General features: G+C 40.1%; 1 protein-coding gene across 6 annotated transcripts; it reads right to left on the reverse strand.

Moving 5' to 3' along the window:
- Window positions 1-2,993: 2,993 nt before the first annotated feature.
- Window positions 2,994-102,339, reverse strand: LOC133282507 (colorectal mutant cancer protein-like). Of its 6 annotated transcripts, none has more exons than XM_061478508.1 (4): window positions 101,319-102,334; window positions 21,749-21,940; window positions 10,451-10,564; window positions 2,994-4,384 (listed from the first exon to the last, which is right to left on the reverse strand). In XM_061478508.1, exons 2-4 carry the CDS (start codon window positions 21,761-21,763, stop codon window positions 4,157-4,159), a joined length of 357 nt encoding a protein of 118 aa, XP_061334492.1. In that variant the 5' UTR covers window positions 21,764-21,940; window positions 101,319-102,334; the 3' UTR covers window positions 2,994-4,156. The 6 variants fall into 6 exon arrangements, 3 of the variants coding, with proteins under 3 accessions (XP_061334492.1, XP_061334491.1, XP_061334490.1); XM_061478507.1 differs by lacking the exon at window positions 101,319-102,334 and adding an exon at window positions 46,767-46,896; XR_009747651.1 differs by lacking the exons at window positions 21,749-21,940; window positions 101,319-102,334 and adding an exon at window positions 48,063-48,203.
- Between the last annotated feature and the right edge of the window lie 41,840 nt (window positions 102,340-144,179).

The following is a 144,179-nucleotide window of genomic DNA, read 5'->3' on the forward strand; positions in this document are numbered from 1 at the left end:
AAATATGACTTTAAGTGCCATTTGTTATTTACTCTCCTTCTTCCTCATTAACTCCAACACAACCTACTTTCTGAATATATTTCAGATTAAAAGCTCTAAGTCTGAACAAATGGGTTTACAGCAACGGCCTACAAGCTTCTTGACAACTGTTCCAAATAACCCTTAGCACACACCAGTATTCAACGGAATGTATTTCTGTTTGGTATTGTCAAAGTTACAATTTTTAGAGTTGCACAGATGGACCCAAACAGCCAGTGGTTTAGAACTAAAAGCAGTTTGGTCTCTTTCCTTTTCCTGAATCTCACTTTGACATGTATGAAAGACTGTCAATCACAGGCCAAATTCTTTTTGCCAGCCAAAGACATGATTAAAAAGGAAAAAAAAAAAAAAGAAAGAAAAGATTTGAGTTTGAATTACTCTAAGACAATACTAAAACCTTCTGAAGTCAGGAATATTCACCATATTCACCTTTAATGCAGATCTAATTCCCTTTTAGTACTTCAGTACTACTGTGTAATTTGTAAATCCTTTGTCTGCTTCAGAGTTATCTGGTGTATTGGTTATATCCAAGTATTTACAATATTACTGTAACTCGGAAGATCCATTTGATTGGATCTGCTGTCCTCCAAGTTGTACACACTTGGGAGAGAAAACCGGAGCAGGCATACACCTTCTCAAAGGACAGAGAACCTTTGCAATGTAAAAAAAAATTCTCTTCTAAATTGAAACAGCAGAAGTAGGGGTAACACTGCCCCCAGCTTCCATTTGACAAGCTAACACGAACCCAAAGCTAGCACCACTCAGTGAAAGCTGTTCACTCTAAAAGCAGGCAAAATGTGCTCTACACAATCCTCATAGTCCCTTCTGCCCAGCAGTATTGCAGAGTTTGACGAAAGCTTGTGAATTCAGTCTTACAATGGACTTACAATACTAGCTACCTCCTCCCACTTTCTTAGTAATTTAGACGAGAACACTGAGACAGTCACACAACTGTAATTTTCCAAGAAAAAACAGAGCAAAGGTTTATGTCTCTAGACTGCTCAAATGAAAAAAAAAAAGCATCCTCATCCTAGTAGAGCACTTCTTTAGTGTCTTTTTGCTCCCAAACTGCTACCGTATTGAGGTGGTACTGGGTAAATTCTGCACTGTCACATGTGAAGAACTAGGCAAGCAAGAGGTTCATCTACTTGAACAGTGTGAGCATAGGGAGTATCAAGTCAGACACAGCTGTATTTCAGCTTTCTATTTTCGTGAGGTTGTGCTTCCAAACCAGCTGGGCTGTCCAGAGGCAGTAGCAGGGAGATGAGACAACTGGAGATGAATGTTGGCTTGCTTCCACAACCATGGTGACCTCATTTTCCTTAGGGAATGCTGGAACAACACAGTGTGAGAGCAGCAGCTAACTTCATGTGGGCACACACATCAAACTTCTTGTAACCAAGAAATAGCTATCAAAACCTAGAAAAATCCTGGAAACTTCTAAAAAACCTCCTGTAAGATTACTAAGATCAGCATATCACACATAACCTGGGAACAGGCACATGTGACTTAAGCTTTTTTTAGAGCTGGTATTACTGAACCACATGAGCAAAAGTCCAGACAGTGTAAGGACAGAAAAAAAAAAATATACCCAAACAAAACAAACCATCAAAAACATCCTTGGAATGTTTTGGAAGAAAAATCCTTGGAATTAAGAATATTAACGAGCTTACGCAGCTTGCAAGAATCCTCAAACTGTTGCAAAACCTTATTCAGATTTACACACTCTTTTTGCTTACTTTCTGCCCCACTTTCTCAGGGTACCACTCACATTCAAAGAGATACAAATTTAAAGATAATACAGCTTAAAGAGGGTAGTCAAATATCCTCCATGCATCTCTGGTTTCTTCTAATTGTTTCCAGAATATTTTTGGGTTTTGGAAGGAACCATGAAGAATGTCACAAAGCAGCAGCACATCAAGCTACATGTTAGGGTTTTTTTTACAGCCTAAAAGCAGTACACAACAATCTCTCTGTCAGCGCTAGGGAAACATTTATCTGCTACACAATTAATGTAAACTCAAGAAAATTGTTTCCAGAAAGGCAGCCTAAACTTTTTGACAACACAAGTAAAACCTCCATACAGCATTACTTGCATGTAGCCAAAAATTAAATCAGGACTAAAATCCCTCCTGTGTTCTGGTTCAGAGGAAAAGTATAAACTCTGAGGCCATAGCCAGGACTGTTTTGTTCCAGCTCTTGGGCTCACAGTCCGTATGGCTCCACCACAGCCAAGGGTGGAGGCATTGTGAGTCACACCTGTTCCAGGAGGGACAGCAGTTACATCACCCTTGCTCCCTTGGGATGAAGCAGCTTCTCAGAGGTGATGCAAGTAGACTCCAGAGTGGATTTACAGACAGACACAAGCAAAAAATATCAGTTCTTCTTCTTTCAGTTGTCTTTACAAACCCTGTGGAATCCCTCCGATTCTACCTCTGATTGCCATTTTTCAGCAAAAATATTACTTCTCTGTTCCCCAGACACCACATTATTGGCCTGCAAACTATTAAAGGAAATAAGAAAATCCACTAACCTAACAAATATCTTGTTCTTACTAATAAAACCAGAACAAATAAAAACAGAGCTTCTCTGAGCAAAATGAGTTCTCATATGACAGGACCAAAGAGGTGGGGCATGCCAGTGGTGTGGGAACTGCTCCAGCAGTATTGTTCTGATGCCTTCAAAAGCCTGCAGCCCCCAGAGGGGCAGCCAAACTGCACTTCTCACTCCTACCAAGCTCAGTTCTTATGCCTCACATTCCTGTGCATGCCACTGCTGTTATGTTTAAGACATCATTAAACTATTCATAGTATGCACCCAATTCCAATATTTTGTAATTGAACCACTTGGCATTTAGCTTGCCACAGGATCTTGAAACAAACCGGTTTCATAGATTCTATGTAGTATTTTTCTTAAATGTCATGGCGTTATTTTGTCTTTCAGGAAAAAAAAATAAATAAGAAAATCCATGCAGCTTCTGTGATTTTGCCTTTCAACTAGACTTTTCAATTGGCGGAGCTTTACCAGAGAGGAGGGCAGGATGGCCAACCAGTATCATGCAAAAGAAAGGTGATTCAGAACAAGACAAAAGACAAGTTTGTCTGTGGAGGTATTAAGCATGAACATATAAGGGAGTTACAGGGATTTTTTTCAGAGAAGTACTACTGGTTTAGAAAATACCTCCCTGAAAAATCTCACCATGACCATCACTAGTTACGATCATCTCAGAGGTGGCAGTATTTATCTTCTTAATTAACATAATGTGATTCTATTCCTGCTTTTATAGTGGTATATATACGTGACAAACCTTTTTTTTTTTTATATAAATATTTTCACGGAAGGCTAAGCAAGTAGTTATAACAACACTGCCTTGTGCTAGTAGAAATGTTTACAGGGAAGAGCAAATGAAGCAGTTATAAAAATCCTTGCAGCTAATAAGCATGGAAAACTGAAAATTTGCCACTTGGTTAGAGCACCACATCCATATTACCTACACAAGAGTCACATCTGACTTGATTTATCTAGAAAATCCATGGAGTCTAGTAGTTTTACTGCTTAAAGCTCCTTCTTCATTCTAGTCCAACTTTCTCTATGTGAGAGCAACGCGTAAAAGCAAGTGAGGACAAGTGTTTTCCTGCAGTCAAACGTGAAATTTATTTTAACACAGTAACAAGTAATGACATAGTGTAATACCCCAAGTTTTGCTGCTCCAAAGACAAGCAACAGCATGATTTGTACCATTTTGTTTTGTCAGAAATAACAGTACAAGTAGATGCAAAACCTACTGAAAACCATTTGAGCCGTATTTTTCATTACATGTTAAAACCAGGTGATCTATAGCATGCCACAAAATAAAGTTAAAGTAGAGGTGCAAGCCGGGTGGCTACATATTCCTTTATCCACCACTGCTATCATGTATCTGGTACCCTGGCATGTATGCTATGATAAAAAATATTTATACAGCACAGAGCAGTTCTTTGCAGTGATCATTAGGCTTTGACAAGTATGATTTTGCCAGACAGTATGTACTCTCAAAGTGATACTCTGGAGAACACATACCATAATTATGCGCAGATACTCAGTACCAGTCATAACAAGCCTAACTACCTAAAAGTCATCACCAAATTGTATTTGGAGTAGAATTCACACCATGTTTTGCACCATTCTTGCATTGGCCTACAGTTTCCAGGAAGTTGCTGTACCTTATCGTTGCTCCCTGTAGTCGATCAATTTTCTTATTTAATTCAGCAATGATACTGTGCAACTCTGTGATCCTTTCCTCGTAGCGTAGTGTCGTTTGCTCCTGCAAGTCTTCGTGCTCTCTCATTAGATGGGATTGTTCACACTAAAGCAGAAAAGCAGGGAACAGAAAAGGTTTTATGAGTAATTGCATAGAGGTCAATACAAGGTAAAAGTACACACCATTAATGGTTTCCTTACTCATCAAACCAACACTGCCTTTGAAAGAAAAAAGGATGGATATAAAATCAAGAGGTACACATAGGTCATTACAAGATTACAGATGGACTGAAAGAGTATACACTGTACTCTTTTTGTCGCCTCCTCCCCCTCTAAAGGGCAGAAGTTGCCCTTCCTGCTTGAACTAAACCCACCATTTGCAACTGAAAATAGCTACAAATATCTCTCTCACCTTTTGATCTGTGAGATTCATGATGCATCATGAATCTTCAAGGATCTTCCCTATGTGGTCTGAATTAGGACAAGTCCTAAGGCAGAAACCACATTATTATAAAGAAAACAAACCACACTTTGAGGTTATGATTTATTCTGTAGTGTATTTGGTTTTATTAGCCTGTAAAGATATGATAGCATATTTTAAATTAATTTAATCCATTCTAATAAAATGCTTATTACTTGAACAATTAAAGGGCTACATGGCTGCTTGGTTTCTATGTGTAAGACAAAATCCTTGTTTTAATTTCCCATAGAATTTTAAATCCAGTCCCTCTGGTTTGCTCTTCGCATCAGCAAACACTCCAATCACAACACACAATTACAGCCTACTTCAGTTACAATATAACAGTGCATGCTGATTGAAGTTATGCTTGATAGTGGCTGGAAAGAGCAAGACTTCAAGACTTCTAACTTTTTGCTTGTGACCACCTGCAGGAAACAATCAAGCCTCCTTGCAACAGCAGAATGGTATGCATTATGCTTTCAATGAAAAAGAAAATCACGCTCCAACTGACAGTATAAAAACTATACTCATTAATTGAAGACCTGCAATATAAGATCCGAGTGACATTTCTAAAGTAAAGGCTGTAATTTATAATAATGTACAAAGTCATCCAACATTGCTACACCAAAACTTTTGAAAATCAAGTATACACCCTATACAGAGATAACTCCCTCAACCCTTTGTATCATAAATACAAAAATTACACCCAAGCTAGCAGCTATTTTCGATTTGCCCTCCTATTTTTTGGCCACTCACATTTATAGCTTAAGGACATCATCTACATAAAAGGCTGCTTGAAATCTAAAATTTATGTTAAGCTTTATGTTTTATTTAAATTTGAAATAATTTTTTTCAGAATTTTTAAGTTCCAGGAATATGCATATTGAAAAGTAGCCCAGACATAAGAGCTCCATCCCACAGACTGCAGCAAAACTGTTTCTTAATCCAGCTGTAGTCAAAAGCACTTTTACCTACACCAAGACAAACAGACCGTATCTTTACACTTGTCCTGGGTAGGAGAGGACTGATAAATGTTCATCTGGCTTTTAAGACTTCATGTTTGCAACGGTATAGTATAATGACTCTTTATTGTAGAATCATTTGACAGCTTATTTCTCACATTTTCGTATCTTAACATTGTATCTGGTTGAAGTACCACCATGGCTTTCAGAGTACAGAAACAGTGTAGAGAAAATGTTGAAAAAATGCTTTAAAACAGATTTCAAGTGCAAAAAAGAGTTGCTGCTTCTGTCCTTCTAAACCTAAATTTCCTCTGACACACATTGATACCCACAAATGCTACCAAAGCATTATTCAGATCAATCAATAATGTGCATTACTTTTTTTTCCTTTAAACCAAAAGGATATTTCAGATGGAGTGTATAATAACTCTTTCCAGAGAATAAATAAAATCCCTATTACAATATTATTTGTCTTTCTAAGCTGTTCACTGAAAAGCGGGATTTATTTATCTATCTTGACTGACGATATATGGACTCCTGCTAATGGACCTCAGCCGTACTACCAGACTTGCTTTCTGTTTTCTCCAGCCATTTCTCTCTTGGAACAATGATGTGCCCTAGTTCCTATTTCTTTCCAAATTGTATATATTCAACTCTTTCAATTTATTTGCATGACAGTCACACAGACTTTTAAAGATAAATACCTTGTACCTTTTCCCTCATCCCTCTTCCAGCCTCATACTTAAGTTCTTATCAAAACCATGAAGAGCTCTAGTTCTCTGAGAAAGCAAACAGAGGGATAAGCCACTGAGAGGTTGTGAAAGATGAGCAATTGTTGAGGTCAGGAGAAATGTTGCCAGCACAGTTCTAAGTGTAAGTAAGTGACGAGTAAGTGACTCATTTTTTGTACAGACTAAAAAAGGTTAATTCAATTACGGTATAAATTAACAATACTTGGGAACACCTTTGTCTGACATTCCAATACTGGGAAACAACCACAAGAGCAAGAAGAATATGAGGGAGAAGGATGTTAAGAAAAAATATTTTAACCAAAGGATATTATCTCAACACATGATTCTACTGCCTAGTAATGTACACAAACTGCTAGGGAAAAAAACACTACCAGGTGCAAACCTTTATGTTAAATTCACAGTGGTTAGTCAGAAGACAAAAAAGAGCTCACTTAGAGACCCATCCCCCAGTGCCTCAGGCCCTGCAAACACTGGCTATAGTATTGTTCACCAAGAACACAAGTCATCATCTGAATGAGCCACCCTAATAAACCTAACAGGCTCACAGAAGCAGAAAATCTTCAAGCAACTGATACAGTAATTTAAAAAGGAATGTCAGACTTTAAAGTGGAAATCCACTCATCTAATTTTAACTATAAACACAAGTCCATTGTGGCAAATCCTCAATCATGCAAATGTACATGGTCAGAATTAATTGTTTGGTGATACTCTATGTATACTTGATGTGGAAGAAGACTACAACTAGACAGAGCTGATCCATTTGAGATAAGGACATCACACAACAGGACAAGTAATTTCAATGTTCATCTGAACACCATGTATTTCTACTTCAAGTTACTTCAAAATATTTTTTTACAAGAGGATGTAAAGAAATATTACAGCAGTAATGGGACTTGTTTCTTTGTCATAAAGAATCCAGAATGATGTAGCACAGTCTTTGTTACCCTACCCTTTGTTACCCTACCCTTTGTCTAGACCTATTATAAAATTCCAGAATTACAGAGACTAAGCACAAAGGTTGAGAAAGCAGGACTACCTTGTGAAAAGAAATGAAATGGTAGGAACGATATAGGTAAGTGAATTGTCTTTCCTTGCTATATTTCTTGAAACATCAGCATTTTATTAAATCCCACGTTCTATTGTAAAATTGTAGAACTCAGTGTCACAGGATGTTGGAAATTCCAAGAATGTAGATGGATTAGAAAGAATAGGTAACTCCATGGAGGATAGGGCCACAGAGGACTATTAAAAGTGATGTAGCCTCCTGTTCACAGATGTTGGCAGAAAGGTGGGGGAGTATGAAGGAGAACAGCACTCTGTATGTATTTCTCATGATCTCCCTTCAGACATCCACTATTTATCATATCAAAGTGAGGATACCATGCCAGCCAGAGCTAGCAGAAAGCACTGCATTTCTTCTCATAACCACAGAAAGATTTTTGGAAGAAGATATTTGTTGTGGTTGACCAGCACAGCAAATTTAATTCAAGAGATCACTTCATTGCCAAATTGTACACCAATACAAACATGCAAAGAGATCTGCTGTCTTATTGACATAATAGAAGGGTGTGGCCAAATGCTATAGCAGGTCTCCACACAGACTGCAGTTCGGAAATGAACATGCTACAACAACCAGTGATCAATTATGTTATTTTATGAAATTTTAAGCACAGTGTATCCAACCATCTGACTTCACCATTTGTCATCTAAATTACTTCAATTGCATTTCCTCAAATCACCTCCACCTTTCAAATCACTAATGCTTTCTTCCAAAGCATCTCACAAGCCTCATGAAATGATGGGAAAAGTATTACCAAAATGTGTTTTAAGAGCTATTTGTTCCAGAGAGCATTTACCACGCCTGTTAAAATGAAACATGCACTGCCTTTGTTAGTATAGTCCAGATGCAGAATAGAGATTTAATACTGATCCACTAGCATCTGAATATGGTTATGCAGAACCTCTACTACCTTGTATTTAATTTATGCCTTCTGAACCTCTGATTCACATTAGTGAGGAAGAAATGCACTAGACAGAGGTTGTAGAGGAAAAAAATGTTTGATATTATACATGATATGAATTTATGAATTTGGATGAATCTCTGTGGAGTGGGAGGAAAAGTTCAAAAAATTATGCTAAGTGAAGCATTTACTTTGGAAGATAGCCAACATACTCAACATGTGAGCCGTCCTTGTTTCTTGGCTTATTCTTTAGGAAAGACTCAATTTGATTGAATACACCCACCCCCAAAAACTCTATCTACCTGGGGGCTTTAAAAAAAAAAAAAAGAAAAGAAAAATTAAAGATTGAAAATAGCTGAATCTCAGAAACTTTATATAAATCGTTCATAAAAAAAGTAATTTTTTAATCTGACTTATTTTCTGGTTTTGTGTTATTCACAGTTTGGGTAGCAGCTGTCACTACACTTGTGTTCACAAGCACACAGCCCAAGATCACATAAAAATCTTCAGCATTACAAACTGAGAATATGCATAATTTGTAACCCATCAAAGAAAGCACCAAACAATTTTGTGCTAACAGAGCACATGTTAGTTGGTATTAAGGACTGATCCTTAATCCTGGCCACCATCAGTGGGGATTCCTTACTGTATGGGAGAACCTATGAGGCACTCTTCACTGGCTAAGAGACAATATCAGTATTTTTAAATAAAGATCTAGAAGTAAACCTAAAACATGAACAAAAAACCTGTGGTTAGCACAAGACCCTGCAGAGTAATATGTAACAACAAAGTCAGTGTGGTCATGAAGAATGATGTGGAGTGTTTGGATACAATAGATGCATCTGGCTCTTTAATGACTATCAAATGCAAGCTCGTATCAAATTGTGTGTCAAAGAGCTGCAGCAGAAATTAGAAAAGGCTCTCAGGATTACAATAAATAACGTTAACTCCCAGCATGGCTCTGACTCACACATCAAGAAGAATGAAAACATGAAAGCGTTTTGTATTTCTTGATGTTGCATTGTTGGTCTGCAATAAGAGTATCACTTACAAGCCCCAAAACTTTAAAGGTAGCTGGAAAAACATCAAGGAATGCGGACAAGGGCCAAAATATGGTTGGATGACTGAGGTAAGAGACTTAAAATCAAGGCTGCCTAAACATTTCTGTATTTGGCTTGAGCTTAAGTAACACGCAGACACAGGCTCCTATCAAATTGCACTGAAAATTAAGATCCTAAATTCACAAGATCACAGAATGGCTGAGGTTGATAGGTCATCCAGCCAACCCCATACGGAACTCAAGGACCGTCACTTAGAGCAGGTTGACCAAGACCAGGTCCAGGTGGTCTGAGTACTTCAAAAGCTGGGGATTTCACAACCTTTCTGGGCAACAAATAAGATGCTATACTTTCACAGGACAAAACGCTTTGTGCCTATGCAAGTATAAGTAAGTATGCATTTTGAATTAGCTTTGAAATCTGAAGTACTAACAAAAGGTATTTCCCAGAATGACAGTATCAAAACCCAAAGGTTTCACTACCTCTTTACATTTATCTTGATAGGAAAAGATTCATTTTTTTTAATGAGCTGTGAAAGCACTAGAGTTCAGACCTTATTCTGACTTAATCCCTTGGCTTCCCACTGACTGTATTTTCTACAACAGATACATACAAAACTGGGTTACTAGAAGCCAGACTGAGATTTCAAACAATTCCTCACATACCATGAAAGCACTGCCAATTGGCAATAACTTTTTATCAGTATTAATTTGTGCTCTGTTTGTATCTGACCCCGAACTGGAAGGGCCTGCCTTCCCAATCCAGTCAGATCATGCTGCAATTTTTATATTCTAATATAGTTCAAAGCAGTTGCTGTTTATATTGGCTTCAAAACAAGACTGCTTCTTGCAGTCTTCAAATTCTTTTCACTTGTGACATTGCTCAAATATTATATCCTCTCCCCACGTATCACATTCCTCTCTGAAGAGCAAGACAACACAAAACCAAGGACCACCTTCAGAACTGAACTACTGCTCACCTGTGCTTTTGCCAATTTCTTTTCCAATAGGTCACGCTCCCCTTCTGTTTGTTGTAGACGTTTATTAAGCTCCACTATGTCTCCCTTTAATGAAGCCAGGGATGCTAAATGAAGCTAGAAGACAAAAGGAATGAAATAAATTAACTAATTCACAAGTCATTTAAAGATAAGAGGATTATGCACCAGCTAAAATATCTGGAATTCTGTAGTAGTTAAAAGGAACTTATTACAATAAAAGTCTAAAAGAAGTTCTCCTGTGCTACTTTTTGCAAAGAATTCTCCAGACAGCACACACGTCCCTTCATCAGAGAACATATTATAAGGATAAACACAATGAAGTGTAATTCAGCTGGAAATATGCATTAGTTTAATAGGAGGTGGTTTAAGTTTTGTGTTATAAAATCTTACACTAAATTTGTATTATAAAAGGTGCATCACAATTTGATACCTTCAGACATATAGGGGTTATCAGTTTGGTGAAGGGAATAACTCAAGTTCTGTGTAAGAACTTGATTTTATTTTGCAATTAAAGTTTACTCCACTTTGAGCTACTGCTCTGCAGCTGTTTTTCTCCTTGGTTCTATGTCAGTGAGTTTCAGTGATTCTAATCTACTGAAGCCACACATGAAGAACCTGAACTGTTTTTCTTTCTGCAGTAGATCCTTTTGATGAAAGATACATTCCATATTTAACTGATAGCATGTGGGAATATATAGCAGACTAGGATAACTAACATCATCTAAATTACATCAGCTACACTAACCTAGAAATCAAGAATGATTCTTAATCCTATACTTGTAATTTATTCACACTCTCTTCCTGTCCTTAAATATCCCATTCATCATTACACTGAAGGCATCAGCTAGAATTCAGCACACAATATTGACAACTACAGCCAAAGAATCCAGGAGGAAAATTAGCAACTGATAACTTTCTTTGTAGTAGTAAAAAAACAACTGCAAGTTATGCCTCATGAGAAAACAGATGTGACCTTTCACACCGGACCAAGTAACACAGCAAACACCGCTCTGCTGCCAAGATTCAGACTGAAACATACACCCTGTTTCTACTCCTTCAGCCAGTTTCAGTCCTTCACTCTGACATTTTATTGGGCAGGTTACTTTTAAGTTATTTTTCTTGTTCCATTTCCAGCCAATCTGCTACTGAGTCCTATTTTAATATCATTTTACCTTTACAACACTAGAAGCCGGCAAAACCAGAGGTGTTTTCACACAGTGACACGAAAGTAGCTATATGACGGCAGAGAGACAATATCATTTGACAACGCCTCCTTCACATACTGTATTGCTATAGAATAAGCCATCTCTGGCTTCAAGACAGAAAATACAATTTTATGAAGATTTTTAGATGTGAATTTTAGGTGCTAGTAGCTAGTTATGATAAAAGCTCTGGACATCCTAATTTTTGAGCTCAGTCTAAAGTATTTGTATTACGTCAGCTATGAAAATGTCTTACACGGGTGCAGCTATTAATTTCAGTATAAATATACCTGCACACAATTTTATGTCGTGATAGGTTTAAGATTCTCGAGGCAGACTCATTTTTCACGTGAAAAAAACAGCAATTAGCTCCTGCTACAGGCATATGCTACCTAACTTCTTTCAGGCATGCATGCTGGACTATCTTAGTAAACCCAGCAATACCCTGACCATCTTGAAGTTTTCTTGGTCTTCACCAGAAAGCCTTTCTTCCTGCCACAGGAAACTAGGCAGTGGTTTTACAGTGTGGAGAAACAAGAATCAGCCTAATTGTACCAATATGTTTGTAACTGACTTTCAATTTTCAGGAAAGCTAGTGACTTTATAAGCCACTGTTTTACCTTATTTCCTTAACAGAGGGGAAGTGTTACAATGAAGCTCACCAGTTTGTTAATCACATCTTGCATTCCTCACCACAGCTTTCAAATAACACATGAAAAAATTGCTACAATTCTCTAAATTGAGTAAGACCATGCTACACAGTCATATAAGTACACTATAATTAAGTGATTGTACACTATAATTAAACGAAATAAAAAGCTGTGGTTTTAATTAAATACCAGAGCAATAATGTCCATACACATGGTGCTGTAATACAAGAGGACACTGCTAATTTAAAAATTTTGGTGAAAAACAACTTGTTCTCTGAACATTGGAACTAACGAGGCAGACTTCCTATGGATTTCTTTGTCCTGTTCCCACACTGTGGTCAGCTCTTCTTCACATCCCCTAGCACACCCCAAACTGAGTAATAAACAGCACTAATTGTGTCTAGTTTTTTAGTAACACTGCTGCCTGGCCTGGCAGCTCCTGCTGAACAAGGGTATCCAATGAGTGAATTACACCAGCCACCCTGTTCAATACAGGGTCTCTTTTATGCAAGTAACCAAAAGATGTCTTTATTAATTACACAGAAAGTTTGTTGCATCTTTTATGGTCCAGAATTATCCCTTCCTTTCATTACATCGACCGGTCCAGTTTCCAAGTATTAGTAAAACAGTAAAAAACCCCAAACAGCTTACTGAAAGGGAAGACTAGAAAACACGAAGTACAGGAAGCTGTAACACACAGAGGAGGGCTGCCTGGTGTATTCTTTGGTTTCATGTATGCATCCAGTCCGCTCAGCAATATGGCATACACAAGCAATGCTGTGTTAGTGACAACAGATAATGGTCCGTGGTGAAACACAAAAATAGAACAGTACTGTTTGGCACGGGTTGTGGGAACATAACCTTGAAAATAGGGGAGTTAACACAGCTGTTAGCAAAAGGGAGTCTTATACCAGTAAACATCTGTTCATATGCTGGCCACACATGTGCTGATGTTGCAACTTGTAATTTTACACTCCAACCCAAGGGGAGATATAAAGACCTGTGCAGGGACAGAAGGGTGAGAAGGCCAGATGCGCATCTTGATTCAGGAGACACCCTGATGACCCACTGCCTACCACCCCTCCGACCGGGCAACACGTTCCATCTCCTTCTCATGCTTGGCAGTACCCCATGCAATCAGGGGTTGGTATGTATGTAACCTGCTTTGCATTAATATATATATTTGCTTTGCACTATATAAACAGACCAGAGCATTTGATTGTTTACATTGTGTTTGGTGTCCAGTCTTTGCACACAGGAATCCTACAAACCTGGAACGTAACTGGCAATGAGGATGGGATTCTCGTAGAACAAACACTGTAGACTGAAAACAGGGTTTGGTCAGGAGGCAGCATAGCTGCACCAAGAGGCGCTGTTCTGTGCACGCGAAAGCAGGGCTTGGTCTCTGTGTGCACTGTCAGGGTTGTTCTAAGGTTGTTGTGTAATATACTATTGCTCTATTTTGTAGGAAGAGCCTCGGGCCGTGGCTCCTCCCGTGGAGCAACTGGGGTGGACACGGGAACCGTGGAGCACGCTGTGTGATACCACAGACACCTGCACTAATGTAGGACCTGAACCTTGGGGAGCTAAGGACCCCACGGGAGTGTTAAAGTATTGGGGTGAGTTTGTAGAAACCCCCCATACCTGCTCGAAGGAGAGATCGAGTCATGCCAGACATATGACAGGCTGCTTGCTGCTTGCCTACAAAGTCATGGTAGATAAGAACACAGAATGGGAGCAACAAGTAGCAGATTTACATTCCAAGCTAGAAAGGGTTAAAATAGAAGTGCTGTTGCAGAGGCAGGCATTTGTAGCTGCTGCAGAGTAGGGTGAGCGACTTGGGGAAAAATGTGCCGCCCTAGCAGAAAAATATGCTGTTCATGTTGCTAAAAAAAGGAGCAATAAAAAAGATACAAAGGCAGTGAGGCCACGGGTCCATGCCCTTGTGTCTGATCCTGACTGCGAGCCAGAGACATGGAATGGAGATATCTGGGGTACCAGTGAGTCAGAATCAAATACTGAAGACAAGGCAGACGTGAAAAAGGAAGGAGCCTGTGCAGCTCCTATGTTTAAATGTAAGATGATTACCAGGGCAAATGGCCAAGTAAGAACAGATGAATTGACAGACTATAGTCCTGAGGAGATGAGTAATTTATTAGATAAATGCTAGCAGATACCAGAAGAGAAGCCCCAGAACTGGCTGGTTCACCCCATGGAGGAAGGAGCTGATACTGTATTACTAGAAGGAGCAGATGCGAAAATACTCATGGGACTCACCTCTGATCTGTGTGTACAATCCATCTTACGTCACATAGGGGACCAATGTATCACTGCATTGCAGTAGCTGGAATGTCAGATCTATACACTAATGATGATGCCTGGCCACCTGCAGCTAAAGAGTGGACCACTCTGCAGCAAGCCTGAGGGCATGAAACTAGCCGTCTTAGTGGGCTCTCCTGAGCTTTTTATGCAACAGCCCTTAATTACCGGAACACAGACCACACTTTTAGAGAGATGTCTATCAGCATGGAAGGCGTACCTCACACCCATACTACTATAAGAACAAGGAAACCCCACTGAACAGGTGATTGAAAAGCTATGCCAATTCGGGGATTTTACTGGGGCTGGGCTTGGACAAAGCGGTTCAGGGCCAGGGGAGAGTAGAAAAGATATAAAAAACTGCAAGCCATCCCATTCCCGTTACGTGGATAATTTAAAAAGTATTGCTGATAGTGCACCCAAGTCTGAAGCAGACCAGGGAGTGTTTGTGTGCATGGGTGCAAGGTCGGGCTGGGAAACAGCCTGAGGACTGACTGTTTACAGAACGGAATTTATAGTGACTGAAGACAGTCACTGTGGTTGATGTGGTTTCTGTTTGGCTTCATAGCCCAGATCTAAACCCTCTGCTGTTCCAGCGGGCCACCCGTGTGGCTGTTTGGGCCTGGAGGTGAGTGCCTGGATTGGGGGGGAGACTACTTGTTCACGGGTGTTCGACAGGGGTCTCAGGAACCTATGTGTCTTTTATAGACCAATTGGACAGTGTTATGCAGAGGCAGATTGATGGTCACTGGACTACTCATGCACTTTTATTTCAGCTAGCATATGAGGGTCCAGGTGGGGATTGCAGGGCTGTGTTAGCCCCAGCCAGAGGAAAATTTACAGACATTGACAAATTGGTTGGGGCACGTCAGGATGTCAGAGCAGAGGCTCGGAGGGCTTCTGTGTTGGCTGATGCATTAACTATTCTGGTTTTATTGGTCATATTAGATTGCATTCCAACCTGCCTGTCCCTTTAACTGTGGGTAATGACACAGCTGACTCCTTGGCTGTTAACACTGCAGTTCACTTCTGCAGCTGCTTCACATTCTTTTTTTTTTTTCATCAGAATGCCTCTGCTTTAAGGAGGCAGTTTAACCTGTCTTCTCAAGCAAAGCAATTTGTCAGGTCTTGCCCTGATTGCAAGTCAACAACTCAGTCCTCATTTGCCATGTATGTAAATCCTCATGGCTTAAAGGCGAACATGGTATCATGATGCTTTAGGCCCACAGAAATGGGAAGGGCCAGTGGAACTGATAACCTGGGGGAGGGGGTATGTTTGTGTTCTCCTACCCACAGGTCTGTGATGGCGGCCTGCAAAGTTTGTCATGCCATACCATGAGCTGGATAGACAACTTGAAGAACCCAATGCCTCAGCTGCAGGAGCTGACCTTGAAGACCCCAAGTGGAATGAGACAGAGAAAAAAGGAATGATTTGCAAAACATCACTTGGGGGCAATTGAAAACTAACAACTTGAATATGTGTGCTTGCAACGTAGCTATTATTAGAAACTGTGATTTTGTGTATAAACCACCTGCATTTAGTAGCCAGTTGCTAATAAGAAACTACATCTTGTATTGTATGGAGTTGTCACTGGTAAAACAGATGTTAGAGCACGTAAACTTACAGCAGCTGCTAGAAAATGCTAAGGCAGAAGCTAGAAAGATTCTAATACAATGGTAGTGTTATAAAGCAGGTAATGGAACAAATTAAGAGGGTGGGAGAACCCCACTGGTGGAAAATTTTCTTTGGCTGGTCCCCCACTGCCACCAGCATCTTCAACATGCTGCTGTACCCTGTAGTAGTTACACTGCTAAAAATCTGTGTGTGCTTTGCCATAGCAGCAACTTGTTACTGGATGAGGCAGGTGAAACTCTGCATTGACAATGAGGTACAAGGACTGAGGTTGGCCAAATGCCTCCTACCACAGTCAAGGGCAAGACTGGGTTGGCCTCTGTGTTTGCCACCAAGAAGAACCTTTAGCTCTGCTGTTGGCTGCAACACAGCAGGTGTTGAGTGGTGGGGACACATGCCATGCCAGACCTTGATGTGAGGGATGTCCTCCTCTGTTACAAGAGGGCCATCCAGGAGGGAAGGGCAGGCCAAGCAGCCTGTGGTTGGCACGAGAGATGATCTAGTCCAAATCCCCTGCTCAAGCAGGGTCATCTAAAGCAGGTTTCACCATTAAAATAAATAACTATTATAAGTAATAATAATAAAATAAATAACTATCGTATTTGAATCTTCTATTCTCAAAGGCTAACATCAAGAAGCTGCTCTTGTGTGATTTAAGATTCCTTAAGCAGAGATGGGGATAAGGACAGCAAAGGAATGTGTCTTTGAAAGTAACAGCATCTATCTCCAGGTTCTCAATGACTCCCAGTATATCTGGCCAATGCATTGGTGAAACCTTGTTTTTGGAGCCTGGATATCACCGCTTTGCTTTGCTTTTCCTCCATGTCATCTGGAGACTTGGTACCAATTAATATACATATATTTGCTTTGCACAAATAACTCAATAAATAGACCAGAGCATTTGATTGTTTACATTGTGTTTGGTGTTCAGTCTTTGTACATGGGAATCCTATGAACCTGGAACAGGTGCCTCTAGCTACTACTGCAATACATAATAAGGTGGGCACAGCTACTATAGCTTTGTATTCTTTGCAGAGGAGTCAAGCAATTCCAATTCCTTTAAAAAAGGTGTTATAAAATATTGCTTCATCTTCCCTTAAGGTGCGAGTGTTCCCACAGACCATGCTTCCCAGTGTTTCTGTATTGCACACAGTAGGGTGGGAAGTAGAATAGGATCTCTGGATGTCTGTAACACAAGCAAGTCAACATTTGAACAAAGAGCTACAGTCAACAAAAAAGTCATTCCAGGCAAAAAAGCTCACATTTAAAGTGAGCTTCTAAAGTTGGACAGATTCCATTTAAAAATCTCAACTGGAAGGCAGTAGGTCAGTTATGACTGTAACCCGGCAGAACTGAATCACTATGGGATATGACAACTGAAGGAAAGAAGAATGTGTAGCTATATGGCATATTGCTTTTTTCCTCCCTTCAGCAAACAGTGATAGACAAGGCAGACTTAGTATCACTAACACTCAGACATTTATAGCTCAGAATGGGCTGCCTCTTAATGATACAAGATTGTGAAACAGATCATAATTTCTGTACTTCATAAAAATTAGCATAGACACTGCAAAGATTTGTTTGTATAACATATTGGTCAGAACTTTTAAGCAACATCTCCCACAGAGAATTACTTCAGAGAAAACAGTTAATTGACAAAGCCTGTACTGAACTTAAACTTCATACAGATCCAATACAGCTACTATTGAATTCCACCACTAAGTAATGTTGATGAACCCAAATTGTCCAATAGGACAGGTAAGGTCAACACAACTGAGAGCAATGATGGAAAAGGGATCAGACAAAGCAACCAACTTACTTCTCTACCATCCTCCAAGGAAATAAGAATTCTTTCATAAAAGCTATCAGATGCATAGTACTAATAAAACTCCCATCACCTATCTTAACTTAGAAACTACAATTTCTGTGATACTTTCTGCAAGAACAGGAGGCTGTTTACTGAAACATATATACACATTTTATACCAAATACTATCCTGCCAGTTTTTAATATACTAAATATACAATAACGATTATTATTAATAACCCCCCCAAATTGTGCATTGCATGCTATCTTTAAAATGCAAACCACTGTACAGCTAATTTTTGAAAGACACAGTAATATAAAAAAAATTCTAAGCACAACTTAGGAAAAGCAACCTCCTGACCTCTCTTCCAGCCTCCTTTATGAATGCAGTCTCTTCTCCAATATACCTGCTTCTACAAACTTCTCATACAATACTGTATACACGATTAAATAATGTATATTTTGCACAGTGATTCAAACAATCATTTTGGTGCTGACTGAAATATTCTGTGCAGGCACAAATAAAAATGTTTAAAAAATGTTGCAATGTTTGCTAGCAGTCAGGTTTCTCAAGAATTTTGTAGGGAGAAGAATACAAAATTGGATGGGATAGTAATGTGAACTGAATGCCAATGAAGCAGTACATATGTCCGTAGTACATATATCTGGAAGTGTTCTGAGGCCATGAACAAAAGAAAAATGCAGAGGGCAATGAAGGAAGTTCCTGAACACTTGGTAAATTAAGGTTAAAGCACTGCAAAGCTGTAAATTACTCTTGTATTCAGCATTTATTCCCTACCATTGTAAACTGTGACCCTCATCACTGTTTTCCACCTTTTTCTTTCCATCAGCCTGGAACCAGACTAATTAAACCATATTGCTAAAACCAGTTGTACTCACTACATATGTTTACTATTTTCAACACAATAATCATAAAAAGGATGTAAGAGTATACTTCTCTGTGAAATTAAAGAACTAATCTTATCTTTTTCCTTATTTCCTGCCTTCTCAGGTGCGGTACTGCTGCACATCATTTTCAGAATACATAGATGGTCACAAATGTAACCTCTGACTTCAAGGAAGCTATAAATGCATCAAGATCATGATAAAGAGATACCAACCCATACATCAACACAAAGCAGCCAAACACCAAAAGACAAATTTATTTGTTCTGTGCATGTTCTCTGTGACAGACCAGTAAACCCCTACACCATGGAAGACAAGTCAGAGGAGATGGGCCAGGGTGATGTGCCTGTGAAACCCAAGGAATAATGCAGAGATTTATTATCACATCTGTTGCAAAGAAGCTGTCTTGATCTCAACACCAAGGGGACCTGAGGGTGGCCTCTGGTTTAGGTAAGCAGCTATCAACAGCTTGAGTGGATCACCTGGTGGTGTAAAGGCTTCTCCCCCCGTTCCTTAGAAAAGTGTGGATGTCAGGCCAACAAGAGGAAAATGTAGATGTGACTCAGCACAACACAGCATATAAAACCCAGAAAACTAGCAAAATAAATTCAGAAAGCAGTGGGCCTGAACTAGCTTCAACCCACGGATATCCTTTCTACCAAGACTGAGGACACCCATCACTGTGACAGTGACCATGTTATATATAAATTACTGTGGGAATCGCACTGGTATCATGACTGAACTATGCATTGCAATTGCTATATTCTGCTATGGGTAACTTAACATTTGTGTTGTGTTCTTGGTATGTTTTGTACCACTTTGCTAAATGAGAAATCCCATGCAGCATCATCTTCTAGTAAGTAAATCTGATGTTAAATACGACACCCTCCACCACAGTGTTTCCAGTTTCCTAAAGGAAACTGATCAGAGAATATTGGGCTCTGACATCCTCTCTTCTCTTTTGTTTGCCTTTTGCATGGTTTACTGCAAATAGCCCACAACACAGATGTTTTCTGTGTATTGCTGCTACTCCTTTCAATGACAGACAGTATACACAAAAATAGCTGATATTCAGAACACTGCCTTGCCTCTGAAAATCTCCTCACTTTTTTTTTCTTTTTTTTTTTTTGTTTTCAAATGACACAGACACTACGTTGAACTTGAAAAGTCCAAGCTGCTTTGTAAAAACAGATGGGAGAAGTAGAGGACAGGACAGAAAACACAGTCAGAACCTCAGCTGAAACTGCAGAAAGGGCAAAACCAACAAATGCCTATATATTGTATTTTCTGTCTATAATGCTGTCAAGGACATAAAAAGGTTGGTAATGTAAATTCATAATGAAAACCACATTTTAAAACACAGAACAATAAAACCTTCCCTGGATTTTAACTTCAGGAATATGTTTAAAAGAACTTTTTAAGAAAGAAGTTAAAGATACAAAGTTTGTGTTACAGACATGGGCTGCACATAAAAACTCAAATGCATTGTCAAGTTTACATTTTACCAGGAGCACAGATCAGCACTATTTTCACTAATAAATAATACTTAATCAAAGCAATCATTACATAAATGTGTAGCTACTCTCAACCACTCTCCTTCTCAGCCATACACTACTTTCGTATCACCCTTCCCAGCCATGCTCCATGAAAGGTGCATTTTTATGGTCCAAGAGATAAAATTAATGTTACCAAAGTCCACTCCTGTGAACATATTGACATGATGGAGTAGAAAAACTCAAAAGAACAACCATCTCCTAGAAGCAGTGAGAGGACAGCTCAATATCCCATAGACAATTTCAGCTGTACGATTTCTAGAGCACAGACCTGAAATACTACGGTCGACAGCCCTTTAAGTAATTACCTAAGGCAAAGTCAAAATGACTGGAAAAGCAGTATCACTGAATTGCTGGATGTGCCCACCAACATGCCCTGAAACTATATACTTAAAGTAACTGTTATGTGCTAATACAAAGCTTATAAAGTTTTAATAACACCCAAAACAGACATCTTGTGACTACGCTGCTGAAGCACATATTGTAGTATTAGACATTAGAGTTACTTCATATGCTTGTGAAATACTAAACAATGTGCCAGTACAAGCCACGATGGAGCCATCCAAGTTCTAGAAAAACAAAGACCCAAGTGTTTGCAAGACATACTTTGTTTTAAATTGAAAAATCTGCAGAAGATGTGTTCAATCTGCTCGCATTATTTATGAACAATTTCAACTGAGATTTTTTTTTTTTTAACTGGAAATTAACATTTGCAGGCACTGTGAATATTTCAAACCATTTCTTAAAACAAAAGAACAAAAAACTTCCACCTTAATTGTAGTAAAAAAGTGTTTGATAAACAAGTAATCTAATGCTATTGCAGTGAATATGATCGGTTTTAGAATGTAGTAAAAAAAAAAAGTAAGAATGGGAAAGAGAGACCTTTGAAAAATTAATCTGACAATTCACACTTGGCAAATGGAGCACACTGCTAATTTGTATTTCTAAGTGTGCCTGACAGCTCTAGTAGGACAGCCTAATGGCTCTAGCTCTTTTACAACAGATGTTTTACACCTTCATGGAAAAGAAAATTTTAGGTGACATGAGAAGAAAACCCTAAAAAGGAGACTTTACCTATAGGAGACAAACATCTGAATCTGCAGATTGCATAGAACAACTACATTTTGCAAAGCCTGCTCTTTTGGGATTCTTAAGAACCTTAACTGTCACAGTGCAGGCCAGCCCACATGTCCGCACCAATAGTCTCTTACCTGGCTTTGCACCATGCATGAATGCTCAACCTTGGTTTTGGTCTCCACAGAAGGAAACTGTTGCCACTTCCACTCCCAGTGAGAGAGCAAACAGTAATGCAGGAGACAGAAATGGGGTGGTGAGGAGACCACGCTTAGGACAAAATGAAGATCATTTCAACTTAGTCTGAACACATAGTCTGCAACCGCAGCCTTTAAGTAAAAAAAAAAGAAATTAAAAATTAAAAGTTTGGTGTTAATACACCATTATGCGGGAAGGGAGGCTTCCATGTCCATACTGAGCAGGATTTGGTCCCACTTCAGTAAACTGAATTTAGCATTCCTACCCTCCTTAAAATTATTCTCAATATAATTTAAGTAAGGCAAATTGACAGAAAGAGGAAACAGACCAATGTTTTTCTATCTCCCCTTCTGCCCAACACAACTGGAGAAAAAGAAAGGAGAAGAACAGTGATGTTCAGTGCAGATACTTAACCCTTGTAAATCTCAGGATGCCAAAATCCTTCCCTCTGTTCCTTTCCAGTTTGCAAGGACCACTGCCCAGATGACAGGCATACCATTCTTCCCTCAGGAAAGATAGGAGTGGAAAACTCATCCCAAGAATAAACCTCATCAATCACTTGCATTTATCATTAAAGTGACTCATATTCTAGTGCTGGATACAACAGTGTCATAGACACGGTGTAAGCTCACGTACATTTACTTGTTTTCCAACAGACCCACCATTTTTTATATCACTTTAACTTGCTCATTCAACTTCAGCCTCTTGTGCCTTGAGAACAATTCAGATCTTTCAAAACAGAAATCACCACTCAAGAGCCACTCAAAAATTAGATACTACTTATTATGCTAATTTAATAATAATTTACAAAAGCATCCCATGGTTCTTGAGCTCTTTTCAAAACTTCTCAACCAGAAAATTATTTCTGATTTCCAAAGACTGTGGATTAGCAGCAAAGCTGTACTTAAAGTGATACATGGATCTTTTGTCTCCAGCACAAGTCACAAATCTGTTGTCACCATAAATTCACAGAAACAGAATTTGTATTGTCAGGTCAAATCATTGATTCACCATATCCAGCACCCTGTTTCTGACATAAACCAAAATCTGATGATTTAGCAAGGAAAAAAAAAAAAAATCCAACAAAAAACACAGAAACAACCCCTCCAACCCCCCAGGATATATTTGTCCAATTGTTTGATACTTACAAAAAGAAAACATCTTACCAGTCTTTCTCAACTTATACCCTTAAGTGTTTTATTAGAATGTCCAATATGTAGCTTCCAAACCTACAGCTCTAAAATTAGCTTTAAAAGCATCTCAACAACTTTAGAGCTCCCAGTTGTAGCAGCAAAATTCCCTGGATAAGCATGTGCTTGATTAACAAAATACATTCATTTCGTTCCTAATTACTTCCATCATTTCAAAGTTAACTGCATCTTTGAGACCTCTATACTCCCCTTGCTGCTTCTTCAACCTCAGGCCACCAGCCATCCCATCCCCACAGGGCTTCTGATGACCATTCCTCCCAGAGTCCTCTGCACCTGGAATTGCACCCACCACTCACACATTCTTTGGGGTAGGTGAAGAACAAGCAGATAATTAGTTGAGATTTCCAATGACCTCCTCACTTCAAGAAAATAACAGTAATAGTTTTTTTTAAATGTTTTTAGAAAGATAACACGCTATAAACTATACTCAAGTTGTATATGGTTTACCAACAACACTCCTGGCTGTAAATCTCAAGGCTTGTCCATGCTACATACCCAGGTCAGTGTCTCACTACTGCAGGTCAATTCTTAGTGCAAGTGACTGTCCTCTTGGTCAGACTTGACACTTTAGGGAGATCTCAGTTCTTCTGCTTAGCAATCTTTACCATCTAACCAGTTCAAAACTGGATGTGCAGTTTTCCCAACGGAATTAATTTCTTCAATCTTAATACAAATCCCTAGTTAGGAAAATTACTTATGCTACTGTAACTTCAGTTCCTGCAGGAAACTATCTCATTTTCCCTCTAGCTACATGCCATAAACCTTTGTAAATGTTATCTTTGAGTATTTCACTCACAAGGAGCATCCAGTGCACTTTGGCATTTCCAGACTTCTCAAGCTCCACATTTTTCATTGCCTACTCTTTCTTATTACCTGGTCAATACACCAGGGAAAAGCTGACTAATTTTACTGAAAGCTTTGCAAATGGATCACAAACTGCTTGCAACTTTGCATTACTGCCTCTTGAGTTTCCCATTGCACTGGATTTTATTACAGAAACTATATATATATAATTTTCACAAATTGGATAGAAAACACTCGCTGTTGCAGAATACAGCCCTGATACTGCTCTGTGATGAATCAGCTTTACAAAGGAGCATGGTACAAAGAAAAGTTTCATAAAGGTACTACAACACAGTTCAAGTCTGTAACAGAAAAAGCTAATAAAGCATCTGCTTAGCTGGGTTTTAGTACATTAGGAACTAGTCCTTGTTTTTTTATATTTAGATAAACAGTTAACTCCAGCTCTTGATGAAAGCATGTTAAATAAAGAAAAATCTCAAGCACAATTTCTACATTCTATCCTAACAAACCCCCTTCTAAAAAGAATCCATACGTCTGTCCAAGTTCTTGCCTCTATGGTGAAATTCTTGAAATGCATCTTTTATTGAAGAATTCCTCTTAAAACCTCTTCCTCTTTTTGGAAAAAAAAACGAATGAAAAAATTGTACTAGTGAAAACCACGTTTGGGCTTTCTTCTGCAAGACCAAAGCACTGAGTTGGAAGTCTCAGAACTTGAAAATGCCCTCCACCACTTTGTTATCCTCCAACTGATAATAGTTATTTTTATGTTCATATCTGGTGGTAAGCACCAGAAAACTGTATGCAAGATGTCTGCATGATGCCTCAAAATCCTGCCTGCTATCGACTACCTTTAAAAGGAAGCAGACAACACAAAGACACACAATTTGTGAACTGGACTTCTGGAAGGAAATTGGACTGCATGAATGTATTTTTCTTTCCAAGTCTCTGTATGGCTTGTATTTTAAACAATGGAACCTCCATTACACAAACATCTGAAAAGATAAAAATAAACATTGATAAATGTTTGTCATAAATTGCAGCAACACAGACGAGTCTGCACACCTGGCACACTTCAATCTGTTTACTGAATAGGAATTTACTTAGATAGTTTTTTTAGTATTTCAGTAACACCTGGATATGTTATTCCATTCAGCAGAAATATTTTCTTTTGTTGTGCATGAACTAAACCCACCACCATGTCTTTGCAGTATCAGGCACTGCAATTTGTTCAAGTGGCTTCATACTTTTTCAGCCATTTATTTAGTGGCCTTCTCCAAATATAGAAGCAAGTAGCTGTAAAATTTGCACAGAATCAAGTGTCTGTAGCATCACAAAATGATAGCAGAACATGAGTTAACGGCTGACAGTAATTTGTAAAGACAGCATCAAAGTAATTCAAATATACAAGTAGCCAGTATTACAAACCTGAAGCTAATCAAATTAAGTCATTCACAAATGTAATGGCTGGAATTCAACCCAGTTCACAATTCTGTCTCCAAAACTCATGCGTGGGAAAAGATATCTGGCAAATCCTGGTACAAGATTAAATCTGTTTCATATAACTTCTCCTTCCACAAAGAGCTCCTCATAACGTCTACTCCCTCCTCATTTCTGTTCTTTGTATTACAAATTCAGATGCAGGGACTTGGCAGATGAACTTTAGTTCTTCTTCAAGTGAGGATGCCTATTTTCTTTTCCAACTGAAGTAAAAAAAAAAAAACAACAACAAAACCCAAAACCCAAAGAACATATCCCTTGTTCACTAGGAAAAAGTGCTTACCAATTTTTTTAAATGTCAAAAATTTCTTCAAATGGAAAAGCTACTTTCTAACCAGACTTTAGTTCTAACCAGAATTTAGTTAGGACTACTCCTTTTATATGAACTTTCCCCTACAATTTCTCTGTAAAGGAATTAAAGTTAAAATTTAAATGGTTTAGGCCATCTACTGGACAATTAGTCTTCACTGATTATATACACACACTCAAAATTTCATTTCAATTACTGAAAATGCAGATGCTTTTAATTAACAAGGTTGAACAATTCAGTCAAAACTTAAAAATAGTAATTGCGCTAACATTTTGAGATTAATTTACGTAGTATCTCCACTATTATATGCCTGTCTTTACCAAGTCCAAGGCAAGCTTACTTCTTATCTTGTGCTACGAGTGCCAAATTTGCCCCCGTATTTCACCCATGAAATCTGATTAAATAAACAGGAGTTGCCTAGATATTTATGAGTCCACAACACAGTTCCATAAAAAGTGCACATCCCATGAGATTATCACTCTCTCCCTGAGTGCAATTTTCTTTGCTTTAAATCATCAAATAATAACACAAAAAACATTACTAAACTTCTAAGGAAATCAGGACAGCACAGGAAGTTACTTCTAAAGCACTGAAGAAAATAATTTTTTCATGTTTATAACATAAAAATGCATGCCGACATGCGCACATATAAAAGAAAATTAGGGGTCATGACAAGACTATATTTATAATTTACAGGCTTTGTATGTGTCACAATTAACACTTCAAAATGACTTCAGCCTTCTTACGACCACTTTCACTAACACAGAAAAAAAAAAAGACCGCAAACATGGCTCAGAGCTTTCAAGCAGTAACTGGCACAGGTGTAAACCTACATAAGGTTCAGGGAATAAATCTTATTCTCTCTTCTGCCCATATAGGAACATTAATCTTAAAAGGAACACAATATGGTTCCTCCTTACGTGTTTAAAGTAGGGCAAATATTTTACTCCTGCTAACTGACCTGACAGAAAAGGATCAACACTGTATTAAGTCATTTAACACATAGCTTATTTTTCACCCCTGCACATTACAGCAGACCAAATGCTTGTTGATACCAGAGCTAAAACCATCCTGTGTTAATTCTTCATCAAGCATGCTCCTCACTCACTCAGCATTTTTATTTGTACCTTTACTTAGCATGTGGCACATTACTCACATAATTTAGTAGAATGAAAGTAGAAGTGCCTTTTTTCATATTCCATGGCTTCACTATTTTTGTAACACGACACTGCACAATTCAGGTGAAGAGTTACAATGTTGAACTATTTATTTTTATTTTATATTATCAAAAATAGTTCCTGTGAGATCTAAAATCTTGACATATTTGTATTTTCAATGCAATCTTAATAATACAAAAATAACCGAGCTAATTGAAGAAACATCAGTGAAAAATAAATAGGATCATATTTTCTCCACTTTAAAGCAAGTTTCCTGGTTCAAGGTGCATACTTAAGAAGTGCTGTACCAGGCCAGACCGCAGGCTGAGAGTTCAGCATCCTGCCTCCGAGAATGGCGAATCACAAAAGCTGAAAAAAGAACTGGCTACGCATTTGTAATGCTTCTCTCGTATTCCTTGCATATTCAGCGCCTCAAGGATAACTTCCGATCTTCTTCATATCATTCATGAACTCATAATGCTCTCTCAAAACATATGACCCTTTTTCTCCCCTTATCATCTGAGGATGACATGCCCTAATCTAACAGAAGATGTCTTTAATTTTTGATCCCTTCTTTTGCCTTTTGTTGCAGCAGTTTTACAGTTCTGGCACTCAACACATTACAGTGGGACAGTGCTTGGCTGCACAACTGTCATTGCTAACCATTTTTCACTGTCAGCCACCTAAATTACGTCACTGGTCTCTGCTATATTAACATGTGGGTCAATCTACCTTGTAGATAAGCAATCCTTGTAATCTCAAATATATCTCTGGGGTATATTCCATGGTCTTTCGTGCTGAGTTGCTCAAAGTTGGTTTACCCCTCCTCCTTCTCAGCTAACTGTATTAATTGCAGGAAAAAAACATTTCTCTTTAGGAGAAAGCAGTGGGAAAGGCATTAACATCTCTATGAAATGGATAGGCTCCAGCTTAAGCTGAAGTATTTTTGGGGCTTTAACAGGTATTGTCAGACACAGAAGTAAGCATCAGTTCAAAGTGCAGACATGAGCACTTTGAAAGGTTTTATGTATGAATGCTGGTAACACCTATTGGTATGTAAGCAGAAACACAAGACATGTCTCTACACACAACAGGACTAACAGTGACATCATCATGGTATGTACCAGAGATGACAAATGCCAAAATTATGCGTATCCTACAGAGGTGTGGATAACTTGACTCTTGGGTTACTGGTGTCAATGAACCAAACTCCTATTTTCACTCCTATTTCAACAAATGCCACCAGAAGTCTGCAGTTTTGGTGAATCACTGCCACATACACCTAGCATCCATCCTAAACATCATTCCTGCACTTTCTAAAAGAGCCATCTAGCTCAGCTAAGCATGCCATTAACACAGTTCTACTGGTTTAGTATCTAAGCTACACATGCACTATACCATGTTGACTTAACTGTAAGCCTTGAGTCCACACAGAGAGGTCAAGAGCATGCAGGTGGCTGCACGCTCCTGTCCAGTCTGCAGTTTCAGCCTGAACTCTCCCTTTCTTTGCTCCTATTATGACTTTTCTTCCCTCAGGGATCCAGGCCTAGGGTACTTTTCTATGTCCTTTCTACTCTGGATTGTTTATTAACGTTCCTCCATACCATTCTTCTCATCACCAAAGCTGGCATGCTCACCACAGCATCACATTGTGCAGACTAGAGCCTGCAGTACAGCAGCTGTTTCCAATCAGTCCTGTGGCTCCTCTGAAGACAGAATTAACCCTCCTGCTGTTATCCACCCACACAGCTACTTACCTAATTGCAGTGAGCAATTAATAATGTCTCTGTTTGTAGGGACCATTTTTGCCTATTTCAGCTGGAATGCTGAGTATGCATCAGAAATGGCACTCTCAGCTGCCACAGATACCTAAACCTCAGAGAGCATAAAATCCCAAAGTCTCTTTCTAAAAAGTGAAGTCGGTAAACAAGTATTTTAAAAAAAAGCTTTGTGACAAAGATCAGATTTACAACAGCAAGGGCGGAATCTAAAACGTGTTACTGCTGGAAAAAGAGCAGCAATATTAAACAGTAACCTTTTTATTTTTTTCTTTTTTTTTCACAAGCATAATCTGACTCTGCAGTAATGCGCTTGTTCCTCCCAACCCCACCCCACATGTTTCTAAATCCACTTTCAGGTAACAAAGAAGCATTTTGTCTGTTCCAGGGCCTACACAGGAAGGTAGTGCTGGCTACCCTCTGTACACAGATACACCTCAGGTGTCTCATCTGACTTCTGGAAGTTGAATTTGTCATTAGATGGATCGAGACTGAATACCCATGCTGAGTTTTACACAAAACTGTCATTTTAAAACGGCTAAGCTTGAATCAAGTCGCACAGCTCTCACTGAAGTACAAGCAGCACAGCTGAAGTGACTGCCTGGGCAGACACAGCAACCAGTGTCCACAAATCAAACCATGATCAGACAAATGGCAGCATCCTTCCTCCTGCTCTCCCTGCACTCCTGGGAACGCAGGATAGCATTCTCTGCCTGATACAAGGCTCACTGTGCTAGCAACAGACCTTCATCATCACCATTCCTCCTACTCCTCCTCTAATCCCACCAAAGGCCCTACTATTTTCATATTGGAGGAAATCTCACTGCAGGACCTGGGACACAGACCAAAAAAATATCTTGGCATCACAGAACTGACTCTGAAACATACGCGTAACTGTTTACTCATTTTTTCTAAGCAAACCTAAGACTGTACTGCAACTCCTTATAGCCATGCAGGTGTTGAAATTTCTGAGGGAAGTAGGACTGGGTAACAAACTAAAAGCAAGCCAAAAGTTTCCTTCCAAAGGAATCCTTACTTTGTGATCTCAATGCTGCAGACACAGTACAATTTCAGTCACAGCGTATCTCAAAGCACTCTGCAAAGCACTCTTGCAGTCTCATCAAATGGAAGTGTAAAGAGCTACAGGCTGCTAAAGCTATGACTTTGCTCTTATCTGGGGCTTACAATGGCATATACCTGCCTGCCAACTTAGTTGCTCTCACACCTCTATAAGGCAATCTAACCAGTAGGAAGCCAAACATCCACTGTTACAAAGAGGAAAAAATAAAATTGGATTGACCCAGAAAAAGAGGGAAAACAAGTAATCTCTTGTTCCAAGGTTCCAGAACCAGACAGTATATTTGAAAGTCTGTGCCACTCTAAATAAAAGCCTACTGATATACATTGTATATTGCTAGAGTAAAAAGGAGTCAACCTCTTTGAAAGAGGTATGTGTAACACACTTTGAAAGAGCTATTTGTAAAGCCTGGATTGAGAGAGAAAGTTTATAAAAAACATATTCCACCAAACTTCCATAGTGGAGATAAAACAAACTCCAGTCCAACTGTTCCCTTCCCTTCAGCAGTAGCAGTCATTTTTTCTCCTTCTTAGTAGCTGGTGCAGTGCTGTGTTTTTCACTTTCGGTCTGAGAACAGCGCTGATAATACCGATGTTTTTAGTTACTGCTCAAATATTTAGTCTGACCAAGGACTTTCTGAGTCTCATGCTCTGCCAGGGAGGAGGGGAAGCCAGGAGGAAGCAGAGACAGGACATCTGACCCAAACTAGCCAAAGAGGTATTCCACACCACAGCATGTCATGCCCAGGATGTAAACTGGGAGTCACCTGGAAGGGCTGGCTCACTGCTGGGTATCAATGGGTGGTACTGTATTCTCTTCCCTTGTTATTTCCCTTATCATTATTATTATTGGTGGTAACAGCAGTGTTTTGTGTTATACCTTAGTTACTGGACTGTTCTTATCTCAACCCATGGGAGTTACATTCTTTTGACTCTCTTCCCCATCCCTCCGGGAGTGGGGTGGTGGGGAGAAAGGGGGAAAGTGAGCGAGCAGGCTGCGTGTGTTAATGACTGCACTTAAATCACAACAGCTCTTTTTGGCTGGATGTAAAATGAGAGTTACCTGGAAGGGCTAGTTCACTGCTCAGGTGGGGCTGGGTATCGGTTGGTGGGTGGTGAGTGGTTGTATTCTCTTCCCTTGTTATTTTCCTTATCATTATTATTATTGGTCTCTTTCACGGACACCCCGTTGTCATGGGGAAAGAGCCTGCATGCCCTTGTGAGGTTGGGAGCTATGCTGGTGGTGGCATATGACCGGTAGGGTCTCCCTTGCCAGACAGGTCTCAACTGAAGGGTCAGACAAAGTGTGTCCATGGGCAGGATGGGCTCACTAGCCTTTAGGCAACCATCCTAGGAGAAGGACAACTCTAACTTCAAACACGGGCAGTTGGCGCTTGTTTAGCGCTGTAAGGCAATCCATCTAAGAGAAGGATACTCTAATCAAATCTACGACCTGAGGACTTTGCTGTCACCACCCAAGCTTGCTAGGCCCTGGCAGATAAACCTCAGGTGTAAAGGGTGGGGCCAGTTTTGCGTATGCTGTGCCTCACCTAAAAAATCCACTGCACAGGCCCAAAGGGTTTACCCACACTTGCAAAGCCCTCTAGAGACAGGCCAGGGATGAAACAGCAGGTGATAAGGTGCACTGGAAGTCGCGGACCCAATCCTGCATGCAGGTGTTTCAGGACATCGGTTGCTCCATAATGGCATTGTCTCATTTGAGAACTCACGCAGAATTAGTCTTGAAGAGAAAAGACAACATAGAAAGAATTGCACCCCGCCTATACCACCCAAGGAGGCCTTTCACTGTGCTTTTTGCAGCTGCATTTGCCTATCCCACATTGGCCTTTTTAGTCATCAGCGCGCTTGTAGTAAGCGTGGGTAAAGCCCTTCCCAAGTCTTCATTCGCAAAGTCAAGCCATGACGATGATGATGATGATGATGATTATTGGTGGCAGCAGTAGTGGTTTGTGTTACACCTTAGTTACTGGACTGTTCTCATCTCAATCCGTGGGAGTTACATTCTTTCAATTCTCCTACCCATCCCTTCAGGAGCCGGGGCGGGGGGGAGGAAGGGAAGGGGGGGGAATGAGCAAGCAGGCTGTGTGGGTCTAAGTTACTGACTGTGCTCAAACCATGACAGTTCTTTTTGGCACCCAACATGGGGCCTGAAGGGTTGAGACAGCGACAGATCTGACCGAGTGTGTCTAATTGTATTTGTGATAACCATTTATTGTTTCGGATTAATAGTCACTTGTCACAATGCTGATTTATTGGTTCTCACAGTTGTTGTTCCTGATCTCACAGTTGCAGTATGTCGTACCCTACCTACAGCCGGTATTTGCTGTGTTAGTGTTTAACTGGCTGCAAATCTTGGGCTAAGGTTCTTGTTTCATTGTACTCTATGGTAATGACTTGTAATACAATAGAATCATTGATCATGAAACTGCTCTGGCTTGCATTCCCAGCGCAGTCACCACCTCTATACTTTGGGAAGTATATAGCAGCAGTGTTTAGCAATTACACATCTTTTTTCCCCTCCTTGGGTGGTCAATCTGTGAAGGAGACATTCCCTTACCTTCCCAGCCCCCCCCCCCCCCCGACCGTTTACAGCATCATTTGAGGGTTCTGAAGGTTTTGAATGGCCTTTGGATACCCTTGAGACTTGCCTGCTGATTGTGATGGGGATCACCATGTTGGCACACACACAGAGTGTGTTTTACCCACAACCATTTTGCCTGATCTCGAAAGTTAAGCAGAGTCGGCTTGTCTACGGTTAGACAACGATATAGGAGGACCAAGAGATTTTTCCTGAGGCTGGACAGTCATGAGTGTGGGGGACAGTATGAGCAAGTATCTGGTCCTCTGGGCCCCTCCAGTGCTTTGGAAGCATCGGAGATGGAAGGCAGCTGTATGGAGTCCTCGACAACAAGTTGCAGAAACTGCTGAAGGGGAGGGTGAATTATTTTGAGCCTGGTGGGCCCATGACACCTTAGGCCATCAGGGCAGAGATGCAACATAGAGATGGACTCATGATCGAGGGGTGGACTTAGCAATGGACACTATTGTACAGTTTATCTATGAGTGTGAACACTGCAAGCAGCCCCTCCTGCCTGAAAGACTGTTACAAGAGATGGAACCTGACATCATGGACTGAATGGACTCAGCAGCTTTATAGCGATTGGTCCACACATTAAGGAATGATCTCTCTCTCTCTGGATGCATATATATATATATTATATATTGTGTATAAGAGCGATGGCATATTGAAAATGTGGGATCTGAGCACAACGTGAATGGTATGGAATAAGGGGTTGATACGGTCCTGGGTTTAGCAATAGCAGACATTTTTTCTCCTTCTTAGTAGCTGGTGCAGTGCAGTGTTTTTTACTTTCCACCTGGGAACAGTGCTGATAACACCGATGTTTTTAGTTACTGCTCAGATGTTTAGCCTGAGCAAGGACTTTCTGAGTCTCACGCTCTGCCAGGGAGGAGGGGAAGCTGGGAGGAAGCAGAGACAGGACACCTGACCCAAACTAGCCAAAGAGGTATTCCACACCACAGTACATCACGCCCAGGATGTAAACTGAGAGTTACCTGGAAGGGCTAGTTTACTGCTTGGGGCAGGCTGGGTATCGATGGGTGGTGAGCAGTTGTATTCTCTTCCCTTGTTACTTCCCTTATCATTATTATTATTGGTGGTAGCAGCAGTGGTTTGTGTTATACCTTAGTTACTGGACTGTTCCTACCTCAACCCGTGGGAGTTACATTCTTTCAATTCTCCTCCCTGTCAGTTCGGGAGCGGGTGCAGGGAGAAAGGGGGGAGTGAGCGAGCAGGCTGTTTGGGTCTGAGTTACTGACTGCACTTAAACCACAAAAACGCCAAAGAAACTGTGATCATGAAAGTGTAATTGCATATACAGTGTGGTTTAGCTGTCAAGGATATGTAAATTTTAGCGCAATTTTTCACGTTCCTAACATGCCACGTATCTACATCCAAATTCAGGTGCAGCTATTACTTGAAGGAAGAGAGCTGCAAGGTAGGAAGGGAAGAAATGGTTCCTCAGACTGGATCCACCAACTATGTAAGATTTTTAAACTCACCTCCTCAAATAACTACAGCAGAATATTTCTGTAAATTTAATTAATCCTGTTAACTGAGATCTCCCATCCTGTTAATCCTGGTAACAGACTGAGATCTGCTCCAGTCTCAGCAGCAGAGAACCAGTGGTATCAGAAGGTGCATAACACCTCTTTTATGGCCCTCTTTGCAAGTAGAAGTGGCTGGCCATATATTTCAATGGTGCTCACCAGCCATATTGCTGAATCAGATGGGGATCACCATGCTGGCACACATAGAGTGTGTTTTACCCATGACCATCTTGTCTGATCTCAAAAGTTCAGCAGATTCGGCTTTGGGTCTTGTCTATGGATAGACGACGGTATAGGAGGACCAAGAGATTTTCCCCAAGGCTGGATAGTCAGGAATGGCAGGGTGTGTGGGATAGTATGGACAAGTATCTAGGCCAGTGGGCCCCTCCAGTGCTTTGGAACTTCACCACTGAACAAGTGCAAAATCCAGAAAAATTAGTAAAACACTTAAATGAGGTGTGTGGTCATTCTGGTCATACCACAGAGAGACAAATCATGTCAACGTGCTGGGGCTTGGCTTATGCATACAGAGCCCCGTTCAACAACATCCAGCAACTTCAAAAGGAAAAAAAATGTCTCTGGATCGGGTGGCAAAGCAACCGACATCGCAGCTACTCCAACTCCAAATACAGCACTTACACCAACCCCAGTGACAAGTACAGCAGCTACTCAAACTCTGACTACAACAGATAATGCAGTTACTCCAATTCCAAGCACAGCAGCTACACCAACCCTAGCAACAAGTACAGCAGCTACTCAAACTCCAACTGCAACAGATAGTGCAGCTACTCCAGCTCCAAGGACAGCAGCTACACCAACCGCAGTGACAAGTACAGCAGCTACCCAAACCCCGACAACAGATACTGCAGCCACTCCAACCACAGCAATAATCACTGCAGCTAAACCAGAGGACCAATTTGTGCCAATATCGGTTCCCCCTGTATGCAACGGGAAAAGCAAAAAAGAGGCAAAAAAGGTGAAGAAACAATGCACTTACTACCCGAAACAGTGTCTGATCAGGAGTTATTATTACGTGAATCAGGGGAAGAAGAAAAAGAAGAGGTGACTTCTTGACCCGGGACCTCAACCGAGCTACAGAATATGTGAAAAGATTTTACCTGTAAACCAGGGGAGCACATCATCACGTGGTTGCTCCGATGCTGGGACAGTGGGGCCAACAGTCACAAACTAGAAGGCACAGAAGCCAAGCCATTTGCTAGGGAAGGGGGAATTGACAAAGCAATTGCAAAAGAGAAACAGTCCCTCAGCCTTTGGAGGTGACTCTTGGGAGCTGTGAAAGAAAGGTTTCCATGCAAGGATGATGTTATGAGTCGTTCAGCCAAGCGGACTACTTTAGAGAAAGGCATCCAGTCTCTGAGGGTATCAGTCATTGTGGAGATGATCTATCGCAGGCCAGATGCCGGGAATGCACACACACAGGTCCAGATGAAGTCAAATGTACATGATCCATATAGCAGAAATTTACACGGAATGCACCGTCATCATGTGCCCACTCACTGGCATCAATAACCTGGAATGACGTAGCACCACCAACAGTGGATGAAATGATTTGTCAACTCCGAGAGTTCGAAGACAATCTCACCCCTTTCATCATTTCAGCTGTGGAAAAACTGTCTCAGGAGTTCAAACAACTGAGAGATGATCTATCTGATCTATCAAGCTCCTCACATGTACCAACCCACATCTCTGCTATTAACAAAAGGCGTCCTACTGCTCGAGAGAGAAGATATAGAAGGTATACGCCATGGACCACCCTATGGTTTTACCTGCGGGATCACAGAGAAGACATGACAAAGTGGGATGGAAAACCTACTTCAGCTTTGAAGGAACGGGTGAGTGAATTGAAGAGGGGAGCAAGGGCCAAGACTGATTGTCCCATGAGAGCTATGGCTTCAGTCTCTGGTGAGCAGTTCCCCAGATGGGGAGTGGAAGAGCTCATTTTACTCCAGCTCCTGTGATCACGAAGAATAATCCCTTTTACCTACCTCAGCTCCAGAGAAATGGGTACATGAATTGAAGAGGAGAACAAAGGTCAAGGATGATCATCCCATGAAAGCTGCCGCGTCAGTCTCTGGTGAGCAGGTTCCCAGATGGAGTGGAAGAGCTAATTTCACTCCAGCTCCTGTGATAAAGACTAATCCCTTTGCACAAGACCTAAGTGTCCAATGTTGTGATCACTATTAGAGGGGCCCTGCCTCCAGCCAGGTGGAGGGAGGGGACAATCGGATTTACTGGACTGTGTGGATCAGATGGCCTGGCACATCAGTCCCACAGAAATCAAAGGCTCTAGTAAATACCGGTGCACAGTGCACCCTGATGCCATCAAGCCGTCAAGGGGTGGAACCCATCTATATTTCTGGAGTGACAGGAGGATCCCAAGAGGTGACTGTACTGGAGGCTGAAATCAGCCTGACTGGGAGGAAGTGGCAAAAGCACCCCATTGTGACTGGTCCAGAGGCTCCATGCATCCTTGGCATAGACTACCTCAGGAGAGGGTACTACAAAGACCCAAAAGGGTACCGGTGGGCTTTTAGTATTGCTGCTTTGGAGACAGAGGAAATTGAGCAGCTGTCCACCTTGCCTGGTCTCTCAGAGGATCCTTCTGTTGTGGGATTGCTGAAGGTCGAAGAACAAGAAGTGCTAATTACGACTACAACAGTGCACCGGCGGCAATATCGCACCAATCGAGAATCCTTGGTTCCCATCCATAAGCTGATGTATAGACTGGAGAGACAAGTCTACGAGTGTTCAGTAGGACCCGCTCGCCCTTTAATAGCTGCATATGGCCAGTGCGAAAGTCTAACAGAGAGTGAAGACTAACAGTAGACTATCGTGGCCTGAATGAAGTCACACCACCATTGAGTGCTGCCGTACCGGACATGCTAGAACTTCACCATGGACTTGAGTCAAAGGCAGCCAAGTGGTATGCCACAACTCATATTGCTAAAGCTTTTTTCTCAATTCCTTTGGCAGTGAAGTGCAGGCCACAGTTTGCTTTTACTTGGAGGGGTGTCCAGTACACTTGGAAAAGACTGCTCCAAGGGTGGAAACACAGCCCTACCATCTGCCATGGACTGATCCAGACTGCACTGGAACAGGGGCAAGCTCCAGAACACCTGCAATACATTGATGACATTATCGTGTGGGGCAATACAGTGGAAGAAGTCTCTGAGAAAGGGAGGAAAATAATCCAAATCCTGCTGAAAGCCGGTTTTGCCATAAAATGGAGTAAGGTCAAGGGACCTGCACAGGAGATTCAATTTTGGGGAATAAAATGGCAAGATGGACATACACAGATCCTCACAGATGTGATCAACAAGATAACAGCAATGTCTCCACCAACTAATAAGAGAGAAACACAAGCTTTCTTGGGTCCTGTGGGGTTCTGGAGAATGCACATCCCAAATTGCAGTTTGATTGTAAGCCCTCTCTATCGTGTGACCCGGAAGAAGAATGATTTTAAATGGGGCCCTGAGCAACAACAAGCCTTTGAGCAAACTAAACATGAGACGGTTCATGCAGTAGCCCTTGGACAGTCCGGACCGGGCCAGGTGTAAAAAATGCACTGTACACTGCAGCTGGGGAGAACGGTCCTACCTGGAGCCTCTGGCAGAAAGCTCCAGTTGACCCCTCAGCTTTTGGAGTCAGGGATACAAAGGATCTGAGGCCAGCTATACCCCAACTGAGAAAGAGATACTGGCAGCCTATGAAGGGGTTTGAGCTGCTTCAGAAGTGATTGGCACTGAAGCACAGCTCCTCCTGGCACCCCGGCTGCCTGTGCTGGGCTGGATGTTCAAAGGCAGGGGCTCCTCTACACATCATGCAACCGATGCTACATGGAGTAAGTGGGCTGCACTAATTAAACAACCAGCTCGAATAGGAAATCTCAGTCGTCCAGGCATTCTAGAAGTCATCATGGACTGGCCAGAGGGCAAAGATTTCGGAATGTCACCAGAGGAGGAGGTGGTGCGTGCTGAAGAGGCCCCACCATATAATAAACTGTCAGAAAGTGAAAAGCAGTATGCCTTGTTTACTGATGGGTCTTGCCATATTGTGGGAAAGCATCGGAGATGGAAGGCAGCTGTATGGAGTCCTGGACGACAAGTTGCAGAAACTGCTGAAGGAGAGGGTGAATCAAGTCAGTTTGCCGAGGTGAAAGCCATCCAGCTGGCCCTGGGCATTGCTGAACGAGAAAAGTGGCCAGTACTTTACCTCTATGCTGACTCATGGATGGTGGCAAATGCCCTGTGGGGGTGGCTGCAGCAGTGGAAGCAGAGCAGCTGGCAACGCAGAGGTAAACCCATCTGGGCTGCTGCACTGTGGAAAGATATCGGTGCCCGAGTGCAGAACCTGGTGGTGAAGGTATGCCACATAGATGCTCATGTACCCTGAGGAACACCAGAACAACCAACAAGTGGATAAAGCGGCTAAGATTGGAGTGTCTCAGATGGACTTAGATTGGCAACATAAAGGTGAATTATTTTTGGCCCAGTGGGCCCATGACACTTCAGGCCATCAGGACAGAGATGCAATGTACAGATGGGATCATGATCAAGGGGTGGACTTAACAATGGACACTACTGCCCAGGTTATTCATGAGTGTGAAACATGTGCTGCAATTAAACAAGCCAAACGGTTAAAGCCTCTCTGGTATGGAGGACGATGGCTGAAGTCCAAATATGGGGAGACCTGGCAGATTGATTATATCACATTCCCACCAACCCACCCAAGCAAGCACCATGTGCTTCCCATGGTGGAAGCAACCACTGGATGGCTGGAAACATACGCTGTGCCCCACGCCACTGCCCAGAACACTATCCTGGGCCTTGAGAAGCAAATTTTGTGGCAACATGGCACCCCAGAAAGAACTGAGTCAGACAATGGGACTCATTTTCAGAATAACCTTATAGACACTTGGGCCAACGAGCATGGCATTGAGTGGGTATATCACATCCCCTACCATGCACCAGCCTCTGGGAAAATCGAACAGTACAATGGGCTGTTAAAAACTACACTGAGAGCAATGGGTGGGGGACCTTCAAACACTGTGATACACATTTACCAGAGGCCACCTGGTTGGTCAACACCAGAGGATCTGCCAACAGCGCTGGCCTAGCCCAGTCAGAACTTTTACATACTGTAAAAGGTAACAAAGTTCCAGTGGTGCACATAAAGAATTTGCTGGGGAAGAGAGTCTTGGGTTATTCTTGCTTCAGGTAAAGGCAAACCCACTTGTGGGATTGCTTTTGCTCAGAGACCTGGACCTTGGTGGGTAATGCGGGAAGATGGGGAAGTCCGATGTGTACCTCAAGGGGATTCGATTTTAGGGGCAAACAGCCAATAAACTCGACTGCTGTTGCCTGCTATGTAGCAGTTCTATAGCCCACCAACTAGATGTCTTCAGGTCATCAGCAGGTGGCCCTGATTTCCCTGCAACCATCATCCCAACAAAGAATGAACTTTGACAAAACCAGACAAGCTTAGCAATGACCAGATGAGTTCTGCAGTGTCATCAGTAGGCAAGAATCCAACACTGCACACTCTCTCCTGCTCTGAAAGACTGTTACAAGAGATGGAGCCTGGTATAATGGATCGGATGAACTCAGCAGCTTTATAGGGATTGGTCCATGCACTAAGGAATGATACCTCCCTCTTTCTGTGTGTGTGTGTGTGTGCGTGTGTGTGTGTGTGTGTGTGTATGACAAGAGTGATGGTATATTGAAAACTGTGGGATCTGAGCACGACGTGAATGGTATGGAATAAGGGGTGGATACTGTCCTGGGTTCAGCAGGATCAGTCATTTTTCTCCTTCTTGGTAGCTGGTGCAGTGCTGTGGTTTTGACTTTCAGCCTGGGAACAACGCTGATAACACCGATGCTTTTATTTGTTGCTAAGTAACGTTTACTCTGATCAAGGACTTTCTGAGCCTCATGCTCTGCCAGGGAGGAGGGGAACATGGGAGGAAGCAGGGACAGGACACCTGACCCAAACTAGCCAAAGAGGTATTCCATACCACAGCACATCATGCCCAGTATATAAACTGGGGGCAGTTATCTGGAAGGGCTAGATCGCTGCTTGGGTCGGGCTGGGTATCGGTCAACGGGTGGTGAGCGGTTGTATTCTATTCCCTTGTTATTTCCCTTATCATTATTATTATTGGTGGTAGCAGCAGTGGTTTGTGTTATACCTTAGTTACTGGACTGTTCTTATCTCAACCCATGGGACTTACATTCTTCCGATTCTCCTCCTCATCCCTCCAGAAGTGGGGGAAGGAAGATGGGGGAGTAAAAGAGTGGCTGTATGGTTCTGGGTTGCCAGCTGGGCTTAAACCTCGACACACTACAACTTTGTTAAAAAAACCAAAACAAAACCAAAAAAAAACCCACAACAACCAAGCAAACACCCCCCCCCCCCAAAAAAAAAACCAACAGTGAAACACCCAGCCAAAAAAGCCCTAGATGCTGCATTCACTGAATACATTCAAGTAGAAACATCAAGTATCCCATGAACACTTAATTTCAAATTTAATTAACTTACTTGTACTTAGACATAATATCACAATAAAGAAGGTGGTAAGCCGTGCAAAGGCATAAAATGGGGAGTCCCATCTTATCTAACTTCTTCAGTACCTGTAAAAGGGAACTAAATATGTACTACTCACATCTGCAAATCAGAGTACACGGGGTGGTGACAGAAACACTACTGAAGACTGAAAAATGATGCAATGGACCTACAGAGGTGGTTTGGAAATTTAAGTAATTTGAAAGAAGGCCAGGTAATACCAGATGAGGTGATATTATGCTGAGGGAGTTAACACATAGGAGGACCCTGAGGGAGGCATAGAGGGAAAGTGAAGCAGGGAAGGAGAAAGAACTGTGTCTTTATGGAGGATTCTTACGTGTGCAGCTCAGTAAGAAGCCATCTGGAATAATCCATCAGTCCTGAGAAACTGAACACCAAGTGGAGACTGAGGTAGTGAGAGAAATTAAGAGGGAAAAAAAAGCCAATCTAAAACCATATAAAGCCACTAACCTCATTGCTTTGTGTGTCCATTTACCTACTGTCAACTGCCATCTTCATCACAACATTTTCGTACGTCTGTGAGGCACATGAAGTTGAGGTGCATAATCTAGGTAAATGGCAAGGAGCATGAGCAGTTAATTCCAGGGTACAGAGCCAATGAGGAAATGCATTTTTGGCCCACAAAAATTTATATACAGAAGAATAAGAAAGGGATTATGATTTTTTTTCTGACTGTATGATTTCACTCAATTCAAACAATCTCCTAAAAGACATTTCTGAGATTCTATTTAAACATGTTAAAGAGTTGGAAAAGGTTCTAAAATACTACACAGCAGCAGTAGACAAAAGTATACACAAGGTACACTGAACACTAGTGTTAAGAACAGAATAGAGAAAAATCCTGCATTAACTGCAACAGCCAAGCAAATAATCTGTAAGGCCTCTGCCACAACTAGTACTCTATGACACTTTTAAGAACCATCCTTGCACTTCGTTCTCTTAATGTCATATTTAGAACGTAAAAGTGCATGTGAAAACCAAAAACCAGAAACCAAACCCCAACAAAAAGGGGAAAAAAACAAAGTATAGACTCATTCTTACCCAAAAGCCTTAAAAAATACAACTTACATTTAGAAACAAAACAAAACTTAGCAGCACAACTACATTTTTACCAACAGATCTTTCTTACTGTATTGCTACCTCTTCTGCATAAGATAACAGCTTTTCTCAAAATACATCCCTGGTAAGAATAAAGAATCATGCCTGAATACTTTAGAAGAGTCATACTTGTTATAAATGAGCGACATATCAAGAAAGCATGAAAATCCATTAACGGGACAGCCTCTTACAGTTTTGATTGGCATTCTTCTTATCTTGCATTTCATCCCTGCTGCGGGGCAGTGAGTGAGTGAACAGCCCAAAGCCTGGCTGCCAGAGGGGTCAACCCACCAACCACAGTGATCCCACATACCGAGCAACCCAGCATGCTCCCAGGTGAGAGAATACATATCACAGCACCTTGATCCTCTCACTTCTTCCAAATATACTCTAAAGATAATTTCATTTCAGTATGTGATTACAACAATGACAACAGAGAGAACGAAGGAGTAAGTAAGAGTAGTAAGTAACTAAGTCTAGCAATGTTTTTGGTTTTTTCAAAACTACCTAAATTTGAGAACTGTAAAGATGCACTAATATAGCCTGTTAAAATGAACTTTCCAAAACCTAAGTGAGATGCTATATAATTCACTGAAACAGACAATACTCTTATGTCAGAGCAGAAGACTTCAACAAGCACCTAAAAATAACTTTTAAAAAATGAGGAAATTCACTTCCAAAGGAGCGGTTCTGACTTTGCTGCTTTCATGCTGGCTGTAATCCAATTCAGCAAGAAAGAGGTTACTCTCTGCAGGTCTACCTAATGCACAACTGATTTCAGAGAGAAGCAATCATCAAATACCAATCTGTTCTTTATTCTGTAACAGCCAGAACACAAAATGAGTTACAGGAATAGCACATGGCAGTCACGTGCACTGTAGCTTTTCAGAACACATCTGAAATGAGTTTTACTATAGCCAAAAGGTTCCTTCTCTTGGAGTGAGAACTGACAAAAGTCCATGGCCATAAGGCGTCTTCCAGATTCTTTACAATTAAACCTCTGTTTTTTTTAACGGAAGTTTAAGGGAAGAAAAAAAAATGGACAAAAATGATAGCAAACTGTCAAATAGAGGAAGCCAGGCAAACTCTGCTTATGAAGCAAGCCCCAGAGATTCTATGACCACAAACCTTGGTCCTTAGTCAAGAGCATGGAATTAGCCTACAGCAGTGAAAACAAGTACCAGCGTAAAGATCAAGGGAACAAATCCTGTCTCCATTGTCAGAGGATAGCATCTCTTTGTCCTGAAATGCTTCTCCAGAAGAAAACAAGACTCACTGAGCTGAGATACTTCAAGGAAATACCTACTTTCTCAGTCCTCATGACCATTCTTCATGCTTCACTAGCATGAACTCAGTAAGTCATAACTTAAGCTGAGCTGCTTGTTAACACTGTATCTCTTCAATGTGTACATGCACCTTCATACCCTCCTGCAGATCTATGCTGTTACTTCCTACCCGCATTCTGTCTAGAGCCAGTCACACACTGTACTGTTTACTTGCACCTTCTGTTCACATAATGAAGAATGTATCAATGATCTCTCTCTTTGCCCAATCTCCATGTCACTTGAAGTGGGAAAGCTAGTTATCATCCTTTTGGCAATACTCATTCACAAGAGAGAAGGGATAACTGGCTGATTCACAGTGAGATTCTTCCTGAAGTTTGCAATTTCTTCCTCTCCAGTGCCTTCCTCTACCATCAAAGGCCTGCTTTGTGCTTCAGTCAGTTGTTCCTGTCATTCCCCCAAGATACCTAAAATGGCTTTGAGAAAAAGCTGCTGTCTTCACATCCTAGTCTGCACCACCTCTCAAAATATTTCTGCTGTCTCTGGCAACTTTTTTGACCCTGTCCTCACAGGCATTTCATTCTATAGAGTTTTGTGGGGAAAGGCTCACTTTTGCCTGGTTTTGAAGTTATTCTTAAGTTAGTTTTGATCCATCCAGTAAAGGAGAAACAAAAGCTTCCAGGTAAGCAGGACTATGACAGTAATTCTGAAAAGCAAAATGGCAATCCTGGTGAGAAATGAGCAAGTCTGCGGCTGGGCTGTGATCTCTCAGTTTCTAGATGCTTGCTTATGCTTCCCAGAGCATCCTGGAACTAGGGAGGTAGAATTTATCCCCTCTCAGACTGTGAACAACTAACTGGGTAGGGATGTTTATAGAAGATATTCAGAGAGAGCACGTGAGCAAGCAAGAGTGTCAAGACATGCATGCCTGCCTCTCCAGGCCCAGGTCAGTCTCCCAGTGAGATCTGTAAAGCATGCAATGAGCTCAAACAAGGAAGAGGAAGAATGCACAAGAGGAAGGCCTGTGGACACAGCTGAGTGTGTAGACTGCATATACTAGCCCTCATTGTTTACTTTGCTATAGTATTACACAATGACAACAGGATGGGAAGGGAGATCTCCAACAGGAACACCAACATGTATATTTTGTCTGGAAATAGAGGGTTTCCCACACTAGATCAGAAAAGTATCCTATCTGAGGTGCTCTCCTCAGTTTTGATTAATGCCCTGCATTTCAGTGGAAACAAGGACAATAAAATTTATGTTGTTAATGAAATATTCTACATAGAAGATTAAAATTCTTATTCTCTACTGTATTTGGGCTGAGGTAATGTGGACCACATCATCTTTTAATACTAAGCAGGATTACACAATGTACTGGTAAAAATAGAAACACCTGAATCATGTCTATGCAACAGCTGCCTTTGTGACAGCAATGCAGGAAGTGAATAAACGGTCTGAATTTATGTCACTGCTGACATAAGGTAGAGAACTGACTTAATAGTGGTAAACAGTGAATGTGACTTACTCTAAGGCCAGAGTGACAAATGGCACTGTATCCATCATACATTCCATTCTTACATAAAGTCTGGAAAAACCCTCCTTTCCAGGAGGAGGAGGAAAAGGAACATAGCAAAGATAGGTGGTGCATTCTTCTCTAGGTGCTAAGTTTTGGCGTATACCGATTCATACAGGATGGATACAGTGTTAATGTAAACCAGCCCAAGCACCTCCAAAAGGAAATTAAAGAATATAAACCAAGGTCAGACACTTTGAAAGGCCTTCAGCAACAAAACAGTAAGCCATGCATTTAAAAAAAAAAAAAAAAAGTTTATAGTGTTATTTAGATGACACCAAAATAACATACAGCGAAAGCGACAGCTGCTGTACGTTCTTCTCTTATCGTAACTCCTAAAAAGCCTTTGAACTTCAGAACCAAGGTGGGGAAATAAAAAAGTCTCTGGATTTCCTAAGAGTGAGTTTTGGAACAGATCTCACTCCCAACTTCCTCAATAACAGGAAAGTAGCTAAGCCACAGGGAAGTAAATGGAGAAGAGCATCCTGTGTTATAAATCTTTCCTGCCTTGTCTCAGCCTCTCAAGCATAACTATTTAACAAAGCAGAGGTAGTGTTTGTAGTATTCTTCAGAAGCACTGATCAACTCAGAGTGAAAACAGGTTTAGAAGCAATCCTGGATGTAGCACAGACAAATTCATGACTAACAGATTGAAGGAAAGAGTAAAATGGACTGCCCCTTTCTACCTCTTTTACTGTGGACTTGGTAGCAAGAACTTCTACTTTTTGAACAAATCATGTACAATTCGTCCCATTCCTACATCTGCTCCAATTTCTCATGAGCTCTGTGGCTGACACAGCAGCACTAGTCTTCACCACAGCCCTTTGCACACTTTCTCGTAAGATAGGAAAAAAGCAAATGCCTTATAGGTTGCTAGGGTTTACCTCTACGAGCAGGCACAAGAGCTGTCAGCTGAGGTTTGCTTTGTTTTCTGGTAGAATAATCTAATTTATGCAAAAATGTGGAAGAAGGTTAAGGCTGTAAGAACAGCTGTTATATAAGCATTGATGTTAAAGGGGAAATGCTTATTAAAAAACTTTATTACCATTATCTCTATTCAGTCTCATCCAAGGCAGTTTATGCTCGAGGTAAGAATGCACAGAAATTAAGTTTCCCTCAACTACGATACATTCAGATATGTGGTCAAAATGCTAATGATTATTTTAATCAAGTATTATCTTGTGTTTTTTATTTGTGTCTATGTCTTCTGTACTGCCTGGCAGGGTCACATCAAAACACCAGTTACAATCAAACTGTATCTGTCATTACAGTAAATGTACTAATGTGAATTAAGAGGATTGATAGCTGAAAATGGGTCTATTCTTACAGGTGACCTCTGCCATGTTTCCAATTGGCAATGCCAGTAAAATGACAATCAAAATATAATGGTATAATTATTTATACTCAGGTAAAATTTGGCCAAAAAGCCATTTTAAAATGATGTCAACACCATATCCTCTGTCATCAGCACTTTAACACAACTGCAGGCAGAATTTGTTAAATAGTTTAAAAAAAGAAGACATTTTTAGTTAAGAAGTTCAAAACACTGTATTTATTTCCACTACATAACCACTGTAAAAATTTTCTTAACACTTTATATAAAATAAGCTTGCTATTGTTTCTCTTGCATTAGTTGTGGGGATGGAAGTCATCAGAACCTAGGGAGAAGTTTTCACATCGAAGAAAAACAGATTTATTCTGACAAAGGTTTTATCATGGTTCATTTTTAAGAATACATTTCCCTGTAACTCTTTACATATTTCACTGATTTAGCCTTCCTAGTAAGTAAAAATTCCTTCTCATTTTTAAAGTTTCAATGGTCAGCTCAGTCAAGTCATTCATCTCCCCTATGTGTCCAATACATGAACTCTTTCATTCTTCCACTAGAGCTCTCATTCCCATTAGCTCATGTCTGAAAAATTCATATCCAGGCTGCTTAACTACTAGCCAGTGCCACCAGTGCTTCCTCTCCACATAACCTACGTGTACCTCCAAAACACAGGATAACAACGTCAGCATGCAACTGAGGCTGAGAACCTTTAAGACTCAAATCTGAGATACTGAGTAAGCCAATTACTACTTCCAGTTTATACAAAACAAAAGGTATTTACGGTCAGAAGAAAAAGTTACCAGAATCATGTTCAAAGTTGCTGCTTCTCCCAGTTAAAATCACGCAGAGGTTAAACAAGCAGGATGGGAACACTTACAATCCAAAGCCCAACATTCATGTTAAAACTTTGGTTAAAAAACGTCGTGTTCACAGGAGCTGGCACCTGTCTGAGGTTTCCCTAAATACTCGTCCCGTTATAAAGCAGGAGAAAAAGAGCTTTAGTTACAGACAATAGGAAGTTGGAGGAAGCCATAAATAAAGCGCACCCCACTGCCGACCATTCGCTCCCCTGCTGCCTTACCTGGGGGTTTCATCCTCAGCCCTGCAACGAGTGCACACAGCCCGCACGAAGGGCTGTCGAGACCACCACTTTGGGCACAAAAGCAAGCTGTCCGGAGCAGCCCTCCAGGCTTTCCTCTGCTAACTCCTCCTCCCTCCCCGCCCCCATCCCGGCCGAGCGCAGCACGGCCACAAAAGAAAAGCTGTCGGTCAGAAAAGCGCACAACGCGGTTGCCGTCTGTGCACGGCACAGCGATTACAGCCAGATGAAGTTATGCGAATACGACAGGGAGGAAGGCAGGCCGGTGTAAATAAAGATGCCTAGTACTCTATCGTCATGCCCACACAGCTGCAAGAGGACGCAATAATAGTCCTATCCTTCTTTTAGCATACAAATAAACCTAGTAAACTCACCTAGGACACAAGCGGTTTAGTTTTTCACCCCGAGCTGTATTTCCGGCTGCGGGTTTCGTGCTGTCACCGTACGAAGATGATGGAGTTCGCCCCCAAAGCCTCCCAGACAGAGCCCTACATACAGCCACAAGTTGTTTCAGTGATTGTGCATTTCTTCTGGAAAGCCCTTCTTGCGCACATGTGTGTATACATACTGGGAAGAGGAAAGGGGTGAGAGCCAAATGCCCTCTCTCAGAGGAGTGGCCAGTCTGGCAACTAGTCCTTCAAGTACCCTGTAAGTGGCAAGCTTTCTGACCGGCAGTAAACTTACTTTCTTCAGACTGGAGAAAAAACTCCTCCCGCTCTATCCTCTTGCCTCTTTCTTCATCTACAAACCACAGGCTATTCTGTATTCCCTGTAGGTAAAAGCATGAATACCCGTCAACACGTCTCTCACCAAGTACCTTCAACTATCCAACTGGAGAGGCACTTTGCATAATTCTGCTTTTTTGGCCATTGCTTTCTCTCACTACTTTTTGTGCAGCCCTCCATATTTCTGCAGATACTTTTTTCTGCTTTATTTACAATTTGTACAGAACATCACAAAATTTCATAGAATACTCACTACTTGTGAGAATTTCTGTTTTCCTGTTTCTTTATGAAAGTTCCACATGAACAGGAAACCATATGGCAATCGCTCTCCTCCCTTTTGTTAAAAACCACTCCTGCTGACTGCCTGGGAAGCAAAAACAAGTACGTCCTGAGTTCAAAGGCATTTCTGCATTCCAGTTGTTTCTCTGACAATGCTATTTCACAGAGCAGCCATATTTTTTTTTTCCCCGATACAAAGCAGCAGACTGCACTTAAAAAAAAACCACATGCACAAGAAACAAAGGTTCTTATATCAGTTTAACAATGCCATTACCTTAATAAACTGCTTACTTGTCCCATTAGCAGTGAGCAGAGCATCTTACATCTAACAAACTTTGCAGTTTTTTAATCAGTGCAGTTTAATGAAACATTAGCTCCTTTCACACCCTCAGTCTCTGAAGCATAGGGAATACCTCAGCTTCAGTCTTCTCTATGAGCAGATCTCCCTGTCCTCAATTGGTGTATGATGAACATGTGACAGCAGGACTTCTCCATTGAGACTCATCAATAACAGCTTTCAGGATGACCCAAACTACAGATTACATCTCAGTGGTACTTTGCAGACCCTATCTGGAGGCTGGAGAGCATTCCCTTTGCATATCATATTTCCAGATTAACAGAAGATTTATTTTCAGGTGCTTACATTTGTAGTAAATTTGTAGTACATTTCCAAGTAACAAACCTACAATAATAAACATGCACATACAACAGAGAACAATACACTCCACAGTTCAACAAGGTTAGAAATCACAGGTTAGAAACAGAGGAGAAAAGGAAACAACTATTTTAATGTAAAGACATGCATGTTTTTGCAGTGCTAAGTATCGATTTGATAAAGCACTACTACAAATTAAAACACATCACTTTTCCATTTAAGGGGCATCCAGAGCATACTATAAGAAGTGTAAAAGCACACAAAAAATAATTTTCTGTGAAGTAATAGAATTCTTAATCCTAAATCTATAGTATCTTTAATGAAAAAATAAGAAAGCATGAAACATGACATATACAAGATTATTCTAATGCTCAGCAGGAGACCAATAAAATGAACATGTATCATTGCCAATACTCAGCTTACAGATGTCGGCATGCTAAAATCCATTTGAAACAGTTCTGGACTGCAGATCCTAACAGCACAGACAACTTCAGTACATTGCAATGTAGACTGTCATGCTACTATTCACGTTTGATCCTTTATAGTTGAAAATACGTATTATTTGTCACAGCTGCTTGCAAACCTTTGCCTAGAAAGGCAACTAACTAGTGGTCAGACTAATGTCTCTACAAGGAAAAATATACTACAGAGTGGTTTCATGTGGAAGGAAGCCACTTGGTTTGCACAAATCATCACAAAAAAATCTGCATTAATTGGCATTCACAAGTTTAGCTTGAATATTAAAGATAAATTTAAGTTTTGAGATATTTTACTGAAAACTGAATTCCCTAAATACATACACTTGTCCATAGGAGTTAAACACTGGAATGCATGAATACTTTTGTATAGATACATGTTCCTGTTATAAGCAGTAATTTGGAAGTTTGATTAAATACCATAAGGAAAATTGAATTTTGTTCATTATTTCAAGATCAGAAATATATTTAAACAAAAGGAATTATTTGATGATAATTACATTAAAGAATGGCTGCTAGCTGTCTTGAGTGTCATGGAGCTTCCTTGGACAGATTGGTTTTGGAGTTCCTAACCTCATCCAGCAGTATATGAATGGCATATAGTAGTCATTCTAGGTTTGTCTCTCCAAGTCATTGTTTCCCAATACATTCTACAACTGTCCTGCCATGCACGCTTTTACCATTACATGATTTAAAACCAAACCAGTACATGTTATTCGTGTAGTCTCGCTGTCCTGTTACACCAGTATTAGAAGCACAGGTATTCCCAGTTTATTTTTCACAATTTCTCTGTAATTGCTCTGTTGCAAAGCCTTTTCAGACTCTGCCGTGCCTCAAGTGCCATACTACCACTGAGTTATGCATCTGGGATGCTTTCAATTCCCTTCTTCATAGCTGATACCAGCATGCCTCTGCAGCCCTGAGGAGCTCTTCTGGATTCATCATCAAACTGTGGAATTTTAAAAGGTGGTTTAACTGATGTGCAGTTTCTCAAGATTTATCAGTTTCAGACACTTGTGTGTTCAAAAGCTTCCTTCTGTTCTTTTTAATCCCTTTTGTGCGAATAAATAATAAACTAACTGAAATCAGCTGAATGAAGTTGCTTAAACTGCTTCCTAGTAACTAAAGTGAAAAAACTCTCTTCAATATCCTCATTTAAATGTATCCTCGAAGACACAAGATTCTGACTGGCATGTTGACATCATTAAAGCACTTTAATAATAAAGTGTTTTTAAAGAATCAGACACAGAAGAGGTAGGCGCTCCTGACAATGGTTTATGTCACCAGGAGCAACCAATTCTCATCCTTCAGATGGAGCTTCTGAAGGAACATGGAAAAAGCTCACATTTATAGTTCAACGAAATGACCAATGCCAGTGAGCGTGCAAGCACATGGGTTATGGCATACCAGCCTCTGAAGCACTCACATTTGGTAGATACTTGACATGAAACACAGACAGGCATCCTGCCAACGGGCTGTAAGGAGCTACAAGCACCTCCCCATTTATCCAAAATATAGCCATTTACAGCTAACAAATTAGTAAATAATGACACCAGAATAATCCCTGGGTACTTCACAGAAACGGTAAGCTCAAGAATAGCCTCTCTATTGTAAAATAGCAAATATTTTTATTTTAAGCCTTCTTCTTACTCTTCTAAAGGCAAACTGGATTTTAAAGATTTTTATAATCGTTACTTTTTAAATCTGTATTTTTGTTTCAGAGAAACTAAATTCATATCCAGCCAACTACCTCAAATGTTTAGCTAAACCATATAAACAAAACCAGCAGGGGGTGTCAGAAAAAAATAAAAGCAAGAGCTCTATATACAGAGTTCCTTTGGGTAGGCTGTAACATATTTGTCAGACAATAATCAGAAAGATATGCTGCTGTACCAAAAGCAGCAGTGCTCCTGAATTACATTAGAACAGTTAGCAGCTTCATCTGACCCATTTATGTTCCCTCTTTTAATGAGCATAGCTGATTCCAAAGAAGAGCTATGAAGACCATCTGTTGGAAAGATATTTAAAAAATGTTTGGAACATATCAAAGATAACAGTGACTGCAGTATTTATTAATCTTTCCATTAAAAATAAGAATTCACAGTAATTTTTAATGAGCTTTGTTTAAAATTTATATATCTCAAATGCAGTTGTTTGACTGAGGAAAACACTCAACAGACTCATCATCCTATCCCAGACCCTGCAAGATAGGAGGTAAATCTACAGATACCAGCAAACTAATCAGTATTACATGATGATCGCTCCACCCACAGCAACTATATCATTTGAACTGCTTCAAATAAAACTAAGTATTCTAACAGAGAGATAAATTGGGGCAGGGCAGTAAGCGCATAGAGTGGTGCTGCCTGAAACCTTATTAAAATGGGAGCAGAGCTTTGACATGCATCCCATTTTTCAACAATTAGCTGCTTCATTGGTATTTTTATGTATGTGCATTCATGTAACAGCTTTTGCATACTTCATGCATACAAACTCTGCCTGAAAACCTAGCCTTTCTATTCTCTCACTAATTCTTATGCAAACAGTGTAAAACTTTTGCTCCTCTGGCCTTCAGATCTGGCCTGAAATTGCATGCACAGGTAAATTCGTGCCTGCAACCAGCAATTGTAAAAATAAAGGGAGAGATGAAGATTTACCAGAACAGGCGTAGGACTGCTAATACATATTGAGCTGCTTTTGCATTATTTTCAAGTATACCAAATACATCTGACCGAACCAATCTTTTGTCCAAGCCTGACCTGTACTCTGGAATCCCAGTGACAGAAACAGACTAAGTGTTCATTTCAACCCAACCAACATCATAGAGAAGGTTTCTAAGCAACAGCAGTTTACTGCAAACTGACTCATCTACATTGTCCTTAATTCTGCATTAATATAACATATGCAATATATAATAATATACACAATACATAACAATAACATAATTCTGCACTGTGTGTTTTTCTTACTCCTCTTTCTAAACCTGAGTGAAGTGCTGCTCAGTTTAAAACAGGTTCTACCGATTTAGCTTAAGTTAGTCAATAATACCTTAATTTCTAATTCAAAGTTCTGTAATTTTCAATTCCCCTCTCCTCCTGAATTAACTCTGTCACACAAATATGTAATTTTTAAAGTTCCATTTTGCGTACCACGCTGACCTATGGGAAAGCTCTTCAGGTGGAAGGCAGGCAGCTCTATAACAGTGTTAGCCACATACGGATGCAAGCTGATTTGGGTGTGTCAGTGATAAAAAAAGTATAGGCAATGATTGCATGGAACAGCTGGTTGCATTACAGTCACAGAATTTAAACCCAGAAGAAACAAGTGATGATCTAATCTGACCTCCTGCATAACACAGGCTGTATAACCCCACCTAGCAATTAACCTGCCTCTGTGACAAGTTTGGTATGGTAACTCAGCAGCACTGGTTTTGCCAGATCCATTTTGAAACATTCACCTACAATGCTAATTCGAAGCATGCTGCATCAGCCAGATTTTGCACCTCCCAAACATACTTCCCAGAAGACAGAGGGATGTCATCTTCTTGATCCAGAGATTACCGCTCCGCATGACCAGTCCGTGGCTGTGCTGATAGAGCAGTCCCTTGCCAGCACGAACAAAGCAGATTAGCTCACAGAATTGCTCAGCAGTGCAATTGTCTGCCTAGTGCCTGGTGGAGCACATGTACTGGATGCAACACCCAGGCATTAGCAACAACAATTGCAACAGTCCAGACAGCAGGGAAAGCCTTCACTCCTTCACTGTTTTAGCTCAAGGATTTAGGATGAATGCCTGGGGATTACCTAAGGAAGTTCTCTTGCCTGACTTCAGTGGGTTTCCACAAGCCTTGTGAGAACAAGGTATCCCGTAAATGTAACACCTCAACGAAATAACCTGAGCAAAAAATTTATTCAACCTGTAAATTTCAACCCAACAGGTTGCCCAGAGAAGCTGTGGCTGCCCCATCCCTGGCAGTGTTCAAGGCCAGGTTGAACAGGGCTTTGAGCAACCTGGTCTAGTGGAAGGTGTCCCTGACCATGGCAGAGTGCTGTAACTGAATGAGCTTTAAGGTCCCTTTCAACCCAAACCAGTCGATGATTCTATAATTCTAATTAGTTTTGGCATTGTCAAAGAAATTGTTCAGATATACTAACAGACATCTTTCAATACAAACATCTTAGTAAGATTTACATCACAGATATGTTTTGTAAATACAAAGACATTTTTGTATCACACAGAAAAAAAACAATTAGATCGACAAGATGATATTATTTCACTTTACCATATTTATCATTAAATTAGGCTTTATACGTACTTAATCTTATATATGACTATTGCAGCCTTTTTGTTTGATAGCCTGATCTATTATTATAAATATGCATTGAAGGTAGTATTTCGTCATAACACTAGCCCTTAAAAAAAAAAACAAAACAAGAAAAACAAAATCACAGAAAGACCGAATGGTTGAGGACAAAGGGGACCCCTGGAGTTCATCTGGTCCAACCGCCTGCTCAAGCAGAGTCACCTGGACCTGGCTGACAAGGACTGCATACAGACATCTTCTGAATATCATCAAGGATGGGGACTCCTCAACCTCTCTGGGCAATCTGTGTCAGTGCCTGGTCACGCTGGTATCTTGGCTGGATACGAAGCCACACTACCACTCCTCAGCTGGGCAGAGGGAAAAAAATATGACAAAAGGCTCATGGGTCAAGACAAAGACAACTCACCAGTTATTGTCACGGGCAAAACAGATGTGGTTTGGGTGAAATTAATTACTGCCAATCACAAGATAGAATAGGATAATGAAAAATAAATCTAAAAAAACATCTTCCTCCCACTTCCTGGGCTCAGCTTCGCTCCTGGCTTCTCCATCTCCTTCCCCTGCCAAAATGTTTAGGAGGATGGAGAATGAGGATTGTGGTCAGTTCATCACACATTGTCTCTGCTTCTTCTTTCTCCTTTATGCTCTTTCCCTGCTCCAGGATGGGGTCCCTCCCATAGGAGCAGTCCTTCACAACCTTCTCGTACATGAATCCTTCCCTTGGACTATAGTTCTCCACAAACTGCTTCAGGATGGGTCCCTCCCATGGGGTGCAGTCCTTCAGGAACAGGCTGCTCCACCGTGGATCCTTGAGGGGTCACAAGTCCTGCAGCAAACCTGATCCAGGACAAGCTTCCCAAAGCATCACGGCCTCCTTCAGGCATCCCTCTGCTCTGGTGTGGGGGCCTTCACAGGCTGAAGGTGGAATCTGCTCCACCATGGACGTCCATGGGCTGTAGGTAAAATCTGCTCCACCATGGATCTCTCTGGGCTGCAGGGGCACAGCTGCCTCACCATGGGCTGCAGGGAACTTCTGCTCCGGTGTCTGGAGCACCTCCTCCCCTCCTTCTGCACTGACACTGGTGCCTGTGGGGCTGCTCCTCTCACATATTCTCACTCTCCCAGCTGCTGTTGCACAGCAGTTTTTCCTCCCCTTCTAAAATACATCATCCCAGAGGTGCCACCACTGTCACTGATGGGCTCATCCTTGGCCAGTGGAGGGTATGTCTTGTTGCAAGCTGGTCCTGGTTCTGCTGGACATGGGCTGCTTCCAGCAACTTTTCACAGAAGACAGTACTGCAGCACCCACTGCTACCCGAGCCCTGTCACCAAATGCACACCTTCATAGGGAAAAAGTGTTTCCTCATGTTCAGGAGGAACCTCCTGTGTTTCAGTGTGTACCAAAGCTGTTAGGAAGAATACTGAGGTGATGCAGTATGATCTCTAGTGAACTACAGACATAACAATATCACAAAGCTGTACCTGAGTAAAATATCATACCTTACTAAAAATCAAGGAATTAACATTAAAAACTCAAATGTTAATAACTTGTTCTAGTTAGAGGCTTTCATCTATCACCATATATTACAGCAGATGCAGCAAACACTTTTCATCTTTTAAAATCTTTATAGTTAAAACCAATGTTTTTTGTTCTGTTTAAATGAAAGTGACAGTGACACATTTGGAAGTCCATCCCACAACCCCTTTTTTGGCCTTTATCTGTAGAGTCAGAACATATTCAAAAAGATGGTGGAACTAAACACATTTTATTAAACATGAAAATATCTATATAGTTGTTCTTTAACTGCAGTAGGCAGCTAAGCACTGGACAGATGCTCACTCATAGGACAGGGTAAGAAATAAGGAAGAATAAAAGCAAGAAAACTTGTGGGTCAAAATAAAAGGGTTTAATAAGTGAAGGAGAAGAAATAGAAAAGGAAAAAAAAAACAACTAAACAAGTCAATCAATGGCATTTTTGCTCACCACCTCCCACGGAAGACCCATGTCCAGCCAACTACCAAGCAAGAGATGGCTAACCCTCTCAAATCCTCTTCCTTATTATTGCTAATAATAGTATGACACGGAATATCTCTGGTTAATTCAGGTTACTTGCCTCGTTGTGTCCCCTCCCACCCTCTTTCAGACCCCCTCAATGTATTCACTGGGGCAGGCAGAGTAAGAACCAGAAAATCCCTTGCCCTGTGCAAGCAACTGTTCAGCAACAGCTAGAACATTACTGTGTTATCTGCACTGCTTTGGTTAAAAATCTAAAACACCATACAAGCTGCTATGAAGAAAATTAACTCCATACCAGCTAGGCCCTGTACAGCAATGAAAAATTAATGCAGACAAATCACATGCTAAGACAAGAAAAACTACCTGCAACTGTAAAATAAAATAAGAGCAAATGTTAAGAAAATCTGTTTTAAAAATGTTTCTGGGAAAAGGACCGAACAAACACAAAAACCAACGTTCTAATCCGAGGGTGAGGCTATTAAATGATGACTAACTCAGGTATGCGAAGACATTAGTGAGCTAAAAATAAAACACAGATGAATGGCAAAGACAAGCCAAGACTACAACAAGACAAGTAGTTAGACTATAAAAGAGCTGACTGTTAAGGAAATCCTGGCTGTTAAGGAAAAGAAAATCAAGGAATGACTATTGTCTCATAATACAAAAATAAAATTTTGACACTGGAAACAATTAGATGCCAGGTTCAATACAAAAAAAAAAAAAAAGGTGTGTTCATACAATGTGCCGTTAGGCTTTGGGACCACTGCCCTGGCACATGATATTTTTAATTTACATGGATTCAAAGAACTATTATTTCCATTAATGTAAGAAAAATCCTTCAAAACCTATTAAGCAGAATGGCCTGCTCCCAAACCAGCTCTAGCTCAGAAAGTCCCCTGCTGAACACAGTTGGCAGGGCACAGCAGTACCCCACCATCTTATTCTGAACAACCATTTCAGCCACTACCTGAAGCCAGACCATGGGGTAGTTGGACTTCTGGTCTGATACAGTATGGGCTTAGGTCTTACATATAGCTTAAGAAATTGTCTTCTTATTTATCAATTTAAATTTTACAATTCCTAAGAGCTTGTTTTCTTTATTAAAGATTTTTTATTTCACCATGGAGCAGTTTGGTCCTACTCTCCCAAGTCTGTTTCCAGACCCTCACAGTGTGTGGCCAATTGATTCAGCCCAAATAGGACATGCTGCCTTGCAGGTGGGAATATAAGCTTCCAGACGCAGAGCAGCCACCAGTGAAACAAGACATTTTCTTCTCAGGACTCCTCTCTGTGCAGGGAAGTCTGCTCAGAGCATTCCACCTCCTCACCCATGCCAAATCGTTTGGCTTGTATGTCACCTTATTTGGCTGCTGCCTGGACAGGTAAGAACAATTTCTTTTAACTCACTTCCCCTCAAATTCAGTGTTGCTTGTTTTCAACATCAGCTAACATCCACAAACTCCAGGGAGATACCGGCTGAAAAGGAAAAGAATCTTGAAGAGCACAAAGAGTAAGATGAAAACAAGGAAAATAGATGGAGAGAAGTTCTTCAGGAAACTGAAGCTGAGGAAGTGCAGTATAGCAGAAACAGCAGGTGAGCACTGTAGGCATATGCACTGAGGTTTTACCTTTGGGATTCAGATTGCTACACAGCACCTAAGTAAACACTAAGGGAAGAGAGAAAAAGTAATTTTAAAAGGAGAAATTTCCTTTGGGATAATGCAATACAGAGTGATTAACAGAGACTGCAAAACACAGAGAACAAGATTATGATTTCTGAAGAGTTTAAAATCCTTTAAGCTGGAATCATATCATCATTTAGGTTTCATACACTGAATCAGCCAAGAATGCAGTGTGTGGAGAAAGAAAGGACAGTATGGTTTTAAACAACCTGTGTTTGAGAGAGTGCAGAAAATATTGTGTGAGCAGAGAGAGGACACAGCAGAGGTATTTCCACCCAGCTGCAGTCATAGCTACCACTTCAGCAATGGCATCATATGAAACCACCCAGTGAACATGACAGGAGAGGGAAGTTTGTGCCTACACAAGGAACATGTTCACTGGTATGCTAAGAATGGTACTGTTCTTTCCACTGAGAGAGAAACCAGGACTGCAAGAAAGAATCTGAAGAGGTGAAGGACAAATTCTGCATGGGGCTTTCTTCAGAGCAGTTTAGCAGCACAGGCACAGGCACGAAGAACAGTGAGTAAGGGTGGAATGCCCTTCACTCCCAGTTAATGCACCAGGTCCCCAGGAACTTCTACCTTCAGGAACATTTTGGCTGTTCTTCATTTATACCATGCCCTGATAACATTAACACTGTTAGAAGTACTCCTGGAAGAAAGAATTGCAGTTGAAATGTGAGGCTTGATAAGCATGGACAGGCAAGATACGTAGCAGCCCTGTGAAGCCCTACGGTTTACACCCCAGTCAAAATTCATCCCAAAGTGGGTTAACTGAAAGCTGAATCTCTATTAAATAAGACCTAGACAAATTACACCTACCAAAAGGGGAAAAAAAAAAAAAGAAGTCAAATTTTCTTCATGTTTCTAGCAGCACATCATAACTTTAAACAGCACATGAGCACTGTGTCAGTAAAAGTTTCCACTCAATGGCAGCAGTAATGATCTACGAACACTAAACAGCACCGAAGACAGAACAGGAGCAGAAGGATCCTTTAATCAATGTTTTAACATCTTTGTTTCAGTTTATCTACTTACCAATTTCTCTCTTCACATCTCTTCCCAAAATGAAGCAACAATGTCTCAAAATGACCCAAAACCCCAATATGCTACCAACAATTATACAGAAACTTTCAAAGTCTGAAAGAGGATTGAACCAGACATGCTGGCAGAACCCTTTCCTGGCAATGAATGCTTTCAAGCAGAAACAAAATTAAATCTGTATCAGAAGGAAATACTTTTCCGTTAACCACCATTTGTAAAGCTTAAGGAAAAAAAAGCTAACTCAGAGGTTTTTGCTAATGGTCTCATGATAACTCAGAATCACAGACATAATTTTTCATGAGCCTTAATATAACTAACAGTTCAAAAGCATTTTGTGTCTGAAATACTATGTGTTGTCACCCAACACTGAGGGGACAGATGTATTCTCTTAGGGATCCTTGGCAGAATGATGGCACTTAAAGTAATCACAACTGAAGAAGGATGTGGAGTCCTTGAATGTGTCCAGACAAGGCAACAAAGGTAGTGGAGGGGATGGAAGGTATGTCCTGTGAGGAGCTCTGGGTTTGTCTAGTTTGAAGAGAAGGAGGCTGAGGGGCAACCTCACTGCTCTCTACAGCTTTCTGAGGAGAGGAAGTGGAGAGGGAGGTGCTGAGCTCTGACTCCTGGGATCCAGTGACAGGACATGAGGAATGGTCTCAAAGCTGAGACAGAGGAGGTTCACACTGGACAGTAGGAAGCACTTCTGTTACAACAGGATCATGGCACACTTGTGACAGTTGGTACTCCACTGTACCTCAGCCTTTACTGATTCTCTAGTGCAGCAGCTGACAGTTTCACTTGCTCACCAATAAGCAATAAACCACAGTAATGCCTAAACTCCAATTCTAACAGAGTGGGAAGTTCAGAAAAAGACCTGTTATCTTAGAGACTTTGCCCATAAACCTCTGCCCATAAAATACAACTTCAAGACATTATTCCTGCAAAGAAGAATTAACACTCAGAAACCAGTATGGTGAGCTCCAGCATGACATCAGCTCCTTTGCAAAGCTGCTTTCTCTCATCTGAAAATTTAAAAAAAATACTAACTGGTCTTCAGCTGTTATTATCACAGTGAAAACTGCAAAATGTGATGGGAGTGTAACTGATGCAGAGACACATCTGGCATCTGACAAGTTCTGAAATATGTGAACAATTGATCTCTGACAGGAAGGAGCTTAGATGCTAGAGTCGTGATTGTAGAGTGTGAATATCTAACTCCTGCACTGCTCATTTGACTGGGGGATGGATCAGCAGTCTTTCTGCCACACTACAAGTGGCAACTGACCAGGGCAGAAGAAAGCAAGCAGCATCAGATACCAACTTTTATTTTTATTCTCTGTTTGAAAGGGGCAGGAGTCCATTTCTCTTTATGCAACAGAGCACAGTATTATTTTAAGTTTCAGCGTGATGGAGAGAGCCTAAGGGGACCCAGTGGAGCACACACACTTATACTACTTGAGATGTTTCTCTTTTCACAGATGTTAAATTTAGAGAAACTTCTGAGAGTCTCATCTAGAAGTATACCTATATTCTCACCTTGTGATACTGATTAGCAATACTGTTCTAGTGAGTGTACTGAAGATCTTGCCCTCAAGAGTGGCAAGACAGAGCTTGTTTTGATTCTGGTCTGCAGAGTCCTACTCAACTTTAAGTAATTTGGGAATCAGTCTTCTTGCGAGAGCCAAAAAGGGGAAAAAAAAATTGGTAACAGAAACAAGATGTATAAAAGCTACAAAAATATTGTGACAACAGAAAGATTCTCGGAAAAAAACATAAAACCTGTTTTTAATCCAAAGACATATTTTTCCTTCATAAACCATGCTTCCCTTGGAGACAGCTGATGTGTGTTTTAGTACACCTTATATTTTACCCAGTTTTATAGTCAAACAGACTTCAGTTCACAAAAATCCTAGTCTATCCTGCAGTCTCCTGAAATACCCAGTCCAGAAAAAACATCAGCCTAATAGCTGCTAGCACTCGCAAAGCTCAGGACAGCCACTCATCTCTTCCTTCCTGGGAGACAATGGCTCATCTGGGTCTTCCTCCTGTAAAAGACTTTTAACATTCAACCTGGTTGTGCCCTCAGAGACCGTGGGGAACTGACAATTAAGCAGATTGACTTTTTTCTACTTGCCTATGCCATTTGTGTGCAGTGGCACAAATATACAGAACTGTCCTGGGTTCAGCAGTAGCAGTCATTTTTCTCCTTCTTAGTAGCTGGTGCAGTGCTGTGCTTTTGACTTTCAGCCTGGGAACAGAGCTGATAACACAAAGGTTTTAGTCTTTCTGGTCAGACTAAGGGGAGGAGGGAAAGCCAGGAGGAGGCAGAGACAGGACACCTGACCCAAACTAGCCAAAGAGGTATTCCATACCACAGTACGTCATGCCCAGGATGTAACGCAGAGTTACCCGGAAGGACTAGGGCACTGTGGGGTTAGACTACGTATCAGTCAGTGCTCAGTCGGGTGGGGTGGAGCGAGTTATCAGTCAGCAGGTGGTGAGGTGGTGTATTCTCTTCCCTTGTTATTTCCCTTATCATTATTATTATTGGTGGTAGCAGCAGTGGTTTGTGTTATACCTTAGTTACTAAACTGTTCTTATCTCAACCCATGGGTGTTGCGTTCTTTTGATTCTCCACCCCATCCCTCCAGGAACAGGGGGAGGGCAAAAAGGGGGGCAGTGAGAGAGCAACTGCGTGATTTATGGCTGACTTTGTTTAAACCATGGCAAGAACTATATGCCATGGGACTCCATTATATAACTATGTCATGAGAGAAGAAACCTGCCTTTGCTCCAATAGCTAGGAGTAAATAAACAGATGAAGAGCAACAAGGAGTTACAAAATCAAAAGGTTTATTGTCCACTCTGTGAAAATTTGTATTAGATGCATCCATCTGAAGTACTCAGGAAATGAAAATGTCCAACAGTATAGTATTTGCTCTATAAAGTTTGATTACAAATGAACTGTATTCTAAATAATGCTAAATTAACTAATTTAGCTTCTAACCCAGCTTCCAACTGGGTTAGAATTTTTCTATCCATATATGAGGTTTCTGAAATTTCTTTTTTAGGGAGAAAGGAGTGAAGGGAAGATCACTGGAGTTACCTTGTCAAAACAAACAAATATTGTCTTCTGAAACAATACACTCAAGATCTTTTTTTTTTTTTTCTCAAAGTAATACTGATAAAACCAGTATGTTTTGTACGCCCAAAAGAGACAGACAGCAAAACATGACTTCCTCTCACACAAAGCACCAAACACCACCACCACACTCTTACCTCCTGTATCTTTCACTGGGTCCTAAAGTGGATGGTCTGGGGGGTGAGTGGGTGAATTGGTCTTACTTTTTCACCAAGCAGTTCCATTCCTTATGAAGGGATTCTGTTATACAGAAGGCCCAGAGAAAAAAAACACAACAGTTGTTCATAGACTAAATTCACTTGATTTTGTCAACACTGCGGCACTGCTATTGAGAACAAGATTTCCATTACCTCAGAAACACAGAAGATATCCTAGATTGCTCTAGTGCCTTCCATTAGTGTCTTCCAGGTCATGCTAATATTAGCCTGTATCTGGCCTCATTTGCTGGAAGAAGCAAAAAAGTATCTCACCTGCCCATGTTAATGCTCAAAATAAGTGGCATAATTAACACCAGGACTATTTTTCAAATCATAAGAGATGAAAGCATTCATGCCTCCGTATTCTACTCCAAGACTTCTAAATAAGCACTACAGAATTTAATCCACTAAAATCTTCTCTTAAAATTCCACATTCAACCACACTGCGCACTGTATCTGGTTACAATTCATTAACTTCTGGCAAGTGAGAAATTAGAGCTTCATTTACAGGATATGACCTTTTACCTGTTACAGTCCTTCTGTGCATCCAAGTTACAAAACATCATTTAACCACACTTGCTACTTCCTTATTAGTGTGATTTCCAGAAGGAAATCCTGAAATTCATGCAGATTTTCTTGACAGCTGTGAAAATTTAGGCCGTGCACTACAGTCTGTCCTTGCCAACTTGTCAGTAACTCTGAAAGGAATGCTTGACAGGTTGTGATTTATAAGTGGAGTTAAATCAGCAATCAGGCAGATTTTAGTATATGTTTTTAGTACATGTTCTAAATTTGCTTTGAGATTATTTACCCTGGTCAACTTATCTTAAAATGTCATAACTAAATATCAACTTTATTTGTGCTAATATCCAGTCTCTCCTTTGATAAACAATTGATTAATTTGCACTATGTTTTGTAAAGCCTGTTCAAATTTGTAATTTAAAGAGGGCAATCCTTCATTCATTTTAAGTAGCTTAAAAAAAGCTATAGTTGTCTGGATATGTTTATTTCGATAGCATCTGGAAAATCAGTACCTTACCAGGAACAATCCAGAGTGTTCACTGAAGACCAAGAAAGTCATGAGAGAACTTCTAGTAAAAGCAGTTTTCTGTTACACTGGAAATTCCCCAAATCAGAAGATTCCCTTCCTATTTGAATAAGACATTCTTTACTATTTATTAACAATAACCAACTACACATTTACAACTTACATAGTGTTTAACACTGGGTCATCAATTTCTGTTAGCGGGCAAATTAAGAGGTAAGCAAGCCATTTGAAAGCTAATTAACCAAGGCTGTTTACTGTAACAACCAAGTAACGCTACAGTAAGATGTCAAAATGAGAACTTACAATGTATAAAAGAAAGCTGCTTCTTAAATGCTTGGGGTTTTATTTGTTTGTTTAAGTTTTAGGTTCCTACTGGCACATGTAGTTCCTCTTCAGAAGTATTTCAAGAAATATTTCCCATTACCTACAAAAGTTTATCAAATCTCTGACTTTGGGCAAATGTCCTGAAAATACACTTGCAGTACTTGTTAAGTAAGTCATGTATTTCTGACGTATAGTTTATTATTTATTAGTACAAACATGGGACATTTCTCTGGAAGCTTTATGTAGCCCACCAAAGATTGTTTCATTCTTTCTACTTCTCATTACATTTTGTAACTTCCTATTTCAGACAGGCAAGGCAGATGTTAAATAAAGCTTTGATGACACATACACACATAAATACATACCACACTGGGAGTTAAAAATCAGGCTCCTCTTCCAGTCCATTCCATTAATAATAATGTAGGAACACACACTCAATTTCTCCTACATAGCAGTATACTTTACATGTATTAATTGATGGCTGAAAATAAAACCAGTAACTGGCAGAGGCCAAGAGCAAAGTATGTTCAGTGCTGACACAGAAGCTATGTAATAATGAATAAGTATCAATGTATATCAACATAACCACATACTCTTTCTTAGAGAAAACGGGTATATTCACTTCCCTCCAATTTACTATTCATAGCTGCATTATGCATTTTAGCACTATGCCTGAAAATGGCTATATGTTAATGGAGAAGGTATAATACAAGGCTTATGGTATCTTTTGTTCTTTCTTTGATTAAAACTGTGGTCATCATCAGTAATGATCTTTGTCAGCCTCCATTTCAATGATACACTCAAAGGCAGGGCTGCCACTGCAAGGGACATAAATAGCCTGGAGAAGTGAGACAGCAGCAATGTCATTAAATTCAACAAGGACAAATGCAATGTCTGGCAGACAGGATGAACTAAACTCTGCTATAGGGCATGCTGGAAATTGACTCATTGGCAACAGCTCTGCTGAAAAGGGTCTGAGGGTCCTGGTGGACACAACAGCTAAACAGGAGCCAGCAGTATACAGTGGCAGCAGTGAAGACTAACAGCATTCTGGATTGAACCAGCATGAATGCAGACAGGAGATTAAGCCAGGTGAATACTCCTATTTACTCTGCACTCTTTAGACCACATCGGAAATATTTGGTTTGGGCCTCTCAGTACCTGTAAAAATTTAATGAACTTGAACAAGTCTAGCTAGGGGTCAACAGGATGATTGGGGACTGAAGCGCTTGAGGAAATGCTGTGAGAACTTGGCTTGTTCAGACTTCAGCTGCAGCTGCAGTTTTCAGAATGCAGATTTGGGGAACCTCAAGCTGCCTGCCAGTACCTATAAAGAGGTTATCAAGAGGACATAGCCATACTCTCTACAGAGGTGCACAGAGGAAGGACAAAAGAGAATGGAAATAATTTGAAAGAGAGGAGGCTCCTGATAGATGGAATAAACCTTTCCCTGTGAGGACAGCCAAGCAGAAGCAGTTGCCAAGAGATACTCTTAGAAGAAATCTCCTTAGAGATTTCTAGATCTAACTGAACAAAGTCTTAAGCTGCCTGGTTTTAATTCAGTGTTTACTCTGCCATGAGCAGTCAGTTGGTTTGGAGATGTCCTGAGGTCCGACTCCCCCCCCCCCCCAGCTTTATAATTCTGATACACAGCTTCTGCTCCATGAAACAGAACCTGGCAGAATTTAGAAACAAGCCACCAGCTATTGCAGGCTCAGTATTAAAACACTAATGAAAAGATTAGTCTGTATCTATAACCACTCATCTCTTCATTGTTCAAGCAAGTGATCAGAACCCTCAGTGGCGCAGAAGAGTTGAACAGGACAACTATTTACTTCATTTTCTGTCTTGTTTGGAAGTATGGGATAAGCAGAAACTACTTTTAGCCTTGCCTCAGGCTGGATTCACAACACTCTTATGAGCCCTCATGGAAGTCATGATTGAGAACACCGCAGTCACAAATCTGAATGCAGCCTGAATGCCAGGCCAGGAATCTAATATCCCAAATTATCTGTAGTCCAGTTCCCATACAGAGGCACTGTTGAATCCTTGGTTATTTACTACAATTTTATAGGTTGCAGCAGAAAGTTACACAGGTCTCCGGGAAACCACAGCAGTAAATCAAGTCCCCAGAAGCTCCCTTTGTGTGCAGCTTCTCTCCATACTACAGATCTTACCTACTATGAGTGGTGACCAATGCTCAGCCTAATTTTAGAAAAGCATTTGTCACTTACTGTTCAACTGAAACATTATCTTTTGCAAAACAGAAAGTACTTCATCATCATGAACAGCTGAACTGAACGTACGAAACACTTTTAGATAGTTATATTTGCATAAATAGATTTTATTAAACGTCTCCAACATTTATGGACTGCCAGAGTAAGATTTACTGTTCCCACCATGTACTATTTATAAAACAATTACGAATTATTTTTGTAAGATATTATCTTACAGAAAGAGCTGGCTTCTATTCAGGAAAGCGAGAACAAAAGGAAAGGAAAGAGTAGAATCTTTGTCAGAGCAAAGTGGTCCCTGGATCACTGGAAAGGAACATAAACTAATTTTAAGGTCTCTATATATGACTGCATTAGGATTATTTTACTGAAGACTATGGTCTCAAAATAGGAGATCAGAGGCTGAATAAAATGATATAGATTCAGATGTGTCATTGAGACAAAGCAACCACTATAATATACATACAAACAGAGCCACTAAAGAGCAGTATGTAATTTCAGAAAACCATTTCTCTCACTGACCTCTCCCCTTTTCCATGAAATATACTGATTTAGGAAAGTTAAACAAAAGGTGTAGGTGCAACCACAAGAAGAGTGGCACTTGCCACATTTGTCCTAAGGGGGATAAAGAAAATCCTGAAAAATTCTGAAGACTGTTACATGGAATGGAAATCTTACTGTAGTTGCCCTGCATCCTCTATCTGAACTAAACCCTTCAGCAACAGCAGCAAAATGAAATAAACTAGGAAAATAATTTTTCAGTATTTCCTGTTCTTCCTGTCAAGTAGCATGAGTGCTAAACTACTTCTGGCTACACTAATATTACAAGTCAAGAAATAAAATTTCTGCTCAAAGTACTGCATGGGATTAACCATGAGTCAAGGCAGCATATGTGTGTGTGCACCCTGAGCAGTGAGATTAAAAAAAAAACAGATAAAAATTCAGTATATAGATAACACCATATTCTATTATCCATCCAGAAGTTTAGATTAGATATAAGGAAGAAGATCTTTACTGTGAGGGTGGAGAGGCACTGGAAAGGGTTGCCCAAGGAATCTGTGAATGTTAGTTTTACAGTTGGACTCAATGATCTTAAGGGTCTTTTCCAACTTGAACGATTCTATGAAACCAATGACACAGAATCATAGAATCATAGAATAGTTAGGGTTGGAAAGGACCTTAAGGTCATCTGGTTCCAACCCCCCTTGCCATGGGCAGGGACACCTCACACTAAACCATGACACCCAAGGCTCTGTCCAACCTGGCCTTGAGCACTGCCAGGGATGGAGCATTCACAACTTCTTTGGCCAAACCCATTCCAGTGACTCACCACACTAACAGGAAAAAACTTCTTCCTTATATCCAATATAAACTGCCCCTGTTTAAGTTTTAACCCATCATCCCTTGTCCTATCACTACAGTCCCTAATGAAGAGTCCCTCCCCAGCATCCCTATAGCCCCCCTTTAGATACTGGAAGGCTGCTATGAGGTCTCCATGCAGCCTTCTCTTCTCCAGGCTGAACAGCCCCAACTTTCTCAGCCTGTCTTCATACAGGAGGTGCTCCAGTCCCCTCATCATCCTCGTGGCCCTCCTCTCTGGACTTGTTCCAACAGTTCCATGTCCTTTTTATGTTGAGAACACCAGAACTGCACACAATGCTCCAAGTGAGGTCTCCTGAGGGCAGAGTAGAGGGGCAGGATCACCTCCTTTGACCTGCTGGTCACGCTCCTTTTGATGCAGCCCAGGATACAGTTGGCTTTCTGGGCTGCGAGCACACACTGAAGCTGCCTCATGTTCATTTTCTCATTGACCAACACTCCCAAGGCCTTCTCTGCAGGGCTGCTCTGAATCTCTTCTCTGCTCAACCTGTAGCTGTGGCTGGGATTGCTCCAACCCAGGTGTAGGGCCTGACATGCACATTTGCTCATCAAAGCTGAATCTAATTTTAGGCTTGTTAAATGCTTGAAACTGAACATTCCTCCTCTTGTCCCAACACTTCATGCTTTGTAACACAGCACAAAGTATTGTAATGCTAAATGTGGAAACTAACCACAATCATATTGATTAATTCAAGATGTCATAAGACAATTTTATCCTGCAAACAATGTAAACATGTCAAAAATGATTCCCAGCACTGCTCTCACGGGACAAAAAAAAAAAAATGGAAAGACATTATAGTTTGTTGTAGTTTGATTCACAAAATTAATGCATCAGTTATCATCCATTGTTCTACCCTTCAAACAAGCATCTTTTCAAAACAGCACTAACCAGAGATTAAAAAATTAAAGGCCTGCACTTTCACCTAACTGGATGATCAGCTAAATGCTGATGGAAGTGCAACCTACCAGCTAATTCTGCTGCCCTAGTCTTTAGTCTGAAAGTTCCATATAGGTCAGGATAGGATTATAGGGTGTAACTAGTATAGTGAGATGGGAAGATTCCCAAATACTAAGTTTCCAATGAGAACTGCTTGCTTATGTAATTCTCCAACAAAAAATTTTGGCACCTTTTCTCTTTTGCCTGCACTAGTGGCTAACCAAGGTTATTTCTTGAAACAACCAGATATATTCAGTGTCTCTTTGCAGCCCTAGGTTAGAAAACTTCACCAAGAGGTCAGAAACACAAGGCAAGAAACTGATGAAATAAGTAAGAAGACAACTGCTGACACACAGTACACACATCTGTATGCTAACACAGATTTTGTTTCATAATTTCTAAAGAAGAAAAAAAATTAAAAAAACAACAAGAAAACCCTTGGCTCTTGTAACATCAAGTTAACAAGTAGCCTTCCTCCTCATATAGTTTTCTGTCTTCTCTCCTTTCAGCCTGCCAGTACCCACAGCAAAAAATACTGCCACCTTGAAATTATCACAGATAAGAGTTTATACCAATTACTACCCCTTAAATATATAGAATATATAGCAAAACATGGGATATTCTTTGGCTGATACACTGGAAAAACTTTCCAGTGTGAAATTACACTGGGTGTAATTCAAGTGTTGTAAGTGCTTTTCCTAAGAAAGACTTCTGGTCTAATGCCTTCTCTTATCTTCCTACAGTGTGACTGCAAGACTATATCTTGTGAAAGAAAAGTCTTATGAAGAGTTGAAAAAAAACCTTGCAATTTCATCCCTTTACTGGGAGAAGAGGCCACTTTGTTCATTTTCCTATCAGAGAGGGGCTTGTTAAATTCATTAATGAAGTGGCATTAATATGAACCAACACGCAGATCAAGAAAAATATGTCCATGAGCATTTATAAACAGTAGGAAATCTCACTGAAATGCAAGAAAATAGATATGATTTCGAGAGACAAAGTTAACTTCACTGAATAGTATTTGGTTTACCACTAATTTACTATTATGAGGTGTTACAAGGTACAGGCACCCATGTAAGCAACGTTAACCATAAGAGTGGAGAGAAGAAAACAGAAAATAAGCAAAAATAATTGTAAGACTGGGCAAGAATTATTGTCCAAGAGGAGCTACTTTGCAGCTAAGTTTTCAAGGTTTCAACTTGAAAATAATGACTCACATTAGCATCACAATTAAAAAAAAAAAATCACAACTCTTTCATGCATATGAAAACACAGAAATGGCAGATATAAGAGTGATGGAGCAAACCAAAGAATATTTAGACAAAGTTTAAAAAAGGGGTTCCTGACAACAACATTCAGATTTGTATAATGACCTTCCGAGGGAAATGCTAAAGGCTCCATGACTTGGGAAACATACACCTAGACTGGGTAACATACATTAGTAAGCACTCTTACACTGGTAGAGATGTGGAATAGATGATTTTATGGATCCTTCCATCTACAACTTGCATAATTTTCCAGTTGACATATTTTCCAAGGTCATCAATAAGCCATGCAGAAATTATCTGCATCTTCTAAAAAAGAAAAAAGCTAAAATACCAGCTGTACCAGGCTGCAAAGAATATCTGAAGTGACTTAACCTAGCCATATGACCAAAATACCTAAGGAATACAGACAAATAGATTAAGACACAATTCCTGCTGTATTTAATGTCTTCTCTTTTTCTACTTTCTTCCCCATTTCTGTCCTAGACTTTTTAGCTTCCAAGGAGTTTGATCTAAAAGGTTAGACTTGGAGTTGCAGAGCTGGCCGCATAGGTATTTTTCATTTCAGCTACACGTTAACAGAATTGTATTTAACATCGAACGCTAATATAAATAATTATTGTCTATCCTGGTACAGCTCAGAATACTGCCCTTAGAATTGTTTTTGCACTACTACCGCATGTATGAACTCTTCTGCAAAAGAATCCCTCTATGCCAAGCAAAAGATCTACAGTGTACATAGGAATGTTATAGGGAGAAGACGGAGGACACAGGGAAACAAGAATACAGTATTAATAAGCAGAAGGAACAGTGACACAAGCACATTACTACCCTATTCAAGGTTTGTTTAGCCAAGAAACCTATACAGGATGAAGGAAGTTTTAAAACACCACAGTTACAGCATGTAAGTTACTGTGTATTTTGTCTTATTTTGTACTCAACCAAAACGTTGGGGTTGTTTTTCCTTTTTTTTGGCTCAATTCAAACTGCTTCCAAAGCAGTACATCCCAAACCAGAAACAGGCATGTTTCTAGTCAGAGGAGAGTCTCACTCAGGGAATTCTTACCAGTGTAATTAAAGCTGTTTAAACAGGGCAGTGCAGTAGGTAACAGAACAACTGCAAAACAGCCCTGTGAAGACAAGCCCTTAACTGTTTTCTCACATCTATGTTTCTCACATACATGTTTTTCACATACAATACAGGAACAACTCTACTTCCTTTCATCACAAGGATGTTAATTAATTACAACACTCCAGACAATAAAACATGCATTTTATTCCACAAACATTAAATCTCATGCTTAAATCAGACAGGACTCTTTTCTTATGTTTTTTTTTTCCAAGAATTACCATCTTTAACAGCCCCACAGTATAATAGCTCTCCCTTTAGCTAAGGGCTGTGTGTCTTACATGGAAATACTGTGTCATCTGGAAAGATAATTAAAAGAAGTGTCTGAGCACTAACCATAACTGAAACTGCAGATGTGACTGCTGCTGTCACTGGAACATTCCCAGCTTCAGGCATCCAAGGCTGGCACACAATGGGCAACCTGTAAACAGCTAATGTGACACACATAGAGGAGACTGTGGAAAAACAAGACTTCTGTGTTTATTTTTTAAATCAGCAGACCATGGTCAGCAAAGCTTTGAGGTAAAAATGTTTGACCTGGACTTCAAAAAAATATAGTTAAAGGGTTCTACAAGACCAAGCAAAGGTACACTGTATTACTTTATCTCTTTGATCATTGTCTGAAACATGGTATTGAGGGAATTCATGCAAATTTTTAAAAATTACAAAGAAATTCAATCACTTGTTTACAACAACCACTACCCCTTCTGGAAAAAGGTAAAAATGTGGACCAGTATAAGGATGGCCATGTTAGATGTGATACAGTAGAATTTTGAACCATCTAATTGCTCAAAATTAAAATATATTTAATGTGGACAATAAAAAAAAAAAACAACCCAGATTTGGGAGGGCTGAGGAATGCCTGAAATAATACAGAAGAACCATGTCTCCTGGTAACTGTTAGGATAGGCTGCTTTTTGAAGAAATAAATTAAGAAAAGGAAAGAAGTTGACTTTATTTACTGCTTTTTATGTGATTATTAGACACATACATTAAAAATGTATTTAACCAATCTAAGTCACCAAGTCACCAAATTAGCACCATGGCTATTTATATATTAGCAGCTATAGATTGTTACATGAAGACGAGTGCATGTCTGTTTATATATAGAGCCTATTATTAGACTGCACCTCCCTTAAATGTCAAAAGGAGTCTTATGACATTTTTCTGAACTTAAAAGATATAGGTGAAGAAAGATCATTTGAAACAGGATTATAGTCTTTCACAGATTTGGTGAGACAATCTTGGAATCTGCCTCCAAAAATACAAACTGGAGTTTTCCAGGGAGTCTAACAATTGCAGAGTACAAAGTGATTTCCCTTGATTTAGGTATTTACAGCTTACAATGACTCTAAAAACCCTCATCGGTAGAAGAATACCACAAGCATTTCAAAATACAATAGTGACTGTTACAGCATCCAGAGATTCCTGTCTGGAAAACCTCTGCTAGCGCTTCTCAGCATATGAATCACACTTGACAGAGGTGGTACATGTACCTCTATGGGATGCACAATTAATTACTTAAATACCTGAAATTCACAGGAGCAAATCAGCTCACTGATGTGAAGTTCAGGAGTTCTTTAGTGGGGGATGGGGAAGTAAGCTGTAATAGGGTGTTGGAGTGTGTAATTTTATAACTGAAATCCACAAGAGTAGGGTTAAGAGAACTACACATTTTAAGTAAGAAAACCTGATACTCAGTATACCTCTTGTCCAGAGTCAAGTAAGAGGATGATACATAGGAATAACCAATGCAATTATATAGTCTGTAGACAAGGTACTACAGTTTTGTCTGCTTAGGTCCTTCTGTGAGCATACTTCTAATAGGTATGCTTTTTTCCCATGTTTGTTACAATTCTATTTTGTGAACATGAAGTATATTTTCATTCCCAATTGTGTTGGGACTCTTTTCTGTGAACTAAATGGATTCAACTCTTAACAAGATAGACAGGGACTTACACATCTTTCCTAGGCTATTGCTGCTCCACCAGCTGAAGACTCAGGCACATTGTTAACAATTAACCCCATTTAGACCATGACAGTGTATTCATGTATACTGCAGTCTCATTTCCTTCTGCCCCCAGTTGTGAATTCTTTTTCCTTGCAAGTGCTGTACCTCTTACTGCTGCTGTTGATGCACTGCAAATCAGAGTCCTGGTTAACACACAAATAACCATGTTACTTGCAGGTACAGATTAGTATCACATTGGTCTGTTTTGCTAGGCTTTGTTTTAAGGCCAGGCATACTTTACTGCATGAATGGTAGCTTGAACAAAGTATTTGAAATTCAGCTGTACAGACTGCACACAATCTTGAACAAGATGTGAGAGAAAAAGGATAAAACTTCCCTTGCACCTCTCTTGTGCTTCCTTTTTTCCCTTTGTTTTTGATTAAATCATATTTGATGCCTGGTGCCTACGCAACAGATGAGAAAAAAGTGTGTCAGAAATCCAAAAGCTTTCTTGTAAGCTTCATCTGCTCATAGACAGGAGTTCATGGTGTTTTCTCCTGTACCCACTTTACATATTCAGTAGTATTTTACTAGCAGAAAAAACACAAATTAAAAAAAAAAAGAAAAAAGAGAACACCCTGAACTTCATTTAAGGGAGTAGTTTTAATATTGATTCTACACTACCGCTTTTAACCTGTGCTCCTCCCTTTTCTAAGCAAAGTTAGTTTACAAAAAAATAAAATTACATCTGGACACTTGCATTTAAACATAAAAGGTAAGCATCTCCAGAAAAATACCAACTATAAAAAATAATGTGTCTATGAAAAAAACAGGGAATTCAGAAGCAGAAATTAAGTACTTTGTCTAAAACTATTTACAGAATCCATGTCAAGCTGTGGTGAGAACTAGACAATGGCATATCACTGGCAACAGTGTTTCACTTCAGAGGAACAAAAATTGGAAGAGTAGGATCATTTTCGTAATTGACATATTACACCTCAGTTTCTACTGAGCTACCATTTTAAAAATAGGTAACTCCTCAGGGTTTATCTGAAAATTAAGTATATATTCATAGTTATAAAAATAGATTCTATGCTAAATATACAGTATTATTTTTACTCAGATAAATTATTTCCATTCTAAGCCTAAAGAAGTCATTTTAGGGATATAAATGTGCAACTTTAAATCCATCGTAAGCCAGGCAATAGTTTCTGAAATTAGCTTTTAAATTAAAAAAAATTAATTTGTTTAAAATTAAAATTCCAAATGGGCAAATGAGTTGACAGTATTATTTTAATCATGCGGTTCTGTTGTACATTTTTGGTTTATTATGTTATGAACTCATTAAGACAGAGGAAAATGAAGATGCAGTCCCTCTGCCCATTGCATTGTATGATCCCTCAGCTCAAGACAGCAACTGTTAAGTGTAACCTTGTAAGTGATCTTTTTACTGAAATGTGTATTTCAGTAAATAGAACAGGTGGAAACTGCTATTCAAGAATAAAAAATGACATATACATTTGAGTCTCCATAATAAAATGGAAATGTGAAAAGTTAACTTAAGGACAAAGTTGCCCAGAAGTGCCAAAAACTCTGTGACCTTCAGACTTTTTTTATTGGACAGGGTACTTAATGTGTACAAGGAGCAGAGTATTGAACTCCTGTGAGGGTATTTCCTAGATGAGTGGAAACCTTCAGAACATCTTACAACCTTCAAGATGAGTTTATGGCAAAGCACGTAATGGAAAAAACAGTCCCTGTCATTTTTTTCCCTCCAAATATATATATATATATTTTTTTTTTAAAACAAAAGCAAACTACAGAATAATATTAATAGAGCAGGCTGTTACTCAGAAGAAACTCTCAAAGTAATGTATCAATGGAATGAGCTACTCAACCCTTGTGCCGCCTTCAGAAAGTGAAAATATTAACACTAAACAGAATTAAGTTATTCATGCCATTAACTTCTAAACCTCAGGAATCTGCTGTAGACAGGGATTAGTTTATTGCAATAAGCATCCTGCTTCTGACTGGCAGATGTTATAACCACATCAGAATAGTCTGAAATAAGTCTATGGAGTCTTAGATCTTACTTTCAGAAATGCTGCATACTTGTCAAGGGAATGTCTGGACTGTAAAAAGTAAATAGATAAAAATTACAGACTTAACTTATTCTATTGGAATAGAATATAAAAAAAAAAAAAAAAGCCATTGCTGTGTTTAAAACAAAATAACAAAACAAAAAATCCAAACCAAACAAAAACTCCCACCCAACAACATTATTTATTAAATGTTGTATAATAAAGTTATTCTGTCTAGGAAACAGTTTACAGCAGATGCAAACAGTTTTATAACTTCCAGAAATTATTTCTCTATGAGAATTTTGCAGACTCTATTATCTACATTTTAAGTTAATAACATGAGAAGGACTAGGGTTTTGGTTGATGAGAAACTGAACATGACTCGGCTTCAGTGTGCACTCACAGCCCAGAAACCAACTTTGTGCTGGGATGCATCAGGAGTGTGACCAGCAGGTCAAAGGAAGTGATTTTGCCCTTTGCTCTCATGACACCCCACTTGGACTAACTGTATGCAGTTCTGGTATCTTCAGCTTAAGAAGGACATGGAGCTGTTTGAGCAAGTCCAGAGAAGGGCCACAAGGGTGATAAAGCGACGGGAGCACCTCCCATATCAAGGCAAGCTAAGAAAATTGGGGCTCTTCAGCCTGGAGAAGAGAATGCTGAGTGGAGACCTCATAGCAGCCTTCCAGTGTCCGAACAGGGCCTATAGGGATGCCAGAGAGAGGGACTCTTGATCAAGGACTGTAGCCACAGGACAACGAGGAAGTTCTTTCCTGTGAGAGTGGTGAAGCACTGGAACAGGCTGTCCAAAGAAGTGGTAAATGCTCCATCCCTGGCAGCGTTCAAGGCCAGGCTGGAATGAGCCATGGGTGACATTGGTCTAGTGTGAGGCATCCCTGCCCATGGCAGGGGGGTTGGAATTAGATGACCTTAAGTTCCTTTCCAACCCAAAACAGTCTATGATTCTATGATTATTTTTTTTTAAATGATACATTTAAAGCGTTTTCAGGTACTGAAACTGTGTGACATAACAGATGTATTTCTAAAGATTATTTTTCTTCTGTTTCATTTTGTCATGTTATCAATATCAGCTGCTATAGTGATAATCAGAAAACGCAACTGAAAGTTTGTTCCATCCTGCAAGGAAAGTTTGCTTCCAGTTTCAATGCAGTCAGTAGCGGGATACCATTATTTAAAGCATAGGACATCTCTGACCCCAGGCAGCCACTAACTTACTTGTCAATGATCACACTTTTCAAACTCAAAAGAGCGTTATGCAGTGTAGCAAGTGCTCACAGCAGCTAAGCTGTGTCTGCAGAACACAGCTAGGACTTGGAAGACATCAATGGGAACAACTGGCTAGTCTATACATTCATGCTTCCATGGCATATACAGCTAACAAGAGCTATTAAGATAACAACAATGAATTAAACAGATACTGGAGAATGCATACTGTTCAGGGAAGAAAGAAAGCGAAGGAGAGCAGAAGCATGCATTGTAAACTGACAAACTATTAGAAGGAAGAACATGGACGAAATAGAACCTGAGGATCATTTCAGAAAAAATGAGAGTCTAAGATTCAGCTGGAAGCTCATGATAGACCAGCCAGGCTGCGTGTAAGCAAGAAAAGAAATCATATTAACTATGGGGCATCAAGGGAACATAATGTCTCAGACACCAAGGGCAGAACAAGCACTTTCAGCAGTTATGAGCCTGGATGCCCTGCCTGTCCTTCACTGATTCTAAATGGAGGGCAATACTTCTAATGAAGAGGGATTTAAAATAAATGGAGCTAGGCAGAATTAAAGCAGAGCAATCTGGTGGAACAGCAACCTCCAACAGAGGTAGCACAGACAGCAAGCAAACAGCAGCTTCTCAGGCTGCCACAGTTAAGATGTGCAGGAGCTTGTCTGTCAGGTCCTTAATGTAGTACATTTGAAACACAATTTTTAGCTAAATAGTGTATATGGTATGTTATAACAAGAGACTTAAGAATCTGAATGCTGAGAAGGTAGAGAACTTCCTTAAACTAAAAAAAAAAAAAAAAAAGGAAAAAAAGTGCAAAAAATCCAAACAACCCAAACACCACACCCGCCCTCTCAACACCACCACCAGCTCTTTTAAGATTAATTAGTACTTGGGGAAAGTAGTTACCTATGTATTTTAAATTCTGCATATTTTATAAACTTTGCATATTTATTAAATCCTAATCAATTTTCTTATTTTCTGCTGGAAAGCGATAAGCAGCATGACCATGAAATCACAATGCTGGCAAGGGAACTGCCATGGTCTCTTAGGCTCCTCTCAACTAAAAAAATAAAATAAAAAGGAGTATGCTTAGGTTGACAGCATCCCTTTAAATTAAGCACCTGTCCTGGGTTCAGCAGTAGCAGTCATGTTTCTCCTCCTTGGTAGCTGGTGCAGTGCAGTGTTTTGACTTTCGGCTCGGGAACAGAGCTGATAGAGATGTTTTGGTTTGGCCAAGGACTTTGTGAGCCTCATGCTCTGCCAGGGAGGAGGGGAAGCTGGGAGGAAGCAGAGACAGGACACCTGACCCAAACTGACCAAAGAGGTATTCCATACCACAGCACGTCATGCCCAGGATGTAACTGGGAGTTAGCCGGAAGGGCTGGGAGACTGCAGGGTTGGAGGAGGTATCGGTCGGAGCTTGGTCGGGCTTGGGGGACGAGTTATCGGTCAGCGGGTGGTGAGGTGTTGTATTCTCTTCCCTTGTTATTTCCTTTATCATTATTATCATTGGTGGTAGCAGTAGTGATTTGTGTTATACCTTAGTTACTAAACTGTTCTTATCTCAACCTGTGGGAGTTGCATTCTTTTGATTCTCCTCTCCGTCCCTCCGAGAGCAGGGGGAGGGCAAGAAAGGGGGGGAAGTGAGCGAACGAATTACCTGACTGGGTTTAAACCACGACAGCACCTATTACTGCACTCACTCGAAGCACACAAGACAAAGCTCCAGTAATTAAAAAAAAGCTTACTTTGAATATATACCATAAACCCAAACTCGCTTGATGATTAACTGCATTGCATAATTATGGCTCTTAAAATATACAGTCAACAGAACTAAAAAGACATGGTTTGTGGAAGTTATGACTCCTCATGATTTGCACAGACTTCTGACCCCTGAAAGCCATGCTGATACCAGGATAGCTTTTATGAAATGAAGCTGACATTCTTGTTTTATTTCATCCATAGTTTTCATCTCCATCAAGACCAATCACTGTCTGTTAAAGAATAATTTAATCCTGTGTCAAGTCCTTTCAGTATTCTTCAAGAGATGAGTCATCAAGGGCAACTAGCTCTCTTAAATCTTCACTTTATCAGGATATTGAACTTGCCATAGTCAAGAAGCATGATGTAACCATAAGGCACAAATAAAATCTGAACAAAATTCAATGCAAAATAAATCCTCTGTTGATTTGAGATTAAACAGGTCATCAATACAATAAACTTCTCAAGAAAACCAAGTGCCAAAGAGAGTTGCTAGACCATGTGCCCTGGAGATAAAGACTCCCATCCTCAGAACCTCTGAACCTACAGAAGTACACTTACTAAACAATATAATTTAAATTAGAGAGAAACATGGAAACATTGAGAACTAATTCTTTAATAAGAGGATCTAAAATCTGCTATGAGAGTGAAAATTCTCCTGTTCTGCCACCTGCTTTGAAGTCACACTGCATAAACGGATGCACTAATATGTTTCCCACATCCTTTATCGGTAGCTACATATCAGAACAGAGATGAGGACTTGGTCAAATTACTGCCGGCTCTCTTGCTTGGTTGATAGCTGTTCCCTGTTCAGAAGATGCCAGACAGAACATTACTTTGAAACACTGGGCAGTCTGGATTTTCAGTAACAGCCAAGTCTGCTCCAGGATTCATAGCAGAAAAGGTTTTTAAAATACCAGAGCCCTTCAAACAGCTGCCCAAATAATTGCTTTTAGATTATTGTTACTACCACTGTAAACCAGCATATTCGTTTATTAGGTCAAATGATCAGTCTTCAAAAAGAACCAAAACTAAGCAGGATGAGAACTGGTAGAGAGCAAAGAGGGACCTTTTTAAAAAAATGAATCCTGCCTACTTTCACTCTGTCTGTAAGATGCATGCTAAGTCATGCTTCTCAGACATATTCTGCAGTGTACTCACTGTAACAAAGACCAGTATTTTGATATAAGGAAACAGACCATGAAATTGTCAGGTTTTAAATTATATACATAATTCAAGTAATCCTTTGGGGAAACAATGTTCTTTTCTCTGGAACACTTCCAGAGAAAGCAGAGCTCAAAGGAATAGGAAAACATGAAGAAAATAATGGGAAAAACATACTTAGTATCACACTGTTAAAAAAGAAGAACCTACCAGTACAACAACAATAGAAAAAGCTCGTGGCATTGCTCAAAAAGTCTGGATTTCTCATACATTCAAACCTGGAGGCAGGAGAAACATTTTGGTAAGGCTGATAAAGCCCTAAAATAACATATTCCAAGAGCCAAAAAAAGATACCACAACAGTCCATTTAAACTACAACAAAGTGCATACAAAGCTAGAATATTACTGAACAATAGTTTATGAGAAACAAATGGCCAGACTCTGGAAGCTCAAATCAATTGTGCAAAGAAGGAAAAAAGGAAAAAATGAAATCCAGATACTTACATTTCCCAAAATATCATTCTGTAAACAATTCAGCTAAAAAAAAAAAAAAAAAAAAATCCAAACAATGACTGTTTCTTTCCATCAGCATATACATAAATAACAAACAGCTATCTTTTTTCCAATACAAGTGATGTTTTAAAGGGGGAAGTAAAATACAGGTAGATACACAGTATTTTGTGCTTTTAAGACATTGACAAATACTGACTAATGCTCAGAACAACCCTATAAAGGTAGATGAATAGACATAAATAAGAGTACTTTTTTTCTGATTAAATTAAGCATGGGAAGAAAGGGATCACCAAGTTTCCCTTGATCCCAGGACAACTATACTGTATGCATTTACTGCGCTTCTTTTTAAAACAATTAGCCATTTGGAATCTCTGCTGTCTCTAATGGATTTCTGTTCCACCTCAACTGGAATTCATGCCAAGAATCTTACACATTAAAAGAAGTCCAAATAATCCTGCTGTAATTCCTGAAAGCTGCATGCCACAAAAAACAGTCAACTGGAATGCAGCTTTAGAAGGCTCCAGGATATTAAATTCCCATGTGTTTTTGCTCATGTACTGCAGCTACCCCAGCATAAAGCTCTTTAATAGATAATACACATTGCCATTTAGGACCCAAAAGAAAGTATTTCATCTTTTACTTGTGTTCAACTTCAATATACTTATTTGCCTTTTCCTAAGGGTTTGGGTTTTTTCCCAGTATACAGAAGCCATCCATCCATCCCAATCAGCTTGAATGAAGTGGAAAAAGGGATCACTTTTAATTTTTATATTTTTTTTCCCCAAATTACAAAGAACATTTATTTTCTGAACAGTTAAAAAAACTGTACAATGTTTCCCAACACTCATAAAAAACAGTCAACAGAATCACATGACACTAGTCTAGTTCTCATTCAGCCACAGAACTTCTGGAAAATCTGCACTGAGCTTTTTAATAAAAATGGGAATTAATTTGCTACTGGTAACTTCAGCGTTCATCTAGAAACTCACTAAGAACATGTGTAGACCTACCTCAGTAAACACCGATCATTTGCAACATTAGCTGCTTCAAGTTGTTACTGTGCTCTTATGCTTTACTGTGTTAGGATGTGAATCCTTACATGTAACAAATTGCTGCCTTTTATCATTACTTCTCCTGGAAGCTTACCTTCTGCATCTAGCTCTATCCTCCAGCCTTCTGTAAAAAAATAGTGAAAATTTTCCATATTACATTTCAGAAAAGCTTCTTTCATTTCCATCCATTCTTTGCCCACACAGCAGTACAACACGGGAAGCAAAGTACTGAGCTCCAACATCTCTATGCCCCTTCCTATCTGCACTTCATAGACATCTGAAAGTTACTGCTTAAGACTGTGGTACCACAATTATTAAAACCATTTCTCAACAGCACCAGACCCCTAGAAGAACAAATTCTATCTGACTGGGTAAGATCATGTCTTTATTTCCCACAAATAATCCAGAAGGAATGATAACATTTATACCAGCTTTTACCTTTATACTGACTACTGGAGCACAGAAAACAGATATCAGACATAAAAGTAAGGTAGTTCGGGCATTACCTGATCTAGTGTAAAACACGCTGTTAAAAAATGAACGTTGATATTTTGAACAACCGCAAACAATGAGTACAATTTTTTCCTTCTGCTTCCTTCTTGTCCCTTTTCCTGTCTTTCTCCTTCCCTCTCCCTTTCTCTGCTTTCTACATTCTACAGGGTTCCTGAAGTTAAATTTACTGTAGCTGGACTACAGTCTAGAACCCAACCAAATGTGCAGTGCAGTAATAAAATTTGGCCATTGCCTATTAGGGTTCTTAATTGCAAAGACAGCCTTGTAAGCGCATGGTATTTATCAGCAAACATTGTGAGCCCTATTGTTCTGGCGGTTCTGCTAAATTACTTTTTAAGTTACATCAGTATGACAGAGAGCTTAAAAAACACTGGTATCAGCACTGCCTTGTTGCATTAAAAAAAACCTCACACAAACTAAAAAAAAAAAACCCAAAACCAAAAAACAAAAAAACCCCTCACAGCATGTTTAAGTGTAAGGCTCTATTATACAAGAAATAATTTCCCTTTCAAACACGAATCCAGAAAAAGCTTAAGACCTCAAAGAAACTGAGAAATAAAGGAGGAAAGATAAAATTGTTCCAAGAAAAAATTATTCTGAGTCCTCACTTCATCAACTAATAAAATCATGTGATCTTTATTAGTCTACTACTAAGACAGTATTTTTTGTCAGCAACTACTGATCAAGCAACAACATCAATTAATTATTTTTTTCATGTCACAGAGTTTCAGATAGAAAAATCAAATACAGCCCTCTTGGCAGGACTATAGAAACTGCTGCTTTCAGATGCTCTAGGACTGCATTTTTTTTTTTAGGAGCAAAATGAGACAAAAATAAGTGAACAAAAGGATACTATTTTTATGTTTGCCAAATTATAAATTGATATGTTTCAAAATTTGAACATACTGACAGGCTTGCAAAATGTATTTCTTGGAATATTTTTGCGTTCTTTTCACTTCAGTGTTCAATTTCTTTCAGCCAATGAGAAGCAATGTTTTCATGTAGCTTATAAAAATTTTTACTATATTAGTAAGATTTTTGACAAATTACATTATTACATTGCAATGACTTCATAATCACAATCAATGTACTTGACACATAACCATAAATTGTGTACCATTTACTAGATTTGCTAATTAGGAGGTTGCAATGTCTTTATTTTTCTGTGTATAAAAATTTATGCATGAAGTCCAGCAGTAGTGAAATCAAAACACTTGGGTTAGTACCATTAATGAGGTACAGCGATGCAAAAATGTCTGTGACTTCACTCTGGTCACGAAGGCCTCAGTTTATCTAGATCAAGTGGGTTTTTGTAATTTCTTTTAAAATGCCGAAAGGAAGTTAGTAGACCACCAGACTGAATAGAACTAACTTAAACTTCAAAGCTGTTTATTCTCTTAAGAGGAAATGAGAAAACAAGGAAACAATGTTTTGAGTAACCTCAAAACATTCAGTTATGTTTCATTCTCTGCTTTAAATATTTCGTTTTTCCTTCCAAGCTGCCATAAGACTCTGACTGTAGGCAAGGAGGAGAAACAGCAGTGCCACTGGAGCTAGGGAACTACTAGACATATGACATTTGCAAACTACTATTGGGAATCTAACTTAGAATGACCAGAACTAACTACATTCAGACAGCTCTCAAATGCTACAGCAGGAAAAAGTTACTGAAAAGGAGCATATTTCAGGAGATTGTAGGAAGGCTCACAGAGAAAAGGTAAAGGTATCCTCATACAATTTATTGTCAATTACAATTAGCAGATTGGTAATCCAACATAAAATCTGAAAAAAATGTGCAAAATAGTAATCTAACACAATGGAATTCCAGCAAAACTCAACCTAGCCATCAGCATTTGTGAGTTCTCCGTGAAAACCACTCTTCAGAGTGTCAAAACCTAGCAAGCAAGCTTGACTTTTCAGTGTACTCTGCAGCAAAGAAGTAACTTGTAAGACAAAACACTTAACCATAAATTCTCCAGAAGTCGTACTTTTATTGATAGGTTTTTAAGTACTGTGCAATCCTCAAGAACTTTAAGGGTACACAACTAGGAGTGGTTTTGAGTCAAAGTAGAGTACTGCGTTATGGCTGGACCAACACCATCTGGGATGACCCTGCCCATGTCTTTGCTAGCCTGAGTACAATTGCTCATTGTAGTTATTATACTGGTTTAATTGTGACTATTCATTTGCTGCAACATCATGCTAATTAACCACATGGCAGAAACATGCCACTTTATGTACAGAATTGACCCCCTTTCTCCACACAGTTGCAGCTTCCTACAGTCAACCCTGCAAGAGGCAGGATTCTTTCTTCCTTCATGGAAAACTATCAGTGAGAATTCCAGAAGACGGTGCCAATCTCAGAGTGTAACATAAATAAAAAGACAGAGAAGAAGGAGATGGGCACATGTAAAAAGCAAAGGGATTAAGGGCAGAAACAGTAAGTTAGCAACTGCAAGAGGGCTGAAAGAAAGGGTTAATGAAAACTGAGAACACACATGGCATTATGTAAAGCTCTAAGAAAGACGGAAACGAATGAGCTGGAGGCACGGAAAACTGAGAAGCAGAAAAACCTACCCAGAGTCAAAGTGTAAAATTCAATAAACATCTATTGATTGAGCAGCTGTGCTCTAAATACAATTATTATGATGTAGGATGAAAAGGACTGCCAACAGTTTTGCTAGCAATTATTTCTAAATATTTAAATAGGCGACACCATGGTCTAAAAGTTTCTATGTGTTATGGCCACCTTTATTTTAATCTATTCTCTCAAAACTACTGTCCCATCTCTTCAAATAATGCCATCAAATCTGCTTAAAAGCTGCAACATTGTCATTCTTAACAAGTAAAACTCTTCCAACTTAGCCTATCATTAAAATCCTCTAAAAACCTTATCCAGAAAGTGTTTTTTCAAGTGTAATTTCATATCCACGCTCTAATAAGACACACTCCACAAGACCAAGCCAGGTAACCGGAATTATCTTTTTGACTAACAAGATTTTGGATAAAGCATGTAATGTCATTAGCAAAGTGAAAGTTCTCATACACTACAATTGCATCAGTAATGGTATACAGCTTATTTCAGCTCTCAAATGAAATGCATTATAAAGTACAAAAATCACTGTCATTGCAATGGTACTGTATGTTACCTCCATTTCAAATTAACACAAAGCTTACCCTATCAGTTGTTCTATTTATCTTTTCTGTGCAAAAGACAGGGTATTACATCTTGGCCTAAATAATACCCACTAAATCTTGTCAGCTTGGTCCTTCAACCATTCCAGGATAAGTCAGATAGATTATTTAAGGTTACCAACTGTCTGCCATCTCCCATTCAACTAAATAAGAAGTACAGTTTTAGATATAGCCGAGTTGCATGGGAAAAATCTGGAAAATTTGGAAAACAGAACCATAAATAGACTGTGAATTACTTCATTGTCTCTGAAAGACTACATAAATAAATCAGTTTAATAGCTCAGCAACCCAGTGGCAAACCTGTTTTGATCATGTATTTTCAGCTTTAGAAGAAATGGAGAAATCCACATGTAGTACAAATTAGAAAAAAAGAAAACCCAAACAAAAAACCCCACAAACTTTCAAAAATAGTTCTAGAATTCCTGAGTGTCCTCTTATGTCTTTATCTACATTTCTTATAGCAAGTATTCTCTTCCTCTTTTTAAAGAAAATCTAAATATTTTACATTTTTATAATTTCACATACATAAAGCATGTTTTGCCACAGATATTGTGCTGTTCTGCAGCAACTTAATATTGCTGATTTGTGCATTTGAAATTCTTTTCAAACTAGAAGTCATTAAGCTCTGGTAACAACACATGAAAAAGAAAGAGACCACATGAATATAAGAACATAGATTGAGCTTTACAGTCAACAGGTAGGAAAAAAAAGTCTTCACTGTTAGATTTTAAAAATTAACTCAGTTGTCAGAATGATGCCCTGAAACCCCTCTGAAGTCAAGAATCAGCAGTAATGGCAAGTGCTTGTAAATGAAAAAACTTATGTAACTTCTCATGATACGTTCAAGGTTCATTTCCTCTTCTTCCTCCCCTCCCCCTTACCTTTGAACTCTTCAAATGGATGCTAACTCCTATTCTTTGCTTTTCCCACAGTGAAGGGTACTTCCATCCTAGTTGCACCAAGTAATCAAACTGAGTGTTCATGTAGCTGTAACAGACAAGTGGTGTTAAGAGATGGTTCCTTCCATGGGAAAGGAGAAGGGAATTACTATTTTTTAACTGTTTTAATCCATTAGGAGCTGTGCTTAAAAACTGTGAATTAACCAGGGTATGTATGGATTTTTTTCACTGTAGAATTTTCTGCTTCTCAGAAATGCCGTCCCATTAGTTACTGACTAACACACATACATGTCAGACACGTCTGTCATTTCCAGGGAACTTGGAATTATGCAGTACTAAGCAACCAGGATACCTATACTCACATCAGGAATTATTCACATTCTTCTTAGATTGAATTTACTATGAATATATCTTTGCAATGGAAGTTTAATTTCAAAGTTGATTTAGGTGAACAAACTGAGCTGGATTCTGCATTAACAGCAAATTCATTATCCCTAGAAAGTCCCACATTACTGCATTTCAAATCAAAATCTAAACTTAAATTTTCATACTGGGATTTCTGTATCACTGCTTTTTCAGATCTTTATGAACGCAGCAATACATGTGATAGAACACACATGACGTCAACATCTGGTAAGAAGTAAAACTGCAAAATTCTTCCTTTTTTCTCTTGGAATGAAAACTTGTTCCATGAAAAGCCACTATAACTTCCTCTAAAAATTAGCAGCAAGGGCACAAATAAGAACAGTGGAAAGGTTTTTCTCTTTTTCCTTTTTTTTTTTTTAAGCAGTGTTGATAGTCCTTTGTAGTAGTTTGCCATTTATTTTGTGTTGTTTCTTTAAAGCAAAACCATGCAAAATCTATTAAATCCTAATCATACCACTCTGCAGAATGAAATGAAATATTTAAATAAACCGATGATTTCTGATATATATTTCTTGTAAGGAATGCATACAGTCTTGGAGTGAAAGTGGCCCAAGAAGTCCAGTTAATATTCAAGGATCACCTCCTCCAAGCTCAAGATAAGTGTATCCAAGCAAGTAGAACTCAGGCAAAAATGCCAGGAGGCCTGCATGGGTGAACAAGAAGCTCCTGGCAAAACTCAAACACAAAAAGGAAGCACAGGCAGGTAATGAGGGAGGAATATAGAGATGTTGTCCCAGCATCTAGGGATGAGGGTGAGAAAGACAAAGGCCAAAAGGAATTGAATCTGTCCATAGATGACAAAGACAACAAGGGCTTCCCTAAGTAGATAGGTGACAAAAGGAAAGCTGCAAAAAATGTGGGCCCACTGCTGAATGATGCAAGGGACCTGGTGACACAGGATATGGAAGAATGCCGCCTTTACCTGAGCCCTGACTAGCAAGACCGACTTTCAGGAATTCCAGGCCCCACAAACCGGGGAGAAATGCTGGAGCAAAGAAGACATACCTTAAGTGGAAGAAGATAAGGTCAGGAAAGACTTAAGCAAACTGGACACATGTAAGAGCATAACCTGATGGATGTACCCACAAGCACTGAGGGAGCTGGCAGATGTCATTGTGAGACTGGTCACTCTTGAAAACCTTTGATTGATCATGGAGACCGAGAGAAGGACTCAAAACAGAAGGAAAGCAAATGTCACTCATATCTTTAAGAAGGGCAAGAAGAAGCACCTGGGAAACAACAGGCTAGTCTTCAGTTCCTGGGAAAGTGATGGAGCAGCTAATCCTTAAAATAATTTCCAAGCATATGAAGGACAAGAAAATCATCAGCAGCTGTCAGCACAGCTTCACCTAAAGCAAGTCATGCTTGACTAACACGATCATCTTCAGCAGTGGCATGGTAGATGAGAGGATAGCAATGCATATTTTCTACCTGGACTTCAGGAATGCCTCTGATAGCATATGTCTTGCAATCCACTTAGAGAAGCTGATGTGCAGGCTGGGTAAGCAAACAGTGAAGTGGACTGAAAACCAGCTAAACGGCCATACTTAGAGAATGGTTATCAGTAGAACAAGTCTGGTCGGAGGACAGGAATTGGCAGTTACCCTAGAGGTCATTACTGGCTACAAATACTGTTTCATATCTTCATTAATGATCTCAATAGTGAGCAGAGTGCACCCTCAGCAAGTCTGCAGATGACACCAAACTGGGAAGTGGGACTGACACCCCAGAGGGTTGTGTGGTCATCCAGAGAGACCTGGACAGGCTGGAGAAAGGGGCTCACAGGAACCTCATGCAGTTCAACAAGGGAAAGTGCAAAGTCCTACAGCTCAGGGGGAGGGACAGCCCCAGGCACCAGAACATGCTGGGGCCTGCCCAGCTAGAAAGCAGATTGGCAGAAAAGGCTCTGTGGGTCCTGGTGGACAGCAAGTTGAACATAGGCCAGCAACGTGCCCTTCCTGCAAAGAAGGTGTTTGGTATCCTGGGATGCATTAGACAAAGTATTGCCAGCAGTCTGAGGATTATTATCTTTCTGTTCCTACTTGGCACTGGTGAGGCCACCTCTGGAGTGCTTGCTCCAGTTCTGGGCTCCTCAGTACAAGACAGATATGGACCCAATGGAGAGTCCACCCAAGGGCCACCAACAGACTGGAGCACCTCTTCTAGGAGGAAATGCCAAGAGTGCTGGGACTGTTCAGCCTGGGGAAGAGAAGGCTCAAGGGAGATCGCATCAATGCATATAAATACGTGAAGGAAAGATGCAAAGAGGGTGGAGCCAGGCATTTTTTCAGTGATGCTCAGTGACAGGACCAGAGGCAATCAGTACACACTGAAACACAGGAGGTTTCCTCTGGACATCAGGAGACCCTTTGACTGTGATGGTGACTGAGTACTGGCACAGGCTGCCCAGGTAGTGGAGTCTCCAACCCTGGACATACTCAAAAACTGCCTGGACATGGTGCTGGGCAGCTGGTTCTACATGACCCTGCTTGAGCAGAGGTCTGGACCAGATCAGCTGAGAGGTCCCCGCCAGCCTTAACCATTCTGTAATTCTGTAATAGAAAATGGTATCTCATTACTGAAGAATATGACCATGTAACATTTTTGCCTATGTCTCACTGGCACCAATTACTAGGTTTGAAACAGGTTAAATCAAAGAGATTCAGCATAAGAGACAATGCAGAAACACAGGAGGTTAAAGAAATTCTTACAGCAAAGGATAAAATCTACCTTAATGAAAAGCAATTAGCATACTTATTTCCATTGCAGAAGAGGTAGGTATCAAAATTCAACTGCATGAAGTTTCATAAAGAAAGATAATTATGGGTGCTCACAGGTATTCAACCCTGCAGGATGTGAGATCTGCAAGTTCTAAAAAGCCTGAGGAAAAAAAAAAAAAGAAAAAGGGAAAAGAAAAAAAAAGTTCTGCGCTTTGCAGAGATCTCTCATAGAGCAACTGAATTAATACAAACCTCCACCCCATCACGGCTTGACTGTTATACTTTTTTCTACTTTGCACAACAGGTAAGATAGCCGCCAGTGGAGGAGGAGAAGTAGAGAGATGCTATCTATTCTTAAAGGCAGCAACTCTTAAGTCAGAAAAAAAGCATAATTGTAAATATTTTAATAATTTTTTTTCTTCATGTGTAGCAGTCACCTCAATATTGCTACCATAGTGGTACAATTCACAGCAGTTAACTGACACATCATGCTACAGGCAGAGATAAATTTTCCCTCAAAGATTTAATTTATTTACTGATTTCACTGAAAGAAACTACATGATTACTTAGCATGGGCCAGACCTTCCACCTGGCAGAACACTGGTATACTAAGCATCATGAGAGAATCATTTGTTCCTACAGGAATCAATTACCAGACATAAAAAGAAAGAAGAAGCTATGAACAGAGAACTCTTAGACCACTGTGAGTTTAAATAAGAATCAAGGATGTCTGCAAATGAGTTCACATAAAAAACCCCACTTAGGTCAGTAAAGCAAACAACAGCAGCATCAGTAATTTGCAAAAATTATGCTGTGCAAGCAAAAGGGAAAAAGAGATGAAAGGGGAGAAAAATGAACTTATTTCATGCAGGTTCAGCAACAGAAAAGGACAGTCCTCAGTACACCAGGTAGGTACCCAGTCTGCTCTGCAGATGATCACTTCGGTTTGTGTAAGTGGCTGCAAAACGCATGTCAACTACACTTGAAGTGGCAGACCAAGGAAGGATGACGTAGTTGTCATGCCACTTGAAGAATGATAGTGCCAACCCCAACTACCGTTAATAAGCTAGATTCCACTACTTAATATACGTCAACAGGTTAAGAGTAAGCAACCTGTGCAACTTAAATAGGATGCAAAGTGCAAAAGATTATCAAATAGGATGCATTCAGCCCCCTGAAGTGTAATTCTTAATAGCAAATGAGAACAGTTTGGGGTAGGGTTATCTCAGCTTCTTGTAGATGAAGGTCAGATAACAATGTCATTGCAAGTAAATGATATATTTGGGTTTACAGTCTGCAAAGGATAGACACTGCAAGACAGGCACCTGTGCTGTTTTGTGGGAACACCAGCTTCACCCAAATTTCTTCAAGCATGGTTCATAAAGGTATGAAGTTGTCAAATAATTTTGTATTTATCACATAGCACAGTAGTGATCCTATATTTCTCTGTCATCGGAGCCATCTATCATGGTTGTGTGTTGACAACTGTAAATCCACAACTGCAACAAAATCAATTTAGTCTCTTAGAAACATTTCCAACAGTTGCTCTGGCATATCAGAAACCAGAGGTGCTGTTATGATTCTAGCAAACACTGAAATATCCACACATTTTAAAATGTATATATTTTTAAAACAGTATCTCATTTCAGTTATCAGCAGATGGCCATAAGCCTGATGTAGAGTTCTACTTTGTGATATATCCTCGTAATCTGCAATAAAATCCAGCAACCACCTGCTGAAGCATTTCCAAAATTTAGAATGCAACCAATAATACCGCAACCAGTAATAAAGCACAGAATCCAAAACTTAGACATGCTGGATTTACAATGTTAATACAAACATAATTCAAAACCTTTGCATTAACATATTCTCCTGGGTTCAGCAGTAGCAGTCATGTTTCTCCTTTGTGGTAGCTGGTGCAGTGCTGTGTTTTGACTTCCAGCCTGGGAACAGTGTTGGTGAAGCCGATGTTTTCGGTTGTTGCTAAGTGATGTTTACCCTGACCAAGGACTTTGTGAGGCTCATGCTCTGCCAGGGAGGAGGGGAAGCTGTGAGGAAGCAGAGACGGGGCGCCTGACCCAGGCTAGCCAAAGAGGTATTCCATACCACAGCACGTCATGCCTGGGGTGGGGGGTAACTGGGAGTTACCCGGAAGGACACGGGCTTCCCGGTGGGACTCGTTTTCTTGGCCGGTGGTATCGTATTCTCTTCCCTTGTTATTTTCCCTTATCAGTGTTGTAGTTGGTAGTAGCGGTGGTGATTTGTGTTGTACATTGGTTGCTGGACTGTTCTTGTCTCAACCCGTAGGAGTTGCATTCTTTCGATCCTCCTCCCTGTTCCTCCGGGAGCGGGGAAGGGGAGAGCCCCGGGGGGGGGGGGGGGGGGCCTCGATTGTTGTCAGCCCGGCACCACTCACTGGGAGTGAGTGAACAAGCTGTCTGGCTAGGGTTTAAACCATGACACATATTAAAACAACAACTGCATGCTTTATCTCTGCACAGATGGGAAGCTTGCATCTACTTCCTATACCCACATCTATTCACATCTAGTCTCTCCTTTCTGGGCTTTTTTTCCATCCCCCTTTATGCCCAGCTTGCTGTTCCATGGCCCACAGCCATGTCTCACCCATTCCCTTTCTCAGCTGCCCTCTGTCAAACTCACAGGTCCCCATCCTCATCTCCCAACACAGACACCTTTAACACACCCAGTTTCCTGCCGAAAAAGTGCTCCCAGTGACCTCTGTGACCATGTCCTTCTGTGCCACCTCTTCACTTCAAGCCCCAGGTTCTCCTTCCAGCAAACCTTCAGCTTCCTTTGTACCTGTCAGCAAGGCTCTACCTCCCTTGTGTCTCTTCTCAATTTTCAAGTCCAGCTCTTGTCCTTTATAACTTTTAATCAGAAAGCATGATCTTCAGAAACTGACAAGGATGGGAACCGTCAGAGTCCAGACATCTTCACACCTTATCATAATGACTGTAGCCTAACCCAAAAATCCAAGGAACGACTGTGGAAGACTGCCAGTAATCTCTGAGATAAATCAAACCTATTGAAACCTTCACTGCGGAAGCTTTAGCTGCAGTGTTATAGACAAATCTAGTGCTGAGCACTTGCAAACATTTTTGCCTCCTTCCCTGAATAGCTTAACAAGATCAGCTAATAGAAAAACACGTAAATGCTAATAACCTGGTAAATTCCAATTTCTACTGCAAAGCTATGTGGCAACAGAAAGTATCACCAGATGTTCCTGTATTTTTAACATGAGGAAGTTTTGTCTGTTTCACTAGCTTCATTTGTGGAAACGAATGTAACATTTTGTCTGATAATTTTCCCAAGAAATTCAGCTTATGAGAGACAGTAATTTCAATGATTAAAAGGCTTGCAAAGGCAGAATGCAACAGGAGTTTATGTCAGGAAGCAACCTTAATAGATGTCAGTATCACTTCCACCTAAAAAATATTAACACTGTCACTGCATTGCAATACAAAATCTTTCTTAAAGCTTTATTACAAAGCCAAGGCCAACAAAAACGCTGGAATTTCCTAATTACTATACATATTTAATACACAAAGAAAAACCTAGTGTTTTAACAACAGTAAACTCTTTCCATCTTATTTTGTTCAATGTTCTATATCTTAATAGCAAAAATTATGTTTAGAATTACAGTAACAGTCATTTCATAATTAGCTGTTCTTTACAACACCTTCTTGTTTAGCTGAAAATAGTGGAAATATACAAGCACAAACAAGCAATGATATCCAATCCCATTACAAAGTAAAAGGATCTTAAGATAGTAAGTAATGATAGTAATTTTTCACTCATGCACACTGATTACATTTTTATTTGCATTTAGAAATATTTAACTTTGAAACAGAGGCATCTGGATATTGCAGAAATAAACATCTGAAAGTTACATTTAAAAACACAAATTCAAGCACCACAAGTTTTTCTGCTTCAATTTCAGGTTCACCTCCTAAAGCTAAATATTTACTTACATATTGGTTTAAAATATTTCGTATAATGCAGGACTTGCACTGAGAGAAATAGCTTTTCCAATGTGCATTTCAAGGCAGCTGTTCAACAGCAGTGTGGAGCAGCACTCCAAAAAGAATTTCAGACCATGAAATGGAGAAGTCCACTGTGGAAACTTACCTGTTACTATGGTTGCTTCCAGCTCACACAATTTATCTGTAATGCCAGATTTTGAATTCTACCATAACTCTTTGCTGACATCTGACTTTTCATTGTAAGTATCTTTCAAGTTATTTTGAGGGTTCGCACCACAGCTTAGCCTATCTCTTAAGAAATTAATAATCCTCAGAGTCAGCACAGCCCAAGTCCATATAACTCTGGTGCCTCCTCTATTATACCACCAAGGCCCCTCTTCAACCAAGAAGCTGGTTTAATGTCTTGCCCAAGAAAAAAAACTTATAATCACAAATAATAACACTGAAAAACTGAGATGAAATAAAACTGATTTATACTTTTTCTATAGAATTCAGATACTAACTACATGCTTTCGAAAGCTTCCACTTAAAAAAAAAAAAAAGCACAAAAAAACACCACTCTAGTCAACTTTACAATCTAGGACAAAATTTTCCACGTAAGTGAAGTACACCTAAGCATACTGAAAAAATATTTATTAATTTAAATTTGACAAACTGAAAACATTTATGTCAGTATTTTAATTTCAATGGCAAATTGTCATGTATAACATCTACAACAGACTTGCAATATGTAAGCCAATTTCCAGAATTTCAAGGAATATTTATGTTTCTAGAATCACAGAATCATAGAATAGAATCAGGGAATAGTTAAGGTTGGAAAGGACCTTAAGATCATCTAGTTCCACCCCCCCTGCCATGGGCAGGGACACCTCACACTAAACCATCTCACCCAAGCATTCACAATTTCCCTGGGCAACCCATTCCAGTGACTCACCAACAGTCTTGGGCCCCCCTGCCCTCTAGGGCTGTATCCCATGGAACCTTACTAAGCAGGTTCCTGAAGAGGCCAAAGTCTGCTCTCCTGAAGTCCAGGGCAGTGAGCTTGCTGCACGCCCTTCTCACTGACCTGAGGACCTTGAACTCAACCATCTCATGATCACTACAGCCAAGGCTGCCCTGGAGTGTCACATTTTCAACCAGCCTTTCCCTGTTGTTGAGCACAAGGTCAAGCATGGCACCTCTCCTTGTTGGCTTCTCTATTACTTGCAGAAGGAATTTGTCTCCCACACAATCGAGGAACCTCCTGGACTGTTTGTGCCAGGCTGTACCATTGCTCCAACAGATATCAGGGTGGTTGAAGTACCCCATGAGGACAAGGGCCTGCGAGCGTGAGGCTGTTCCTATCTGTCTATAGAAGGCTTCATTCACAGAGTCCTCTTGAGCAGGCAGTCTGTAACAGATCCCCCCAGTAATGTCTCCCATTGCTGTTCTGCCTCTGACCCTGACTCACAATCTCTCAGTTGACTGCTCACCTGTCCCCAGACAGGGTTCCATACTCTCCAGCCTATCCCCAACATAAACAGCAACTCCCTCTTCCCGTCTGCCGGGCCTGACTTTTCTGAAGAGCCTTATTAGAGATGGTAGCAACTTAAATCTTAAAAATATCATAGAATCTAGAATGTTTTGGGTTGGACAGGTCCTTAAACATCACTTAGTTCCAACCTGCCCTGCCACAGGCAGGGACACTTCCACTTGACCAGGTTGCTCAAGTTCCATCCAATCTGTCCTTGAACACTGTCAGGGATGGGGCAGCTACAGCTTCTCTTGGTAGTCTGCTCCAATGTCTCACTACCTTCATAGTAAAGAATTTCTTCCTAATATCTAATCTAGATCTCTCCTTTGTCAGTTTAAAGCCATTCCCCTTTGTTCTGTCACTACATTCCTTGTAAAAAGTCCTCCAGATTTCTTGTTGGCCCCCTTTCGGTTCAGGAAGACTGTTACAATGTTTCCCCAAAGCCTTCTCTTCTCCAGGCTGAACAAGCCCAGATCTCTCAGCCTGTCTTAATAGGAGAAGTCCTTCAGCCCTCTGAGCATCTTCATGGCCTCATCTGGACTCACACAAGCAGCTCCACATCCTTCTTATGCTGGGGCCCCAGAGCTGGACACAGGGACTGCAGGTGGAGTCTCATGAGAACAGAGTAGAGGGGCAGGATCACCTTCTTTGACCTTCACGATCCTTTTGATGCAGCCCAGCAGATAGCCGGCTTTCTGGGTGCAAGTATACGCTGCCAGCGCATGGTGAGCTGGCAACTAACACCCCCAAGTCCTTCTTCCTCACAGCTGCTCTCAAACTGTTCTCTGCTCAGCCTGTATTTGTGCTTGGGACTGCCTTTGTAAAGTGCAAATAAAAAACACAAATCATACATGAAGAAAATTAATTTATACGGCAAATTCTTAAATGAGACTGACTAATGCAGGCTACCACCAATGGGAAAACACTATCTTTAGCAGCATGAGATCTCCACACCAAACCTCCATCGTTTCATCACAGTAAATCTTTGAATTCAGAGATCATCACATTTCCTTACATAGTACGTAAATTGATATATTACTACTACATGTCACAGAAAAGCTCAAATGGGCTCTTCCATGCTTTCTAGGAAGCAGGAATTTCCAGTACAAGTAACACCTGCACCCAGAAATATTATATAACATCATAACAGAAAAACATAAGGAAAGAAACACAGATGCACCAGGAACACATTTCCTTTTCAAAAACATCATTAATGCTACTTTCACAGCATACATTTGTCCTAGCTGATTTTTTAGCCCATAAGGCATTTTCAAGCATGTTTTTTTTTTAGGAACAAGGAATATTAAAATATCAGGCAGATACATTACATAATCTATGTCCTTTTTTTTTTTTTTCTTTTTGTATTTTTTTATTAGGAGGCTGCAGAAGAGCATTATCTGTGCTGACAGTGTCTGGGCATTCTGACTAATCTTTGTATAGTGCTCCAATTTACTAACATCCAAGCCTGGAACACACTCTGAGCCTGATAAGCAGCTCACAAAAATAAACAGATAAAAAAATTCTTTGAAGTCACTATGGTTGTTTTTTTTACACTGAAAATACCCTGCATCAGTCACACTATAAACTACACAGGTTGATTATGCCAAATCCTCCTCTGCATGACTATGGATTCACATTCATGTTCTGACCCATGTGCCTAAAATCACCAGCTCAGCTTACTGAAAACGTATCATCAAACACATCAATTAAAAAACTGTAGATGTCCAAATGACTCCAGAAAAGCTGATCTTCTCATTTCAAAGAATGCTTTCACCTATACAATTTAATGTAAAATTAAAAAAATAAAGTATAAAAATAAATTAGATTTTTCAAAGAGATAAATAATCTGTGGCTATTTCACAGTGGATCTGTGAAACAGAGCAAAGTGTATGGTCACTATCCAGGAGCATGTCCACTGAAGTTTCCCACTGGACTCCTTAAATTCTGCAGTTTTATTTCACACTTACTGTCCCAACACCCCTCAAGGCTACAATACAGTACAGATTTACAAACTCTACCTCAGCATCTGTGAAGCAACAAAGCTGAGAACACTCTTACAAGGTTACAAGTGTTACTGCTGCCACCAGATGAAAGTTTTACCCAGTTCACCACTACAATCCATTTCTTCTCCTATCTAAGCATACTGTGCTCACTTTTCTAAGGCTTTAGCAGTTCACAAACACTGTTCACCTTTTTGTTTTTTCTACTGTTGGCAAAGAAATCAGTTATGCAGCCTTTTAAAGGTTAAAATAGTTTTAAAGGTTAAAATAGTTTTAAAATATGCCATGCTTTGTATTTGATAACCACATTCCACTCCGTTTTATTGCAAGGTTGCAATATTTTAAAGGATTAACAATAAGGATTTATCACACTTCCCAAAATGTCTTCTGCCTGGGGAAAATATATACCCTCTCTTGTGGCAAGATGCAGTACACTCATCAATGTTACAAGTTGTATACAACTTTGACAAACAGCCAACTCCATGTCCAGAAGCAGAGATGGAACTGTAGTATGAAATGGTATTTACCTGCTCAGTAGTAGTACTGGAAGTATACTGACATGCTTATTGCACAGCCAGAGACCATTCAGAAAGCAGATTTAATACTGGGGTGACATTTATTCTCTTTCTTAATGGGAAGACTACCAAACCCAGAAAGATGGAACAAGCATTTGAGATTTAAACCTAGCTGTGAAAGCATACAAAACCTGTTTCCCATTTCATCAGTGTTATTTCCTCATATGTATGTACAGCATAAGCACAAGCTGATGCTTGTTCTAAAAGAACACAGGCAGACATGGAAAAATACCTCAGGGTAGGGATTGCCACTGTTGAACTTTCCCCTTATAGTGAGGGCTTGGCCCAATATCCTGTTCTTCTGCTGGTTACCCACCTCACCCCACAGCTCTCCTCAGACTTCGTCACTCACCTCAGATACACAACTTCAAGCCATGCAGCCCTTTATCTTTCTTTCTTCTACATGATTTTTTCCTCAAATCGTAATTTCTAAATATAGCAGCAGTGGAACACAAATTTTAAACTGCAATATTGCCCTATCATAATATTATAAAAAAGCCACAATTTAAGCATTTGAAACTTGGTTCTTTCTTTACTTCTTCACATCTGGTATTACATAAAGGAACTTGCTTCTTATGAACTCACTATTCTGCTTCCTACACAAATACAAACCTCAAATCCTATCTTCCCTTCCCAAGATTTTAAATACTGCATTGTTAAAATAAACAAATGAGTAAGTTACTATTTTTTCCAAGACAAATAGCCCATCTGTTTATGCCAGTCAATGTAAAGGCTTAATGAATATGCAGCTGTTCCTAATGCTGCAAGCCACAACATTCATATTCTAAACACTTGACTTCCAAGACTAAAGAATGAAGCAGAAAGTTTATATTACACATTTAAAGCACTGTGGTATCCTCTAATTTTGCTGTGCAAAAAAGAATCATTTAGCTCTTAAGTATTCAACTGAGAAAAATATTAACGTCACTACTTGTATTTTCTTCATGTTCCTACGCTATTAAACTGTCCCAGAATTAAGCAAGGCCATAACTGCTGACCACATTCAGGCCAACAGGTCAGGCCACAGGTCTCCCTAACTCATTGCACCATCTCAACAATGGATGGCCAGGGGAACATACAAGAACAAACCTACTATGTAGTGGTACCTCCACAGAATGATGGAGCTTAACGCCAGGTAGTGTCACTGAATTTGGAAGGACATATAGATTACATCTCGAGATGAGCACCTCTTTCTGCAGAAACCCTGAGTATGTACAAAGCATATACATTCTGATAAAACGTTTAATTTTTAGCTATGAAAAAAATCAGTCTGTAATTGCAGTTTCTATGCACCAAACTGCTTACCTGTACATGTTTTCAGTAGAATTACAGAATCATAGAATCGTTAGGGTTGGAAAGGACCTTAAGATCATCTAGTTCCAACCCCTCTGCCATCGGCAGGGACACCTCACACTAAACCATCTCACCCAAGGCTCTGTCCTTGGACACTGCAAGGGATGGAGCATTCACAGCCTCCCTGGGCATCCCATTCCAGTGACTCACCACCCTAACAGGAAAAAACTTCTTCCTTATATCCAATCTAAACTGCTCCTGTTTAAGTTTTAACCCATCATCCCTTGTCCTATCACTATAGTCCCTAATGAAGAGTCCCTCCCCAGCATCCCTATAGGCCCCCTTCAGATACTGGAAGGCTGGTATGAGGTCTCCACACAGCATTCTCTTCTCCAGGCTGAACAGCCCCAACTTTCTCAGCCTGTCTTCATACAGGAGGTGCTCCAGTCCCTTCATCATCCTTGTGGCCCTCCTCTGGACTTGTTCCAACAGTTCCATGTCCTTTTTACGTTGAGGACACCAGAACTGCACACAATACTCCAGGTGAGCTCTCCTGAAGGCAGAGTAGAGGGGCAGGATCACCTCCTTTGACTTGCTGGTCACGCTCCTTTTGATGCAGCACAGGATACGGTTGGCTTTCTGGGCTGCGAGCACACACTGAAGCTGCCTCGTGTTCATTTTCTCCTTGACCAACATCCCCAAGTCCTTCTCCACAGGGCTGCTCTGAATCTCTTCTGTCCTCAGCCTGTAGCTGTGCCTGGGATTGTCTGACCCAGGTGCAGGACCTTGCACTTGGCATGGTTAAACTTCATGAGGCTGGCATCAGCCCACCTCACAAGTGTGTCAAGGTCCCTCTGGATGGCATCCCTTCCCTCCAGCGTATCAACCCAACCACACAGCTTGGTGTCATCGGCAAACTTGTTACAGGCGCACTCAATCCCACTGTCCATGTCACTGACAAAGATGTTGAACAAGACCGGTCCCAACACTGACCCCTGAGGGACACCACTCGTTACCGGTCTCCAGCTGGACATTGAGCCATTGACCACAACTCTTTGCGTGCGGCCATCCAGCCAGTTCTTTATCCACTGAGTGCTCCACCTATCTAACTGATGTCTCTCCAATTTAGAGACAAAGATGTTGTGTGGGATAGTGTCAAACGCTTTGCACAAGTCCAGGTAGATGACACCAACTGCTCTACCCCTGTCCATCAGTTCTGTAGCCCCATCATAGAAGGCCATCAAATTACTCAGGCAAGACTTCCCCTTAGTGAAGCCATGCTGGCCATGACGAGCCACCTTGTTGTTTTTCATGTGCCTTAGCATGCCTTCCAGGAGAAGCCATTCCAAGATTTTGCCAGTAATGTTGCCAATGTTGACTTTAAAAATGCACCTTGTGATTACATTAAATGTTCACAGTATTGTATGACTAAAACATCGAAGGGATCCAAACAGTACTTGCCTAATTTGGGTGGCATGTATGGCATACAAATTACATCCTTCCTTGCTTTATCCTTAAAAAGCAAACACCATGAATTATGTTAAGCCATAATTTTGACAGGTGAAAACCCTGTCAAAACCCGTAACAGTAGGACAGACAAAGCTTGTTACTTACTTACAAAAGTATCAAAGGCTGTCGTACATTCTCATGGAGTATAGCAACAGCCATCTGCAAATTCTAGAGTTTCTAAATTTGCCTCTCTTAATGAAACGTTTAAAACCTCTCAAATCCAACAGCACCACCAAGCAAACCTTGCTATGTAAAAATACTACTACTACTTCTATATCTCTATGCAGTTATAACACACTGTATCTACTACGCAAACAGCATATTGGCTTATCTTTCTTTCTTTGGACAGAAGAAAGAAAAGGCTGAAGGGGAGAAAATGCAGAAGAAATGCGGTAACATATCAATGTATGTATCAATAAACAAGCTTGAACTCTGGAGCTAAGAAACCATAGAGCATAAGTTCTGTAGATGTCTGATTGACCTATGACAGAAATCAGAGGGTTGGGGTTTTTTTTTGCTTTCTTCATGACCTTTGGATGGGGGCAGGTGAGTAAATAAGACCATCAAGATCTCCATTTACTGGGGCAAGAGTTCAAGGACAGCAAACATCAACCAAACACAAGTTTCTACAATCACACCATGTCTTGGAAAAAAATATTCCTTAATTTTTGCCCATTGCCCAAAAAGATATGTAAATCTCTAGTAGAAAGTTTCAATACAAATGGAATGAGTTCAAATAATTTCATTTTCTACTTTGTCTAAAGCATTCATTCAAGAACTTACCATATCTTAAGGGCTTTGTAGTTTTTCTTGATTATTTCAAATAACAACAGTTTCATGCCAAAATCTCCATGTACTGAGATAAAAAGATCAAGGCACCTACACCAAAACCCACTGTGCACCTGAATCATAGTCTTTATTGGTCTGCTATCATATATTTGCTATTCAGACATATATACTGGTAGCAACCCACTATAATGTGAAAATCTGAGCTGACTGTAGAGATAGAGGTGCAGTTGAAAACACACAAAGAGAGCAATCATTTAATCAATTCTTATTGTAGCCAGTTTTTCCATGTTTAAATGGACACAACACCACTGTCTTCCACTAATCAAAACCAAAACACATCATACAGAAGATACAGCCAGAAAGGAAGGAAAAGGGGATGAGCATGACATACAGGTGAGAAACACATACACAAACCATAGGTAGAGCCTTTAGCCAGGATTTTCCATCTTCAGCTACAGCAAGCAAAACAGCACCCATCAACAACAGGAAGAGGCTTAATATGAGCATACAAACCACAGGGAGTTGGCTGAGTAACTGAATAATGGTTAGAGGTGAACAACTGTCTCAGAGTACTTACGCATTTTTTCCTCCGTGGGAGCTGGAATATGATGATGCTGTAAGGCCTTCACATTTCAATGAAAACACACAGTTTTATCTAAGACCAGTCAAGCTGAAGCTGACCTGGCCCTTGGCATGATTCAGTCTAAAAGCACATCTGTACAAGCAGCAAAAATCCCAAAGGTGAAGACTAGCAGCAAAGCAATGATGAGAAAGTTAGGAGTGCAAGATCTTCCCTAGTACGTCTGCAGTCAGAAAGGGCCCTATTTCTAACTCACCTGCAGTGCCAGAGGACAAATGTGAATTAAACAGTAAATTTGTTGGAAAAAAAACAAACAAAACCCCCACAACAAAAATGCTGCACAGCGCATAGTTACACATTTTTTTCAGTGTTTCCCATGTTAAAACATCAGAAGAAAAAGGTATTTCTTATAACAAAAGTCTTAACTTTGTGGATGTGTGAAGTAAACTCCCATAGATAGTATTTCAAGGTAGCAGTGCTACCTTGCTTCAGATAACAACCCAAGCATCAACTCTTTGTGTCACTCCATGTTTTATGTGATCCTGCAGAGTCTCGGAAATTAAATGTTGAGGGGACAGAAAGCAGTAATCAGCAGGCCATCAATACAACTGTAGCCAGAAAGACTGTGGCAAACTCCTAGCACAAGTAACCTGAGCTTTTATGCTAAGTTTATGACTCCCATTTATGCTGCACTGCTAGACACATACGCACATTATTTTTAAAGTAACACAGAGTTAATTAAATAGAACTCTTTTGTACTTAAAGGAGGAACACAGGAAATGTCTTTCACAAGAACTGCCCAGTCACAAACGTGCTGTTCCTCTTGCACAGCAGCGTACTGTATTTGCTCAGGTCTTACACATATACTCTGCCTCCCCCTATACTTTGTCGCCCTCACTAGCCTACTGATTTATTTTCCATTCTATACCCCCGTGTCTCCTTTCTCTGTACAATGCACACCAGAAAATGTCAACTCTCTCATTCTGCCAAGCATATCCTATGTAATATTTACACATATAAACAAATGATATGTTACAGTAAAAGCTGTATCAGAGACATTGGCAAAAGGGAAAGAGAAGCATTTCAGTTAAACTAGGACAATACAGGCTGCATATTCAATTTTCTACAAAGTGACCTTAATCAAATGCTTTGGATTTTGCAGCATAACTAAACGAGCAGTTCTTAGTAAAGCCTGTAAAGGATGACATACCTAAGACATTTCGGTAATTGACAAAATATGCCATTTCTAAAATATTTATTAAGCATCTGAATGACATTGATATGGCTATAATTTCAGATTTATTAAAAACACAACACACACAGACTTGTTATACAAAAAGCAGACATACCCACAACTGTAAGAAATAACAGCTTACTACCAGTGGAAAAGCATAAAGTTTCACATGGCTTGTTTTCTCTTAGGCAAAGAAGTAACTTAATTCATCTAACCTAAATACACATCATCACCATGGCTAAATACAAGCAAACACAAATTCTGACCACACTGTTGTCTTACCAATAAATATTTGTCATCTTCCCTTCTCCCCACTCTCCTTCTAAACTAGTCACCATCTGCTTAATTTCAGCTGAGATGTCTGTATTTCACCTACTGCAAAATTAACATTGGGTATAAAGACAGCTCTTCAGAGGCAAGGCAAGCTTTACTGCAGGGTAATAGGAAAAATGTCTCTACATGGTTACAATAATTTGGACTTCACCATCTATTCAGAGTAAAGCAGCAAAAAAGTTCAGTCATTTCCTGACTAGCATAGCAAGTTATAGCAAAATACACATTCTATTAATTTTAAATTGCATTGCTTGCATACTGAAAAGCCCCAAAGGGAAGCGTTTCTTTCTAAAGCATAAAGAAGGGCACTGAAAACTGCTTACCTCACTCAGCTTTGCAGGGGAGTCATTTCCATATTTCATAGCAACTCCAGAATTCATGATTAGACTTCTCAGGGCTTGATGACTTCTGCAGCTTTTAATGCTTCAAAGCTTTGTTCAACTGATTCAATACTTTCTTTTCCAAAATTTTATGTCTGACACATTTTGCTCTAGACAGCCATTTATACTCCACACTGACAGTTTAAATTAACAATGCAAAATCTACTAAAAGAGCCAAATTGATTTTGACTTCACAGACAATCCATTGCTGCAAGAGACTTGCTAATATTGTGAAGTGCTCAGATAATCCAGGGAAGGAACTGCTTGCCAGGATCCCAAGGCTGTCTTAGTCCATCTCCAAGGTGTGCTTCATCTCTGCTGTTTGTTCTGTGCTGCTCTTTTCCACAGCTCTGTTTAAGAGCATTTCCCAATGCCACTAACGTACTCAGAAAAATTTGATGAGCTTCATACAAGTTCACGGAGAAATTAAAAAGAAAGTGCTGCTACAGTCTTCAATGAGGGAGAAAGAAAAAGAGAGAAAAGCTCCTCTATTTGAGATGAACCAATGCTGCACTTCACGCTAAAGTTTTCCCTGCCAGTAAGCCTGGAGTTTAAGTGGTTTATGATCAAACACAGCTGTCTTGCTGCTGGCTAAAGGGCGCATGGAAAGGGCGGTACTAAAGGAGAGTGTAAGTGGGAGGGAGACGGCTACAGAGAGTTCATTTTGGAGTTGCAGGCATCTTTCCAGCTTTCTGCATGCTAACTACTATACACAACACTATAAAGCTAAGTAAAGGAAATGGCACCTGGATAACAATAAATTTGATTGCTATTCCCATGTGCAATTAAGGAAGGAAAGTTGGGGGATTATGGGGATGGGGGTTGTAACAATTTCAAAAGGTCACAGTAAGCCCAAAAGCACCATTAGAAAGCTGCAGATTTTACATAACACACTGACATTTTACAAAGACTTTGGGGAGATGCTACAGCAGGAAGGGGAGAAAAAAAAAACATTCACTTTCAGTATTCAAGTAATAATCTAGGAAAATCCGTAACAAACTGGCTTTGTGGATATGCTGCACCCACTGCAAGAACAGACAACCTCCTTTCCCCTTCCTTTTATCCCCTAAAACAGTGACAGCCCTGTACTTCATAATGCTGGATTATGATGTACTTTTGGATTTAGATGTAGGAAATGCCATACTCTGCAGCTGAAATTTACCTGATCATCTTAATACAATGTATTATTAAAGTGCCTAGTTAGTTAAAAAAAAACAACAAAACAACTATGAGAAACAGGAATAAATACTATGCAAGCTGTGTCACAACTCTATGGGGAAAAATAACATTACAATGGGAAACAACGCTCTCCAAGACCAACATTTTGAAAATCACTTTGTGGTATTTTTTTTATTCTTGTTAATTACAGATTGACATCAGTATGCACACACAGGGATAATTCATCCAAATGACAATACAGAAAGTGCATTAAGAACAAGAACCTGTCTATTGCTCTATCATACTAAAAAGCAGTAGCACTTTTCCAGGTCCCTGTTATTCCTCCGTGCCCACCATCAGGAACTCTCCTCTGTCACAGGAGGAAAGGGGAATTACCCCATCTCTTCATAAGACTTTTTACTTTCATCCTCCATGTCCATTTTCCACCCTTTCCTTTCTGTTTTTGTGGTTTTGTTTTTTTTTTGTTTTTTCCTGTTCTCCAATTTGCTTTCTAGTAGTCTGTATTTTTGGGTTTCCCTTCCTCTTTCCATGCCCTCCTTGCATTGCCTCCATTATTCATTATTTTCCTCCTTGAGAGAATCCTCTCTGCCTGATCTTTACAATTCAGTTCTGCCGCTACATTTTTAGTGCTTCTCTGTGTGTTTTTCCCTACTCATCCGCTTTATTCCCCGCGTTTCCGTTTATCGCCCTTCACAGACCGGGAGCGGGCTGCACTGCTCTCTGCTGGCAGATGGCTGCTCTCTCAGACAGAACATATAACTGCTACGAACTGCTTCCCCTCTCCAGTGGGCAGGAAGGCGGAAGACACAGACTGCAGTATGGAACAGCATGTCCACAACAGTTTTGATCAACAGTGTTTTATACCCAGGAACATAGGTACTGTATAACGACTTACCTCATATTTCATACATGATTAAAAAAGCGGCTTCAGTTTAAGAACTTCTGCAGCTGACACAGTACATTTAAAAATATTTTACCAAGTTATGCTTTCACCAATGGGAGGGTGATAAAAGCTTTTGTATTTTGCATCATTACCCTTACCAACTTTTCTATTCCTTTGTATAATCTGTTTAGAAACTTATCTGATCTTTGTCCAATTCTGTCACATGTATCACAGGTTCACCCACACAGGGATGAGCCTCAGAATTGGTTAAGAGTAAAGTTCTATGGTTTTCCTTTTCTAAAATAAATGCCATGTTAATTATGGCCTCAATATACTGCATTTCCTCTACTATATTCCTATGTTGCCAAATACTTCCCAGATGACTATAAACAGGCATTCAGAAATTAAAAGACTTTATTTGCTTTTCCCACTCACCATTCTTGTCCATTCCTGGCAGACTAGCCATCAGACAAACCACATGATACTATGGATGCATCCCAAACATAATGGTGCAGGATGCACAAGATCTGTATACCCAGATACATGCAGTCATATACCCAGATGCTTCACAGGATTTTTTTCTACCTCCTTCGTAACTTTATGTTACTCCATACAGTAACACAGTGGAAAGAGACAGATCCTGACTGAAAACAATAGCAGAATTCATAGTTTCAGATGTGCACAAAAACGTAAGCGATACATGCAGATACTTTCAGAACAAAGTTTATTTATAACTTAAAAATAATGGTAACACACACACACAAAAGAAGAGTTACACCAAATTCTGGTGAAAAAAATTATTTTACTTTAACCCAAGTTGACTGCCATTCCAATCTCTGCACGGAGTGTTACGGGATTACACATTTCTTAGTCAGAAAGCATCAACTCTTAACTAACCTGTAAGTACTGGCACTGCTTGTTTCAATGTCTTTGTAAACTCTGAGGGCATTTCTTTATTGTGGAGGGCTAGATAAGACTAAATGTAATCATTCTTCTAAAACAGTCTTATTTTACTAACTGAATGAAAACATTACATCACAAAATTTCCAGAAAGACCTGAACAATTGTCTCCACGCAGTTCCACCATTTTCAAATACATGTAGGGGATCTAATACAGTAGCAGGATCCAAATAATTTTGTTGAAGCTGAAGTGTATTTTCCCATTGACTTGTGCCAAAGTCAGGCTTCAAAGAAAACAAAGGAAAATCTCAGGTATGCCAATTTTGGACTGCCAGGAAAAGAACAGAGTACCCTGTGATCCAGCAAGAGAGAGGTGCCGGCTGGACACAGTCTCTTCTTTTTCTGTTTGGCAGCTGACTATTCATTCTTGCTCTCCCTGACCCAGTTCCTCACCTAGAAAAGTGATGCTCCCTTTCCCTCAATCTTACGCCTATCTCTTTTTTATCCTCTACACTTAAGGAAGGGGTTGGCATGGCATGCGGATGGGAAAAGAAATCTCTTAACCTACATTTCTTGGCCCAAGAGGACACAGTCTCAGCGGACACCTCAGTGTGTACTATGATGCAAACAAAAGGAAGTTGGGCTTCCACTCAATCTCAGTGCATTCTGATCAATTACTGCATTTTATACCTCTAAAGCACTCATGATGCATACTGCTTGTAGCTAAATGCATCTGCACTGACAGATTCTTCCCAAGGTAATTTCAGAATTATCCAGTAGCAACCATTAGGGTGGCCAGTTTGCTGACTGTGGATCTAAGGACCCTATGGCCACTCTATTCCATTTGTTTACTTCTATGAAAATGTAGTAAAAGAATCATCAATATGCATTCAGGATTCACTGAGGAGTCTACCTTTTAAGTGACTAATCATTTACTAAGATTTACTAGATCATCTGGTATAAAAGGATTCTTTTTGGACAAGATGTAATTCTCTTGCCCTCCTCACCTTTGACTTCTGAAACTGCTATGGAAAATGGAAGAAGTGAGCACTGTAGTTACTTTACAAGGTTTCTCCCTCATAGTATGTGTCGTGGTTTAAACCCTAGCCAGACAGCTTGTTCACTCACTCCCAGTGAGTGGTGCCGGGCTGACAACAATCGAGCCCCCCCCCCCCCCCCCCCCTTCCCCAGGCCTCTCCCCTTCCCCACTCCCGGAGGAACAGGGAGGAGGATCGAAAGAATGCAACTCCTACGGGTTGAGACAAGAACAGTCCAGCAACCAATGTACAACACAAATCACCACCGCTACTACCAACTACAACAATGATAAGAGAAAATAACAAGGGAAGAGAATACAGTACCACCAGCCAAGAAACGAGTCCCACCTGGAAGCCCATGTCCTTCCGGGTAACTCCCAGTTACCCCCCACCCCAGGCATGACATGCTGTGGTATGGAATACCTCCTTGGCTAGCCTGGGTCAGGCGCCCCGTCTCTGCTTCCTCCCGGCTTCCCCTCCTCCCTGGCAGAGCATGAGCCTCACAAAGTCCTTGGTCAGGGTAAACATCACTTAGCAACAACCGAAAACATCGCTTTCACCAACACTGTTCCCAGGCTGGAAGTCAAAACACAGCACTGCACCAGCTACCACGAAGGAGAAACATGACTGCTACTGCTGAACCCAGGACAGTATGTCTGAGTAATTACAATACTCTATTTCTTAACAGCCACTGCAGCAGGTCTGATAATTGCCACACATGAATGTTTCTTCCTTGTTTTGACAGCTGTGGAGTGAAAAACACAACATAAAAGCAATTATCAAGTACGTATGTATCACATATTCTTCAGCATAGAGTGCACCTCTTTCTGAGGAGCAGTTTCACTCCACACACAATATGCACATTTAGCTGATCACCAGCTCCAAATGTATGAGGTAAGGCCTTCTGGGTTGGTTCCGTTTAATTAGCACTGTAATTAAAATGCAACTAATTGAAGTCCACTGAGCATTTAGTTTGTTTGCATTTGTTTCAGTATCATGTCTACAGTTAGAGCAGCACTCTGCACACTCACATACAATAAATTACACCTACAAATACTGCAAATCGACTACACACAGTTTGAATGCAACATGGTTTTGTTTTCACTCTGGCACAGAATATACTGGTGTAATTACAAGTCTAAATTTCCATGGAGAAAAGAGTAGCAAGAAGACTAAACTTGGAAGCAGAAATTCAATACAGTAGCTGGATAATGCTTCCAGAAAATTCTGTATTCAATAGCACTAATGCACTATCATTTAAAAGAGAGAGTCTGAAAAGGATGGTAAATTCTTCTTGATGCAAACTGTTCTCATTAATGCAAGTGAAGATTATATACCTAGCTTGAGAGAAAAAAAATCCAACTCATTTGAAACAATTGCAGGTAACCTTATTCTGAAGAATCAAGCACTCTCTGAAGAAAACACAAGCAAACTTCTTTCCTTCAATCACATCTAAACCAGATAACATGTCTAGAATAATGTCATTTCCAAATAGCACTTCAATCAGCTACTCTCACCTGTTCACCATTCCTCAAATACTTAATCCACTTAAAAAGTCACACCCTTGACCTGATTAGTCTCATTGGGAGTTCACATTTGACCTCTTTTTCCATCCTCCAGTATTTCATGCCATGAAGCTATTCACCAACCTGTCAAACAGCCACTTCCACTTTGTCATTTTAGTAAAACCCATACATTTTGATTCCCTCTGACCCCACCTGAGCCTTAGCATCAGGTCAGGACAGGAGAATGATCAGGGAGGCAATATGTGCTTGTTACTCACTTTAGAGACTTGTCTGTGACAACAAAAGGGGAGACAGTAGCAATTAGTATGCTCCTTTCATGTTGCAGCCACCTAATTATCATCGATGTTCATTTGTTCCTTGCTTAAAAACACAAACAAGGCCATTCTGTAAAACACAGTTCTTGCCATCATACTTCTGCTCAACTTCCCTTCATTGTCCTGCATTCCCTCAGTTCAGTTATGCATTCCCCCAGTTATTCACCACAAGGTAAATAAAGTCATTTCACTTCCAGTCCCTTCATTCTTGGTAGCTAACTTGTATTCCCTCATGTTTACCAGCTGTGAACTGAAACCCTTTCAAAAATTATCATCTGCATAAGAAAGATTTGACTTTTAATTGTCCCCTGCTAAGTCTCTCCTATTTTTCCCAATCCCTGATAGTTACATTTCCTCACTAACATTCTCTCCTTACTCCTAAATGCTCTTGGGTTTATATCTTGTGCTTCATACATTCTCATTTCTGGCTCCAGCCCCCACACCACAGGTATGATCTTGTCTCTTCAAACATTCAGCAACCCAATTCATCAGCTGCCCAATTCTTTTACTCTTGAACTCTTCCAAGATGTCTCTTTGTGGTCAGTCCCTAATTATTTTCCCTAATTACAAGATTTCTCTCCACTCTGACTTCCATTACCACTGACATATTGAACACTCAACTCCTTGACCTGGATCAGTGACCACCTAAGTGTCCACAGGGACACAAAGAAGGGGGAGGCATCCTAGCCCCTGGTAGGGGGAGAGCAGAGGGGGCAGGATCACCTCCTTTGACCTGCTGGTCATGCTCCTTTTGATGCAGCACAGGATACGGTTGGCTTTCTGGGCTGCGAGCGCACACTGAAGCTGCCTCATATTCATTTTCTCATCGACCAACACCCCCAAGTCCTTCTCCACAGGGCTGCTCTGAATCTCTTCTCTCCCCAGCCTGTAGCTGTGCCTGGGATTGCTCTAACACAGGCGTAGGACCTTGCACTTGGCATGGTTAAACTTCATAAGGTTGGCATCAGCCCACCTCACAAGAGTGTCAAGGTCCCTCTGGATGGTATCCCTTCCCTCCAGCGTATCAACCCAACCACACAGCTTGGTGTCATCAGCAAACTTGCTGAGGGTGCACTCAATCCCAGTGTCCATGCCACCAAGAGATGTTGAACAAATCGGTCCCAACACTGACCCCTGAGGGACACCACTCATTACGGGTTTCCAGCTGGACATTGAGCCATTGACCACAACTCCTTGCATGCGGCCATCCAGCCAGTTCTTTATCCACCGAGTGGTCCATCCATCGAATTGATGTCTCTCCAATTTAGAGACAAAGATGTCATGCGGGACAGTGCCGAACACTTTGCACAAGTCCAGGTAGATGACATCAACTGCTCTACCCCTGTCCATCAGTTCCGTAGCCCCATCATAGAAGGCCACCAAATTGGTCAGGCAGGATTTCCCCTTAGTGAAGCCATGCTGGCTGTCACCAAGCACCTTGTTGTTTTTCATGTGCCGTAGCATGCCTTACATACAAATACATGCATATACACACACATAGACATAAATGTATGTATGTATAAGTATTTGAAAAATTAGATTCACTGAAATGTTCCATTTGAAACATTGTCAAGCAAATGAATTCAGGCAAATGCAAGGCAAGTGTCTGACTTATCGCTGCTTGAAGCTCTGTAGAACTTTTGGGCTGGCATGAGTATTTAAATAACAAGAGCACCAACCTCACTGAGCACTTACGGAGTTTGGCAATCTCTCATTTTGGCAGAAATTGTAACAAAAATTACTTAAACCATTATGTCACCTGAAATTACGTGTATATATATATATATATATATATATATATATATAATCATAGAGTAGTTAGGGATGGAAAGGACCTTAAGATCATCAAGTTCCAACCCCCTTGCCATGGGCAGGGACACCTCACACTAAACCACATCACTCAAGGCTTCATCCAACCTGGCTCTGAACACCACCAGGGATGGAGCATTCACAGCCTCCTTGGGCAATCCATTCCAGTGACTCACCACCCTAATAGGAAAGAATTTCCTCCTTATATCCAATCTAAACTGCCCCTGTTTAAGTTTTAACCAGTTACCCCTTTGTCCTGTCACTACAGTCTCTAATGAAGAGTCCCTCCCCAGCATCCCTATAGGCGCCCTTTAGATACTGGAAGGCTGCTATGAGGTCTCCACGCAGCATTTTCTTATCCAGGCTGAACAGCCCCAACTTTCTCAGCCTGTCTTCATACGGGAGGTGCTCCAGTGCCCTCATCATCCTCGTGGCCCTCCTCTCTGGACTTGTTCCAACAGTTCCATGTCCTTTTTATGTTGAGGACACCAGAACTGCACACAGTACTCCAAGTGAGGTCTCCTGAGAGCAGAGCAGAGGGGCAGGATCACCTCCTTTGACCTGCTGGTCACACTCCTTTTGATGCAGCCCAGGATACAGTTGGCTTTCTGGGCTTTCTGGACTGCTGGCTCATGTTCATTTTCTCATCAACCAGCACCCCCAAGTCTTACTCCGCAGGGCTATACATATATATATATATATATATATATATATATATGTATGTGTGTGTGTGTGTGTGTGTGTAACCTCTGGTCAGTAAAACTCCCTATTTTAGATATTTTACTATCAAGAAATTCAGGATTTACTATCAAGAAATTCACTTCTCAACTCCCTAAGTATTTAATATCCAATAAATACAAGTATTTCTTTTTTTTTCTAAAGGTCTGTGTTTTGCTTTTTGTTTATATGGTTTTTTTTCTCTCCTTAAATAGCAGACATAAAATCCAAGCTCCTTATTCTAAAACCCCATCTGGTCCATAAAATGCTTTTTTGTTTTTGCCGTTCTAAGTGCTCTGTCATGTACCTTTCAACGCTTTTTTCCTATACACCTTCCTACATTTAAGCTTCTCACCATAATCTTCAAGGCTGCCTTACAGCTTTCTTATCTGTCAGTTTCGTTTTACCTTGGGAAGGACAGCAAACAACCCTGCTTCCACATTTACGGTATCTCTGACTTTCTTGTATCTTCTATCTGATTCGTGAAACATGATTACAAAGCTAAAATCATCTTTATTTTCAGGCCTCACCTGGATAGTCCCTTACTTCATTAAGTTTAGAAATTACTTGCTAAATATTTCTAGTGTTTACTGTTATAGAAGGGTCTACCAACCAACTAAACCAAAGCAAATAAACAAACTTCTCTTTAAAAAAAATTTGAAGTCTTGTTTGCTCTGTCTTCAGAATTTAGAATTCTGACAAAAAATCCTTTCAGCATTATGAACAAATACCTGGCACCTCTGTAGGTGCTACAGAAACATGTTTCCCTCCTTTTCTATAATGCATACCAGACAGTCAATATCCATGTAAATATTAGATTCAACCAAAAATATGCATCTAAAATGTCTTTAAAAATTCATAGGGTAGAAAGATAATGTCTTTTTCTCCAGTCAATTCCCTGAAATTATAGCCTCAAGTAGGTAAAGTAATACAAAACTTAGTGTAGGAAACTAAAGACGGTTATTTAGCTTAAAGGCACAAATGTAACTTGGGAACATCACTGAGGTTCTTATTTTATTATGAACTCTTCACAAACAGACACTGTCCTTCCTGAAACTCAAAAGTTTACTTTCATTGCTTCCTACCATGATGAAGAGTAGGGTTTAACATACACATCAACATAGCTATTATCATAATCTATCTGCCAATTGAGAAGGATAATGTGATTTTCTAGCCCAAAAATGAAGCAGTCATGCTGAAACAGTTCTTCACAAAAAGTAGAAATAGTAAGTGCAAGAGAATGCCTCTGCATAAGTACTCAACTCCCATCTTCTCTGCACTGGCACCAAAATACTTTCCCAAAGCAGCTGTGCTGACAAATATATATTCATTTAAAAAATCAAAAAAAAGCAAAACCAAGCAGAGCCCTCATACACAATACACAAACAAACAGAACCAAACATGAAGAGAAGCAGGGAGTTTGAACAGTTTCACCATTCTGCACTGCCTCAGGTCAATGTCCCAGACCTGATAGTGACAGAGAAAAGACCTCAGAGAGCAGGAGCATGTTGGTGAATTTACCCATGGCACTGAGAGGCTTCTGTGGAAAACCTGCCGTGTCTCGCCTGGTTGGCAGGATAGTGGTTGATTACTCCATTATAACTGAACTAGCACTGAACTGTAAAAACACATTGGAGTCCGTTTTCAACTCTGCAATGCGGTTAAGATTTTCATTCTGTTATCAAATTCCTTTGTATCATGTAACCAAAACATAAGGGGTTAGTAAGTTTGTGGAAGGGGAGTGGGAATAAGTCTTCTCGCCTTTTTAATAAATGAGGATTCACAGAAGCTCAGGCAGAGCACAGGCAGGAAAGCTGTTAATACAAAAGACCCTGTTAGAAAGCTACATGGTAATTGCTCTGGCAAACCAGAATCCAGGAGGTTAATGTTGCTTCAACAGACTATTCTTGGGCCTCAGGCTCACCTTACCACTTTGCCAAGCAAAGTTATAATATAAATATTATATTCTGTATAGCTGTGTGCAGTGGTGCTGGCCTAACATACCAGATAAACTGCTCTTCAGGAAACTGGAAAAACACAAAATTTGAAAAAGTGAAAAGATCTGAACACCTGCACTGGAGATACGGTTTCCTCAACTACAGCAAACAAAACAGGAGGCACAAAGACAGTTTCTAGCAAATAGGGGGAGTAGGGAAAGATATAAAGACCTTGCAACTAAGTTCAGTTAGTTTTGAAACTTCTTCCATAGGCCTTCAAAACATCTACTTAAACACACTTCTTAAGGGGCCCTTTTCTGTTGCACCCAGTTGCCACATGGCAGTTCCCATCATGCAATTACAACTACTAAGCTGGGTCAAAACCCATCATTCTGTTACATTTCACCTTTGTTACATGCTTGTAAGAGATATTGTTCAACTGTCACATAAAAGATCCAGTTAAAAGCCTCAGTCAAAAGGATCTATTAAAAGGCTGCCTCAGCAAATTTGCCCATCATGTTGTACTCTGTAACATGTTGTATTCTGTAATAGAATAACAAAACAAACAAATCCCCTCAGCATGTATGCTACTGAAGTGAATTTCCAATAAAGCTTACAGATCTGCCTTTTGCTCACCTCTACGTCTGTTAACAATCCAGTAAGTTCAAAAGACAGAAAAAACGCATTTCATATAAAGTAGATGACTCCTGGCAGACCTAATCCATCATGTCCATTTTAATTTACAAGAGAAGAGTAACTGAGCACTGTTAGAGGGCTACAGAAGCCAGGACTGTAAAAATACAATTCATAGACTTAATACATCTGATACCTGTTTCAGACAAACAAACTCCATTACAGTGCTGGCTTGAAATCAAAGTCAAACAGCAAACAGCTTCCCATTTAACATAAAAAACATCTGTCAGACAAAACTGCCTTTCTGCCTGCTTTCTGGTAAGCCAAGCCTCCTGAATCTATATTCAATAATCAGTTCTTGCTTTAAGAAACTCTTGGATTCTAGTTTTTGACTGTCAGAATGGAAATGACGCCTACTTTGGAAGCAAAGGCACAAAAGGCCAGGTTATCTTGGGCACAAATCCTTTATAAATAGTAAGTGCTACTGTTCACACTACTAGAATGTTCAGCTTTAGGCCTTTCTACCTACTAGGGTTCCAGCTGAAGAAATCATTGGGCTACATTTTTACATTTTACATTTTGCATTCTTATTGAAAAAACTTCAGTAGCTTTTACTGGCATGAAAAACAAATTGTAATAAAAGTTGCATGTAGGACATGGAAAAGAAATGGCTGCAAGGGGAGGAAAGTAAGAGACATGGCTCCTGCAGTTTAATTCTGACAGTATGCTGAATACAGAACAGATTTTCCAACAAATTAACTTGGGAAAAATCAATTCGTGCACAAGTAACTGAATCCTGACATATCCTATAAAGTGCTATAGCACTGAATAAATTCCTTGAAACACACAGATTCTAAGCATTCCTTGTCCACACCAGCCTCATGCAGAGAAACTAGAAAGCCATTACTCTCTCCGATCCAAAAAGATGTGTTTGCAGAGCATTGGGTACCTGATACTTTGGGGCCAAATTTCCCTGTTTAATAAGAAAAGGGGTGGGGAAGCTGAAGGAATAGAGCTTCCCAAACCAAGGAACAAAGAAGCTTAATTTAAAAACAGATTTGGAGAGAGGAGGGAGAAGAAAAAGGGGCAGAGTTTGCCAGAAAAGGAAATACTAATATTATTGAGTTATAAAACTATTTAAAAATTACACAATAAATCAGGCACTTTACAACAGGTTTTCATTAGTAGGGATACCAAACAAAAGTAGCCTACAAACTAACCATGGAATCACCTTTCACAGTGTAGTTCTGTCATCAATCTTCCTCAATAATTTTCTTGAAAGACAGTTTCCCAAAAGAAGTACCTGTGTAATTTCGATAAAACTCATCTCATTTACAGCTGATGGCTGTAAACTAAACAACAGAGCAAATGGTTCATATTTAGGATAGCTGTAAGAGTATACCTAGACTGACGCAAATCTCTATGAGGCCTTTTTTTCCCCACCCCCTAGAAGAATATTTTTGCTTTCTTTGGTAAACAGACACACCTTCCTGTTTTTAACAAGTTAACTTTAAAATCTACACTTGCTAGCTAGTTAAAATGAGCCAAAAATGTAGCTTAAAAAACTACAGTGTACATAACAAGATTTACAGCTTCTTGGGAGGGTAACTGGCATACGGTTTTTAAGCAGTACAGTTTTTACTCTGTAAACATGCTAATGTTACAGTGACTTGTGCCATATAAAAGCAAGGTACGAAGTAACAGAAAATTGTCTGTCAAATGGTCTGAAGTGATAGAGAAAGGGCCAGGCAAAGAGATTAAATTCAGCAATTTGAATTTCATCACAGAATGTCATATGTGACTATATGTCAAATACCAAGCATCTCTATAGTACTCTTTTGCTAAAGTGCTAAGTGCACTTAAGGCATTGCAAAAAATCATTATATGCTCCATAACATGATGGCAGCACTGAATTTACATGCAAATCACATAGTTTAGATCTGCATGTATCTCAGAGCACACAAATGGTTATTGTGACTCAGGATAAAACAGCCTATTAATGCTGTTTCAAGCAATTATCCAGAACCAACTGCACTGCAGTCACAATCTGACATATATGTAAACAAAATTATAATATTGTGTGCTCTTTTGTACCCAAAATATATATACATAGTCAACAACAGCAAGTTAGGTTTGCCTGAATATAGAGCAGATTATCTAGGAGGGAAAGAAAAAGCCGTATGTCCCTGAAAACAATGGTTCTGTCTGTCATAACTTGCAGCTCAATGCTCTGAAGGAGTGAAAAATTAGCAATGCAAGCATTCACCAGATCTGATTAATAGAGAAGTATCACAGTAAGAATATCTATTTTTGCAGAACATGACACTTCCTAAAACAAAGACAGTAAGTTCCCACCTGCTAGAGATCATGATGAAAACTAGTTCTAGTACAAGGACATACTGCTTTGCTATGGATATGTCCAGTATGGCTTTGTACTTTATAAACTTTTGGGTTGTGTACCCACCAGAGATTATACCTGCATTTGGCACAGAGAGTCCACAGTCAGAACTAAATTTGATTTGGTCACCTTAATCCTTCTGTACAGAAAGCATACCCTGTCACACAGATGCATAACTAAAATGATCCATTCCCAAGCTCAAGAAGCTTTTTAGCACCTTCAAATGAGGTAAATACACATGCAAATTAGGCAGGAATAGCTGATGAAAAGCAGCCTAGTTCAGAGAATATGCATTGAGAATCTTGTAGCATTAGCTTTCTACTTTGTTCTTGACAGAGACATTGCAAAACCAGCCCTGGTTAAGGTGAGAAGTGCAGATTTGGCAGGTGGAGCAATCTGTTCCAATGTTCTCCTAACTAGAGCATTGACAGCCCTGCACAAAATAAAGCAGGATTATGCCTGTATGGTTTCTGGCCAGAACCACAAGATGCTGCAGGAAGCAATGCTGGCAACTCTGTAAATATACCCTTCTCTCTCACATAGTAAGAAAACCACGCCTGTGGCACTTACATGGCTGCTTTGAGGAGGAAGTAAAACAGAGGCTTCTAAAAGCAAGTGATCATGAAGAAATCCTACCATGCTCTATTCTCAAAAACACATCTGTATTCTTCCCCTCTTGAAGTCAACCATATCCTCATCAAATCTTTCTAAATGTTTTCAACCAAAATAGCCCTAGCAGGGAAGGTGCAATCAAAGAACTGCCAATACAGCTCAAGTATATTTGGAAGAAAAAAATCAAGAGATTAAAGGATGCTGGATCATGATTAAAGGATCATATCAGTCCAGGGACTCAATAGCTAAAAAAACCCACATGTATCAACATACTTGGGGTCACTCACATTTAAAAAAATGTAAGATCTTCGTGCAGAGACTTTCTCAGCCCACCAGAGTTATTTACAGCAGAAAGAATGGAAGTAGGAGATCATATTATACTGGCAAATGAAACAATACCAATACTTATCTAAACTTATCTTATTCCATACTTATCTAAACTTATCTACCTGCGATAAATACATTCATCTTAACACTGAACTAAGGCACACATTCTAAATTAAAAAAAAAAAAAAGTTAACCTAGTCTATTTTAATCACTTGCAAAGAGAATATGAAAAGGGAAATAAACATACCCAACTCTTACTGCTTCACCTGATTAAACATAACAGTAATTCTTATGTGAAATATGCCCACCATATCAAGAGGATGTTTCATGTGATCTTTTCAGAGAACAGCAATACTTCAGCTCCTACAACAGCATGCTATTACTGATATATAGCGTACTGATAGCACCACAGGGAATGCATTAGTATCACATGGCTGCCTGGGAAGTGAACAGATGTGAACACAATTAGCTATTTCACTAGTTACATGACTATCCTTGTCCAACTTTGAAAATCCAAGTAAAAATAAAAAACAGCTCTCAAACTTCCACATGCACAAAGAAATCCTTTTCTATCCATGAAGGATATTAGAATTATTTACATCCCAATGCAATACACACTGAGTTCATAAATGATTACATCTGGAACACATACAAGGGTTCTCACCAGGGATATGTGCTGCAGTATTTAACCTACCAGCAGAAATAGGTACATTATCTAGTCAGTGGTGACGGGTCATATTAAAGGTTAATATGTTAGTCATAAATACTGGTATCAAAGTAAAGCTATCTAAAAATGTGAGTCTGAAAAATACTGAAAGATTTACACACTGGTATTCAGGTAAAACAAAAGCTGAACCTCAACATATGTTAATAAACTAAACCAGCAAAATAATGTGAAGCGAACACATAAAAACATGCAAAGAGTATAAAGGGTTAAATTTCAAACAGCACTTTCTAAAATATACATTCTTTCTGTGAATGAACAAAATCTTCAGAGGAGATATTATGTTTTTATAAAGCTTTATAGAGCTGTATGCTCACAGGATTTCACAAATGCATTAAAAATTTCACTTTATAAAAACAAGCAAAATTATAATGGCCTGACATTCATTTAGATTTTGCAAATCTCTGCAGAACTTAAATGCTGCTGGCAGCATAAAGACCTTCTGTATGGACTGAGGAGTATAATCTCTGCTATAGAAGTACATAATCACCACAGAGATGTCTTTAGCCTGACTGCACAGTTTAAAATCAAAAGACTGTCAGAAAGAAAAAAAAGAAATTAAGTAACAAGAATTGACACTCCAAAAAGGGAAAGCAGTTCAAGGAGCTGAGAGAAAAACAATCATACGATTTCCAAGCAAAACAACTGATTTATGTTCACCCATACAACAATTACTTTGTTAGACCTGTAAGTTTAAAGCCTAAACATTTATCAAAACTGCTTACAAGAGTGTGTACATATGGCCTGTTCAGATGCGTTTGGGAGAAGCTGCCAGGAACTGTGCATTTGAGAGAAGAATGACACCGAGAGGCCCTGCTCTGCTTTTTTATAAGTGTTCTGAAGAAGATAAATCTCTCTGGTTAACTTTAGGAGAATTGAGAATTCCAGAGAGAAATGTCCACACAGAGTCTGTTTCTTAATTATTTGTCCTTCTATTATACAGCTTTACAAAAAGAAACAACTAGCAAAGGGAAGAAATGCAGTTACTAAGTACTCATCTGGGTTGGTTTTGGTGGGGTGTTTTTGTTTGTTTTGTTTGGGGTTTTTTTTGAGGTAATACTGGTTACAGTAATACTTTGGTATACTTTGTACAGTAGTACTTTGTATATGAGGCATCTTTCATAACATTAAGTATAGAAGGAATTTAGAGATGGGAATAAACTTACAGAAAAATGTAAGACCCAGAGACCTTTATTTCATATCAGCCTTCAGCATTTTTATTTTTAAGATTTCTACACATCACAGGACTGCAGTAGCCTTCACACTGTGCATTCTAGAAACACTGCACACCTGTGTCTTTATATTTGCAAATGTGCAAGAAGTTACCAAAGCCCATGATTTCTGAACCATCATCAGCCAGGAGCATAGACAGAGGACATACAAAGTGCATACCCACTTTGAAACCTGAATGAACTCCAGATCCAAATAGGACACAGCAACTAACATTTTCTAATCCAGGAAAAAAGTATGCAAGTCATTCTTTTTGCCAGCTATATTTCTCTTAAGCAGCTCTACTTAAAACGTCTGTCAAAGTGCATTGTACATCCTTTAAACTAATCAGGTGTGCAACAGCTCATGTCTTTTCAAAACGCTAATATTTAAGCAAGTCAACCAATGCTACAGAACACATGTAACTGAACAAACATTGATTCACCCATTATCCTCCTTAGACCTAGACTTGCATCTTTTTAGCGGATTATTGTGAGAGCAGTTTTCAGTGTGAGGAAGTACTCCAACTGTTAATAGAGATATTAGGTTAGATGGATATGATTGTTCTTTTACAAATCCACATGTTGCCTCTTGGTCACTTAAGTTTGCTCACATTTCCAGAAAACTGCTGGAAAGTATAATTAAAGCTGCTAACTGACCTATAATTTCCCAGGCCCTCCATTTTAACCTCTCTACAATATATGTGTGCCTGCCCGTTTTTCTGCTCTTTCCAGTTTCCATATGGTTCTGTCCATTTTTGAAGATCAAAGAGTTTATGATTAATCACACTTCATCCCTTACTATCATTCTTAGGAAAAATGAGGACACAATTCCTTTAAGGGACTGTCAACTTGCTTGAACTTTTTTCTCCCTTAGATAAGTTTTAGTATCTACATATTTCTACTCTGAATATGGAAATTTTAGGTCATATATCAGCCCATATTCAGGAACTTAAATAAAACTTAGAAGGCCTTCGAAAACACTTCCAGAATATTTTTCATCATTTTCTTTTCAAGTAATGCAAGAATTTAAAGCAGTTAAAAAATTGATTTTCCTCTGTTGCCAGACACCACCTCCATTAGACATTAAGTGTTAAACTGGATGTTGGACTAGATGGCCACCTGAGGTTGTCTTACAGCCTGAATTATCCTGTAATACCATGAACTACAAGACTGTTTCAAAGTCAAGCATGCAAATAAAGTCATTTTAAAAATTAGAAACTTTTAATTTTCATGTTAACATCTTTTACTTCTCCACTTAAACTCCTGTAAAGCATAAATCAGAAACATGCTACAAAATAGGTGGTCTTTTATAACACATCTGGCTTAAAATTAAAATATAAGCTTGACAGCAATACAGTGGAATGCACAATAGTTACAGATTTTTTACAGGGGAGAATAGTTGTTGCCTGTAGAAATAAAAAAGCAAAGTGCTAGCTCACCAAGGGTTTAAAAAAATTATCAAATAATTAAGTAATGAAATAACATATGAAGAATTTTTCTGCACAACACTTCTGAGCAATGTGACACCATACTTAAAAAACATTAATTGATAAGAGGTTTTCAGGCACAAATCTTAGAATCATGGAATCATTTAGGTTGCCAAAGGCCTTTAAGATCACTGAGTCCAATCACTACACTAGCACTGCCAAGACCACCACTAAACCATGTCCGTAAGCGCCACATAAAAAACATCTTCTGTTAAATTGTATAAATTAAGAACTTCAATTTAGCACCTCATGATTCCTACCCTTTTCAATGAAACTCAATTATACAAGCTTTGGAAATACTATACACCTACCAACTGCTAAAATCACATGAGTTTTCTGGTAAACGAAAGGCGGCAGCAGCAGCAGAGTAGCATTGTTTCCATGAAGGCTCAAAGGCTCTAAGCCTGAACTTGATATGCTGCTTTCAGAAAACAAACAAAAAACCACAAACCAAAACACACTGAAAAAAACCCCACAAACAATAAAAATCTTCTACAAAAACTTAAAAACAGAAGCAAAATGCACTTACAGTGTTGACAAGTTCTAAGTAGCTTCCTCCAACGGAGCTGCTAAAACTTGAGGCCTGATTTAGAAGTCTTTGCAGGGAAGCCTGTCGGGTCTCATTGCTTCCACCATATTCCAACACCTTTTGTAGTGTAGAATTACTCTGGAGGTCTGGACTCTGAAGGTCTCTTGCTCCTGAATCATACTACCAGCTTTCTCTGGCTCCTGATAAGGCACCTAAAATGCAGAAATGGAAAAAACATTGTACTACGGACTGTGTTAGGAAAATCACAGAATAATAGAGCAGCTCAAATATAAAGTAATCTATAAGGATCAGAGTCCAACTCCTTGCTCCTAGCAGGACTACCTAACACTAAACCATATGGCTAAGAGCATTGTCCAGACACTCCTTGAACTCTGGCTGGCTTGGTGCTCTAACCACTTCCCCAGGGAGCCTGCTCCACTGAGTGACCACCCTCTCTGTGAAGAACCTTTTCCTAGGTTCTTCTGAACTTCCCGACGCAGCTTCATTCCATTTCCCCATGTCCTGTCACTGTTCACCAGATAGAGGAGATTACCGGGGTGAGCAGCTTGAGAGAGGACGCCTGCAACACCGGAGCGGAGCGGGGTGAGATCAGCGTCCAGGAGCCTCACCTCAGAGCGACAAGAGCCACTGAGGAGGGAGCCTCAAGTCCTCGACAGGACTTGCCCAGGAGCCGGCAGCTCAGCTCACGCGAGGAGCTGACTCACAGGGGGCAGAGTCAGGAGGAGCGGCACCAGCTGTGAGTGGTTAAAAACCTGCCCAGGGAGCGCGAGCGACCAGGAGTGCGGTGAACAGAGCGGGTCGAAGGCAGTTCACGCGGGGTGACTGCCTGATCAAGAGGACTCTCCTGGAGTGCAGGAGGAGGAAGGACTGCTTGCTTGTGCGGACAGATGTAGACAGACAGATCGACCACATAGATCATGGTCACAAGAAGATCAAAAGCCGCAGTGAGGAATAATGTGGGTACCCAGACTGAGCCTTCCTGCAGACATGCAACCGTGCAGGTCTCTGGCTGCAGTAAATGCCTGAGCCTGGCACTCGTACTGGAGAGAGCCAGTGACACGGTTTGTGTGCGGTGTGAGCGAATAAATGATCTGCTCAGGCAGGTGGCTGAACTGAGGGAGGAGGCAGGAAGGTTGAGAGCCATCAGAGAATGTGAAAGTGAAATAGATTGGTGGAGCCACACCCTAAGGCAAGGGCAGAGGGATGTGGTTGAGCAAGTGATGGGTTGCCTTCCCTCCTACCATCAGATAGAAGAAGTGAACTTAAGGGACAAGGAGGTATGGAGGGAGGTCCCTCCTTGGAGAGGAAAGCGAAAACCCTCGCAATCCCTTTCTCCCTCCCAGTTGCCCTAGAATAACAGGTACCAGGTCTTGGAACTACAGGGCCAGGTAAATGGAGATGGAGGGGTAGATCTATCTAGTGAGTCACCTAGGGCTTGTCACTCACCCCCATGCCTTAGAACTTCCTCAACCAAGAAGAAAAGAAGAGTAATTGTGGTGGGTGACTCCCTTCTGAGGGGAACAGAAGGGCCCATTTGCAGACCAGATCCATCCCACAGGGAAGTCTGTTGCCTACCTGGGGCTCAGATTAGAGATGTTAAAAGGAAACTCTGATCTGGTGCAGCCCTCTGACTACTATCCGCTGCTGGTTTTTCAGGTTGGCAGTGATGAAATTATTACAAGGAGGGCAAGGGCAATGAAGAGAGACTTCAGGGCCCTGGGACGGCTGGTTAGAGGGTCTGGAGCGCAAGTGGTGTTTGCCTCCATACCTGTTACAAGCAAGGGTGAAGAGATAAATAGGAAGAGTCTGCAGATTAATCTATGGCTACATGACTGGTGCCAAAGGCAGGGTTTTGGGTTTTTCAATCATGGGCTGCTATATGAGACACCTGGTTTGCTGGTGGCAGGTGGGATACACCAGTCCCAGAGGGGGAAAAGGTATTTGGGGCAGGAGTTAGCAGGGCTCATTGACAGGGCTTTAAACTAGATATGAAGGGGGAAGGGGAGAAGGGCCTGTTGGGGACAAGCCAAAGAGAAACATGCTGGGGCTTGAGAGATGGCGGACTAGGGAGGACTCTCAATCTATTGTTTCATTTAAGGGAAAGGATAGTTGTTTAGACCCTGTCCCACAGGGGAAAAAGGGTACCAGGGCAAGAGTTAGCAGAGCTCACTCACAGAGCTCTAGGTTAGATTCAAAGTGCGAGGGGGTTGTAGCTGGGTTTGAACTAGTGGGGCATTGTTCTAGTATTAATGAAGACCAGAAGGCCTCCCGCCTCCCAAGGGTGCCACTAGCGTGCTCTGCTCGCTCCCTGAAATGCCTGTACACCAATGCACGCAGCATGGGGAATAAACAGGAGGAGTTAGAAATCTGTGTGTGGTCTAAAGGTTATGATCTGGTGGCAATTACAGAGACATGGTGGGACAGCTCACATGACTGGAATGTGGTCATGGATGGCTATGTCCTTTCTAGGAAAGATAGGTCAGCAAAGCGAGGTGGTGGAGCTGCTCTTTACGTGAGAAAGAGACTAGAATGTATTGAGTTCTGTCCAGGGGCAGATGAGGAGCAAGTGGAAAGTCTGTGGGTACGAATTAAGGGACAGGCTGGTACGGGTGATACAGTTGTGGGGGTCTGTTATAGACCTCCTGATCAGGACGAAGCAGTTGATGAGGCTTTCTACAGGCAACTGAAAGCAGCCTCATGCCTTGGTCCTCATGGGGGATTTTAACTACCCCAGTATTTGCTGGAAGACTTATACAGCCAATCATTCACAGTCTAGGAGGTTCCTCCAGTGCCTTGATGATAACTTCTTAATGCAGATGGTGGACAAACCAACTAGGAGAGGAGCGCTGCTGGATCTAGTACTCACCAACAAGGAGGGTCTGGTTGAAGCGGCGATGGTCAATGGCAGCCTTGGCTGCAGTGACCATGAGATGGTGGAGTTTAGGATCCTGTGTGGGAGGAATAGAATACCTAGCAAGGCCACATTTCTGGATTTCCGAAGGGCCAACTTTGGCCTCTTCAATCAGTTGCTAAGGGAAGTCTCATGGGAAAGAGTACTAGGTGGTAAAAGGGCTCAAGATAGTTGGTCAGCATTCAAAGACCACTTCTTCCAAGCTCAGGATCAGAGTATCCCAATGGGTAGGAAGTCAAGTAGGGGAGCCAGGAGACCAGCATGGTTAAACAAGGAACTGCTGGGCAAACTCATGCAGAAAAAGAGAATCTATGGATTATGGAAGGAGGGGCTGGCCACTTGGGAGGAATATAGGACAGTTGTTAAAGAATGTAGGGAGGCAATTAGGACAGCTAAGGCCTCCTTGGAACTTAATCTTGCAAGTCAAGGACAATAGAAAGGGCTTCTTCAAATACATAAAACTAACACAAGAGGCAATATAGGCCCACTGCTGAACGAGGTGGGTGCCCTGGAGACAGAGGGTATAAAGAAGGCAGAGATGCTGAATGCCTTCTTTGCTTCTGTCTTTACTCCTGCAGACTCTCCCTGGGGGACCCAGATTCCTATAGCCCCAGAAGGAGTCAGGATAAAGGAGGAGTTTGCTTTGGTGGATGAGGATTGGGTTAGGGATCAGTTAAGCAATCTGGACATCTATAAAACAATGGGTCCGGATGGAATACACCCACGGGTGCTGAGGGAGCTGGTGGAGGTCATTGCTGGGCCACTCTCCATCATCTTTGGTAAGTCGTGGGAAACAGGAGAGGTGCCTCAGGATTGGAGGATGGCAAATGTCACGCCAGTCTATAAGAAGGGAAAGAAGGAGGACCCGGGTAATTATAGACCGGTCAGCCTTACCTCCATCCCTGGAAAGGTGATGGAACAACTTATTCTTGACACCATCTCTAGACATATCAAGGATGAGGGGGTCATTAAGAGCAGCCAACATGGTTTTAACAAGGGGAAGTCATGTTTGACCAACCTTATAGCCTTCTATGAGCAAGTAACTAGGTGGATGGATGATGGTAGAGTGGTAGATGTGTTTTTTCTTGATTTCAGTAAGGCATTTGATACTGTCTCCCACAGCATCCTCATAGATAAGCTAAGAAAGTGTGGGCTTGATGATCAGGTAGTGAGGTGGATCAAGAACTGGTTGGAAGGAAGAAGACAGAGAGTTGTGGTTAATGGGGCAGAATCTAGCTGGAGGTCTGTGACTAGTGGAGTGCCTCAGGGGTCGGTGCTGGGACCAGGGCTGTTTCATATTTTCATCAACGACCTGGATGAGGGAACTGAATGTACCCTCAGCAGGTTCGCTGGTGATACTAAACTGGGAGGAGTGGCTGACACACCAGAGGGCTGTGTTGCCATTCAGCGAGACCTGGACAGGCTGGAGAGTTGGGCGGGGAGAAACTTGATGAAATTCAACAAGGGCAAGTGTAGAGTCTTGCATCCGGAGAAGAACAACCCCATGTACCAGTACAGGTTGGGGGCTGACCTGCTGGACAGTAGTGAAGGGGAAAGGGACCTGGGGGTCCTGGTGGACAGGAGGATGACCATGAGCCAGCAATGTGCCCTTGTGGCCAAGAAGGCCAATGGCATCCTAGGGTGCATTAGAAAGGGTGTGGTTAGTAGGTCAAGAGAGGTTCTCCTCCCCCTCTACTCTGCCTTGGTGAGGCCGCATCTGGAATATTGTGTCTAGCTCTGGGCCCCTCAGTTCAAGAAGGACAGGGAATTGCTTGAAAGAGTCCAGCGCAGAGCCACAAAGATCATTAAGGGAGTGGAACATCTCGCTTATGAGGAGAGGCTGAGGGAGCTGGGTCTCTTTAGCTTGGAGGAGACTGAGGGGTGACCTCATCAATGTTTACAAATATGTAAAGAGTGAGTGTCAGGGTGATGGAGCTAGGGTTTTTTCAGTGATGTCCAGTGACAGGACAAGGGGCAATGGGTGTAAACTGGAGCATAGGAGGTTCCATGTGAACATCAGGACAAATTTCTTTACTGTGAGAATGACAGAGCACTGAAACAGGTTGCCCAGGGGGGTTGTGGAGTCTCCTACATTGGAGATATTCAAGGCCTTCCTGGACAAGTTACTGTGTGATGTACTCTAGGTTACCCTGCTCTTGCAGGGGGGTTGGACTAGATAATCTTTTGAGGTCCCTTCCAACCCTTAGGATTCTGTGATTCTGTGATCAGCACTTTTCCCTTCACTGTCCTCTGTGAGGAATCTGTAGACTGCCATGAGGTCAACCTCAACCTTCTCCAGGTTGAACAAACCAAGTGGCCTCAGCCGCTCCTCCTAATTCTTGCCCGTGAGGCCTTTCATCATCTTGGTCAGTCTCCTTTGGACACACATACTTTAATGTCCTCCTTCTGTTGAGGCACCCAAAACTGCACATGGGAGTAGAGGCAGGGTCACACAAGTGCAGTGCAGAGTGGGAGAACTACCTCCCTCAATGGGCTGGCTATGCTGTGCTTGATGCACTCTGGGACACAATTGGCCCTTATGGCTGCCAGGGCACACAGCTAACACATGAATATGCCTGCTTGTCCTTCCAGAAAGAAAAAAAAAAGCAATCAGTTCCACCTCCATTGCTCCCTATCTTGTACATGCTGACAATGCCAGAAAAATAAAACAAAAACCACACAGAAATACAAACATTTTCAATGCACAGATCATTTACTTAATTACAAGGTCCAGAAGGAAAAATAAAAGAATTCATCCATTATTTAGTATAGAGTAAAAAGGAGTGTAATTCAAAATAGCTAAGGACCACTGAATGAGGTCAGTTACTATGTCAGACTGAAAAGCAGCACTGATCAAAGAACAAAAAAAGAAAACCATAATTCACCTCTTTTTGCTTACTGAATATCAACAAAATAATCATTAAGCTGTATAGTTAATCACTTTTTATCTTAGCAGTGCCTTTTTTATTACTGGTTGTTCCAGTTCAAGTTTCAACAACACATCAATCACAAGGTGTATCATTACAAATCAATACAAGAATATGATTATGTAGCTAGTAACAACAATAAATACTTCAGGGAAATTTTCTGTATCATGAAGCTGCAGGGTTGCTATTTCTCCATATACAGTCCTTCCAGTTCCCCTACTGCCAGATACAGGCTTAATCCCTAAAGCATATTTAACAGAGTTTTTTTTATTTTATCAGTACCCATTTCATCCTTAGGTGCTTCTACTTCACATACAACTGTCCCACTCTTTTAACATCTTGTTATATTCTGGGCTCAACAATTTCCTATGGCAAAACATTCCATGATAGACATTAGATTATTTAAAAACCCTGGGAAGTGCTGTAAAATTTCATATGAAGCATAATGAAGATTAAAAACTACTAAGTGACTTGTCCAAGCACACATTCTAAGTTAACAGAAAAGTCAGAAGAAAATCCAGAGTTACAGACTAGAGCACGAAACTCAGTCCACCATGCACTCACCAAACCTAAAGTAATGGTCTTTAATGCCATCCTATTAGCTTGAAAGCTTTTTATGAGCTAGTTCCCTCTCTGAAATATTAATTAGCATTTTAAGTGAGTGTTTACTAATCAGTTATTATTACTTAGTACAATGTCAGGGATAAACAATAAATTATATGATGAACTGCTAGGAGAATGCTTCTCCATTGCCAAGTTGAAGCTGCAAAAGTGCAAACAGAAAATCAGTCAAAAGGCAAGCAACAGAGCAACTACGATACGGCTTTTGGTCAATACCCTACATGTTCTTGTAAAGCAGTTATCCTAACAACACAGTTACAGGCTGGGTGGAGAAGAGATTCAGCACAGCCCTGCAGAGAAGGACCTGGGGATGTTGGCTGATGAGAAACTGAACATGACTGGGCTTCAGTGTACCCTCACAGTCCAGAAACAGTGTGCTGGGCCACATCAAAAGGAGCGTGACCAGCAGGTCAAAGGAGGTGATCCTGCCCCTGTACTCTGCTCTGGTGAGACCCCACTTGGAGTACTGAGCGCACTTCTTGTGGTCCTCAATATAAGACCGACATGGAGCCACTGGGGCAAGTCCAGAGGAGGTCATGAGGGTGATAAGGGGGCTGGAGCATCTCCCATATGAAAACAGGCTGAGAAAGTTGGGGCTTTTCAACCTGGAGAAGAGAAGCTGCATGGAGACCTCATAGCAGCCTTCCAGTATCTGAAAGGGACCTACAAGAATGCCAGAGAGGGACTCTTCATCAGGGACTGTAGCGACAGGACAAGAGGTAATGGGTTCAGACTATGGGTTCACAACAGCTAAGGACCACTGAATGAGGTCAGTTACTATGTCAGACTGAAAAGCAGCACTGATCAAAGAACAAAAAAGGAGAACCATAATTCACCTCTTTTTGCTTACTGAATATCAACAAAATAAATTAATCATTAGGTTGTATAGTTAATCACTTTTTATCTTAGCAGTGAACTTCAGACAGAAGTTCAGGTTAGTTATAAGGAAGAAGTTCTTTACTGTGAGGGTGTGAGGCAGTGGAACAGGTTGACAAAAGAAGTGGTAAACGGTCCATGCCTGGCAGTGTTCAGTGTCAGGTTGGACATTACCTTGGGCAACATCGTCTAGTGTAAGGCATCCCTGCCCATGGAAGGGGGTTGGAACTAGATGATCCTAAGGTCCTTTCCAACCCTAACCAATCTATGATTCTATGACAAACTGATTTAGGAAAGTTGGAGGCAGTTTTGCTGCCTTACTGTAATGAAAATATGGCAGTCTTTAAACACATAATAAGAAAATAACACAAACCAAAAAACAATTACATTTTAAATTAATACAGTTACCATAATTACAGGTATAGGTAACAATTAAAGATTAATTCAATTACTTTTACAGCAAAAGCATGCACCACCATACTTAATCTACATGCTGCAAGTGCTACAACAGACCTAAGCACTACAACATACACTAAGGTAGTGCTGGTATTTCACACTGTGTATAGAGTACTAACTATGCACAACATAAGGTATCTCTGCCATCTCCTGGCTACAGTACAATATAAAGCAAAAAGAGCAGCAGCCCGCAGAGCTGAAGCAGCAGAAGTACCTCAGGAGTGTGAGGAAGACGGGATCAGATCAGTTCTGCCATCTACCACACTTGACAGTAACATGGGAAACAACTCTTTCTGCACAAGCATAGACACAGAATTAAGAGAGTTATATCATATAGATCCTCCTCTTTTTACAGAGCTAAATAAGGCACATACCTCAATGGAGTATGTGCAGTGAATTTCTATTACTGAAACAACATTGTTCTGCAGGAGCTTTCACATTCATTCAATTAGCAACAGTAGTTTTGCTGACACTCAAGTGGCCTTCATAGATTGCACCATCTGCTATCAGATTGGAAGCACTTACAACACTCAGCTGGCTCAAAAGTCACCTGTCAGTTGTGGATGGATCCAGGAAAGATTCTTTTTTTGACCTTATTCTGTATTTTTGACCCAGGTTTTCTTAGAAGTTCAACTCTTGAACATACATGCATACATACTAAATACTACATACATACATATACTGCATACATACTAAAAACACAAGGAGAGATGACTGTTTCAAAGGAAGGCATTTCCAGTATTTTATTTGGGTTTAACACTAATCTCTAAATTTCCACACTATTTTCCTCCCGGAATCCAAACCTGGATGCTAAGATGCTGTACTCATGGGTAATGTACCTTTCAAGTCTCAGATCTATAGGGAAACCCTGGAGCGTTAGAGAGAACACTGGAGTTATGAAGACACATACCAAAATTTCAAGGGACTTATTTTCAAAAAAGAGTCAGCCTTCAGTGGGACAGGAAACCATTCACCTATCTAACAAACGAGTTTACAGTTTCTTGAGCATTGCCAAAATTACTAAACAGCAGCACTATTTCTTATTCAACCTTAAAAACAATGACTACTAGATATAGACAATTCTTTATCATGGGAAGAAAACAGAAATTTGCTAATTACCTGTAAAGAGCTAGACTAATACATACAACATAATATAAATAATTCCAATTTTAGCTTCTATATAAGACATATAAGACTATACTGAAAAACCTGACAAAAGCCACAACTGTTCAAGCAATTTCCTGCCTTAAATCATTAGAGGTGTAGTTCTGCTGTATTACAAGCTTTCATTCACAAAGCAATCTACTTCTATCACTGACTAGATGGCTCACACCATCTAGTGTTACTGGAAATAGGACCCACAGATCCTGTCAGTAACTGACATTCTTCCTGTATTTCCTACTGAATAATATACTACAATATACTAAAGAGTCAGGTAGCCTACAGTCACAGCAAGACTCCAGCAGCAGTTTCAAAAGCTATTTTATTCTTTTTTTTAATTATATTTTAAACAATGTCAGAAGAACAGAGTTGGAATTCCATTTCACTTATAGAAAAAATACTGGTTATTTACTTGCAAATTATTGTTGACGCTCCTATTGACATTAATAGTGCAGGGTAAGAACTACAATACATTATAATAAGCTTTGAGTTGCTGATATCCAAGCAGCAAAAAGCATCATTCTAGTAACTTGGAAACAGTAATTTCTCAGAATCTGCAAGAGTCAAGGCAGGACAAGTGCAGAAACCATGACTTCCATAAATTTTAAAAACACACTAGAGTAAAATAGTCAGGCTTCATCAGCACAGAGTGAAATATACCAAGGCAGAAAATTCAAAGGTGTTCTGGACTTAACTGGATGAATATAAAAAAAAAAAAAAAAAAAAATTAATGCACTCACCAACTCTTTAAAAACACATTAAATTAACAATAAAAAGAGTAGGGATTGACTTGCATATGTTAGCGAATCTGAATTTTCATATATGATTATTTTTGGTAGAAATTAGTGAGATTTCCTTGTGAAATACATTTTGAGACTGTAATACAGACCCTTCTCCAGTAAAGCTTGGGACCTGTCGTTTACTTTTGGTTATTACAAACCATAATTATTAGGCTGGTCTGTCTAAGAAAAAATGATTTTAAAACTCAACTTGACAGAAATCTGGCCAGCAAACAGAGAAACTTTGTATAGCTGCCATACAGCTGTCTGAGGCAGAAGTAGTTTTCTGGTTTGCAGTGAAATACAGAAGTGGCAGCACTGACAAAACAGTCAACACAGGCAGAACTAGGGAACACACACCATCTTTAATCCAATTAAAAAATAAAAAGATACTAGGCATGATCTTGCTCTTGAACTGCTATTTAATACAGCTCTTCAAAGAGATTCATGGGCTGAAAAATGCAACTAAGCCAGGATTACCAAGATTCAGTACAGACAGAGATGGTGAAATGGGCATAGAAACTACAGAGTCAATCATCCCACAATTCAAGAACATACATAGAAGAAGGATAAACATCCCATATTCCTGCAGATGGCAGAACAAGGGATTTTTCTCCTCCATCTCCTCACTCCCCCACCCCAGGTGAAAGGAGGGAAAAAGAAAATGAGAATTTTTGTATTCTTTAAATCAGACAGCATTTCCACCACTCAGATCTCCAACTGGAATGATTTTTAAAGCATCCAAGAAACATCCACATTCCTACAGTATACTAGATCTGAAAGAGAAAAGACTAAGATTATTCCTTTCCTCATTTTTAATATTTCTAGCTACCTACCTCTCTGAGCTTTACAGAGAAGACTGGATCTTAAGCTACGGGCTGAGCTCTGCGGCTCTTGTCCTTTCAAGAAAGACTGATGCCTTGTGCAACTAGGATTTTTAGAAAAGGATGTTCTGCACAGTCAAGTCTGCATATTGATGACCAGACTGCACCAGTTACAACAGCACTCTAATATATGACAAAATTATGCCAAGGCATATTCATAATGCCCTTCAGGACTAATCCTAATGCCAGTAAAATTGGTAACACACCCCCCCCCCCCCCCCGAGTTTATCTTTCCTTAAATTACACCAACAGGACATTTAAAAGTCATACCTACCTAAACTGTTATTACTGCTAGTTGGCCAGGAAGCTATCTCATCCCTTAACTTTTTCTTTTTACAAGGGTCATCCAACTTCACAGAGAGGTCCACTTCCTCCTTCCTGATTTCTCGTACCAGTTCCATGCGGCATTGGCTAAAAGCCTGGAAGGAAATTTTCCCATTTTCATCTGCTCCCAGCTGGTGCATGATCTCTGTGACAGACTCCACCATATTCAGCTGGCAGCATACCATCAGCAAGTCATTCCTAAGGATATTTTTAGAGTGAAAAGGGGGGAAGGGGAAAGATGGAAGTGGAAGAAAGATTGGAAAAGTGGGAACAGAGAAGAAAGAAACAATTTAGTTCAGAAGGAATACTAATCCTGTCTAATCGGGAAATGCATTAATGCATAGACATTTAATAAGCCAACTATTGTTTTTGTTAACCGAACAAAGTAACTGTGAGATTGGCAAGAAAATACAACACAGAAGGACTATGGAAAAGAAGAGAACATTTTTCATTAAATGTTAACCTCTATTTTTATGCCATTACTAACACTTCTGCTAGCAAAGACAGACACAAGGGAGAGATGAATCCTGTTGTCCATCTTCACACTACCTTCTGAAAAGGTGACATGATAAGAATTTAAATAATTATTTTCTGACGAGATTAATGGCTAGTTAGATTTCTGTTTTCACTGGGACAGGCCACAGAAATTTCTTTTGCCACTGAGCAGCTAAAGAAGAAAAACATATAAAGGACAAAGAGAGCAGCAGAAAAGAAATACTATTTTGATTAACTGGTTTTAAGCTTGTCTCCAAACATTCTGATTACAAACCCCTCTAAACAAGCTTGCTTGGTCCAGTTGTTTAATGAAACTCACAAAAGGGGAAGGAGGGCAGTGCAATGGAGACACTGCCAGTGGCCAAAAGACAGCTGCAACCAAATCAACATGGAAGATACTTAGAGAAAAAAAAACAAACAAACACAAAAACACACCAGTCAGCAACACTATGACCAATGCCACTTTCTTTTTTATGTGACAATTAAAACCTCAAGAACATACCTTAGGCTTAATGTGAGGTATTACAGTAGTCTTAGGAGAAAATATTCGGAGGGGTTTGTTCCCCACTGCTATCTTGCTTCTTTTTCAAAACCAAGCTAAGATTAAGTATTTTTTAAGCAATTCTCAACAGTAGTAGTTGGTTAAAAAAAAAAAAAAAATTAATCAGAAGTTGATAACTAAATAAAGGTGAATAACTGTTAACAAGCCTGTCCAATGAACAACAGGAAAGAAGGTATGGGATGTTAACTGGATATAATGGAAGTGGTCTATTAGATGAACACCTGATAGTCTTTAACAGTGGCAGATGTGCAGCTCAGTGAAATTCCTCAATCATTTCCTTCACCAGAGACTAAATCAACCTCTCAAAAACCAGATATTTTTTCTGAGATACTGTCATACTGCCTTTTTTCAAGACGTAAATCACTAAAAAAACCCTTGCTGTTCTTAGGCAAACATAACTCTGCAATAGTAAATCCAGACCAAATAATCTCCCTGAGCATACAGATAAAGCACCTCTGCTTCCTTCCAGATGCTCAAGATTTCACACACAGCAGGAAACAACGTTGACAGACTTAGGCCTGCCTTAATCTGCTGCTACTCAAGAGACTGAGACACCAAAAAAAGGCAGAGCCAAAAGACCTTCCTTTCATCCTCTTTTCTTCCAGGTATTCCAGAGCTGCCCCAACAGAATTCTTAGCAAAGATGTTAACAGTAAAATTGGACTATAATAATTACATTATGACTTTAGTAAAGAATAAAATTGAATAAAATCTCCACTTATAACAAGAAATAACATTATTATAAGAGAATTCAGTTACATTCCATAGGCCAAATATAAGTGATTGATACTTGCAGTTAAAATTTTGGTCAGAGTTTTGCTCTTAGCTTTGAATCTGGTCAATGAATAAAGAATGAGTGGAGTAATTTACTCATTCTTTTGCCACCTTATGGTCTATGAAATTTAGAAAGGAAGTCTGGTAAGGATAGTTCTACAGCCACTATGTAACACCATAGGCAAGTATATATTTATAGAATCATAGAATGGTTTGTGTTGGAAGGGACTTTAAAGATTTACTTCCAACCCCTCACAATGGAACTAAAGCCACTGGAACTCAAAACTGTTTAAATTTTCAGCTACTAAAAAGGTAAACATTTAATCTTTGCTTATACAACTTGCAGTCTAAAAGCACAAACACATTTGAGGAAGAAAAGTCAAAATGAAGGATGCACCCAAGTTCCCTAGAAGCAAGTAGAGTAAAAAAAACAGTGTAAGAAAACCTGTTCCATGCAGTTTTGAGTCACTTCTAGACCAATACTGCAGATAAACAGTGATCTATTAATTAAAAATGGACTAAGCTGGAAATGCCTGTCTAATGGAGGATCCTGTAGGATCCCCAGGAAATGAAGCAATAAGAAGCTGCCAATATAAAATATATACTGGAATCACCGGAATTGGATCAATTTTATCCTTGGTAGGAAAGTGTTTAATTTAGCTCCTTGGTGTAGCCACTAATCTCCAGCACACCCACAGCTGGACACTTACCCAGCTGCTGTGGTGTTTCCGGGCCTCATGCCCCATCGTCTCTGATTCTCACAGCAAGTCAAGTCCCTCACAGTTAAATCATAGAATTGTACCAGTTCCCAAGCTTTGACTTTCCTATAAGCAACTACATGCAAACAATTCAGGCAATGATCTCGTAATTTTTTTCTTAAACTCTGCTTTCTCTGTTCTTTGATTGCTCTGTTTTCTACTTCTCCATAATAACAAGCAAGAATTCGGGATACAGGAGGTGATGCCACTTTCCCACCTGTCTCCCCACATTTTCCTCCACTAGGGCTGTCTCAGCAGGCAGTTAAACAACACAAAACTGACCATAATAAAGTGAAGAGTTTTTGTTTACTTAGCTACACACATCAGTTCACCGCAGAGAAAGATACGCTAGCACTAGGCCAATAACAGCACTATTCCCTCCAGAGCCAAACTAACCTCCTGTTTGTTTGTATCATTAGCCAGCCTGCTCATTTTCTTTACTTCCCACAACTCACTGTCCTACCAGGCCAAAAAAAATCACATCTTCACCTTTGTGACACAGGACCTGTGGTGACTTACATGTGGAGACCTTCAACTGTCAGAGCAATTCAATCACATTGACCAATACTCAAACTTCACACGAATTCTTCTATCAACAAAACTTACAAAATAAACTGTCCTCCAGCTCACTTGTCTTACTGACCATCAATAAAAAAACCTTCAGGTAAAAGATCATCATCTCATTCTTACAACTTGAAGTACGTACAAATGCACAGATGATAAACTGTATCATTACACAAAGACTTCATGTAAGGTCTAGGGAGGAAAGTTGAGAGAACAGCCAGCAACAACCGCAAAACAAATTACAGGCATGCTTCCACAGAGCTCAATCTTCAGTCAGAACTTCCAGAAGGCTCCCAGAGTCTTTTCCTTTTGTTCCCCATTTCAGAAGGAGAAAGAAATGGCTAGATAACATGCCCTAAGCATATGAAACAGGTTGTATGAAATGCTTATTTCTTAATCTGTACCAACAGGAGTAATTCATTACAACTCCAAAGCTATCTCTTATACCCAGAATGCATAAGCAACAGAGAATAAAAGTTACAGAAGTCCTCTGTATTACACTATGATCTTTGGCAAACAAAGCACCTAGAGGTATGCACCCAAAGACAGAGATCACTTTTAAAGGTTACCAGACTAGAAGACTAGGAAAGGAGACAATCATTCATGTAAGTTCTTACTCGGCAAGCTTTTCTGAAGAATCAATTAACAGAACTAGCAATAGCCACAAAAAAGAAATTTGTGTTCCTCTAATCAATTTATACTCAGAAACATCAGATTTCATTACCTTTATCACAATCTCAACAGTTACCAGTTTGCACAGGCCATTTCACGTATAAACAGGTATTTTTTTGATTCTCCAATTCCCTCAACTGATTTTGATGGTTTAACAATACAGAAGCTATTACTATCTGAGTGCAGGTCATCTTGATAGACTCATTCAGCATTTCCTTGTTACCTTTAAAAGGTAAAGCAAGACTGAAGTTACAGCTTCTGAAGCAGTAATTAGTACAACTTTGGAACAGCTGGAATTTTCCACCTACTACTACCTGGACACTACAAAGAAAGGACAAACAATGAACTTACTGCAACAATACACCTGCCTGACAGCTGCTGTTGAGGAAGAAGGCCCTCATTCTCATTTTAATAAAGGGCATTCTCTGCACTAGACTCATATGTAAAAAGACTGATAAATTAATATGTAAATAATTAATTTCATACATATTTGAAATAGTCTATAGATTAGTTAACAAAATTAATTTTGTTTGTTTTCTTTTGTGTGTATATTGTCAGCACAAGGCAAAAATGTCAAGGGAGACATTTGCAACTAAGCTGATATTTTTGGCAAGTCAGAAATAACATCAGGCAGGATAGGATGCAGAACAGGCCCAGTAGCTGGACACAATGGTTAAAATGCTGAGCAGCAAAGAGTTGATAATTGGGTTTTGAAAACTCACACTGAGGCTTGAGTTTTAACATCTCACTGTGATCAGGAAGGGAATTCATGCAGGTGTTTTGTCATGCAACATGAAAACTTGGTGAGACATAAGAACATTGGTTGACATTTGCTAGTTACAAGATGTTGGGTTTTTTCTTTTTTTTTTTCCCAGATACAAAGGAATGAAGGCAAATTGTAAACAAAGCTGAAAGCAACTGAGGAAGAACAAAGGTCACTAAACCAGGCCAAAGTTCTACAAAGAGGTATTTTTTCCACAAATATTGGGTTTTTTGAGTCTTCATTTTTTGAGTCTATATGGGGTCTTGCACATTTGCTTGATTATCATACAAGTACAAGAGACACATTGCAAAACTCAGCGAACAACCTCTTATACAACATAAGACAGGCAATGAAGTTCTAACAGTGAGAACACACATGACTGAAAAAAAAAAAACCCCACAAGAAAAGTGCTGCAGAAGTTAACAAGATGGCCATGTTCACAGGAAGAAATTAGCCCATATAAGGAAGGAGAAAAAACAGAGGAGCATAACACCAACCACATCACGGTGCCAGCATTTTTAGAGTACAGAAATTAACCTCTGCACTAGAAGCACAATATTGCTTTGAACTGTTCTCCTACATTCTCAAACATCATCCATTTTCTTGGTGACACAGTCTAGTGCAAGGCATCCCTGACCATAGCAGGGGGTCAGAACTAGATGATCTTCAGGTCCTTTCCAATCCAAACCATTCTATGATTCTACAATTTCCAACACGGCATCAGGAAAAGAACCAGGGTACACAGCTGCTGTTATGGGATCAAGGGAAAATAAGAGTCAGACAAGCTTCAGAAGAATAAAAAGCAGAAATAATAGCTCAGAGTAAAGGAAGCTGGGAAGAGTCTGTTCTGGAAAACTGAATGAAAAGGTGAAGGAAAACAAGGAGTTTTAGTTGAGTTTGAAATCTAAAGAGGAGTAGTGCAGAACTCCATTCTCAGAATTCTACAGGTCAACTGAAAGAGCTTTATGCCATTAAAATGTCACCACACAGAAATACAGCACATAGTAAGACCATGCACATAACAAGCACATAATAAAACTGCAAAGGAAGATTATCCAACACTGTACCAAATGACAGGGAAAAATGTACCCATGTCATCACTGATGGAGGGGTGTCTAAGCTCTTTTTAAGGCTGTCATGACCTCCATTGCTGATCTGTCCTAGCGCTTCACTGTTCTCTCCTGCAAGTTTCCTAATTTAAAACATCCCAGCTGTAATTCAGAACATTATATAAGAAAGTTAACAGCCTGTTTCTGCAGTCACAGTGGATAAAAAAAAAGTCATTACCTATTTAAAACACAACATCAGATGTCCCACCTTCTTCCAAGAACTCAAATTTCTGCATCTCTGATTACCTTCAGTGAGCTGCGCTTGACAGTTAAAACTGATCCACCATCCTGATGGGTAATGGTATGTAAAACTAAACACCACGCTAAAACATACATGGAAAAGAGTATCTTACAATAGCATGATACTGTTAATTCTAGTTTAACTTCAGACCTCAGAGGATTTTCTTCAATCACACATCCTGTATTTTTACCACCAAATATACTATCAAGTATTTATCCATACTTTATCTCGATTTTTTTCAGGCCATTATCTTCAATTCATCAACACCAATTCTTACTCCAATCTTATCCTCCAGCATGTCTCCAATGTTCCTCAGCTTGGTATAATTTCAGATTTAAGAAAGCTTTCTCATCAGGTCATCCAGATCATTAACCATTAAATGTACTGATCTGGCCCAGGCCATGCTTCCAGTTTCAGTTTGATACAATCTTTTACTTGTAAAACAAACTACTGATATCTAATGATCTCTAAATTAAGCTTGAAAACAAACCCAAACCAAACTCTTTCCCTTACCCTGCTTCTCCGGCTCACTTATAAGTGTCATAAAACAACATCAAAAGCCTTAACAAAGGCAAGCCAGAAGGCAGCTATTGTTTCACTTCCACCAACTATTCTTACTAGAATTGAGAAAGATCAAATGGGTTTGACACAACTTTTTCTTAATAAATCCATATTCAGCCAGTTATAGGCTGTCTGCAGACAGATCCCCGTGTCACAATTTTGAAGAAAGAAGCATATTTTCTTTCCCCATTTTCTGTTAATCCTTTCTTTTGGAAAACCCATGGGAAAAAACAAAAGCAACCAACCAACAAACAAACAACTGCAAAATAGTACAGTGCTTATGAATTTTACATGAATATTTTCAAGTACAGCTAACTGAAACAACACCAACTATTCTGGAACTTTTCTTTCTTCTTCCTTTCAAGGTATTTATTACTGGTCCTATTTGCAGGAACCATCTCACTCCGTTTGATATTTTCAGTGTTGCAAACTATAGGAAAGAGAACATTTTATACTTCTCAGCATCAGCCATCAACACCTTACTGGCTCCATCTCTTTGGTAATCTTTCCCTGCTTTTCCTGTTACTGCTACCATATTCTGAGATATTTTTTTTATTACACTCTGATCTCTTTGCTAGTTTCATTTTCTGCCTTGCATGCTCCAATGCCTTTTCTGTCAGTTCACAATTAACTTGAACCTGACGCTGTTCCGCTACACTAAGCAACAGCAGGAGAAAGAGTTAACAGTCAAGCAGCCCCCAAGCCCTGTACACTTATATTAATAATTCAGCTTAGCTAAGCTTTTACTTCACTGCTCTGTCCCGGCTAGGCTACCTCTCACAGTGCTATTGCAGGCATGACACCTATACCACCACTCCCTCTTCTGGGAAAGCAGGAGGAAGGTTCCCTTTGACAGTCAACACCTTCTACCACAGTGTGTCTGGTTCCCCCTGTTTCCTACGAGAGATGGACATGACTGTCAGCCTGTCACAGGAAATTCCAGAACAGAAATGTGTGTTTTATAGATGGCACAACAAATGCACATTCTATGCATTAGAAATAACCTAAATGGCATACTCCAAACATCTACATCAAACTGTTAACACACACTGTGTCTCATGACCTGTGAGAAAAATGTGTCCATTTTTGGCTAAGGCTGTCATCTCTGGAGACAAAGCTATTGCAAACAAAGATCTTTTTATCAACAGAGAAGCAGAGTTTGTGAATAGGGCCTCAGCAGTTCTGTGCTTTCTTTTGTGCTGCTTACTAGATTCAGATTTTGCTAAAACACAGTATCAATTCAACCTACAGACTCTACCACGTGGTAGGAACTATCAGGAGCATAGTTTCTGTTCAGAAGCAGTCTGGTCTTTGTTACCTAACTTACCCTTAAAAATTATATAACGGATTATACAGAATATCTGATAATACTACATATATACTGGTTTGTTCTATTAAATATAAGAAAGTATGCTGCAGAAAAACTCTCAGAAGAGATATTCAACATGCTGATTACAATTATTCAAAGCTCATTACAGCTATGTTAATTACATACGACATCATGAATGCAAACAGTCATTATGTTAGGATGACTTCAACATTAGTATTATTTATTCTAAAAGATGCATATGAACATTCACAGTAAAAGTAAGGTGAATTTGAAAAGCCACGTATCTACAACATAGCTATTTTTTGTTAGAGGACATCTAAAGCCCATTCTTTGGACAACACATAATTAGTCACAACACTAACCTTGCTATTCTCTTTCATTTTCCATCTGAGATATGAAAAGTCTAAATAAAACCTCTGCTGTAGTTTTACACCTCTTAAAACAATGCCATTTTTATGATAATGAATTAACTTTTAGAGCTTGGAGCACCTGGAGTGAATCATGTTTAAAAATAAAGCAGATATAACCAGGGGGATCACAATTAAACCCCAAGCTCAAGGTTCTTACCCCACCTTGTGGTAATATTAAACATCAGAAGCCAGAACCAAGAACTGTCCATGCTGGAAATAAATATTTCTTACTGAGCTAGTTTTCAGCCAGGGGAGTTACGTAACTGAACAAATTGTCATGCAAACAGAGCAAAACTTCAGGACCGCACACAGTGGAACAACTCATTAAGCAGCACAGGCTGACTTCAAAGAAAACCATGAAACATCCAGTTTTCCTAGTTCATTTTGTAAGGCATACAGGCACCTAGTTTAGGGCTGTGCATTTGCAAGAAAAGGCCAGGTGTCCAAGCCTCTTGTGAGGAGGCGCCTTGCTTCCCATCAAAACAGGCATGAGCTATTGCTTGAACCAGTTTCAGGCACTAACTACCCTACCCCACTCAATCTATGATGGAGGATTTTTTAAAAAGTGTTTTAGAATTCATTCACAATGGCATCCTCAAACTGGACAAACAATGGGAGACAAAGAAAATAAAGGAGTTAACCACCCACTGGTGGAACTCTTCTTTCATCCGAGTGCCTTCCAAAACAGTCAACCCATGCATTAACATCAAACTACAGGTTTTAGCAAATTAATTCTGAGCACATCTAGAAAGTTGCTCCTTGGAAACAACAGTGGTTATGTAGGATGTTAACTGCCTTGTCTGCCATAAGCAGAAGATGCAATCACACATAACTGAGACAAATTCAAATACCTATTGTAGTCCCAGTCATACTGTTAGAACAGCCAGCAGTGGTTTCCGTGTTATAAACCTAGGGCTATGGATTTGCTAGAAAGGCCAGGTACCAAAGCACCTTGTGAGGTCCCCTGCTCCCCATCATCCCTGGGGGGAGAGTAATAGGGTATATCAGTGATATCAGTGTATATATCAGTGATTATAATATTTCAGAATTGCCACCAAGAAACCCAAGAAAACATAACAGGGGAACAACAAACCAAGAACACAAACCAAAAGTTTAACACTTTTTTTTTTTTCCATCCAGGGCCACAAAAGGGCAATTACATGCTTTAAAGAGAGGTTCAATTCTCTTACAGTCATAACCCAAATAACATGTATTAGCAACAACCTCCTTAAAAATTAATAAAATTTAATAAAGAGACAAATTCAGCACTTACACGTTAACTGGATGGTAATTTTCAAAAGGATCAAAAGTTTGACAACTGCATTCTCAAGTGACTCATTGTTTATTTTTTCTACACTACAATCTACCTGGACATCAAGCTCGCAAGAAAAAGAATACAATAGCATGTAACAACAAGACTGAGATAAAAGCAATTTTCTTCCAGATTATTAATAGCAATAAGGAAAGAAAAATGCAATAACCTGCACAAAACACACCAACTAACTTCACTAAATTTAAAATGATAGCTCCAGCTATTAATGCTGTATTATTCATGTGTCTGATGTCTACCACAAGAACAGGACAGCTAACTAATTAAAAATATGAAAGGTTCAGAAAATCCAAGCTTGAACATATTCCTGATTGTGTACTACTGGTAACAAATACAGACTTTGAAATACATAAGCATTTAATGAATGCTGATTCTTGGGCATTTATTTTCTAGACACAATGTTTAAATACAGATACCTTTTTCTGCATGCTAAATTAAGGATTGCAGGAAGTCTTCCTGGCTTTTCATCTAAATTCTTCCATCTTCCCCCATAACTTGCTCCTTTCTTGGTTATGATGCTTATGAGGTTATGGTTATGATGAAAGGACCTGAGGAGAATGAAGACTAAAGTCCCACAAAACTCTGTGCAGCTGTGGAACCATTTATTAAGGCAGGTGCCAAGAGAAAAAGAGAAAGCAAAGTACAATCATGCACAAAACAGCACAGTACTTCAACTCACCACCTTATTTGGGGTACAGTAAGTATACTTACAAAAGTACTCCTTCAATTACATGGATCACAGATCCTGTGACAGGTTCCTAATGGAGACGGATGAAAATAAAATTAAGTCTAGGAACAGAACCTGAGAGCTGACACTCAAAAACTAGGACAATGTCATTTACCAAGGCTCAGGTATTTTTTGTCGGAATTCGTAAAACTGAGTTGTGTCAAGCTTTCACATGGTTAAAGAAAGCACAGAGCAAATAATCAAGATCTTAAGTAAGAATAAAATCTTGTACTGAAGTCTAATATTTTTTCCAACTCCATGGTAAAAACAGCACAGCAAAATGAAAAGTCAGACCAAACTCAAGGACTTATCAAGGCCTTGATCCCATCTTGGTGACATTTTGCAGAATGCCTATAAATGATGTTCCCTTGTTAAACAGCTGGACTGAGGCCAGATTTAGGACTGTGCAGTACTGGAACCAAACTGCATTTGAAATCTGAAACCTCCGTACCTGCAAAACTAGCAGAGTAATCTTCTCTCACAAGTCTTCAAAGGCAGTTTTTTATTTCCACTTGTTCAATGTTACAGAGTTGATCTTTTTTTAAACCTCTTGCTTGCAGAATGTTTGGTTTTATCATTCCTTAGTCTGCTGGTACCTGATCACTCACAGCAGCTTCTACTTCACAGAATCATTAGAGTTGGAAGGGGCCTCTGGAGATCACCTAGTAAAACCCCCCTGTTCAGACAGGGCTACCTGAAGCAGCTTACACAGGAACATGTCCAGGGTTTTCCATGTCTCCAGAGGAGACTTCACAACCCCACCTAGGCATCCTGTTCCAGTGCTCTCCCATCCTCAACATAAAAAAGTTCTTCCTCTTTATCCTGTGCAGTCTTCTGTACGCTCTGTGTCCTGTGTGTAATTAGTCATTTATACTTTGTGGAATGTCACAATTCTTATTTGGTAACATTCTGCACTGGGGTAATACAGTAGCTGCAGGGGTTTGGTAAATAAATGGCTTTTCTTATTTACTTACTACCTTTCCCTCACCTAGAATATGTTAAACATGTTTCAGACCTGACTTGGTTTCAAGTATGAATGGGTTTTTGACAGCAACATCATAGATCTTACTTGAAGGTATGAAGAAAAGGAAGAAACAAAAATGTTTTAACTCCAGTGCATTGTTTTCATGCTTCAATCTCTGGTGAGCAGTTTCCCAGATGGAGTGGAAAAGCTGATTTTACTCCAACTCCAAGCACAGCAACTACACCAATCCCAATGACAAGTACAGTAGCTACTCAAACCCTGACTACAACAGATAACATAGCTACTCCAAGTTCAGCAGCTACATCAACCCCAGTGACAAGTGCAGCAGCTACTCAAACCCCGAGAGCAACAAAGCAGCTGCTGGTGCTACTCAACCCCCAAGCACAGCAGCTGCACCAACCCTGACAACAGATACTGCAGCCACTGCAACCCTAGTGGCAGACACTGCAGCCACTCCAACCACAGTGACAGTCAACTGCAGCTAACCAAAGGACTGATCCGTGCTAATATCAGTTGCTCCTGTAAGCAAGAGGAAAAGCAAACAAGAGGCACAAAGAGCAACCCATACAGTGAAGAAAGATGAAGAACCAATGTGCTTACTGCAGGGGACAGCATCTGAACAAGAGTTATTGTTATGTGGATCAGTTTTAGAGGTGAAACTTCACGTTTTAGTTTATGGCCACTGACACTCATCCTGTTGCTGGGAGCCAGTGTAAAGAATCTGGCACCATCCTCCTGGCACCCACCCTTGAGATATTTATATGCAATGAGATCCCCTCTCAGTCTTCTCTCCTCTAGACTAAACAGGCCCAGCTCCCGCAATATCTTCTCATAGGAGAGATGCTCCAGATCCCTGATCACCTTTATGGCCCTCCACTGGACCCTCTCCAGTAGCTTCTTGACTTTCTTGTACTGAGAAGCCCAGAACTGGACACAGTTCTCCAGCTATGGCCGCACCAGGGTGGAGTAGAGGGGGAAGATCACCTCTTCCAACCTGCTGGCCAAAGGGGAGATTTAGATTAGATATTAGAAATAAATTCTTTATTATGAGGGTAGTGACATAGTGGAACAGGTTGCCCAGAAGAGCTGTGGATGCCCCATTCCTTGCAGTGTTCAAGGCCAGGCTTGGATGTGACTTTGAACAACCTGGTCTAGTGGAAGGTATCCCTGCCTATAGTAGCAGGGTTGGAACAAGATGATCTTTGAGGTCCCTTCTAACTCAAACCATTCTATGATTTTATGATGACCAGAATTTAAAGAAAGAAAATATAGCAACAAAAATATAGCAACAGGATGAACCTGCTCATGTTTTTCTTCCTATGTGTTTTCTTGCGGCCACTACTGTGAAAATTGCTTTGGTAAGTGCAGACTTTGAGGAAAAAAGGCCTTTTCCTCTTGTCAACAGAATGGTCTGCACTCTGCTTGACAACTCCCACCAACACTGGGAAATTATTAATTGCTAAACATGAAAACACACAGCAGAAAGGAGGAATCCGAGAATCTGATAGCCGTGAAGTAAGTATATTCTTTACACTGTTGAACACCTTGACATATTGCAATCAACTCCCTTTGCAACAATGTATGACCCAACTCAACATTAACACAGCACCCCTTTGAACACTGAAAAGTGGCAGAAGAGATACGCTAGCAATCACACAAGGCCAAATCTCTGTCTTTTTTAATCCTAGTAGAAGCGTAACAGTTGCCCTATTGATGAATTTGGAACTTGGTATCTATCCATTTATTTCTCACTAAATATGCCTGTTAAATGCTACACGCTTGTTTCATTTACCTATTTGATTTACAGGACCTTTCACAAATTCATCGCAATTTATCCCACACCAGTAGCTTCTTCAGGGTTTCCCACATACACATCAATGTGCAGTGCAGTTCTGAGCTCCTGATCTACTCATTTTCTCTAACACTCAGATCACTACTGCCAATTCATATACAAATCTTAGAACATACAAGCACAAAAAATGAATAACTAAAGATTATTTTAGGAAAAAATGAATTTTTATACTACTTTTTAAACACAAAAATTATGGATGCTTTTTTTATTTCATAGTTCTTTTTCATGTATGTTCTCTCCTGAAGACTCACAGAAGAAATCAAGAAGGCAAATTCTGTACCACTCTTCATTAAAAGTCTGTCCCACATTCAGATAACAAAGAGTAAAATATCTCATATTTTAGGTAAGGACCATATGTTTTCAGTAACTAAAAGATTATTTTTATTCCAGAACATTCCAGTTATAAGGCCACTGTCTACCCATTTATATAAGATTCCAAGACAGTCAGTTTTGGCACTTAGATTTCTGAGCAGTTCTTACTTTACATGC

The sequence above is a fragment of the Pezoporus flaviventris genome, unplaced genomic scaffold, assembly GCF_033815535.1.
Source record: "Pezoporus flaviventris isolate CSIRO_AGI_PZ_B2104156 unplaced genomic scaffold, CSIRO_AGI_Pfla_v1 ptg000126l, whole genome shotgun sequence".
NCBI lineage: Eukaryota > Metazoa > Chordata > Aves > Psittaciformes > Psittacidae > Pezoporus > Pezoporus flaviventris.

Bases quoted from the DNA above. Each gene is read 5' to 3' on its own strand.
- LOC133282507 (XM_061478506.1), bottom strand. From the start codon at position 101,375: ATGAATTCTGGAGTTGCTATGAAATATGGAAATGACTCCCCTGCAAAG. The intron at 10,565-101,318 runs GTAAGCAGTTTT...TTTGTCTTCTAG, and splicing joins CCCCTGCAAAGCTGAGTGAG to CTTCATTTAGCATCCCTGGC. The intron at 4,385-10,450 runs GTGAGCAGTAGT...TTTCTGCTTTAG, and splicing joins AGAAATTGGCAAAAGCACAG to TGTGAACAATCCCATCTAAT.